We start from the raw sequence: 144,179 nt of genomic DNA, 5'->3' as shown, positions 1-144,179 counted from the left end.
CCTGCAACTTGACCATCAACGGTCCACGCCCTCCACTCATCATACACGGACAAATTCAGTTGGCGTATCCATTTCAATGTGGCCATGTAAGGTACACTCAAGTCATGATCACCGCTGAAACAAAGAGGTGTATGAATGGTTTCACTAACCTTGTCAAAAAATATAAGCTAGTATTACGACTATGGAATCAGATTTGTGTTCACCTATACACCAAGGCTTGGAAGCCTCTATCACTCAGATTTTGATGATATTCGACAACGCTTTCTGTGTCTTTTTCGTATATCATGCTCCAGTTACATCTCTTCCAATAAGGTACCATACCCTGATTGATTGATTTTCAAGCAAATCAACATCTTAATAATGTGTTATACTCAAATTTAAAGAGTTGGGTCATGTTTTGTACCTCTCTGATGTGCAGAGCTTCTCTTACAGTTTCATCGTTAGCCCACACGTAGGAGGTCACATAATTGTCATCCTGCAAAAGAAGAGAACTTTGAGTTAGGTCGATGATTACATGAGGGCAATGTGACATGCAGAGTAGAGGAATACACGGCATGTTTGTTCATTTCGGCTGGAGAGGGATAGGAAGTCGACTGGATCATCTAATAGAGACGGTAGGAACCTTGTAGAACCACTTTGTTTTGGTTTTGAGTATTCTTCGCACGTTGGCTCCAGGATCTGAGCACCATAGATAAGCTCGGTGCACTGCACTTGATTAAAAGGCGAAGCAATCAACGTCGTCTAAAACATCAAAATCAATCGGCACATGCAAAGAAATATCATTAGTGATGCATACCTGATTGATGCTATAAAGAGCAGATAGACATTCGATATTATTTGGATCTGGATTCACATACACTCCGTTGCAGTTGATTCTTGCTCGCTGAAGTCATTATTCAAGACACGAAATGAAAACATCTTTGAGCAGAAACTTCAGTAATATAAATAATCATGCTCCAAAACTACACTTGAGATATACTCCGAATCTATAGCACTAGATTAAATTTGCTAATAAACAACGAAAACACCTCAAATTGTTTGTCGGAAATGAGTGCCATTCTGTGAGCATAAGGTATCCTTTCATTAATATCCTCGTTTTCATCCGTCACTGCATTTCCAACAATGTAGCCCTGTCCCCATTCAACAAATATAGTTTTATCTTCTTAGGCCTAGAAACCAATGATAAGAAAACAAATCAACGACTCCCATTACTTTGAGAGACATTATTGGCTCTCTTCCCGCTTCATTGCCTGCAAGTTTTCGACTTGAACGAATGAGGAAACGACAAAAGAAGGTTATAAACAAAGCATAAGCATAAGCATATTTAAGTATTGAGATGCAACAAACTACCTTTAGCTATTTCAAGAGCAAGCATGGGAGCAATCTTGCCACCATAAGAGTCACCAGTAACATAGAGACGATTCTTGATAAACTCGGGATGAGCTAACAACCACTGCATTTATGACAGTGAAACCAACAAAAGAGGGTAAACTTCATCATCGCCAACAACAACAACAACAACAACCAAAAAAAAAACATGTCAAGCAAGAGCAACCTTGCGTAGAAATGTGTAATTATGTTGGGTTGAAATAGTGTCGGAGGAAGAGTAGCTTGTTGTAGTGTTGGAATATGAGAATCCAGTTCCAACAGGGTAATCTAGGAATATAATGCTGGCAACCTAACACCATCACCATCACCTCCATCATGATGTGATGTGGATGAATTCAAGAATCAATTAGTTAATGTATCAAACCTTAGTCCAAGAATATGGGTTCAATACAAGAGAAGGTAAGCTTCCATCAAAGTTCTCAAAATCAAAGGCCAGTGGACCTACAATTCAACATTAAATATTCTAATTAACACCAAATCCAACACAAAACTACATTTCTCTGTGTGTTTGTGTGTGTGAGAGAGAGAAGAAGAGACCGATTTCATAAACGAGGCCGGAAAAGGCAGAGCAACCGGGGCCGCCAGTGAGCCAGAGCAGCAAAGGGTCTCGATTTGGGTAGTTTTGGGACTCGATGAAGTAGTAAAAGAGCTGAACTTCATCATTCTCCCCAACACCAATATATCTGAATCCCACAAAACAACATCAATTCTTTCCAATTAAACAGACAAAACAGAGTGCAGTGAAGTGAAGTGAGAAATGGAGAGACCCTGTTTCGAGTTTGAAAGGCAGAGCTCCGTCGTAGCCGGGAAGGGTATCCACAATTGTTTGTGAAGCAGCAGAGTTGAATCCAACAAAAAGTAAAACAAGAAAATGCAAGAATGGCTTCATGGCAAGCGACATTGCATTCCTAATTTAGTTCCAACGTGTCTAATTAGAATGGCTCAACTAAAATAGTGTCGGCTGCTGTTCAAAACACCATTCATATTATACTCCTCGTTCTTTGGAGTATTTTTGATAAAATATCTCCCTACAATTAATAAGTTAGTTTCATCTATCTATTATTGAGGGCAGGGTGTAAATACATAGAAAATATTGCTGACGTACCACGTGGCAGCCACGTGACATGGTTTGTTTGTCCCACTAATAAGAGCATCTCCAATGGTTTTAGGCTAGTCACAAACTCCTTCTGCCACATCATCAGGACTAAAACTCCTCCTGTCATATCATCAGGACAAGCAACTGGACAAACAATAGCCTAGCCGTAGGCTAGCCACAATAAACAAATTATAAAAAATAAATAATTAACAATCACACAAAATACAGAATTAAATATACGACACAGATACGAGAAAATTCAATAATAATATTTAAATTTTAAAAAAGTACATTAATTAAAAAAAATTTACATTAATTAAAAAAAAGAAAACCCTCTTCCACACACGAGCCCCCGCCTCCGCCTCACTCATCGTGGTCGTCGCCGTCGCTGTCTTCGCCGCCGTTGTCACCGCTATCCGGGACCCCCAAATCTGCGGCATCTGAGCCCGCGTCTGAGCCCCCCAACTGTGACGAGGCGGCATCCAAATCGACCCGCATACTCTCGAGCATTGAGTGAAGAAACCTCTTCTCCACGGGGTTAGTTGCCGCCCTCCATTCAGCTAAGATCTTGTGCATCTGAGCCCTCATTTTGTTGACGCGCGAAGAATGTGAGTTCGGTTGGCGACGTGCCAACAGGGGGGATGCCCACTGGACCTCCTGGGACCCCTGGGCGACCCCCTCGCTGCCCGTTGCGCCCGCCTTTGACCAACCGGGCGAGTGCGGCGAGTAAACGATGGAGGGGACGAAAACTCCTGAATATCCTCGGGGAGGTCGTGGGAACCGCCGCTGCTACCGCTGTAATCACCGACATAGTTCAGTCGCTGCTTCTTTGGCCAGCCAGCATCGACACCTGTCTGAAACTTCTCGGAGTCCATCAGCACCTCATAGCAGTTCCAGTATGTGAACTCCTTATAAAGCCCGGGCACGAGGAAGGCTTTCCCCGCTATCCTCTTGCAGTCCTCGTCAGTTTGGCCACTGGTCTGCATGCGAAGGGCGTTGGTGTACATGGCCGAAAATCGGGAGACCGCAGCCCTGATTCGGTCCCACCCCTTACGGCACTCCTCACAGCTGTGTGGCCTCATCTCCGGGCAAAATGCCTTGTAGGCTGCTGATATTTTAGCCCACAAGTTGACGATTCTCTGATTGTTCGAATGGAGAGGATCATCGCAAACACTCACCCAAGCCTTGGGCAGCGCGACCTTCTCCGCATCCGTCCACTTCCTCCATCCCGGGCTGTCGTCATCAGCCGGCTGCGATGACTCGCCGACCACCCTTTTGCCCTTCCCCTTGCCCTTCTTCTTCTTTGGTGTGCCCGACCCCGCCCTACTCTCCCCGTTTGAACGAGAGTGTCCGCATTCTCGAGATCTATCCCCAACTCCTCTAAGGAAAAAGTGTCACACCCAGTGAACTGCGTCTCCGATGGGGTCGATGTGTGCGAAGAAGCAGTCAAAAAATCAAAACTGAGGCGATTGACATTGTCCCCCCTCCCCCCCGGCGTCCCCTGCATCCCGGGTTGCATCCCCGGCTGACACCCCGACATCATCTGCATCCCGGGTTGCATCCCCGGTACCCCCTGCCCGCCCTGCATCCCCTGCCATCCCGGCATACCACCCCCGACTGCCATCCCGGACATCATCTGCTGCCAAGGGTACATGTTGTAGTACCCGACCATCTGACCCTATCCACCTCCCACGTGTACCGTGGGAGTTTGAGACCCGCTCGTCACTGGAGTATACTCGTTGTTGTTCTCCATTTCACGTTGTTGCTCTTTGACAAAAATTAAGATGGAGAGAAAACTCGTTAAAACAAGTGGTGCGAATGAAAATGACGTGCAAAACACGTATATATAGTGTTTCGAAAAAAAAAATTGAGCGGCCGATCGGGCTAGCCGATCGGCGAGCGGATCGGCCAGCGCCCGAGAACCGGTGTCCGCTCGCTGATTTTTTCGCCGATTTGGCGCTAGCCGACTCCAATAGTTCGGCGAGCGGACCGGCCAGTGCCGGGAATAGCCTAGCCGGTCCGCTAGCCGCCATTGGAGATGCTCTAATTCTTTAACAAATACTCCTTCCGTACCTGAAATTTTGTCACATTTTTTTCATTTTCGTTTGTCCCACAAAATTTGTCACATTTTACTTTTTACCATTTTTCGTAATTTACCCCACATTCCACTAACTTATTCCCAATCACATTCTATTTTAAAATTAATACTTTAAAAGTAGGACACACATCCTACACCACTGAATATTTTCTCGCGTAAATGAGTCTACAAGCTATTTTTACAACACTATTCGCAACATTTGCTATTGTGAAGCAGGATAATTACACCATATATATAAAATGTTTCACCAATGAAATATTTCAAACTGATACAAAAGTTTTAAGCTGACATAATCATACAAAAAAGTGAAAAAGTCGCGTTAGTATTTTAAACAAATACATTCTCAATTACCGTAAAGTAAAGTAATCCAATAAAATCAGTTGAATTGAATTTCTAAAATTACCGTAAAAAATCAACCACGTAACCCTAGTTAATTCTTCAGATGGATATATAATGTTTCAACATGTCCAGCTTCTAGCTTGTTTATTTTGCTGGTATTTTGGTTTCTTTATGATTCTGCTCATTTCCTCTTCTTCCTTTTGTGCCCTCGGTTTCGAATTACATGTAGTATATTTTTATGGAATCATATCATAAATTAGGATAATTTGGTTTCAGCAATTTTTTTTAGAGTATTTATAGTTAGCGAAGTGATTGCCCATGCATTACATATTGAATTTTTTTTATGTAGATAAGCCTACCAATCCGCCATTAATACATTTTTACGGTTTGATGAAAGTAATCAATATTATTATTTCTCCATTCGTTGAAGAATACATGTCTCGCGTAAATGGGTGAAAAACGTTTGCATTTTTTCCGGCTCGATTTGTTTCTTGCAGTCATCGCCGGCTTGGCCCTATAAATCCTTTCTGTTGTGGGTTTTGATGTATTGTAATCTAGAATTAATTGAACATTAGATGCTAAATTAGGTGAGTTGAGTCGTCGTAGCCTCGAGCCCCGACAGGGTGAGAAAAGGATAGAAAGTTTAGTAGTTCCATGAACAAAACAGTGTAAATAGTGTTTAAATTAGATGATCCATCATTTCTAATTTAGATGGAGTAGTATTTAAAATCAGGTAGGAACAAAAGGAATAAGAAGCGGAAGCAGTTAATTTAATCCAAATAAACTACTAGTCTGTATATAAATGAAATATTGAAATTAAAGAAACTCTTCTTCTTCTATATAAATAAGATGTCTATTTTCTATATTTGTAAATGATCTCTTCTCTTTCCTCATTAAAAATTCAACTTCCTTTTTCTCTCTACTCATTCTATCTAACAACTCCTCTTAAAATCTTATGTTACTCAAGAATGTAGACATAATGACCCATCCTCCACTATAAACTCTACTTAATTATGCTTTCTAATTTTGAAAATTCATCTCTCTCTAATTTAATGAGACTCATTCTCCACTAACAATATTTTAATTATTTTTTCTTTTCATCTTTCTCTTATTTTACCAATTGTGCGTAAAACTCATGTTCAACCAAGAATGCATACTCTTGTGGGACTAAGAGAATAATACTCATATTTATTTGAACACAACAAGTCCACAACCATTGGTCGAGGAAGGTGTGTTGCAACATGCTGCAATAGTGCAGCACCCACGTCGACGCTATGGGTTTTTTTTCCGTGAGCATAAGCACTACGTTGTCAATGCCCATAAGGTCATCTAAAAGAATTTAGAAACATGATACACAAAAAAGTGGTGGTAATGGGTACAAAGATAAAAACCAAAACATACACAAACATTTATAGAAAATCCCAAGTGCTTTAATCCAAGCAAGAATGGGAAATTATTACACAAATGAAGATGAGAGAGATTTTAGAGTGGAAAGAGAGATAACCATCTTCTTAACATTTCCAAACACTCTCTAGGCTTGTATTCTGGTGCTGTATGCCCTGCCCCCTGCATATATGCATTGCAACCACAAAAAAATTGTTACTAATAATTTACTTCATTTCAAATTAAATACTAGTATTATAAAAAAAATTGCATCTTTTTTTAACTTGCCTTGACTGTAGCAAACATGAGGTAAGCTTCCTTGATCTTACTCTTATATAGCTCTGTGAATCTGCAAATCACAAAAGACATGGTTGAGCAATGGGATTTTTGCTTCAATCATGAGTGGTTACAGCAGAAATATTCACCCTGCAACTTGACCATCAACGTTCCACGCCCTCCACTCATCATACACGGACAAATTCAGTTGGCGTATCCATTTCAATGTGGCCATGTAAGGTATATCCATGTCGTGATCGCCACTGTAACAAGGAGGTGCTGTATAGCTTCACTATCAATGTCGAAAAATATACGCAAGTATTAAGATTGTGGGATCAAATTTTGAGGTCACCTATACACCAAGGCTTGGAGGCCTCTATCACTCAGATTTTGATGATACTCGACAACACTTTCTATGTCGTATTCGTAGCTCAAGCTCTTGTTACATCTCGTCCAATCAGGCACTGTCCCCTGATTGATTGATTAATTTTTAAGCACAACATCATCTTAACATTGTGTTATAGTCAAATTCAAAAAGTTGGTTTATGTACCTCTCTGATGTGCAGAGCATCTCTCACAGTTTCGTCATTAGCCCACACGTAGGAGGTCGCATATCTCATATTCTGCAATACATGACATCTTTGGGTTAAGGTCGAAGAAGACATGGGGACAATGTGATAGGCAGAGTGGAGTAATACGCGGCATGTTAGTTTATTTCCGCTGGAGAGGGAGAGGAAGTCAATTGGATCGTCTACTTGAGACGGTTGGAACTTTCTAGAACCACTTGGTTTTGGTGATAGGAATTTGCATTTTGGCTCTAGAATATGAGCTCCGTTGACAAGCTTGGTGCACTGCACTTGATTAAAAGGCCATCACCATTGTCTAAAACATCAAAACCAATTGACATTTGCAAGGAGAATGTGTTTAATGATGTATACCTGATTGATGCTGTAAAGAGCATATGAACATTCAATATTATTTGGATCTGGATTCTCATACTCTCCGTTGCAGCTGATTCTTGCTTGCTGAAATCATTATTCAAGATATGGAAGATCAAGCAAAGGACAAAAAGACTATAACACTAGTTTAAATAAGCAAATAGACAACGAAAGTACCTCAAATTGTTTGTCTGAAATGAGTGCCACTCTGTGAGCATAAGGTATCTTTTCATTCATATCCTGAGCTTCATATGTCAGTGGATTTCCAATAATATAGCCCTGTTCCCATTCCATAAAATACCTATTTTCTTAGCCATACATACCAATGACAAGAAAACAAATAAAGAAGGAAATAAGATATCAAGAACTCCCATTACTTTGAGAGACATTATTGGCTCTAGTCCAGCTTCATTGCCTGCAAATTTTCAACTTAAATATTGAGAAAGGAAATAAGCAAAGTTTAACCAAATTAATGTGAGATGCAACTAATTACCTTTAGCCATTTCAAGAGCAACCATAGGAACAATCTTGCCACCATAAGAGTCTCCGGAAACGTAGAGACGATTCTTGATAAACTCAGGATGAGCTAACAACCACTGTATTTATGACAGTGAAACCAGCAAATGAAGGTAAGCTTCCATCAACAACAAAGATGCAAAAAAGCAGCTAAAACAAAGGATGGTGATAGCTAAGTTGAGGGCATTGAAGAGCAACCTTGCGTAGAAATGTGTAGTTATGTAGAGTTGAATTAGTGTCGGAGACCGGGAAGGTTCTTGCATTGTTGGAATATGAGAACCCTGTTCCAGCAGGGTAATCTAGGAATATAATGTTGGCAACCTAACATCATCATAATCACCATCATATAAAATGGATGAAATCAAGAGATAACTAATGTAGCAATAATGGTAAGAAACCTTAGTCCATGAATATGGGTTCAATAGGAAAGAAGGAAAGCCTCCATCAAAATTTTCAACATCAAAGGCAAGTGGACCTACAAATTAGCATTAAAAATATTTTAATAAGAACCAAAATCCAACTGCCCCATCAACGAATCCTACTTTATTGCTGCCACCTCTAAAATTCCATCACAAAACGACATCTCCGTGTGTTTTTGTTTGTGTGTGTGTGTGAGAGAAGAAGAAGAGAAGAGACCGATTTCATAAACGAGGCCGGAGAAGGCAGAGCAACCGGGGCCGCCGTTGAGCCAGAGGAGCAGAGGGTCTCTAGCTGGGTCGTTTTCGGACTCGATGAAGTAGTAAAAGAGCTGAACTTCATCATCCTCTCCTACACCAATATATCTGAATCCCATAAAACAACATCAATTCTTTCCAATTAAACACAGAAAAACAGAGAAAACAGAGTGTGATGAATTGAGAAATGGAGAGACCCTGTTTCGAGTTTGAAAGGCAGAGCTCCGTCGTAGCCGGGGAGGTTTTCGACGATTGATTGTGAAGCAGCAGACTTGAATCCGACAAGAAAAGCAACAAACAAATGCAACAGCAATGGATTCATGTCTCTCCACCTCATGGTCATGAAATTTCAACGTGTCTTAATTTCAAACATCGGCTGCTGCTTAAAAAGATCACGTGATATTATCCTAATCAAAGGGCTAAACTGTCAAAACACCAATTATCGACTATTCAACATATTCCCTTTTTGTCGTCTTCCAGTGTTCTTTCCACTTTATAGTCTAAATGTAACTTTTATTTTTTATCTGTTCAAGAAAATAAAATTCTCTTTAAGAGCATCCATAATAGGGCGGACGTCCCGACTAACCAGCACTAGGACATCCAAAAAACACCTCATATACCACGTCACTAGGATATCTCATTGCACTGCCACATCACTAGAACATCTCCCACTGCACAATAGCGGACAAGCACTAGGACATCCCGGCGGACAAGCACAATAATAGAAATTCACAAATACGCAATTACGGATACGGACGGAGAAAGTGCAATAATAATTTTATTAAATAAAAAAATTAAAATAGTACAATGCAAAAAAAAACAATTTAAACAAAGTACATGTTATTATGCCTTGAATTTGTATAGTTTGTCGCTAGCCGAACGGGGGCATCACTGATATGATATGTTTATGTTTTAGGCCTTCATTTTCGACGATCATTGTGCATGATATGAAATGTAAATGAAATGAAGTGCAACGAGCCAGATATATAGAGTTGAAATTAAAAAAATCAAAAAGTGCTCTCGTCTGACAATAGCGGACTGACGAGACGCGAACGAGCGAGAAATCCGACGGACGAGAGGTTGTCCATCTGGCTCGTCCGTTCACCGGTCGCCGATCGCAATAGTGGACGAGCGCGACGGACAAGCGGCTCACCGATCGCTCGTCCGCCGGCTCGTCCACTATTGTGGATGCTCTAATAAAATGAGACTCATTTTTACCTGCGCACTTTTCTTTATAATGTCTCTTATTTGGTCAAAATTAAAAGTCAAAATCATTTCAAAAGTTTTATTGCTGATTTGATTGGCTGCTTTATTTAACAAAAGGAATCTTTGAGTAGCATATTAGGGCACCCGCAACGCGTTACGCGGGTGTCCCACGTTCCGTCACGGGGGTAGGACGGAACGTGAAGCATTGCGGCGCCCCATCTCGTCCCCAGCCCGTCCCGCGTCCCGTCACGGCGTGACGAGTGACAAGCCATCTCGCCACGCGCCGAGGCGACGTGGCGCGCCCAGGAGCCATGCGTGACGCCCACTCGCCGGCCCGCGAGTGAGCATCGTCACGCTGACGCAATAAATCTTTTTTTTAAAAAAATTCGAATTTAAAAAAAAATTTGTAAACGGTAATATTACAGTTTAATTAGCCGTTTTTTTATTTTTTTATTTTTATTTTTTTTACTCTATAACTACTCCTAATTATCCTCATTTCACACACAACTACACATCTTCTCTCCCCAAATCATCTTCATTTCCTCTCCAATTTTCATCTAACATCTCATCACAAAATGTCCGGCGACTAGGGGAGTATGTACAACACATTGGGTGGTTCCGGTTCGTCGACGCCGGGCAACCAGGGTTCGTCGACGCCGGGGGGGTACCAACCACCCAATTTTGACGTGGATGCATACGCCCGTCCCTCTGCCCCGCGGTATTCGTAGGAATTATCCCAGATTCAGGAGGATTATCCCGTTGAACCCACTCCGGGAAGAGGCCGAGGCGGTGGAGGAGGCCGAGGCGGTGGAAGCTCCAGGGCAGAGACGGAGGCGGGCGAGGAGGAGGATCTAGGCCGGCATCCGTACAGCAGCAAAGAAACGATGGCGGTGTACAACGCCTGGATCCGTGTTTCATACGATCCCATCGTCGGAAATCAACAAAGCCGGAAGTGTTTCTGGGAAAAGGTCTCCGAGGCCTACCACCAGATTAAGCAAAAGGGGTCCCGCTGCCGCACATATAAGATGCTTCGCGCTCACTTTGACCGAGTTGACAGAGAGGTCAAAAGATTCTGCGACATCTACACGAACGAAACGGCTCAGTACCAAAGCGGATCCACGGGCGCCGACATTCTGAGGTCGGCTTTGCCCGTCTACCACGACGACACCGGCAAACAATTCAAATTTGTTGATGTTTGGCAGGTCGTCAAGGATGAGGAAAGGTGGGTCGGCGGTGTCCGCTCCAGCTCGGGCTCAACCTCCAAGCGCACGAAGCACACGACGAGTAGCCAATACTCGTCTGGTGACGCCGGTGAGGGCAGCGGCGCACAAGAGGGTGCCTCGCAGGAGGTTGAGGGCACGGCCGACGATGCCGGGGGATCCTCCCATGGGCGCCGTCGGCCGCAAGGGACCAAGGCGGCGAAGGCGGCTAGAGCGAGGAAGGGCCGAGGCGAATCAAGCCAGGCTGGCTCGGGCTTGGGCTCAGGGGGAGGCTCGAACCCCCTTATGGCCATGTACATGACCGCCACAATGGCGGACACTTCCCGCTTTACGCTCGCCCAGTACCAAGCCTAGTGGAACGGAATTGTCTTTATGGCAGCCCAACTTGGCCTTCTGCCTCCTACCGGCTTTAGTGCACCTCCACCGCATTCGGGGGATGATTCGCCGGCGAAGTAGTTTTTTTATTTTCTATAAAATTATATTTTAAATTATGCCACGTTTATTTTTTTAGGATTTTAATTTGTTTGTTTTTTTAATTTTTTAACTTTTAAGTTGTATTTTTATTTTATGTTGTAATTTTATTTTATTGTTAATGAAGTGTGTTTTTTATTAATTGAATTTATTGGAAAAAAAAATAAAAAAAACGAAATTGAATGAATAGTAATATAAGGGACGGTTAAGGGAGGGTTGCAGGTTCCGTCCCTTAGTTAAGAGATGGAGTAAAAAAGTACAGTGGGGCCAGCAAATAGTGTTTTAAGGGACGGTATAGTGACAACGTTATGGATGACCTTATGTGTACGTCTTTAACTATGGACAAAAGGTCCACAATCATTCTTTCTCACCCATGGCAATTTTTGGGATGACATTTGCTACCAAATACAAACCCATTTAAAAGTTGAGCTAGTCTTCGGCCCAGCGCGCGGTGAGCTCAAGTAGACAAGCGAGTAGATTGCGATGGAGGTGTAGAAGGCAACAGAATGGAGAAGGGAGGATCGGAGAAGAAGAGTGTACACACCGTGCAGGTGCGCACACTAGAGTTTTTTGACATAAAACTTTTGCGACGTGATTTGCCCGCTCAAGATTGGGTCATGTTGAACATTTTTTACGGTTTCTAATTACTATTGCAGCATTTTATATTTTTGTTATTTTTTTCCTCTAACGTTGTAGGAATCTTTTTGCAGTTCAATCAATACGAAAAGATTTAGAAAAATAAGTAGCTCCGGGACAAAAGGAGAAAGAAAAGAATTAGGTTTAGAATTGAATGCCTGACGTTGTCACACTAGTAGCTGTAATTTGGTCTCAAGCGCAATCTGTTTGACTAATTACGTAAATCATGATATACACTATTTGTCACAATGCATATATCAATGAACTATTATTTCAATGTAGAAGTATTTGTTTTGGGTTTGACAAATTAGACTTAAATTAATGGTACTTTAAGCTTAATTATTAAGTTCCGTCAGTGTTATTAACTGTCCCATTTATTTGATTTTATTTGCAAAAAGAGTTGGATGCATGAAAAAATTAGGGTAAATGGCCAAATAAAACCAGTGAAATTCTAATCTATCTCATAGTTTTCAAAAATAGCCGATTAAATCATAAATTTGACAATTTCCTGAATTGTCCCATGGATTTGAATTTGGAGAAACTTGAGCTTGACATGGACATCACCAAGGTATGACATGGATGCCGGCAACGTTTTGACGTGGAATAAATTATTAAACGACGTCGTTCCACTCAAGATTTATGTCTTTTATTGAAAAAAATACGGTTCAAATCGTATTCCTTCCGTTCCACTTGTTCTTCACGATTGTTTATGTTAAGATTTAATAGAGCTGAAATCACCGCTCATTCAGGCACAATCACGTTCCCTACAAAAAATAGGGTTGAAATCACGTTCCCGACATCCATGTCACACTAGACCTGCCCAAGGTTTACCGAACCGGTGGTTAAGACTAATCGACTTTCCTTTTTAAAGATTTTGAGATAAACACTCATAAAAAGGGTGTTCTATAGAAATTTGGCAGGAATTTACAAACCTTATTGTGCGACTTGTGTCACCCCAAATTATAGAAAAGTATAGAGATTCGAGTTTTCTTTCCAATAAGTTTTTAGTACATTTTACGATAAAAAAAAATACAAAATGAAATGTTTTACAAGAGAAGAAAATAAAATAAAATGCATCAAAAGAAAATTAAAATATTTTACAAGAGAATTAATCACTTTTATCTTCAAGATTTCGCATCTGATAAGCCTCTTGCTTTCATTCATGTCATGTAGGATCATAAATTCCAACTTGCAAGCTAAAAATGCAGGAAATGTGAAACATGACTTTTCCAGGTTGTTGATAACTGCTGCTATACTTACATGCTGCAACACAAACCTATTTTTCATTGAGAGACGTACCTATCCAAGAACGCCCGTGCTAGATTGCTAAAGCTCGCATCAGCTGCTGCAAATCTTTTCATAGCATCCGCTACCTCTGGTTTCAAAATTTCATCCTCAGCCTTTGCACTACACAGATAATACAGAGATCCAATTGCGTAATTCACCTACATATAAGCGTTTTAAGCAAATTTCGATGAGCATAACCTTAACTACATTGAGACGAGAGATATCAAATCAGTTCAAAGCTACAAAACAATCTTGAATAGAATCTTTTTATTGATGACAGTAGTGCAAATGTAAACATGACTGAGATAAGTCGAATGCATACAGGAGTACATGTTATTGTTCAGAGCTAATATAGTAAGATTTACCGTGTTTCTAACAGGGCTCGATAAGCATTGGATGACAAGAGGAATACCGTCGCATTGGATGACAACCGCAGCATTTGTTGGATCTGCAAGTGGGAAAAGAATTCTGAATGAGAAATCGTTGCAACGGGAAAAAAATGATAACTACATCGTGTCCGACCACACCTGCACAAGCATTGCAAATTCCACCGACTGCAAACTCCACAAGCCTCTCATTGGACTCTGTTAGGCAGTCCAGAAAAAGTTCCAAAATATTCAGCTGCTCGACAAAACAAGAATAGCTGTTCGTGTCACCAATACAAGATCTGTTTTCAATAAACTAAACCACATACGATAAAAACACAACCTGGCGGAAGAATGTATAATTATAAGGATCATAAGCAAAGTTCCCCAAACTAGCAACAACTTTCTCTTTTGTTTCTGCAATATCATCAAGTCCCCATATACTAGTTTAAACCACAAAATATTAAACGCTGAAATCACATAAACAGTGAATTTGTTGTTCAAATACAACCAATTGATTGACAACACATACCTTCATCAGATGCATTTTGAAATTGTGCAGCCAGTTCCTGTGAGACAGAAATATACAAAGCTAAAGCCCTAAAACCAGGTCCCCATCAATTGACAAAATTATCATTGCAACAATCAAATAATGCGTTAAATAGGCGATAAATTATACAAAATGGAAAAATTCGAGTGCTAAATTATGTTTTGATTGAGCTAGGAAACTGCACCTGGAGATATTGCAACCTTGGAGATCCATATTTTCCAGTGCGCACCTTTTGTCTTTGATCATTGGTAAACATGTTACTGTAATGCAAAATTTTAATGCGATTCATAGTTGTTATGTATTTGCAGATTTATAGAGACATACCTGGTAACGATTGTGGTGGATTCTGGAGAAGAAGGCGTCGGGATGAAGAAGAAGAAGAAGAAGACCGCGGGCTGAGCTGAGGTAATGATGTTATGTTTAATTTATTGAATGGGCTCACATTGAATTAATTGTGGATCCTTTTGGTTTATTAATTAAATTTTATTCTTTAATTAACATTAGTTAATTAAGTTTTGATTACTTTTTATTTCAAACAATTTATGATATTATGTAAGCCATGTAATTTAATTTTCTTATTGAATAAATAATATTTATAATATATTATTATACTATTAATTTATTATTATTATTGTTGGTAAAGTGTTGTGGGTTAACGTGTAATTCAAATAAAATATATAGGTAAAGTGTTGTGGGTTAACGTGTAATAAAGATAAGAATAAAATGACAATTTTTTTCCATTTCTTTTGTATTTTCATTCAATTCCCTTATTTATTTTGTCGTACCAAGCAAATGAATAAATGAAAATAAGAATCACATAGTATTATTTTATCATTCTATTTGATTGTACCAAGAAAGATTATAGTATTTGACATATAAAATCTAACTTATAATCGATCCGTGTTCAATTTATTTCTGACATACCATAGAATCTAACTCAGTGTGTCTACGTTCACATTCACTTAAGGATTAATTCTAAAATGATAGTAATACTTAATCAATCACTCTTGTTCTTGGTTTCTACTTCGAAGTTCTAAGTTATAAATTAACTTTCGTGTCAACTTCTAAGTTATAAATTAACTTTCGTGTCAACTTCTAAGTTCTAAGTTATAAATTAACTTTCGAATATAATTGTTAATTAAACCCCTAATTGTGCAACTATTACAAATAAACATAAGAGTTTAGTAACATAGAGAAATCGAAGTAGTAAATTCCAAGAGCTTTACTCCAAGCATGTATGGAAATATATTACACAAATAAAGATAAGAAAGATTTTACAGTGGGAAGAGAGATAGCCATCTTCTTAACATTCCCAAACACTCCCTAGGCTTGTATGATGGTGTTGTATGTCCTGCCCCTGCATATATATATATATATATATATATATATGGATGTATTCATTTACTTTTTGTATCTTTTGTGTATATTTACGGACACATTCAGTGTGCGTATCCATTTCAACGTGGCAACATAAGGTATACCCATGTCGTGATCGCCACTGTAACAAAGAGGTGTATGAATAGTTTCACTAACATGGTCGAAAATATACACGAATTATCAGACTGTGGAATCAAATTCGTAGCTAGAACTCTTGTTACATCTCGTCCAATCAGGTACCGTTCCCTAATTGATAGATTTTCAAGAACAACATCTTAATAATGTGTTATACTCAAATTCAAAAGGTTGGGGTCTCGGATGTGCAGATCTTCTCCCACAGTTTCATCGTTAGGGGTCACATATAGGTCTTCCTGCAAAAGACGACAGCTTTGAGTTAGGTCGATGATGACATGAAGGTAATGTGACAGGAAGAGTAGAGGAATACGCGGCATGTTAGTTCATTTCGGCTGGAGAGGGAGAGGAAGTCGATTGGATCATCTACTAGAGATGGTATGAACCATCCAAAACCACTTGGTTTTGGTGACATGTATTTGCATATTGGCTCCAGAATATGAGCAAAATTAATAAGCTTGGTGCACTGCACTGCACTTGTTTAACAGACAAAGCCATCTGGAAAATTATTACACAACTGAAGATGAAGGTGAGAGAGTATTTAGAGTGGGAAGAGAGATAACCATCTTCTTAACATTTCCAAACCACTCCCTAGGCCTATATTCTGGTGCTGTATGCCCTGCCCCCTGCATATATATATATATATATATGCATTGCCAACCATAAAAAAATTCTAATATTTCCTTTCATTTCAAATTTAATATAAAAAAATTTACACTACATCTTTATCTTGCCTTGACTGTAGCAAACATGAGATAAGCCTCCTTGATCTTGCTCTTGTATAGCTCTGTGTATCTGCAAATCACATAACAAGATGTTGAGCAATGAGATTTTTACGTGTAGCTAGTGAATTGAGAAATGGAGAAACCTTGTTTCGAGTTTGAAAGGCAGAGCTATGTCGTAGCCGGGGAGGTTTTTGACGATTGATTGTGAGCAGCAGACTTGATTCCGACAAGAAAAGCAACAAGCAAATGCTACAAAAATGGCATCACGGCAATCAACTTTGCATTTCTAATTTACTTTGTCTGCTGCTGCTCAGATCAACATGTGATCTTACTTTAATCCAATAATAATTATTCAAAACACCATTCACATCTTATACTATAGTTTTTTGGAGTATTATTGAGCTATCAATACACTTATAAAATCTCTCAACAATTAATAAGTAAGTTTCATCATCTATTATTGAGGGTATGGTGTAAATACACAGAAAATATTGGCGACATACCACATGGCAATATGACATGGTTTGTCCCACCAATAATTCTTTGACAATGGAATTAAAGAGGCCATATTAAATATATTATCTTTTATAAATATGGATATTATTAAGAAGTTTGGAAACTATCCAAAAATTTAGGAATTACTATATTTAATACTCCATGAATACATATATAGAGTAAGTAATAATTATGAATGATTATATTTTATTCTTAAGAGTTATTAGTGGACATACCATGTCACGTTGCCATGTGGTATGCCTACACCACTGAATATTTTCTCGTGTAAAGAGTCTAACAACTATTTTTACAACACTATTCGCAACATTTACTATCGTGAAGCATGATAATTATACCCTACAAACAAAATGTTTCACCAATGTTTCAAATTAATACAAAAAGTTTTAACTTGACATAATAATAAAAAAAAAGTGAAAAAGTTTGGTTAGTATTTTAAACTACTCCTAATATATTCTGAATGTGTTTTCAATTCAGATATTTTGATTTAACAGTATTCCACCTCAAATTTTTGATTCATATTATTTGGTAAATTTACTTTCAATCATAATATGGAATCGGCCAAGTAGTAGCATATATTCCATCCACCCACAAAAAATAATTTCATTTGTGGACGGTACGAGTTTTAGTGGGAAATTAGTAAAGAGTAAAAGAGGACGTATGCGACTCACAGATACGTTCTCTTCACCTCGGGGACGGGGACGTGTATGTCCAGCTTGTAGCTTGTTTATTTGGCTGGTATTTTGGTTTCTTTTTGTCTCTTTATGATTCTGCTCATTTCCTCTTCTTCCTTTTGTGTTTTTTGGTTTTGTCGGGGTGCCCTCGGTTATGTAAGGTCTTGGAGACCTTATGAGGTGTTGTAGTATATTTTTATGGAACCATATAATTAATTAGGATAATTAGGTTTCAGCAATTCTTTTTTTTTTAGAGTATTTATAATTATGGATGTGATTGCCAATGCATTACATATTGAATGTTTTTTAAGAAGAGAAGCCTACCAATTTAATACATTTTTACGGTTGGATGGAAGTAAAAGAATCCGTAAAGGGTAGAGCAACCAGGGTCGCCGGAGAGGCAGAGCAGCAAAGGGTCTCTATTCGGGTCGTTTTGGGAGTCGATGAAGTAGTAAAAGAGCTGGACTTCATCATCCTCTCCAACACCAATATATCTGAATCCCACAAAACGACATCAATTCTTTCCAATTAAACAGACAAAACAGAGTGTAGTGAAGTGAATTGAGAAATGGAGAGACCCTGTTTCGAGTTTGAAAGGCAGAGCTCCGTCGTAGCCGGGAAGGGTCTCCACGTTTGTTTGTGAAGCAGCAAACCTGATTCCGACAACAACAGCAACAAGCAAATGCAACGACAATGGCTTCATGGCTTATGACATTGCATTCCTAAGTGAGTTCAAACGTGTCTAAATCCCTCTCTTCCTTTCTAATTGTGGCAGTTCTTCCTGAAACGGAATTAAGAATATTGTGTTAAGTGAATGATAAATAAAGTAAAAGAGAATGAAGTAAGATAAATGAAAAGAGACTTAAGTATAATGTCCGTCATTAGAAGTTCCAATTGAGTTCGGCACAGATTTTAAGAAATACAATAAAAAATGGGTGGAAAAAGATAGTGAAATGTGAGACTTATTTTTACGTATTAGTTTTATAATAAAATATGAGTGGAATGAGTTATTGGAATGTGGGGTCTACCTACCATTTATAGTAAAAGTGAACCGGAACTCCAAACCGCGAACGGACTAAAATGGTAAACCGGGACTCCTAACGGCGGATGGAAGAAGAGTAATATTGAAACAATTTCTTTTTGCATGCTTTTGAGAAATGGAGAGACTCCAAAAATGGCGCATTCTTCCTTCAATTTTCCTCCCTTTATATAGGACCACTCCAAGCTCCAATCCCTATTGTATATCCTCCATGATTTGACATTTGTACCCTTATAGTAAGGGATATCTTCGAGTTCTCTCTCCTCTGTCCCACTCCTTGCAATGCCTGCTCCTTTTGATAACTCCTCTTGATCAGTTGGACGCCTTTTCTGCAATTCAACTTCATTTTGCTCAACCTGCGTCTACTTAGCTAGTTGGCACGATCTAAGTGATCCAACAGCCACCCTGCACACTTAAACTCATGGTTTACGCATTGTCTACCCCAAAAGCACGTAAAATCACCCAAAAACCAATGTATGAAACGAGCCTAATCAACTATTTATGTACAATTGTAACGATGAATGACAGTACACACATATATATTATATACGTACACATAGTGACACTATTAACTCAAATGATGCCGGCGGGTTTGGGTACCCACAACTGCGGGTTTGGGATAACCGTATAACCATACAGGTCTGGATTGGATGATAAAATATTGAGCTTTTTGGGTTCGGGTACCCGCAAAATCAGGTTCGGGTAACCGCGGTTACTCGTTTCGTCACCCCTAACTATTTAGTTTTAATATGATCGATTATAATAAGGATATATTTTGTAATTTAATAAATAAAATAATAGAAAACAAAATTATATTTAAAATATTAATGAGGGAACTAGTTTATGGTCAGCTATAAATGAATGCGAACAACTCGTAGTTAAATATGTAGGACTTAATTTATTTGAATACTTTCATGAATCTCCGTTTTTAGTAACATGATATATTTCTTAGTCGACACGTAATTTTTAGAATTTTGATTAATGCATTTTATTGGAGAAAGAAAAAGGAAAGAGAATTGAAAATTTTAACTGAAGAAAAAAAAGATATTAAATGTATTATTTGAAAAAAACTCAATTTATTCTTTATAAAAATAAAATGTACTCCAGTAGGGAGCATTATTTTAGACTGAGAAGGAAAGTGTATTATCTACAAGAAAAAGTGATCAGAATCTTGAAAATAAGGAAAGTAATGCCGCTTTCCAAAATTCTGAATCATAACTTTTCTTAGGGATTCTTTTTCCTAGTTTTAGAATTCTTACAATTTAGCTATTTAATGGAGTGTAGTACAATATTGTATAACTATTATTATTAAAGTGAACTACGTAAATGATCTCTGAACTATGCGTTTTGCACACAAATGATACCTAAACTTTAAAAATATCATCGGTAGTTCCTGAACTAATGTGTAATCACATTTATGATACTTTTTTCACTATTCATCACAATTTTATACCCAAAATTTCCCCAGTGCATGAAGGACATTTTTGGATTTTAATATCTAGGTATTGAATTTGATATTTTATGTATTTCTCTCTCTAGTACTGAATATGATATTTTCTTATAGTTTGAGTACCTAAAATGATATTATTCATTTCACTTTTTCAATCACTTTATGTCATATCTTCTTTCTCTATCTTTCTCTAAAACTTTTAGGAAGAAAAAAAATAAAATAAAAATAGTATGAAATTCTTAAATATATTAATTATAAAAATTAAATTATAATTTTATTATTAATAATTTGCAGCAAAATTTAATTTTGATTGTGATTTGATTAATTTTTTTAAATATTAAAAATTAAAATTTTTTAATTAAAACTATTTTTTTAATATTTATAATCGAATCAGAATCAAAATTAAATTTAGCTACAAGTTATTATAATACATAAATTTATAATATTAAATTATAGTCCATATTTAAGAATTGAGGGAACATTTTTTTAGTACACCAACTATCCCAAATGAGCAAATTTGGTCCGTAACATTTCATAATATCTTTTAAAGTCCATCAACTATAAGTTAATATCAATTCAACTACTTTTTGTCTATTTTCAATATTTTCATGACCAAATACCCTTAAGGCCAATGAGGGCAATTCAATCTATTTACCCCCTCATTTTCATTAAAGTAGTATGTAATTTGGGATAGTTGATGTACTGAAAAAGATGTTCCCTCTAATTTTAATTTCAATATAAAAAATATCTTAATAATATTAATATTCTATTAATTATTTACGTTTAATTTTACTTATTTATAATACTTTAAATCATTGTACTATATTTAATATTAATAGTGAAATAACTTAGATATAAATATATGTAAACATTATACTTATATAATATTTGTATATCCAAGTAGTTCAATTTATTAGATGGAATATTAATTTTTCAATCTTAAAGCTATACATAGAATATGTTATTTTTAAGTATAATATAAAATCGATGATTAAAAATTAAATAAAATTTATTAACATATATAGAATTTTAAATAATTCAAAGAGCTAAGTTTTATTTTATGTACTCTTATGTAGTAATTTAGTCTAAAAAAAATAGTTGAAATTATCAATAATCAATTTAATAAAAAAGACAATGACATTCTTAGTTGAATATATGATTAATTTAAATCTATGATTGTTTATTAAATAAAAAATCTATAGTTGCTATCAATTGTTTAATATCACAATGTCGCGTGTTAATATTATCATTAGGCCATTTACAACATTATGAAACTGTTCATAATTCTCATATCTGTTCCCTTGACTAATCATGAATCATATTTTTTTATACTTTATTAAATTTTTATTTCAATGTAGTATATATTATATATTGTGATTAACTTAAATTTTCAGTTTAATAAAATTACGAGATTCATTAAACTAAAATATTTATCTTAGTTTTATCAAAATAATTGAGAATGTAATCATATAAAAGTATTAACTAGCACTAGAAAGTAATATCACAATATTCAAATAAGGTATGGTATATATTAGTAATAATAGTATAAGTATTAAACTTAATCCCAAATAAATTAGAAGAAAGAAAAAAGTGGATGAATAAATAGATTGAATTGCCCTTCATGGCCTTAAGGGTACTTTGGTCATGAAAATATTGGAAATAGCCAAAAAGTAGTTGATTGATATTGACTTATAGTTAATGGACCTCAAAAGATATTATGAAATGTTACGAACCAAATTTGCTCATTTGAGATATTTGGTGTACTAAAAAAGATGTTCCCTCAATCTCATAGTACTTAGTATTTTTTATTTTAATTTTTTACTTTCTAAAAGTGTTAGATAAAGAGAGAGAAAGAAGATTTAATATAAAGTGATTGAATAAGTGAAGTGAATAATATCATTTTAGGTACTCAAACTATAAGAAAATATCATATTTAGTAATAGAGAGAGAAATAAAAAAAGTATCAAATCCAATAACTAAATATGAAAGTCCATAATTGCCCTTCATGCGTTGGGAGGCATTTTTGGTGCAAAATTGTAATGAATAGTCAAAAAATATAAAAAATGTGATTACACCTTAGTTTAGGGACTATCTACGATATTTTTAAAGTTTAGATATCATTTGCGTGCAAAACGCATAGTTCATGGACCATTTGCATAGTTCTTCTTCTCTTCTTAACAAAAATGCCAATGCCCTAACATATCCAAAAGAATTAAATTACTACTACAATCTAAGATCAGAGACCAATTGAACTACAAATTAAATAATCGCAAAAAAATACTACTACTCCTAGTACGTAGAAGATCTAGAGTGGGTAATTTGAGATCTATTAGGCCCAAAATTGTGGCCCATGCCTCACGGCCCAAATTTAATAGACGAAAATCCCAACCGTTATTATAACAATTATAGTTTAAAATGTCGATACATCTTATAACGTTGTTACTATTATCATTTTATTCTCTCATTAAAAAAATCAAATTAATTGATACACACACGACCCTTCTCACGGATTGTTTTGTGGCCTTGCCGTCTAATCCAAATCATCAACACAACCATTCATATCATCGATCAAACCAAAAAAATCCACAATTCAATTCCACGCTATATACATTTTTACAAATACTGTATAAATTACTACGTGACAATCAAATATATATATATAGGGTTGTGATCGATGCAGAATCACATCAGGTATGTCGGAAAAGACCAAAAGTGACAGAAAGAGTAAGATCGGAGTTCTTACAAGAGCGAGAAACATGTACGGTAAGGCTCTCTGCAACTGCAGCGGCGATGGGCGCAGTGTCGTAAACTGCACCGTTCCTCAAACTACTCAAGAGTCGAAGGAGATCAATATCGGCGGTGAAGATATTCGTGATCTGATGCAGCTGCTTTCCATGGGAGGCGGAGGCGGAGGCGGAGGTGGAGGCGCGAGGGTGGATGTTGACTCGGAGGGGAATATTGTGTGGAGGAAAGCGGCGGCGGAGAGCAGCTACGGCGGAGGAGTGGGGAGAATTGGGAGGATTGATGAGGAGAAGCCGTGTTGTTTTAGTGAAGGAGATGTGTTTACCAAGTTTAGGTATTCTAATACTGCAATTAGTGTTAATTACAAACCTCGCTTACTAAATTAGCGGAAGGGATCACCAAATACTATACAAATTAATTTAGTTTTCCATTGAAAAATAGTGCTACTACTTTTTATTTGCATTTGTTATATAATAATGGACAGCGAACTAGGAGTACATATTAAAATTTAATGGTCCAGATTTTAGTTTGTAGTTCATGTCCTTTTTTATACTCACCAGAGTCTTTTGATATTTCGTATACTATATTTATTCTATTTTTATCAAAACGTATTACTCGAATAAATATGACTAACCGCTTCCTCCACTTGATGGTGTCCGCTGTTCGATTCCTAAATTAGATAAAATTGAGTCTTACTCATATTGTTCAGTTAGATAATACTCTCTCTGTCCACGAAAAATAGGACACTTTCATTTTCTGCACTCGTTTTGAAAAAATAATAATAAATAGTTAAAGTGAAGAGAAAGAAAAGTAAGAGAGAGAATAATATAGACAAGAGACTTCTCTACATTATTCTCTCTCGTACTTTATCTCAACTTTAACTATTTATTATCATTTTTTTAAAACGAGTGCAGAAAATGAAAGTGTCTTATTTTTCGTGGACGGAGGGAGTAGTTAATTTTGGGATAATGACATGTAGAATTAATCTTGTCTATTGAGTCTTGTCCAATGTATTAAAAGAGAAACCACATCGACCTATTCGGCCGATTAAACTATAGATCAACTGATGTCACCACAAGCTCTTTTGTTAGATATAAAGACTAAACTGAAATTGATCTTCTAAATTTACAATAAAAAATAGTCCTACACATTTTTTTATATCTTTCTTTATTTTACTAATTTTACATTAAAACTGTAATATTCTACTATCAAAACTATTTTTTTGGTACACTGAGATAGTATATAAATACTGTATTTCTTTCATATTAATACAATATATATCTTTCCATATCAGAACAATGGACAAAAAAAATTATCCAACGTCTGCACTTGGTCTCCCACAAAATTGACAAACTTGACACGGGTTTTTATGTTCAATTGGTAAAGTAAGAGGGATGGGAAAAAGATAGTGGAATGATTGTTAGTGAATTGTGAGGTCTACGTTATAAATGATGTGTATTATTATTATTTGTTGAAAAACTATTCATATTTAGACTTTGTCTAATTTTGGAGAACGGCCTAAAATGATAAAAACTAGTTTACTTTTTGGGAACGGATGAATTACTTTAACAAAAAAACAAGCATATGTATACAAATATGAGTATCAAAGAATCTCTCAGAATGAAGTTTTGATTAAATATAATAAGAAAATCCTTTTTATACATGTTATCTACTATTCTTCAAATCTTTATGGGCTCAATCATAGTTTGAAGATTATAGCAGAAAATGCAGCACAAGCTAAAGGGGGAAGAATTGGAATCTGAATATTTTGGAGTAGACAAAAACAAAAGAAAACAAGGAAAAAATTATTTGAAATTGGTGAAAATGGGATAGGTTTATTATGGGTTGAACAATTTGGAATATGGGCTAATGCATGGTTGGTCTGTACACATCATGCACTGTATCTAATCTCATTTATTCAATCCCACTATTTATTTATTTATTTTTCTCTTATTTTGTTTCCTACTTTGCTCAATCATATTCAACTTCTTCATTTGTGGTCCTTTCTTGATTCATCATCTCATCAATTTCCTATATATCACCGGCCATCACCCTTTATAATGCTGCACCAGCTGTCTCCATAAATTTGGCATCCAAAATTTAATAAAATACTTATGTATTATTATTGCCATCATTCATGTACAGATGTACTATACTTGTACATGCACATGTACTTCCACTTTGGACCCAATACACAAGTTAGGATTAATTTGCATATAAATACACAAGCTTTTACTAAATGATGAATCAAGAAAGGACCACAAATGAAGAAGTTGGCACCTCGTACAATAATGTCTAAGCTTATTGCCGCTAGGACAGAGGCTCTGGACGTATTTAGGCACAATTAACCCTATATATAACTGCTGTAAAAATCAGATGTTAGAAGTAATACTGTAATAGCTACACTCTGAAAAATAGTTGGCAACTGCAGAGATAAGGAGGAGAAGAGTGTTGTCATCACTATTGGGAACAATCATAGGTGAAATTATTCATTTTTTCAATATTTTGGAAGAGAATAAAAAGAAAACTTATTTATTTTAAATACTGTTTTTTTTTCATTTTAACAAGGGGATGGGAGGGTAAATGTGTTGGTGGGTGTTGGGAGGACAAAAATGTTTCCCTCCATACCCTTTTGATGAATCACTACAAACAAAGAACAATCCAATCATAGTAGTATTAATTAACAAGTGCCTTGGTTGGGTTTTTGTATGCTATCTTTTTGTGTATTCATTGCTTTGTTGGGATTTTCCTATACTAAGTGCCTTGGTTAGATGGAGCTATGAATTTAAAATTAACAATACAAGCATTACTTGTAGATAAATATGTATGATGGTCAATTATATGTGAATCGATTATGTGTAGTTTGTTTTAATATTTTTTTACTATTGAATTTACTTTTCGTTCTAATTTTTCTTTTGTACATTAGATATAATTAGGATGATCAAATTAACTATGTATTTAATTTTAATTTTATATAAGTGGTGCTCACAAGTAGTGTACTAATGTATCGGCCCGGATATGCTAACCTAAAAATATTCTGAAAATAGTAATAAACTGAAGGAAAAAAGAAAATGAAAACATTGAAGTCAACTTGTTAGATGCTATATTAGAAATAAACAAAATTGGGGATGGACTACTAAAAAGAATTGTGTACAAAAGTAAAATATAGCTGCATGAATAATTCCAAAAATAAGATAATAAAATAAATAAAGCATGTTTGTAATGGGTGAGGAAGATCTGAGGCAGGATCTGCACACATTGAAAAAGAGTCATAAAGAGGCATATGAAATATTCCAACATATGTTTTGGCTTTTACCTCTCATCTCTGACTGCCCATCACCTAGAATTACAAAATCTTTTTATCTTTACATATGATCATTTCATCTTACACTAGAATATACCAAACCCATTAATAATAAAAACACATAGAAAATGGTTAGGATGACTTGTTATATGATTTGGTGAATTGCTGGTTTTTTAGTCACCTCAAAGAGTCTCCTATCCTGGTTAAATTCCTCATTTTTAGTGTTTATGGTTGAATGATGATTTTTTTTAGTGCATGTAGTTGTTGTTTGATGGTTGTATTTTTTTTTTTCTACTTCGGTGTTTAATTTGGATATTCTAGCTCATCAACTCAGTGGCGAGAGTAACTATATTTCTTTCTTTTTATTTTTGTTAAGTATTAAGGTTGACATTTGTCTTCAAATAAAGAAGTAGAGTTTGTCACACTAAATAAATGTGTTGTTAGGCTTTTTATTTCAATTAATGATGTCCTCAATAGGTCTATTTTATGAACTAAAGAAAGTGTAGAAATTTGGAAAAAAGACAAATGCTTCTTAGTTGTTATGGTCCATGCTAAAGATCCCTCATGTGGATATAGATATATGCATATAATTGGCCCACTTAATAAAATCCTAGTTTCTGACAATTATATATTGTTACATGTGACTTAATAAATCTCGGTTTCTGACAATAATTATTGTTACCCTTGTACTCACTCTATCCTTGTTTCCAATATTATTTTTTTATCAAAGTTTTGGTTTACATAATTACATTGAATATTTTATTGGATAATAATGCACATATCCAACCGCACCAAATTACTACATAAAAATTAGCTCATACATTGTTCCTTAAGTATACTTTATTATTGAATTGGATATATTTAGTCCCTGCCACTAAGACAAATTCTAGAGAGATCTTCAATGTTGCAGCAAAAGGGAGCACAAGGGGCTGTCTACATATTAATTAAAAAAACTAACATAAAAAACAAATTAATAATTGTTGCCATTATTTCTAAGACAAGAAAATCTTGAATCTACTAGTACAAACTATTGAGAATGAACTTCCACTATTTTTTTTTTACTTTTTTTTTCTTTCAAGCTGTTTCCCACTTGCATTACAGCTACAAAAAAGACATGGGAAGAAAGCAGAGAAGAAAGGGAAACAAAATCCCCTTTTCAAGATTCATTTTTGCCTTTGCAAAAACACAACTTTACATCATCTCATTGCTTCACCACCTTTTACCTTCAAACCACCTGCTACAGATTCACACCAAATCCAAATTAAAGATTATTACTTGTAAATACATAACATAAAAATATATAGATCTAGTAATAAAGCATAATAAAAACTCAACTGGTTTTGCTGCTGAAGTTGATGGTTTCCAGACTGCAAGAAATCATAATGCTCCTCTACATATGTAGGTCTCACCTACACATAATAAATAAATAAACACAAAAAATTCCATAAACAAAAAAATTTATAATCAAAAGTAGAAATTTGCCATACCTCAAACTGAGTTGAGGAGTAGCCTTGTGAATATTCCACCACATTCTCCACTGATGCCTGGCTTCTTGTTTTCTGCATATACATACATAAAAAAAATCAGCAATCCATACAAACAAATATTAACACAAATAAAAATCAACAGTCTTATTTTTCCATTTTAATTATATCAGAAATAGAAATTAATCAATTTCTATTTTTAGTAAGTTTATCTTTTTAACTATTTTGTCATTTTATTAATCCTATTTACCAATTTTTTATTAAAACTCAGTGACATACTAAAAGAAAAACTCACATTGCAGTAGCCGTAAAGCGAGGAGCTAGCAGTGTCGTCGACTTCGAGCAAAGAGGAGCGTTCCGGCACCTTCTTCCGACATCGATTTCCCCTATTCTTTTTCCTTTCCGACAAAGGTTCGGTAACGGTAGCGTAGTTATTAAAGAAGCAGCCGCTTGTGTCGTTTCCTTCTTCCTCATACACCTGTGGCGGCCCGGACGAGGCGTCCGACACCATAGACAGATCTTCTTCGTCTTCGTCGGTGGATCTCTTCGTCCGGGGCTCGGGCGAATCGTTTTTGCTTTTATAAGACTGTTGGAAGTAGAGAGTCCAGCCTGACTCGCAACCGCTGCTGCATTCTTCATTTTCGAATATGTAATTCATTTTTTTCTTCTTTCTTCTTCTTCTTTGTATTGTATACTATTTGATCTATTTATATATATATGTGTGTGTGTGTGTGTGTGAGTGAGGGTGGTTGTTTGTTGATCTTCTTAGGTTTGTGGGAGTAGTAGATATTGAGGATAAATACAAGAGAAAATGAGAGTTTTTTTGGCACTACTCAAATTGGCAATGGATATGTTCGATGTGAGTTTAATTAACACCATCCTTTGAGACTAATAGGTAGGCAAGTTTAATATTGTCTCATCATATCTAGGCTTATTAGCGTGTCACGTTTTTTTTAACTTTGTACTTAATACGAAAACTTGTGTCGTACTTGTCGAACTGTCGTACTCGTATCCGTAGACATTTTTCACTTGCGCGCAACAATTCGGATTTATTTCGTTGAGTCAAGAGGGACACTTAGGTAACTTTGATTTTAGTTAAATACATTCGAGGTGCCACATCTTGTAGCACGTGAGTTAGTGTCGGACTTATCGAACTGTCCTACTCGTATCCAAACTGAATTTGGAATCACATGAAGCGGATGTTGTAAACAATCAAATCGATTTTGGTCTTGAATGTGGATATAGTAATGACCAAATCATTGAACAAAAGACTCTCTTTTAATACAAGTCTATTTTGGGGAATCACTGAGTTAAGCGTTATGATTTGGTAATCTTGATGATATGTATATATTCTTACAGGGTGTTACATCTTGCATAGTACGCACAAGAACATGTGTCATATTCGTCGATTCATCGTACTTGTATCCAGATCCACTTCACACTACACAAAACAAAATGTTGAAACCGATTTTGGTCTTGAATCTGAATATACTAACGATCAGATCATCGAATACAAGACTACATCTTGGCATGGAGATTTAGATAGGATGCAATTTGAGTCCATTTTTTGGGAAGCATTTAGTTATGAAGGACAATTATGTAACTTTCATGATTAGATAGGTACATTGGGGAAGTGAGGTGGGATGTGAAGAAGGGGAATGTATGGGAATTAAGGGTATCACATGCAAGACAGCTGGGCAGAGTGTACTCTCATAGCAAAACAGGGTACAAATTCTTCACTCTCTTTTCCTCACTATTTGGACATACATACATCCCTTTCTTCTCTAATATTATTGCATCTTCTCACTTCTTCCTACCTATATATTCACCCATTTCTCTAACAACTCATTTCCCAAACTAAATATGAATCTTCTTTTCTCTAACTTATACTCGATCCTGTTGCAGGATGAAGAGGAAATCATGACAGGAATCAAGTACAGATCAAGTCAAGAAAGGAAATGATCAATAATTGAATAAATTTATTTATATATCATAATTGTCATAATAATAAATCCTATAAATAATTGATGCATGTAACATATCAAATGAGAAGATTGACTGACCCATTAAGCAATGCATATGATCATATTTTATTATGATATCAGAGCAATTAACGATCTATAAATAATCATTAAACTGTTCCAAAACAAGTAATCCATCCTTTTCGATTTGGATTGTCCGTAAGTATTTACTTTCTATATTCGATAAATTGTTCTATCTAATTAGAAGAAACGCATTCTCTAGTAATGTGTAACGTTTAACCCAATTAACCCAATTTAGTAATGTGTAACCCGATTAATTAAAAAAGGGATCAAGAAAAGACATATGAGCCAGCCAAAAATTATGACAATCGACCACGAGATAGAATGATCACACGATAAATTCACAGAAACATAAGTTTCAAGGAATTGTAATTAATCAATGTCAAAAAACTGCTGCAAAAATGCTATTCCCACTATTTATAAGTGGTCAAAAAACCCTAGAGATGTGAAAGGAATTAATACGGAAATTAAAATAAAATAACTAAAAATTTAAAGAGAGTAAATTAGGATCAGTAATTAAACTCTTTCCCGCTGACTGCATCATACTTTCCCATTTAACCCGATTAACCCAATTTAGTAATGTGTAACCCGATTAATTAAAAAAAGGATCAAGAAAAGACATATGAGTCAGTCAAAAACTAGGTCAGTTTGACGACTATAATTTTTTTTAAAAAAAGTGCGTAATTAATTAGCTTAAAATGCTAGTTGAGGTTAAACTAGAAGTATCTAGCATCAGATTCTTTGAAATGGAGCATGCTGCATGCCTTATTTAGGAGTCATTAAACTTAAACTAACAAATTGTGTACCTTAATGCACTGTACTTAATTATCAAATATTACTCCCTCCGTCCCTGAAAATTTGTCACATATTTCCTTTTTCGTCCGCCCCTAAAAATTTGTCACCTTTCACTTTTATCATTTTTTGTAGTGGACCATACATTTCACTGACTCATTCACACTCACGTTTTGTTATAAAACTAATATACTGATAAAAGTAGGACTCGCATGTCACCAACTTTTTCAACTCACTTTCTATTACATTTCTTAAAACTCGTGCCAAGTCAAATGGTGACGAATTATGAGGGACGAAAGGAGTATTTTTTTTTAGGATTTAACTAATGGGGTAATAATTTTAGATTTATTTTAGTGTGTGACTGTGTTAATATAGGTGAACTGAATTTCACATGCCTTCAATCCCAATTGAACACGCACTCACACACACATGTCGGCACGTGTGCATATGGCGATTCAGAATTTTCTAACAGATATGCACACATGTATGCACGTGCGCACACATTTCAATCTTATAAATGTCTTTCTTAATTTTAAGTGTTAATTAATTAGTTCATTAGCAACTAGTTTTGGGCTTGTGATCTTTGCTTAATTACTTATTCCAATCTTCAGCACCTGTTCATTCTTATCCTCCATCAGATTTCCTTTTTTTTAACAATTTTTTATTTTGTGTCATACCAACCAACATTTAAATATGTACAATCTTTGACGTGTATTAGTGGCGTTTCTTTATAGTCGGGACATTTTTTTGGTATGAAATTTAAAAATTGATGTTGTGTTAAGTGGGTAGGTAAAAAGAATAAAATAGAAAAGTGAATGAAGTTAGAGATAATAAATTAAGAAAGAGAATGAAGTAAGAAATAAAAAAATGAGTTAATTATTATTCTATATATGAAAATGACTTAACTATAAAGGAAGTTATCGAAATGAAAAAATAATTGAATTATAAAGGAACGGATAGAGTACTTATTTTGGTAGAATACAAGTATAGAGTTTTAAGAAATAGATATGCTATTAATTACCTGTGACGGTCCAATTGGGTTAGAGTTTATTCGAACAAAATTAATGTAGCTTAACCAAACAGGATTGTGTCAAATATCAAGTGACAAACATTTAAATCTTGAATAATTCTTATAACAAAAAAAAGTAATAGGTCAACAAAATTGGTTTTTAATTTCAAATTGATTAAATCCTTTAGCTTTTCAAACAAACAATGATCTTATCTGGGAAGGAGGCATGGAATACAATTTACAACACTAATAAGTTGATTAAATTTATAATGAATCAAATACAATAATCAATAATAGTATTTATAGTGATGGTGTGACTGTGCAGCGAGCATGATACTTTGATGTGGCTTTGGTTTCATCGTCGTCACAGTCAAAGCCAAATACTGCCATCATGTGCTTGCTTCTTCCCTCGGATCACTATATATATATACTCCCCTAATTACTAAACTAATATACTTTTTTTCAAATTTACTATTCGAATAATTCTTAGTTGTTCGAATATTTTTTTGGACTATGTGCGTTGTGACCTTCGATATACACCACGTGGCCGATGATCTTAATTAATACTATCACCATATGGAGTATTTTAAAGTGGTATTTTTATTGCATACTCTTTTCATTTAATTATATTCATTCATACTATTTCAATGTACGACGATATCATTAATGTTTTATTTTATATAATGCGAATTTCGGCTGCTTTTCTCTTTTTACCGCATTTCTTTATTTTTTATAGCATATTAGTTGTTATTCCCATTTCCCAAATATATTAGAAGCAATTTTTTTTTCTTAGAATAATATATCGAATTTTAGTTTAATTTTTTCCAAGTATTATCTTGTGCTTTTTTTACTAACTATAGTAAAAGATGAGCTACGTACTAGAATACTGTTTATCACAAATGGAAATCTTACCAACAGAATTACCAACATATGTACACAAAATTAATCATATGTAATTTCATGCTACTGTTTTGTTAGAACTATAGTAGAAAAAACAAAAAGCATTCATTATGAGCATATATATAAAGATTTTTTTTCAATAGAAATTTAAAGAATAGATCCCATATCGTGATGGGGAACCTGTGGGGTTAGTTTTGTAGTAGTACTTGCATTTGCATACGGATTGAAATTCTCATTTATATAAACTTTGTTCAAACTATTACATATACTTATATAATACTATTGCACAACAACTTCAGTAAGCACTAATTTGAAAGCCCAACGTAACATGAAAAGGGATTCTATTTAATTACTTTAATTACAGAATTTTGATAAGTTGGTAATGCCTAAATATTGATATTTATATGACTATTTCCAAGTATTAGGTATTGTATTATAGTTAACCTATCATGTAAGTCTATGTTATCCTCTATGATCCATCCAAGTCCACAGTTTTTTCTTCAAAACACATGGATCTGTATCTCATAAATTTAATCGGATAACATTTCTGCCTCATTTCTTGTCTACCAAACAACCACGGAAAACCTCTCTGATGGTTGGGCGAATTTTTGATGGTAGTAAAGGCAGGTAAAAGAAAATATAGATCACGACACAAGGAATTACGTGGTTCGATTTACTGAGGTAAATCTACATCCACGGGAAGAAAGGAGGGCAAGATTGTATTGCTTGATCTGGTTTACAGCTTACAAATACAGACTTGCTATATGATATTTGATGTCTAGAGAGCTCTTTTCCCCCCCTTAGTCTTTCTGATCTAAGTTCTATTTATACATTGAACTAAGATCGTGGCTTGCATCACCACTAACTAGGTCGTGGCTTACATCATCACTAATTAGGTCGTGGCTTACATCATCACTAATTAGATCGTGGATGTCGTGGAGGTCATGAGATCCTGCATGGGTCCACCACTAAATAGATCGTGTAGTGGAGGTCGTGGAGGTTCTGCATGAGTCCACTATCTCCCAGTTCGGTTGAAAACTGAGACCGAACTGCTGAACTATTGCCGAGCAGCTTTTGCCGATCTGAGAGTAGAGCTTGATTGGTCGGCTTTTACCGAGCTGTAGGCTGGGGCCGAACTCTTTGGTAATGCCGAACTGATACTCTTCCTTGGGCTTTGGGCTGATGGGCCGTCACTGCTATTGGGCTTGTTTAGTACGTACCCCATCACTACCCCCCCGAAAAGCGAAGTGAATCACTTCGGCGAAGCGAGTCACTTCGGCATTCTGGATAAAGGTACGGGGGAGGCTGTCGTCAGGGGACGTGCCTTGCGCGTGACTGCATTAAATGCGACAGTAAAATCCGGCCGTTGAATCCTGAAAAGGTGGGAGTCGAAACGGTGCGATGATTTTGAAATCTTCTCCGAATCTGATAAATACGTCCTTTCTTCATCATTTGAACACTTTTGCTATTGCTTCTTCTGCATTCTCTCTCTTTTGCGTAAAAATTTCCTTCCGCTTTCAAGAATTTCTTCAGAATTTCTTCAGACTTTCAAAGAGTAAGAACCATGTCTTCTTCTTCTTCTTCTGAGTCAGATAGCGGTAGGAAAGGGGGTAAGGGGTCTTCTAGCCGGAAAGAATCCGGGGAGAAGACCGTAGAGTATTTTCACAGCATCTTGAGTAAGGATACTGTGATATCCTTACACGAAAAATATTTTTTTCCTGGGGGGAAGGTTGCGATTCCCGACGACCTTCATAGGGCTGACTCGCCGCCGGAGGGTTACGCAACCGTTTATGAAGCCGGCTTGGAATGCGGGCTTCGTTTCCCTCTTCCCCCTGCCTTTGTAGAGCTGCTAGATTTTTTTCAACTCCCTTTAGGTCAGGTGACTCCGAACTCTTGGAGGCACTTATCGGCCTTTGCTGCCGAACTGCGTAGGCTAGATAAGGATCTGTCTCTGAGGGCAATCCTTAATTTCTTCCAGTTTAAGAGGAAGGGATCTTGGTTTTACTTGATCCCTTTACAGCCCTTTAGAGCCTTTTGTAAAACCAAATGGCCGAAATGGCAAAATCGCTTCTTTTTTTATAATAGGACTTCGACTTCGGACTTTTCCTGGAGAGGGCCGAAGTCCGTTATTCTTCATCCTCGGGTAGAACCGTTGGACGAGCTCGAGGCCGAGCTCAATAAGATTCCCATGATTAGGAAGCAGTACCTGGAGTATGAGCTCGTCAAGGGCGACTTCGTGTTCGACTCCTCGTCTTCGGACGAAGAGACCGAGGGTGAGGAATTCTTTTTTGTGCCTTACTGCCTTGACGACGAAAACTAACCTTGTTTTCTTGCTTTTTGGCAGTGAACTTGCTAAACAAGCTCGGTCGCAAATCCTCCGAATCTAAGGAACCGGAGAGGCCGAAAACCACCAGCTCGGCGTATGATGCCGAGAAGAATCCGAAGAGGCAAAAGACCTCTTCGGATCCAAAGAAGCCGGAGTCGACTTCGGCAAGGGGGAAGGGGAGGATTCAGAAACCCCCAAGAGCGCCAGAGAAAGACGTGGTCTTGGCGCCTCCTTCGGAACATATCTGTGAGCCCTTTTTATGGCCCACGGACTTCGCCGAGGTAAATTCTCTTCTTGATTTTCTGGCCTTGCTTTTTTCCTGTATTTTTTGTGGCCCCTCGGTTGACTTTTTCCTTTTTCCATTTTCAGAGGAACGATATGCTCTCCAAGCTCGTCGCCGTTGAACTCTCCAAAGCGTCCAACGATTATGCTGAGATGCAGAGGAAGTTGGCGGCTGCTCGTCACCAGGCCGAACAGGCTAAGGCAGACTTTGAGAAGGCCAGAGCTGCTAGGATCTCGGCCCAGGATGAAGCCCAGTTTGCCAAAAACCAGCTCGTCATCCAGCGAGAGCAGACGAAACGGAGGGATGCTGCCGCCGTGGTTGCCCAAGGGGAGGTTCTCCGTGCTTTCGCGGAGAAAACTCTTTCTGAGCAATCAATTTTCGGCCTTTGTCGGTGATCTGCTGAAACTGATGACCGATAATGCCGAGCAGGGGCCCGAAGTCGTCCTGCCGCTGTACGGCCGAGAGATAGCAGCTCGTCTCCAGAGTCTGCCGCTCCTTGAGGAGCTTGCTTCGTCCTCAGTCCTGCTTTCTGCTGACCGAGTTCGTAGTTGCCGAGCTGACCGGGACGAGAATATGGAGGCTATCTTCGCCTCCTTAGGGCCAGTTTCACCCGCTCCAATTTTCCACGGAGAGGGTGAGACCGAGCAGCTTGATCAGCAGACCGGAGACAGGCAGGCCGAGCAAGAGGTGCTGCTGATCGGTGATGGGGGCACCGAGCAGGCTGGGGGGAGCAAGGAGGCCGAGGCTGAAGCTGAGGCAGACAAGGAGAAGGAAGCTGAACCTCACCGAGGAGCCGGAGACGAAGCTGGCGGAGTATGATTTCGTCTCCCTTCTCTTAGTTTAGTTTCTTCCTTCTTGTAAAATGGCCTTGAAGCCCTCCTTGTGTAAAAATTTTTTTTCTTATGAATGAAAAAATTCTTCTTTCTACACTTGTGTCTTCGTATAGCTTTTCGTACTCTCTTTTACTCCTGTTGTGGTTTACTACCTGCTCAGTAAACTGAAATGCCGAACTGACATAGCTGCTTTGTATTCTTAACTCTTAAGGAGCTGGAGGTACTTCACTGGAAGCGGCTGTACTCTTCCGCTTTAGACGAAGCTGAGAAAAAAGCCATAGCTGACCAGATGAAGAATGACGAACTCTTGGCTTGTTTAGTGAAGCTGGAGGCCGACAATAAGGACTTAGAGTCCGAAAAGAAAGATCTGGAGGCCGAGCTGAATACTGCCGTCGCTGAGAGGACTGCGTATGAGGATTTCATCTGCAGGCGCGGGGGAATGACCATCTCTGAAGTTCAGGAACGAGTTGACGAACTGTGGGAGGAATATCATGTACTCCGGAGGAACAATGCGCTGGAGAGCTCGGCTTGCCAACAAGTCGTGAAATCATTGCGGCGTTGGGCTTCTCGGTACGACATCGTTCTTTCCCGGCGTCCTTCAATCGAGAGATTCCTTAGGCATTTCCCGCCAACAGATGCTCATACTCCAGCTCAAACCTCTGATCCACTTGCTCAAAATCCTACTCCAAATCAGCAACGAACTCAGGAGCAACCGGAAACGTCAAGACGAGAACGGACTCAGGAGCAACCGGAAACGTCAAGACAAGGACGGACTGAAGTTCGTAGAGGAGCTGTGATTATGAGTGAGCAAGATCAACAAATGCTTCGTGAAGAGACTCTTCGCCGCCGAGGTGCCAGAACTTCCCGGACTCAAGGAAGAGGCGGTAGGTCGATCAGAGCATCTCGTCGACCTGCTTATTCTTCAGCTGCCCGGAACGCCCGAACTCGGCTTCACGAGGATTTTTTGAATAGATGGCTCAACTTTAGCAACCAGGGACAGTAGAATAGTCCTTTGTAATGGCGTAACGCCTTCTCGTAGGGCAGCAGAATTATATGCCGAACAAGATTTAATAAATGAAATCTTCATTTCGCTTCTATCACTGCGTATTTACAGCTCAGCGAAAAAATTTCATCGTGCTCGTCCTCGGTCTTATGAAGTAAACTTCTTTGACCGGACTCGTCCTCGGTCTTATGAAGTAAGCTTCTTTGACCGGACTTGGTCCTCGGTCTTATGAAATAAACTTCTTTGACCGGACTCGTCTTTGGTCTTATGAAGTAAACTTCTTTGACCGAACTCGTCTTTGGTCTTATGAAGTAAATTTCTTTGACCGGACTAAGCTTGTGTCCTAATTTGGCGAGTTTTATCGCTCGGATCGGACTTTCCCTTGTCCTAATTTGGGGATCGGACTTTCCCTTGTCCTAATTCGGCGAGTTTTATCGCGTGGATCGGACTTTCCCTTGTCCTAATTCGGCGAGTTTTATCGCGTGGATCGGACTTTCCATTTGTTGCAGTTCGTTTCAGACGGACTGCTTGTTAAGCTGAATTGTGGTCTTGTATCCTCCTTAGAAGCTTGGACTCACAATCGTTGGCTTATATATGTTCTAAAAAGGGGATCAGCCTTCGAAGAACAAGATACCTCAGTAACATTTGTAAGAGACGACACGCACATAGACAGACAAAACGCACATAGACAAACAAAACGCACATAGACAAACATGAAAAACAAGTAAAAAACAAAGAAAGCACATACCCCTAGGACCGAACTAGACACAAGACTGACTGACCGGACTGTCTCTTACAAATGGAACTTCTTGGGGTTGGAAATGTACCATGTTCGGGGTACTTGTTCTCCTGACATGTGAGTCAATTTATAAGACCCTTTGCCGAGGACTTCTGACACCCGATATGGACCTTCCCATGTGGGTTCGAGTTTGCCCAGCTTTTCTGCTCGGCTTACTTCGTTGTTTCTCAAGACGAGATCTCCCACTTGAAATTGCAGCTTTTTCACCCTTTGGTTATAATACCGGGCTACTTGCTCCTTGTACTTGGCTGCTTTTATGCAGGCCAATTCTCTTCTTTCTTCGGCCAGATCTAGTTCGGCTCTCAGTCCGTCATCATTCATTTCTGAGGAGAAATTTAGAGTTCGGGGACTGGGTACGCCGATCTCAACCGGAATCACGGCTTCAGTGCCGTACACCAGACTGTACGGAGTTTCACCGTTGGAGGTTTTGGGTGTAGTTCGGTAGGACCATAGGACTTGAGGGAGATTTTCTACCCATTGTCCTTTGGCTTGTTCAATGGTACGAACTGAGCGGGCGGCTTCTCAGGATTGAGACGTGGCCCCAATCGGTCTTGCACCGGAGTCCTTTGGATCCTTTCAAAAGGAGTTCGGCGAGGATGTCCCTGATCGCCAAAAGGAGTTCGGCGAGGATGTCCCTGATCGCTATGATCGGGCTTCCTCCCGTCTCCTCGGGATGAGCTGTCTAAAGACCGTTTGCGACGGTCTGCCTCATCGGCACGGGAGAACTGGTCCGCAATGTCCCACATCTCTTGAGCTGTTTGCGGACTGCATTCCACGAGCTTTCTGTAGAGAGCTCCGGGCAGGATTCCATTTTGGAATGCCGAAATGACAAGTAGATCATTGAGATCATCTACTTGTAGGCATTCCTTGTGGAACCTCGTCATAAAGTCGTTGATCTTTTCGTCGCGACCTTGACGTGTAGAAAGCAGCTGAGCCGAAGTGATTCGGGCTTCCGCTTTCTGAAAGAACCTCCTGTGGAAAGCATCCATTAGATCTCGGTAAGATCTAATGCTGCCTTGGGGGAGGCTATCGAACCACCTTCTTGCGTTCCCGATAAGCAGCTCGGGAAACAGCTTGCACATGTGGACCTCATTGAGACCCTGGTTCGCCATGTTACTGATAGCGTCCCAGGAAGTCATGAGGATTCACTAACCCGTCATAAATCATTGACGGAGTTCGGTAGTTCTGTGGTAAGGGAGTTCGGGTGATATCGTCCGAGAACGGAGTCTTCAATGCTCCGTACATGGCGAACCCGACATCTCTTCGGTATGGAGGAGATGGAGTTCTCCTGTGATTCCGGTACCGAGGAGGAACAGGAACATGTCGGGGTTGAGGATTCTTCTTCCTGGAAGACACGGCACTACTGCGGTAGTGACTTTCATGTCTGGATGAGGAGGGAGAATCCACCGTTTTCGTCTCCGGCTTTTGGCCCTTTTGCAGGAAAATTAAGAACTCTTCCTGCTTCTCGGCCAAAAACAACTTGACAGCCTCGTTCAAATCGGGCTGCTGGGAAGACTCGGTGCGATGAGTCTTTGAGCGGCTTGTTCCTTCTCCGTGAGAACTGGAAGTAGATTTCTCCCGAGGCTGTTTTCCAGACCTGTGGGCTGGACTAGCTTCCTCATGGTTATCACGAACGGTATTATGGGTGTTATGTGATCTGGTATGCATTTTTTTGGTGGAAGAGGATCAAAAACTCGCTTTTATCACAGATTTGGTTCTATGTTTCCCACAGACGGCGCCAGTGATGGTTGGGCGAATTTTTGATGGTAGTAAAGGCAGGTAAAAGAAAATATAGATCACGACACAAGGAATTACGTGGTTCGATTTACTGAGGTAAATCTACATCCACGGGAAGAAAGGAGGGCAAGATTGTATTGCTTGATCTGGTTTACAGCTTACAAATACAGACTTGCTATATGATATTTGATGTCTAGAGAGCTCTTTTCCCCCTTAGTCTATCTGATCTAAGTTCTATTTATACATTGAACTAAGATCGTGGCTTGCATCACCACTAACTAGGTCGTGGCTTACATCATCACTAATTAGGTCGTGGCTTACATCATCACTAATTAGATCGTGGATGTCGTGGAGGTCATGAGATCCTGCATGGGTCCACCACTAAATAGATCGTGTAGTGGAGGTCGTGGAGGTTCTGCATGAGTCCACTATCTCCCAGTTCGGTTGAAAACTGAGACCGAACTGCTGAACTATTGCCGAGCAGCTTTTGCCGATCTGAGAGTAGAGCTTGATTGGTCGGCTTTTACCGAGCTGTAGGCTGGGGCCGAACTCTTTGGTAATGCCGAACTGATACTCTTCCTTGGGCTTTGGGCTGATGGGCCGTCACTGCTATTGGGCTTGTTTAGTACGTACCCCATCACTCTCATCTGAGCTTATTTTGACACAAAGCTCATCTTTCCTATCTTACTTTTATCAAACAAGTCCTTAAAGGATAATGTGTAGGGGTAGGCATTCGAACCATTTTTTTGATTTATAAGTGCATAAATATAATCTTCTAACAATATTTATAGATTATAGTGTTGGGTAGCATTTGCTTGCATGTGAATTTGTCAATAGTTGAAGTACCCACTATTCCTTAATCATGACAAATGGATAATAATACAATCACATACATGTATGTACAGGCAGATTGTATGACAAATTGGGTGTCTTATGGAGTAAATGTAGACAGCAAATATAAACAATTTAATGTGTATGTTTTCTTGTTGGAATTGTAGATCACCTAAGTCGAAGGTTGATCATTTATTTGTTGTAAAAAATAATGTTGCTTCATCCGCTTTATATATGAAAATGATTTAAATTTGGTTCTTAAAAAATGTGATTCACCGGTTAGGTTTTTTGAAAATGTAAAATATTAGTAGTATTGTATGTCTTTGAACAATGAAAAATATTATTACCATATTAAGTCTTATCTTTTAATTTCTCTGATTATTTTAGATTGAAAATAATATAATTTTCAATTATGAAAAACTATTTTGTAGTACTAGTAAAATTACTGTATTGGTGCTGCAAAAATGCAGCCCAAAATGCGTTTGGATTCACCATTACAGAAATGAGTGTGGGCTATTTATTAGTGTGGCCTACTCATTTAATGTTCCTATTTTTAAGCCAGAAATTCGAAATAAAAGCTAGGAATTTTGTTTGTTGTACTTACAGCTATAGTATGATAGAGAAAAATGGTCACATAAAGATATGATAATTTTGGAAAATGGGGTAAAATAATTAAAAAAAGGGGTAGGTGGAATTACAATGAACCTGTAACAGAAACAAAAATTGTAGAATCATGTAAAGAAAAATGGTCACAAAGATATGATAATTTTGTCTTGCTTGCTGCTTTAACGGTAATTGAGTTTTAAAAGAATTAACTTTGGTTGTGGTAAGTGTAAGTGAAGAATAATGTGAAATTACAATCTAGTAAATACAAAGAAAGAGAGATTTTGTAAGCACAAATTTGTCAATGCTTGGACAAGAATGTTATGGTAAAGATACATGTTGGAATTTCTAATGGTAATGAATATTTAAAATGGTTGATTCAAAATATTTGACTCACATGGTAATTTTATAAAGATCCTGTAAAAAAGTGAGTCATTTACTTCAATTTTTCTTCACGTATTAAGATTCACTACATCTAATTAGATTCAATACAGATAGATTTCTTAATTTTACTATAACTGAATTTTGTGATTTTTCTATTACTGGAAAAATAAAGGGGGTGGCGGTGCAGGCTGCGCCACGTGCCGTGGGTCCCAACTACATCAATGATACTACTTTTGTCGTATCTGGTGACCTAAGTACGCCGTACGGTTTACTTTTGTACCTTCACCCCACAAAGTAAACTACTACTACAGATTTATTCTTTCTATTTATTTATAATAAAGACTTCTAAATACTTCCTTCGACCGCCGATTAATTGTCACTTTTTTCCATTTCGGTCCGTCCCTCAATAATTTTCACACATTATTTTTATCATAAATGGTAAAAATGTCTCACATTCCACTAACTCACTTTACTCACATTTTATTATAAAACCAATATAAAGAAATGTGTCTCACATTCCACTAACTTTTTCAACCAACTTTTCTTTATATTTTTAAAATCCGTGCCCGGTCAAAGAGTGACAATTAATCGGGGACGGAGGGAGTAAATAATTTCACCCAACAAAGAAAAAGAGAGTATATACATATTATATAATTAATTTTAACATATAAATTATTTTTGAGATCATATATCATGGAAATTTATACTATAGTTGTTGATTCATCATTTTTCCTGATTAATTCATAGGCTTGAATTTTTTTGAAAAACAAAATTTCTAGTATTTTTTTAATTCGTCATTTTATAGTGACTTCATCATTTTCTATAGCAAGGAATACTCTCTCCGTCCCATAAAAATATAGACGGATGAGATGACACAGGAAATAAGATAAAATTTATATAGTAAGAGAGAGGAAGATAATGGTATGGTAAAGTAAGAGAAATAAGGAAAATGGTAGTTAAAGTAGAGTTAGTGGATAGTGAAACCTATATTATTAAATTGATATTTACTTTATAAAAATGGAATGCACGTATTTTTATGGGACAGAGTGAGTATTATTTTCAATCTTTGGATAGCAAGATCTAGTAATCTAGATGGTGCAGCTTTTTGATAGAAGAATGCAATTCTTAGCTTTGATTTTCAGGAAATACTACTACTATTTTTATTTTATTTTTTGTATTTTTGATGCAATTAAGTTACTGGGGAATAACATAGAGTTCTACTTGATTTGTTTTGTCATTTAGGAGATAAAATAAAAAATGAAAATAAGATCTTATATTGATTTTTGACTTTTTATTATAGTCATTCAATAATCAAATGGTACATCGGCCCAATTGAATATTGGGCCTGTCAAATATTCAGAGGCCACTTACTCTCGTCTATTTAAAATGTGGAATCCCTTTTACTATTATTCATCTCTCAATGAGTGTATTCCCAAAGAAATTGTTTTGTCACCACTTAGCTCATAGTAGATTAGTACTCCCTCCCTCCGTTCTTTGTTAATAGAGACATTTCTTTTCGGCACGGAATTTAAGAATAGCTTAATGGATGATGGAAAAAGTAAAAGAGAATAAAGTAAGAGGGATAAAAAGAGAATAAAGTAAAAGTGAGAATTACTTTTGCTAAAAATAAAAATAACTCAATTAAATTGGAACTTTTCAAAATAAAAAAATGACTCTATTAACATGGAACGGAGGGAGTAGTGTACATGACCCTCTCCAACAGCAGCGTCAGATCATCATTTCATATGGACCATATATAGCCATAAATTAAAGACAGGAGAAGATGGAAATACTGGTCCAAACAAAATAAATTCTATAATTAATAAAGAATAACCCACACCTATTTATTTTTTATGAATTTAATTTATAAAAAAAAGATATTGTTCACATTGAAGCAAAGCGCCTCTTATGTGTATACATGCATTTTTATATACGTATTCCGAATATTGTTCGTATTGAAGAAGAGTAACCTTTTTCACCGGTTGCATGTCTGGCTTAAACGTGTTAATTTCTAATTAATACGTATCAAATCGGTGAGCATGTCACTAAATCCTTCACTGACTATACCTTAATACTGATTCTCTTATTGTATATTTTGGGAAGTGAATTAGTTTAAACTCAATTGACTATGCATATAACAGGCTGTGATAGGGTCCCAACTCAATTGACCATGCATAAATTTAAACTGCAAAATTAAAACCACATATCTCACTGAGTTTTCTTCAACATTGCTACTGACCCCAACCAATTACATTATGATATTTGTCCGATGTATGTCAATAACAATGACACAACATACTTATGAGGAAAAATACATATCGACTTGTATAATTGAAAGTAGTGGAGATGGTCTTTTAATCTAAAAATTGGAATCTTATTTGCTTTAGATTGCTTGATTCGTACGTGCATTAATATATTGACTTACGTGGGCTACATTTGTCATCATAATTATTGAATTAAAAAATTATAGTAAAAAACAAAAACTGTAAAAATATGCCTCCAACCCAAACAAAGACACCGGATGCTGTGTTTCCTCAACCACCCTCTCATGTTCCTCGAACCGAAAATTCGCACTGATCAAATGGATAGGGTTACAACGTTCACAACAAAAGTACTAACGATTGCTAGGAAGCTTGCAATTAAAAATAACTGATAGGTATTGATGGATTTTTCTTTTTATTACTTGAATATTAAGTATCTGCCAAAGATATATTCAATTAAAGTAATTGAAAATGATCGAATCAATTATATAATAAAATAAAATAGAGTGATTGAAATATTTGGATACACACGTAACAAATCTTATGCTAATACAATGATTCATGGATGAAGGGTATTGCATAAATATCATAATAAATGGTTGTATTACACAAGAGTTTTCTCCAAACTTTGATTAAATCATCATCAATAATGAGGGCATATGAGGTACATTTTGTATATAGTTGATCTAATAATAAATCACTAGTCCAATAGTCTAAGTAGTACTCCCTCTATTCCATAGTAATAGAGTCATTTTGTCATTTTGGTATGTTGTATAGTAATAGAGTCATTTCCCTTTTTAGTAAAAGTTAACACATTTTTCCACACCTACTTTATTCTCTCTTACCTTTTTCTCTCTTCATCTATCTACCTTTTTTATTTTACACTTTATTCTCTCTTACTTAACTCACCTAACACAATTTTTCTTAATCTCTGTGTCGAAAAGAAACGCCTCTATTACTATGGAGCGGATGGAGTAATAAATATGTGAACCATACTAAGATATTAGGGCTTTAACTAATTAAGATGAATTGTCGGTTAATTAATGTATACAGAAGATTACAAGTTTATCAAAGTCTATTTGAGAAATATGAAAAAAGAACGAACATTAGAAATAAGAGTGAACTACAAAAATAGCCTCTATGTATGTCAGGTCGAACGCTAGAGGTACCTATGTTTAAAAAAATACAACAAACTCTTCTACGTATAGATATAATATCATTTGAGGTTCTTTTTCACTATTTTCGGTCTTCCATGTCCATTTTTCTTTCTCTTTTTTACATTTATGCCACTGAGGGCATTTTTGTCTTTAAAAATACAACAAAAACTAAGGAATGAAACGCAATTCCTCTTCTTATCTTTTCATTGCTTTTTGTATGCTATTTTTCATTTTTTATTTAAATACTTAAAATTTAGATTCATAAATTAATATACTTACAAATTCTAATTAGAATATCAGATTATATATGAATTTATTTATTTGTTCAATATTTTGTATTTTGCACTTTTTCATTTTCAGTGTAATATTTATTTTTAAAAATTCTAATTACAAAAAGTGTTTTTGAAAATAAAATCGTATCATAATATTATATAGAAAGGTAAAAAGTGTAAAAAAATAAATAAATACGTAATACTATCTGAAATCTAATTAGAATTTGTAAGTAGACTAATTTATAAATCTAAATTTCAAGTATTTAAATAAAAAAAATGCATAATAGAAAAAGAAGTAATAATTGTAATAATTATAAAAAATAAGAAATATCAAAACACCCTTGGAGTGGCATTTTGGATAAAAAGTGAAGGGAAAAAGGGCATGAATGACTGGAAATAGTGAATAAGGATATCAAATGATATTTTATCCATATGTAGAGGGGTCTATTGCAATTTTTTGAAATATAGGTACCTCTAGCGTCGACTTGGCATACGTACGGATTATTTTTGTAGTTCACTAAAAAAATCCTTTGTAAACATAAAACACACTTGAATAAAGATTTTGTAGTTGTCTCTAGTTTACATGTAACAATAATTATTCCTCAATCTAATTGACATACTAATAAATACTGATAGTAGTGGATTCATCATCATATTTCAATTAAAATGGTGCAAATATATCATGCTAGAGGTAATTAAGTAGTACTACATCATTTTTGTTGTACTATAATTAAATGTTTAACTTGCAATCCAGTCATGAAACTAGGTCATGTTATTATTTGCTTTTTCACCTCATATTATTAAATGGTGATAAAAATTCATAACCTTTAGTGATATGCTTTAACAAGTTTGCAACTACTTAATTATTTCATCAGTCCCAAAGTAAGCGATTCCTCATAGAGTATCATTATATGATGACAAAAATTACTAACCATTAGTGATACACTTTAATAAGTTTGTAGCTACTCAATTATTCCACCAATCCCAAATTAAGCTATTCGTAATTTTTATATGGATGTCCCAAAGTAAGTCATACAGTATGTTTTTGTTTTGTTATAAATTAATCATTCTAATTTCTCATGTTTTATTCTCTATCCACTTCTACTCTATATTCTTTTTTAACTTAACTCACCAAACATTTAATATTCATACGAAAAAAAATCAAAAGAAACAACTTAGGATAGGTATATATTTTAAGTTTAAAAATCCAAATGAAAACAATGGAAATTAAAATAACCAATTAACAGAGCCCAAGAATTTTGGATGGATTTTTTTTGAGTTGGAAATATGTTACTGTATCACTCATTCTATATTATGCATATTTCAAGATTTATCTATAAATATATGACGCTCTAAAAACTTTATTAATAAACACATACAAACACAGAAAAAAGATCCATAACTACCACCATTATGCTAAAATATAAAATTAAATAGAAAACGAGAACTAGAAAAGAAAAGAAAAAAATACTCATACCAAAATTATTGGAGTACACAGCCCCCCTCTAATAAAAGTCTCAAAATTAGGGGCAATCAATTGAATCCATTGCCCAATAAATAAAAAAAGTCCATCCTTTTTTTACAGCCAATTATGGAAATAATTACTCCAATTAAATCAAAACTCAAAAGTATCCCTTTTTTTCAGAAGATTTTTTTTTTTGGAAGAAAACAGAAGAATACCTAATGCTTATCTACAGTTACGATTCCTGTACATCCGGCGGAGACAATCTCGGCCGCTTGTTTTGCGGCTCGGAGCCGGCTTGATTTTCGGAGTTGGTGTCGCAGCTAGCGCAAGCCGCCGCATCGAGGACGCCGTGGGGACTCGGCGGCGCGGCTTTGAGACCGTCGGATGAAAGACACGTGTCCAACAAATATTCCTCCATTAGTTGATGACAGCTTCTCACCATTTCCTGGAGAAGAACGAAATCAGTAAATATTTCCTTCTCAGCCCTGGAGAATGTGATATTCCATTTCACTACCTCAAATTTCCAATAATATTTCCGCGAAATCGAATCTTACTCTGTTTATTCTCTCATCGAACGTATCGGGCAGATCTGCGCCCGCGCCGACGGAGGATATCGCGGCGGCCGCTGCAATCACCGACGGCGGAAACCTCATGAAGTCCACCACTGATCAATCCAATACAGCGAGGGTTTAGATCGACATTGATAAGAAGTTATCGACGGTTATATGCGATTTGAGTTTTACCGCGGCTGGTATTGAGGATTAAATCGGAGGCGACGGAGTGATTCGCGGCGGAGGCGGAGGAGGAAGGAAGCATGGAGATGAAGTGATGGAGGTAATCAAACGGTGTGACGGAGCGTAATCTCCAATCGAGAGTAGTCAGAATTAGAAGCTCCATCCTCTGTATCGTCTTCGGCTCGAAAATGTAGATGCGCTCGAGCGATTGCAGCTCTAGAAGGCATGGAACGTGCAATTCCTCCATTTTCGCGGCGAGAGAGAGGCATGCGATTGATAGAAGCTGGAACTGCCATCCGGTTTCCTAAATTTTCGATTTTAAAAAAAAATTGTTAGCTCTGCGCTACCGATCGAAGTGTAGATAGAGAAACGAATCGATTACCGGAAGCGAATTAGCAGCGAGGAAACGATCGAAGTAGTTGATGGAGAGGAAAGCCGTGACCGGTTTGAATTCGAAATGCGAATGTACCTATAATCGTTTGCTCAATTAATCGCCATCAACATTCAACAAGCTCTACAGGTATGAACTAAACCCTAAACCATACCTTGAGAATGGAATTGATGGAATCCTGGCGAGAGGCGAGGTGTATGGGGCGGTTATGGCAGAAGCGGATGTAATCGGGGTCGGGCATATGGCGGGGCTCGGAGTCGAGCAATCGGGCGACGAGAGCAGATTCATCGGATCTGATTGAGCCGGCGGGCGACATCTCGGCGGAGGAGCGGCGGCGGAGGGGGATTGGTGGTGGTGGTGGTAGTGGTAGGGATTGACACATGGCGGTTTATGATTCGTGGAGGAGTGAAGACATCTTTTTCTTTCTTACTTTGATTTGGAGTTTGATTCTCTCTATAAATAAGTAGCTGCGCGAAATTTGAAGAGAGAGTGGAAGATCCATTTTGTGAATGGGCCTTATCACAGACTAAATTTGCCAAGGATTTTGGATCCGACCCCTACACAATTTTTCCCTTTCTCCACTAAATAAAATTAGTAATATAGTTGATTTTGTAGCATCATGAATAAAATCACCAGTAAAAAACTTTTATAGTGATCGAAACAGCGATATGACTGTTAAAGTTACATATTGATTATTTGATCGATGTGTAACTTTGATTGTCACGTCAATATTTTTCAAAGTGTCCTAAGAGCATCTCCAGTGGTCGGCGGACAAGTCATAGTTCAGCCATGCCACATGATCAGCACTAAATTCCTCATGCCGCATCAGCTGGTCAAGCAACTGGACAAGCAATAGCCCAGTCATAGCCTTGCCACATCATCAGCACTAAAAAAATAATTAAACAATCATACAAAATATGGAATTAAATTTACGACACATATACGGGAAAATTCTCTAATAATATTAAAATTTTAAAAATACATTAATTAAAAAAAGTAAAAAAAATACATTACTTAGAAAAAAAATCCTAATCCACGCACGGGCACACCCCTTCCGGCGCCGCCTCACTCCTCGCCGTCGTCGCCGCTATCCGGGACCCCCAAATCTGCGGCATCTGAGCCCGCGTCAGAGCCCCCCACCTGTGCCGCGCCGGGATTCAAATCATGTCGCATACTCACGAGCACGGCGTGAAAACAACTCTTCTCCTCGGGGTCAGTTGCATTCTTCCATTGATCTATGACCTTGATCATCTGAGCCCGCGCTTGTTGACGCGCCAAGAAGACGAGGTCGGTTGTCGAGCTGCCAACAGGGGGGATGCCGACTCGACCTCCTGGGACCTCTGGCGAGGGCGTTGCGCCCGTCTTTGACCAACCGGGCGAGTGCGGCGAGTAAACGAGGGAGGGGACGGGGTCTCGTGAGCATCTTCGGGGAGGTCGTGGGAACCGCCGTTGCTACCTCCGGCGTAATCACCAGAATAGTTCAAGCGCGCTTCTTCGGCCAGCCCGCGTCGACACCTGCCCGAAACTTCTCGGAGTCCATTAGCACCTCGTAGCAGTTTCAATAGGTGAAGTCCTTGTAAAGCCCGGGCAAGGGAAACTCTTTCTCCGCCAGCCTCCTGCAGTCGTCGTCAGTTTGGCCGCTGGACTTCATTCGGAGGGAGTTGGTGTACAAGCCCGAAAATCGGGACACCCCAGCCTGGATTCGGTCCCACCCCTTCCGGTACTCCTCCCCGCTGCGTGGCCTCCCCTCTGGGCAAAATGCCTTGTAGGTTGCTGCTATTTTAGCCCACAAGTTAACGATCCTCTGATTGTTCGAGGCGAGAGGGTTATCGCAAACACTCACCCACGCCTTGGACAGCGCGACGTTCTCCGCGTCTGTCCACTTCCTCCGTACCTCCGTCTGCGCCGACTCGCCGACCACCTTCTTCCCCTTCTTCTTCTTGGGCGCGCCCCGACCCCGCCCCACGGGAGTGTCCGGTGCCCCAAGATCTATACCCAACTCCTCTAAGGAGAAGGACTCAATCCCCTGGAACTGCGTATCCGCTGGGGTCGATGTGTGCGAAGCAGCAGTACCAAAATCAAAGCTGGGCGATAGACGTCAGAGCCCCCGGCGTCCCCTGCCCCCACGGTGCATCCCCGCCATCCCCGGCGTCCCCTGCATCCCCGCCATCCCCGGCGTCCCCTGCATCCCTGCCATCCCCGGCGTCCCCTGCATCCCCGGGTACCCCGGCGTCCCCTGCATCTCGGGATGCATCCCCGGGTACCCCGGCGTCCCCTGCATCCCGGGATGCATCCCCGGTCCCCCCTGACCCCCCGGCATCCCCTGCCATCCCGGCATACCACCACCAGATGCCATCCCGGGCATCATCTGCTGCCAAGGGCACATGTTATTGTAGTACCCGGGCATCTGATTCCATCCACCTCCCACGCGGACCGCGGGAGTTTGAGACCCGCTCGACCATGAAGTTGGCTCGTTGTTGAGATCCATTTCGCGTTGTTGATCTTGTGCAGAAATTAAGATAGAGAGAGTACTCGTTAAAACAAGTGGTGCGAATGAAAATGTCGTGCAAATCGCGTATATATAGTGTTTCGAAATTTAAAAAAAAAATTCGCTCGCCGGTTCCTCGCCGATCGGGAGGCTGCAATAGCGGCGAGCCAATCGGCAAGCGCCCGGGAATCGCGTACCCTCGCCGAAATTCTCACCGATTTGGCGCTCGCCGGCTGCAATAGTTAAGCGAGCGCCAAAAATCGGCGAGCCGCTCGCTCGCCGACCACTGGAGATGCTCTAGCTATATCAAACATAGTCATCGTGGAGTAGCAGGAAGTGTCTCGATCCCATATTTCAACGCCCGGATGTCATTTGCATCAACATTATAAAGTCTCAGCTGTTCGAGGTTGCCACAACATTTGATTTAACTTTTTTCATTAACGCTATGAATCCTAAAACTGAATTCAAGCTCAATATTAATCTAGAAACCAGTCAAGGTCTCTATAAATGAATGTTATAAAGTCATAAGCTTTCTGCAATGACGTTACAAAACTCAAATATCAATTCGTACAGAAGAACCAAAGTTATAAGAATAAATAGAGATTGTAATATAACAAAATAGTATGAAAAATATTGAAATTAGACGCAATTTTATTGGAGTATATACAATTATTTCATTTCACAAACAATATGGTCTGTGTGGGCTGTGGTCTCACTTAGCAAATTTCATTTTAGTTGCGATGAACACTTATTTATCTATTAATATGCAAATTAATAGTAGTGTTTTATTTTCTTATAAGTATAATTGTTTTGTTTTCTTTTTTTCTTGTCTAAAATATGTGTTTTCTTATTTTGAAATAATCTCACTATTAACTCGATATACATTTCACATCATTATATCGACTTATTTACAAAAAAATTAAATATTTTTCACATACTTCTGAGTATTTATAATTAAGGGAGTATTTATACTTCTGAGTATTTTTCCCACTCATCCATACAAATATCTTAGTAACATCTAATTATCGTGTCAATTTACAAAGGCATTCAATTTTTTTTTTATCATATTTACTTTTCGGTGGTAGGGTTGTATCTTTTCAGTTATTTTCAAGACATTAGGACTTTGTTATATTTAGCAATCATTTTTCCTTGATTCTGAAGCAAAATAAACTTATTTAATTGCATTTCCTTTCTTTTCTATTACTATGTGTCAATTCTTCCACATATAAGAACTATTCCTGCATCTTGACATGTCAAACTCAAATCTATGGATTGATGTTACACAATACATAAAATGTACAGATCTTACTATTTTGTAAATAAATATCTTCAAAACTCTCAAAATAGAGTTGATATTTGATCTTAATTATGCAATAAGATGTTGTTTAATATTTAATTACTACTATAATTCTATATACATATTGATTCATAGCCAATTGAGAAAAAGAAAAACCAGATGTGTAAGTTGAATTCCTAGCAAGTAGTAACAGCATCTCTAGTGGGCGGATGTCCCACTAGGACATCCACTAGGACATTCCGAAAACACCTCCCGCCACGTTACTAGGACTTCCCATCCCACTGCCACGTCACTAGGACATCCCCTTCACAATCCGCCCTTCCCATCGCCCTTCCCACTAGGACTTCCCGCAATAAAAAAAATCACAAATTCACAAATAAAAAAATTTATGTTTAATGAAATAAAATTTCAACACGAATACGAACGGGAAAAATTAACAACTTCATTTAAAAAAAACATAGATGATTTGAAAAAAAAAATTACATAGTAATAAAACAAAAAAAAGTACTAACATCAACGGCAACTCTTCCGCGTCCAAACCTCTTCGATAATATTGTTCTGAAGTCGAACATGAGCATCTGTTTTCCGCATGTCGGCAAATGCACGCATCCGCTCGACCTCTCCATGAGGTACCCCCATATTCACATTCGCGGTGGCCACGCCGTGACTTGGACCTGCACCCGTATCATCTTCATTGGTCCACTGAGTCAGTTCCGCACCTTCATTTTCGACAATCATGTTGTGCATTATGATACATGTGTAAATAAAATTCAACGAGCCGTATATATAGAGTTTAAAAAAAATAAAAAAAAATTTAAAAATCGGACGTCCGACCCACGCCACAATGGCGGACGTCCGCCCGCCCGTCGCGCCGACGTCCGAGGACACCCGACGTCCTCACGGGACGTCCGTATCCGACCTCCCCTGCCATAATGGCAGACGTCCCGATCGCCCGTCGCGCACGTCCGATCGGACGTCCGCCATTGGAGATGCTCTAATGTCTTCCACAATTAATTTTAAGGATTAAATACACGTTACGAGAAATATTGTTTTAAAATTAATATTTTTAAAAAGAATGAAATATTTTATGATTTTCGACTATAGAAATATAGTCTACTTTGATATTCGCGATTGACTGGTCTTTGCTACTTTTCACTAACTCCTCTTACTTATTTTCTTTTTTAATGCTCTGAACTACGTACAACTTTCAATACACCTCATGTGCCCAGCTGGTTCAATTTTTATTTTTTTTCGAATTTATTTATTTTGTAATTAATTAGTCACTATTTATACTAGTATACTCCTCTCCTTGTTACAACTCGGTCGCTCGAAACCAACTACGCTGCCTCTACGGGCTATACTAGGACTCTTATTATTATAAATAGACATTAATGTGATACAGATGAGATTGATGATATAAGTTCTTATCAGTTATCATAAGGTTATTGGTTATTGTTTTCGATATAATGTTCTAAAACAGTAAGTCATGCATAATTATGCATTAATATCAGTACTAAGTTATTGATCTAGAAGATCAAATTTTTAATATTACAGTGGTTACTAACTTCACTGCGGAAGTAGTATCTTTAAAGCTTCATTGACTGAACATTCTCTTCATTATTTCATTTCTCCCATGAATTATTATGCAGTTTTTTTGTACTTGACGGTGAAGAAATGCATTTCTTGTTGTAATAAATGATCGTAATTACAGTTCGGTAATTTCCAATAAAAACCGTAGATACCGTACCTGGTAACTATGCAAAAATTTCTTGTTGTAATAAATGATCGTATTTTAACTCAGTTTCTTCATATGTACACTACAAAAGTTTATGAGAGTCATTATTATTATTATACACTTGCATTTTGGGTCATTCCCTTTTGACATATTCACATAATGCAAAAATTAAGACATGTTTATGTCAATTGACCTATAAAGAGAAATGACCCAACCACTCGGAAAAAATACTTTTTTGAAAATCCGACTCTAAAAAGAGAAATAAGAAAACATAAATATGAAATAAAATCCAAAAAACAGAAAAATGACATTTTCGCTACTCGAATAATCTCTGATGATCAAAATCCATGATGCATCAATACTTCTCCAATGGAGTTATGAGTTCGATTTATCAGCCCATTTCGCAGGTCTTGTGTGAATTTCAAATCATTCTATGACTGAACTTTTTAAGTTCGTTAGCTGCAACCGCCAACTGAATCACTTATCAAGCTCAAGAAATTTATTGTTCGAGCCAATTCAGGCTGATTTTTTTTACAGTTAGAGAGTCACCTAGAGATTTCAGGCCAAACCCTATTATATTGTTTGATGGTTATTTTGGACCAACTAGTAGAATTCAGATCAAATTGACATCTCTATCAATAAAAATACCTATATATGTATGTGTGTGTCACACTACACCGTCTACATGATAGTGTGTTAAAGATTAATGGTAATACAAACATACTTTTATTACATTGTAGGGTATCTCTTTCTCATGAAGAAAGAGAAAATGTATGATCGACTAATTATACATTAGAGGAGGCAGCTTCTCTAACTCTTAAGTGCTACATTGATATATATGTACATATATGGCTAATTGGTTGAATTCAACAAAGCCAATTCTTGATCCTCTTCCCATGGTGTATGTATTCCTTGAAGCAAAGATCTTATGCATCTCACATTCTTAACTTGGGATGAATGCGTGTGTTAGTAGGAAGGGAAATACTTGGAAAGTCCATATGGAAGAGAGTAGAACTCTTCACTCCTTGGATCTTTGTCAAAATACTTGAACTTAGCCCACCAGTGCCTGCCGCTGTCTCGCCTAGTGTTGGCATGCTTGCGCGCAAGAGTAAGGTCGAGAAATATGGCTACGCAACCTGCCACCACGGCCGGGGACGTGAAGAAGACAAGAACCATTTTGTTGAACTGCGCAAGAATACAAGTTAGGCATAATTCCTTCAATTGTATTAGGAAGTTGGGAAAAAAAACCCGAGTCGTGGATATCAGTTGCGTACCCACACGGAATGAGCGTGAACAGGACCGCGCCCAGACCGAAAGCCCCATGAAGAAAGAAAAGCCTAAAATGAACTTTGTTCTGAAGCTGTTGAGGTTGCAATATTGCAGTAAGCCCAGACCAGCAGAAGCTGTCAAATATGGTTGCCCATGAACATGCATTACATTAATACAATTGAGAAGTTCGGATGACTTAGGTCGAGAAAGAGGCATACTACATGCTAATATAAGCATTCAGAATGCTTAGTTGATTTATTTGTTTCTTCAGAAGGTTAGCAGCATTACACTGATACGGTTGATCCGATTCCAGTGCCAAATAAACAGTCCAGGAAAATGCCAAATCCCTGCATCTCACAGAAATAATAGTGAGGCTAAAAATTATGTTGAGAAACTGCAAGCCAGGAGGTGTATAGCTAACTCTCTTCTTACCAGCCAGCCGATTCCTCGGCTAATAACAGAAGATGGTATATGCGTAGCACTCGCATATCTGGATGCTGCGATAAATGCCCCTGTTGACTGTAGAAGAAAATAAAATGGAACCAAATGAAAAACTGATACCTCAAGGAGGACAGCAACAGATGTGGAAAACACAGAGGATGCCAAATATATTGTACAACATAACATCCTTGAAGAGAAAGAAACTGAGTGAATACATATACTACAAGTTATGTTTACTTACATGGCATAACAAAACAAGCCCAATTTCCACACATTCTGCAAGCTACAAACAATCAACCAATATAATCAACAAACAAGAAATCTGTTAGGTGCTTTTGCTTGGTTCAAAAGTTCCAAATCAATCATATTTAGCTCAAGAATATGATGCTTTCATATACTAAAATGTCTGAGCATGAAGTAATCCTCCACCTACAATATTCCATTTGAGAAACACTATTTCTCTGTACCACACGTAACGACACCTTTAAGACCAGTATATACGATATCTTCAACTAAAAGTTTTGGGGCATGAACGGAAGAGGTTTCGCATCAAATTTACCCATCAGCATAGTACATGTTAAGATTCCAATTCCATGCAGATTTTAACAGAGTACTGATGGGTGAAAAGTTTTAGTTAAAGCTGAATAGAAAATTAAGAACAGCCTCGTAAACATAATGACATTTGATTTGACAATATTTCTCATACCAGTGGGAAACCTTGTTCAAAGAGACCAAATCCAACAAGAGCTATCAAAGGCACAGCAGCAAGAGGGCTCAGGAACCTGTATAGTTAGACGGCTAACTGGATTTACTCATTCATTATCTTACAAGATACCAAAAAATAGCTTGCTTCATGTTTTATCACCCACCTCACAACAATCCTCCAAATGCCAAGAAAGCCAAGGAGCATCGGAAGCACTGAAGCAACCATTAGAGCACCTTGCATCCCCCTCATTGTTCTTAGAAACCTCTTAATCAACAAAGGATAAAACCATCAATTAACAATTACATGGATCCTTAGTAGTACATAACAGTTGTATCAAAAACTAACTAACCACTCTTGGATTGATAAAGATTAAATATCTCTGGGCGAAGGCAACGTAAAGAGACGGAATTAGGAACCTAAGCGAACCGCCTATCACTACTGGCATCCGTGTCCCGAACCATGTTTGCAGCAGTGTGTTGATTCCAGATACAAACAACAAAGTCTGCATCAGCTGAGCCTTCTTCACCTGATAATGATGATTCCAACTTAGTAGGTTTGAATTTCCTCACATGATTTAAGACTAACTATGGCTAATTAAGGAAAATTGATTAGAAATAATTACTAACATTGCCTCCACCCATGAAAGGAACAATAATGGTAGGAATTATCACAGTAGTTCCAAGCATTACCAAGTAATGTTGAAATCCTAGAATCACAGCTTCACCTGCATTAGTTTTTTTAAATTAATTAGGGATGATCATCAATATGCGAGTTCAATTGAAAGCTCTGTTTCTGCAATTGTAGTAATTCGCGCCGTTGAGAGAGAGGGATAACCCATGAAGGATTGCTGTTGACTGCTCTTTGACAGGGTGAGGCCCCAATTCAGCCGCTACCTTCGCCGCCACAGTCATCCTCTCTCTGTAAATATCGATAAGAAGGTGGAATTTCAAGCCTCTCTTCCTTCCTTTACTTCACTTTCGCGCGCTTTCTCTCTTTCTCAGTCTTGCTTCAACCAGTTATGAGCTACTCGTATTCTACCATGCATGAATTTCAATTACTCTTTGTTTTGAAATTACTTGAAATTGAATTGACTTGAAATTAGTTAAATATATTTATTTATAATAGGAAAAGACTAAGATTGATGAGCTAAGATAAATTTTCTTTAGATTAAGTGTCCGATCTTTATTATCAAATTGAATAGTAACATTTACTATATGATTTAGTCTTATCTAATTTATAAACAAATGTAAAAGACAGTATCTTGGGAAATTGACAGAGTTGGTGGCGGATGTACAACTGATCCTACTCGTAGCCTTTGTGAAAATAAATTAGATAATCTAAAAGCAAAGGGACCATTATTAAATTTTACTACTAGTATTATTTATTTCTTCATCATTTCTATTTATTGTATTTTAGCATTATTGCATAATGGCAAATTAGGATTGAGGATATGTTTGGGAGAAAAGAATTGTGTTTTGTTTAAGTTGTGAAAAATGGAAGAGAGTATGTGCAAGCAAAGAAGTTGAGAAATGATGAAACAAGGCAACCAATGTGGTGAGCAAACAAGACTCTTTATCAATAAACCCTCAACATTGGATGACCTAATTCACCAACCCAACACCCTTGCCTTTTTTATTAACAAGTATTTCCTAAAAATTTACAAATTGTCACAAATTGGTTAAGACTTGGTCAAATATTTCGATAATAAAATACCATATGTAACAAATTTGAGATCTTATTCCTTTTAGTATTATTTAAAATGATATCGTTTTTAAACACACGGGTTTTTCCGCAAATACTTAATTACTTAGGATGTGATAGAAAATAGTGGAATACATATATATTCATTCTTTTTCCACATTTTAACAAAACATGAAGGACTTGGGATGAGATAAGAAAAAGAATTAAAATATATGTATCCCATTCTTTATTATCAAAGTTAAGATAACACACTAAATTAAGTATTTTCATAAAACCTTGTCTGATATCAGTGATTATATAGCAGTAGTAGTAGTAAGAATTAGAGTAAGTCCAGATTAAATTTTACCAATTAATGGATAACTAAGATTTTTGTTAATTAATGCTTAAATAGGCATTTTATATATAAAATTATTTATGATTAATATTATTTATCGCGAATGATAAATAATAATACATTATCTCGTTATATATTTATCATTCGCGATGAATAATATGAATCATATATTTATCTAAAGATCTAGTTTTTTTTATGAGATGTGCTGCTGTGTAAATTTTTTTCGGTCTTCATTACAAGCCCAGTTTACTTCATTGTATCAGATTTATTACTTCATTCTGTACATAATACCTTGAAACTACAATATGTTTTTACTTACTTCCAGTAAGTTTTGAAATGATTCAACACGTGCTTCATTCGAATTCATTGGCCTGGATTTTTACTTTATTCACTTTAAAAAATGTAATTTATTCAAGTGGGTTTATTACTTCATTCAGAAACGTTATTACTTCATTGGATAAGTTTGTTACTTCATTCCAGTAGGACTTCAAATGCTTCTACAAATACTTTATTCAAATAATTTATTACATCATTCCATGTGTTTATTACACCATATCAGCGCTGTGGCGGGTGATGATAGACGTTGTAGAGAGAAAGAACGATATGCGACGACGAAACCGCATTTACGTACTGGAATGAAGTAATAATTCTATTGGAATGAAGTAAAACATACTGGAATGAAGTAATATATTTTGGGATGAAGTTAAATCTTCGTAACATGTTAGTATGACTTATTTGCCTTCGGATGAATTAAAATAGATTCGTGATGAAGGCGAAAATAATTTATAAATTTGTGCATCTCATCCATAAAAAACTAGATCTAAAAGCTCTAATTTGGTATGGTTTTGTGGTTCGGCAATAAGGAGTGGATTTGCATATAATAGGACTCATATTAATTATAAATAAAAGTTTTATCTAAATTTCGTACTCCTTTCGTCCCGCAATAGGAGTCCTATTTAGTTATGACACGAGTTTTAATAAATGTAAAGAAAAGTGGGTTGAATAAGTTATTGAAATTTGAGTCCCAATTATATATATTAGTTTATATTAAAATGTGAGTGGAATAAGTTGGTGGAATGTGGGGTCTACTTACCATTATGGTAAAAGTAAAATAGAACTCTTATTGTGGAACGTATTGAAACGACAAAATAAGACTCTTATTGTGGGACGGATGGAGTATTTTTCAACCAAATATTATTTTAAAAGAGTTCCATCATCCAACAATAACTATTTCCACACTACATACATACTAGTAGAACTACTTTTAGGTGGAAATAGCCAATTTCTCAAACTCTCAACTGCAGTAGTCGTAAAGAAGTTTACCAACCTGCAAAATCCTGGATCTTTTTCTATTCGTCTCAAGTTAAAATCACTATCTATTATCACTATTTAATTTACTACTGTACTAGTACTCCCTCCGTCCCGCACTACTCACACTTATTTTCTTTTTGGGCGTTCCAAGTTACTTGCACTATTTCCATTTTTAGTAAAAATTTTCACCTACAGTCGTCATTTTTGACTTTCCTATACACTCATTCCTTAATCTCCGTGCCGAAAAGGAAAGGAGCGAGTAGCCCGGGACGGAGGGAGTATTATAAAAGTTTGTGTCTTCACAAAGAATTCTATGTATGTAGTATTTGCACTTCCATTTGTAAGGATTGATTAATAATGTGTTAAAATTGGTAAATTAGTTGAATTCAGTTAAGATTACTAAGTCTGCTTAAATGGTAAACTTGGTATGAATTAGGTATCAACGAAATTCATACCATGATTATAATCTATCAGGTTTGCATGTTTGATAGTATCATGTCTGAAATAGGTTGAAGAATATTTTCATCTAACTAATTAAGAAATCAACTGCATTTTAATTTGATTTTGATTTTGATTTTGATTTTATGAAGCGAGTATAAAACATATCACATGAAAATAAATGAATAATAATTAAAGAACACACTAACAAAACTAAAAAAAGGGAGCAACCGAAATTATCGTGGGTCCAAATCTAAAACTGCATGAACAATTTTCTGTTGCGTGAAATCCCTCTTTCAGATTTACCTAATTAGAACATAGATTATCGAAAAACAAGATAATTGTTTGGTGGGTTGCAGAAATCATGAGTTACTACAATCAGAATAATCAGCCGCCGCCGGTCGCCGCTCCTTCTCCTCAAGGCATGCTTTCCATCTCTTCCCTATTTTTCATTCCAATTTTCAAATAATTTGGCTTTGATTAAATTAAATATAATAATACATGTTTAGGATATCCGACGCCGCCGGAGGGATACCCAAAGGAGGGCGGCTACCCGCCGCAGGGCTACCCACCCCAACCCTACCCACCTCAGGGGTACCCACCCCAGCCCTACCCACCTCAGGGGTACCCACCCCAGCCCTACCCACCCCAGGGCTACCCGCCCCCCGGCTACCCTCCCCAGCCGCAGGGGTACCACCCCTACCCCCCACAATACGCTCCTCCTCCACCGCCGCCACACCACCACCACAACCATAAGCCTAACGGCGGAGACAGTTTCTTGCAAGGATGGTACGCCGCATCTAACGTTGATTTTTCAAAATTTTGTTTCCAATCGACACAAGCTTTTATCCAACTTTATTTTGTTTAAAGCCATGCCGACATTTCATGCATGTTAATTTGTGGGCCGTCTAAACAATATGAACAATTCAAAGTTTATATGTTTAGTGTATAAAATCATTATGTGTATGTAGGAGCAATATACTGTTCCATTAAGCTAATCGAGTATTGTAGTTTAAAGACTTTGGTTGTGTTTTTTGAGATTAATTTTGTGTCAAATGGCGAAGACCAAGACTAATCCTACGTGGCATTGTCCCGAGATTGAGTATAAAAGTCGAACAATCATAAGGCCCAGTCTTACCCGATCTATCAAACCGAATATTACATTTGTGTTGTGTTGTGTTGTGCAGTTGTGCTGCGCTTTGCTGCTGTTGCCTGCTGGATGCATGCTTCTAGTGAAGGAATGTTAAAATGAAATGCAGTGAAATTGAAGGCTACTCTCCAACATTCTTATTACTTAAATAATCATTGTTCAATTTGCTCTTAATTTTTTATCAGTCAAGTTTTCACTGTGATTAATTTGGAATACTGAGATCATGCATCATTTGTTTACATTAATTTCACATTTACACCTTCCTTTAGTTTATTGGTAATAGTTTGTTTATCTTAAATGTGCATCTTGCGTTGCAATTTCACAAGGCCATTCCTTTTCAGTTCATACAAAAGTTCGAGTATGAGTAATAAATAAGTATATTAGTATGTGTTCAAGATTAACAATTTTATATCACTCACATTAAAACTAAAAAAAAATCTAAATACGAATAGTACTTTTAGGGACATACCTATATATTTTTTTCAAATGACACATTAGTACACAAAAGTTTTTCATTTACTAATTTTATATTCCCTCCACATCCCATTTACACAGTAATTTGAAGAAAATTACTATTGTTTCTTGGTATATTAGATCATAAATGAGAATCAAATTTAATAAAATAAATAAATAAATACTAGTAATTCTTGATAATCGACCTGTGTTTTTGTTGGTGACCCATTAAGCATTAGGCCCACAAAATACTGCTAGCTAAAACAGAAAAAAGGACCTTTCAAATTTCAAAACTAACACGTATTTGAATATAAAATTTAAAAATTATAAATGAAAAAAAATTATCAGATTGTAAATAATAAATTGAAAATTCATTCATTTTTATGGACATTAAAATATTTTTTTTACTAAAGGAAAAACTAAAACAATTTCTAATTTTATAACATATGATTACATATAAATTAGCTTATTTTGGAATATAGTCGAGACAGCTACCTATAATTAAAATTTATTATACCATATGGAATCCACACAATTTTAAATTAGTCATTTCCCAACCCAAATTATACTATTATGTTTACGTACATAATGTGTAAATATTCAAGGTTAAATAATTATATTGTTTTATTTGTTAAAATTCACATGACTATTTATTATTGGAAAATTGTCATCATTGAGATTTTCAAGATAAAATACGGTTACCTCAGCCCGTACAGTTATATTTGCATCTTTCACATTTGATTATCAGATCTCCAATTCACCATAGCAATCGCCGTATTGAGGTGATATTTCTTGTACATTTGATGATTAATTATTGATTTCAGCTGCAATTTGAACCCAATTTGCAGGAATTCCTATTTCTCTTGCGAAATTAGGGTTAGGGTTTCCGCTTCTGCGGCTCCTCCAGTCCTAATTTGTTGGCTTCGATTGAGTTTTGGTAATTGGCTTGCGATTAAAATTGAATTTGATCCGTGTTAAATTCTGGAACTTGATGGGTGTTGTTAGCTTTTAATTTTATTTGATCATTGAAACTAGCTGATAATAAATTGTTTGTTTTTACGAATGTAGTTTTCCCCATTTCCTCCCCTTTTGTAGATGATAGAAAAAGTCCAGTTGATTGATCTTTGAAGGCCATTCCTTCTGGAAATTTGATAAATGGTTTTTGGTATAGAACTGCTTTGCTTTATATAAATTGAAGTGAGTTACTTGAGATTATGCAATAAATATATTGTTTAATGCTCTGTAACCTTTTTATGCAGTTAATTTAAAATAATGGGGGCACCTAAGCAAAAATGGACCCCAGATGAAGAAGCAGCTCTTAAAGCTGGAGTTGTTAAGCACGGGCCAGGGAAATGGCGTACCATTCTGAAGGACCCACAATTCAGTGGAGTTCTGTATCTGCGATCCAATGTTGATCTGAAGGTAGAATTTTGTTTTCCCCTATGCTTTTGTTATTATAATTCTGTTTACATCATTTCCGGGTTTTGGATATTTAGATGTTTCTGATTCATGGTTAGTATTGGTTAGGACAAGTGGAGGAACATGAGTGTCATGGCAAACGGATGGGGCTCGCGGGAGAGGTCCAGGTTAGCTCTAAAAAGGATGCATCCTACCCCCAAGCATGGAGAGAGCTCTATGTTGTCCACTTATAGTCAGAGCGACGATGAATTAGTTGATGCTAGGTCTCTTGATCCTTCTGGCGGTTCTTCACCAAATGATGGACCAATGAGATCTATCATGAGGTTATTCATTTCATGTTACAAGTTTTTATTTTTCAGTTATATTTACCTACTGAAACTGGCAAGGTGGAGTCACAACTGTACATTAATTATCTAGTTGTTCATTCTTTCGTCCGTTTTTTTAATGTTTGCTTTACTTTTTGATAAAACTGTGTATATAGACGAGTTGGATTAACTCTTATTTACTTTGAATTAGTTACACATGAAAATCTTTTTTTGGCTTACATCTGCATATGGAATACCAAAAGATTTTGTCACCTGTACTTACATACTATTAGATAGCTGTTCTACACACACGATGCCTGTGATTTGGACATCCATACATGCTCTGCGTGTTTCTAATAACTTTATAGTAGCTCTGTTCTAAAAAGCCAGGGATTGACTGACAGTGGATGTTTATGTTTTCTGTCACTGAAGGCTGGACAACCTCATAATGGAGGCCATAAGCAACTTGAGGGAACCTGGTGGCTCTAACAAGACATCAATAGCTACATATATAGAGGTGATATATTTTTTTTTACTATGTATTGGTTCATTTATGTGTTGGTTGATGCAAACTTGCAGCTTGTTTGTATGTGTTTTGCAATTGACCTATATGTTGGGAATAACACTCACACAATCACGAAAAAACAATGAAGAACACAAGAGAATTACTTAACTAGTTCATTACGATATGTAACTATGTCTGGGGTGATGCCAATCATGAGGTTTTCACTATAGTTTTCAAATGCATAACACAAAGGGAAAAAGCTATTATATATTATAGCAACCAAGCTCTAATCCTAAACCCATTAAGATTCCATCTAGGCTAGAAACATGGGCCCAAACAATTTGGCACTGCGATCAGGCTCTAGTGTAGTAGTGTTTAGTGCATTCAAGCTCCACACACACCAAAACTATTGGGGCATTGACCCAAAGTGCATTCTATGATACAAGAGGGTAGCCATGTGTTCATCACAACATTCTTGTCATCTCCTCCTAGACTTAATTTTTGTGAAAAATCATTTTTCTCAACATATATGTAATTGTTGGAGATAAATATCAAGTGAATTTCCTTCAAATATATTCTGTGTTCTTTACTGCTTGGATGAAATTATCAGGGTGGATATGTTTCAAGTTTCAACTTAAGTCATTTTGTACTTTACTTCCTAGTTGGTTGATATCACGTTTGTTTATGATAAGTGACTGTAGATTTCCTCATGTGGCTCGGAGACAATCTATATATTTTATTTCATGAATCATAAGTGCGATTATGTGCACATTGTGTCTCTTACACAGTTAGTGGATTCGCTGTTTCCTTTTTGAGAAACTGAAACAAGTTCATTATGTTTGTTGATACTCCAGGACAGTGGTAGGGTCTTTCAGAAAATTCTTCAATTTTCTCATTGTTTCATGCTTCTTGCTGTCGCTATGGGAATGTCTGGATGTGATTGTTATAGTAGAAGATATTGGTGGGATAATATGTGTTTGAATGGATTCTGATCTGTGAGGAATAGATTTAATAAATGTTAATAATCATAGCTGTGTTTATGCTTCAAGGGATAAATTATTTGATAGAACTGACTAACACTGCCACTATATTTTTTGAATTCTTATTTTAATCTAACACAGCAATTCTTGTGTCCTGGAGCTGCTACTTTTTGTTTTCAGAAACAATAAATAGATGTATCATTGCTCTCTAGTTTCATTGTCGAATTACAATTAAAAATTTCAGCATATTAAGTTTACTAACTATCTAGTACTACTTTTTATGATTTGGAACACTAAATAAGTAAATTTGTTTGTGGACTTTCATGCATTTTTTTTTCACCTAATACACCTTGGCTGTATTTGTATTTGTACTGTCTTCTGATTGTGGACTTGATTGGAAAGTACAGTTACTGTGTTTATATTTGCCATCTTCATCTAATCTCAGTACTAGTTTCTTTTTCTCTAGGATCAATACTGGGCTCCTCCAAACTTTAAGAGAATATTGTCTGCAAAGTTGAAGCATATGGCTGCAACTGGGAAACTTATTAAGGTCATTGTCTCTTAATTTCTCCTAATTATTTGCTCTCCCCCTTCTAATTCTGAGCATGACACACAAATCAACTCCTTGAAATCTATATTTAGCTGCAACACTATAAATTGGCTGAGACTTAGAGGTCGTTTCCTGTTTTGCAGTTGAAACGCAAGTATAAATAGCCGGAGCCTCCGCATTATCTGAACGAAGATGGAATTCATCTGTTTCTGCGGAAGGAAGGCTCAAGATTTCTCCAAGAATTGTCCATGATGACATTGATCATATCACAAAATCTCAGATTGATGATGTTGAGTTAGCTAATTTGAGGAGTATGACTCCACAAGAAGCCGCTGTAGCTGCTGCTCAAGCAGTCGCTGAAGCAGAAGCTGCAATGGCTGAAGCTGTAGAGGCTGCTCGTGAGGCTGAAGCTGCAGAAGCTGATGCAGAAGCAGCCCAGGCTTTTGCAGATGCGGCAATGAAGACACTGAAAGGAAGAAACACCCCCAACCTGGTGAGAGATATCAAGGCATTCTTGTTTACTTCCACAATATATAATTGCATATTTTTCCTGGAAAATCTGAAATCTGTGCAAAATATTGCTTTAAAAATCTGAAGGACGTGGCATAGCATACCCATTGAATCATTGAATGGTAGACTTAAGTAACCAACCTCTGTTTGTGGTCACCAACACTAATCCCATTCTCAGACGACGAATAAGAGTTATCCTGTTTTGTAACTTTTGATGTACATATATGCTACTGCATTATGAACCCTAGTCTGGTAATTGGGGTGACCATTTTGGATGTATTTCACTAGATTGCTAGTTTTGTCCCACTTTGTCCTTATTTTCTTCTCACATGATTTATTTTTTGTTTTGACAGAATGTACAGATGATTCATGCGTGATGGGGTTCGATCTGATCACTAAAGATTCTCTCGAACGAAACCTGGTTAATTGTCTTCCATGCACTTGATCTATCATGTAAATATGGCAACCAGATATTTAGCCTATAACATGAGGGAGGGGGGAGGTATTCCTCCAGGTGAGCCCGGCGCTCATTGTCTTCTGTCGTCGTCGTCATTTTTGGGGGTTAGCTGTATGTTGATTCATTCTATCCTAGGAGAGACGATTGCTGGGAAAAAAAAACAGAAAAGAAAAGGAGAAAGACCTTGCGGGTGATAAAACTGAGATCACAGTGTTTGGATCCATTGGTTTGTGTTAGTTTAAAATGGATGGCAAATGTCTTTTTTTGTTGTTGTATGAAAATAATAATATTATTATTATTTATAATAATGCCTATCATGAATCCATGATTGAGTGAATAATGACCAAAAAATATCAACAAACAACGTTGTGTTAATATTTTTTTTATTGATATTACTGTATTTGTTATCTCATACATTAAATCTTGATATTAAATAGTCTAAATTTTAATGTAGTTTGTAGAAAAGAATTTACAATTGAATAGAGTGAACTACGCAAATGGTTCTTGAATTATGCGCTTTGCACGTAAATGGTACCTAAACTTTAAAAATATCGTGGGTAGTCTCTAAACTAAGATGTAATCACATTTATGGTATATTTTTTTTACTATTCATCACAATTTTACATTTAGGTAGTGGATTCGATATTTTTGGACATTCATATCTAAGTAGTGGATTCGATATTTTCTCTCTCTCTCTCTCTAATACATAATATGATATTTTCTTATAGTTTGACTACCTAAAATGATATTATTCACTTCATTTTTTCAATCAGTTTATATCAGACCTTCTTTCTCTCTTTCTCTAAAACTTTTAGGAAGTAAAAAATTAAATAAAAAATAGTATGAAATTCTTAAATATATTAATTATAAAAATTAAAATTATAAATTTAATTATTAAAATAATTTGTAGCAAAATTTAATTTTGATTGTGATTTGATTATTTTTTTAATATTAAAAATTAATTTTTTTAATTAAAACTAAATTTTTAAATAATCCTAATTTTTATTATTTAATATTAAAAAATAATTGAATCAGAATCAAAATTAAATTTAGCTACAAGTTATTTTGATAATTAAATTTACAATTTTAAATTTTATTCCATATTTAAGAATTTCATTGTAGTATTTTTATTTTTTACTTTCTAAAAGTGTTAGAGAAAGAAGATCTGACATAAGTTGATTGAAAAAGTGAAGTGAATAATACTATCATTTACGTACTCAAACTATAAGAAAATATCATATTCAGTAATAAAGAGAGATACAGAAAATATCATATCTAGTATCTAGATATGAAAGTCCATAAATGCCCTTTATGCTTTGGGAGCATTTTTGGTGCAAAATTATGATGAATAGTGAAAAAATATAAAAAAATGTGATTACACCTTAGTTCAGGGACTACCCACGATATTTTTAAAGTTTAAGTACCATTTGCATGCAAAACACATAGTTTAAGAACCATTTACGTAGTTCACTCTTGATTATATTCCTATCACATGTTAACTAAAAATGATTTAAATGATAATTTTGCTTTTTAAAAACAATAATTTCTGCATATTTTACACTGGCCTTTTGGATTATAATGGTAATATGAGCTGGAAAACATGCATTCATATTTGAAAAATAATTATTTTTTGTGAACTTGGCCAAAAGGTGAGATTACACAATTGACTTTATTCAAACAGTGTTCACCATGCTCATTCTCTCAGAAACCTCAAGTGAATTGAGATTAAGAGTTTGTTCTTCAAAATGAGTCCAAAATGGCTGCTTATGGAGGCTCTAGTGTCTCTAATGAATATTATAGATCAACTTCAAACTCATCCACACCCTCCTCCTCTTTCCATCGATCAGCAACGCCTTGAATCTCTCAAGCATGTAATCACTTCCCTGCAAGAATTTCTAGAAGGCTATGCTCCCTACACTGAAGAAGAAGAAGAAGAAGATGTTTGGGAGAGTCGAATTGCTGAAGCGGCTTACCATGCTGAAGATGTGATCGAGTCGATCAAATTCATGTTCGATCTAGAAATGATGTGCAAAACATCACCTCCGTCCAATTTTATAAAGGTCTCCGTCCAATTCATGTCCAATTTTATAAAGGTCTTTTCTGTGGAATTTACAGACACTATTTTTACGTGATGCAAGTGAGGATTTCGTTTGCGAGATTTGGAAGATGCCTCAACTTAGGCATGTCATAGCATGGTGCATATTGTCTCTCCGATCCTCTCAGTGACGAAGAGGATATGGTGTTGGAAAACCTACATACACTCTTTTGTGTGAAGAATCTCAAATTTGGTGAGGGTGTGCTTAAAAGAATCCCCAATATCAGAAGGTTGAAGCTATACTATGCAAGATAAATAGATAGCTAAAATAAATAGCACCTGTTTGTGAACATCGTATCCATTCAAATACATAACTATAGCTAAAAAAATAGCACCTGGGCATTTGGTCTAGTGGTATGATTCTCGCTTCGGGTGCGAGAGGTCCCGAGTTCGATTCTCGGAATGCCCCTTTGAGTTTTTAATTTATTTTAAATTTTTATTTTTTCCCGATTTGTCGATATCTTATTGACGTCGATTTTCATTTAATTTTAACCAAGGAAAAATTATATCGTGAGTTTCACTTAAAAGTTTGTTTCAATAATTAAGTTTTTTTCATAAATCCTTCTACTAATATATTTTACTTCAAGAAATCATTTTTTAAGTGATTTATTTAGCACCGTTTAACATTTTCGAGTCTAGTCGAAAATTAATGCTACCGTCTAATTCTTATTGGAATAATCAGCTACCCAATATATGTACACCGGTATACATATACATCATTTTAATCTTGAAATCAAAAAGCTTATTGCGTGCCTTTAATTTGAGTGATGGAACTAATTTTTAAAAATTCATTACAGTTTTAAATAATACACTCTTGAATTAAACATATAACTAACGTCTATATGAGTGATAAGACATGAATTGATCAATAATATAATGATATAACTTAATCAGATAGTATTAATTTGGCCTGATTAGATCCATTATGATAATTTGGCCTGCAGCTAAACACTAAAACTAATAATTATTTTATCACTTCACATCAAAGTTGCGTTGATTCTTTACTCTCCTCCAATCTATAATACAAAATCTCCAAAAATTACTCATAAAATTGTTATTGGTTATATTTGTACTCTATTTTTGTATGATTATATAAAAAATGATCCTCTAGTTTTTCCGATATTAGTCCTATTTAGCAATTCTTCAATTTCTCCCACGCCACAATTAATCAGTTCAAATATAAAACTATTTTTTAGTATTGAACTATTTAAAATTATAAATAAATTCGGATTAAAATTACACATCGGTTCCAGTTCGGAATCGGAATCGACCGGTTAAACCAGAACTGATCGGTTTCAATTCCGGTTCTAGGATTTATGAAAATTTAAAACCGGCTAACCGGTCCGGTTAGAACTGGAACCGGCGGAATAAGCAGGCCTATTCTACATGATTTTTTTCAATAGCCTGAAGCCATTATGTATTATCAAACATATCAGACCATCCACATCCATGTCTCAATATCGTCTCTTAACCGTCTTATCCCTTAACTGTTCATGGGCTCCACTGCACTTTTTACCCCATCTCTTAACTAAGAGACAATACATGCATCCCTCAATCTCTTAATCATCTCATCCCTTAACTATTCATTTAATTTCATTTTTTATTTTTATTTCCCACAAATTCAATTAATATTTCATTGAAATATTAAATTAATACTAATAATACATAAAATCATTAAATCATTAAAAATCATGAAAATTACAACATCCGAAAATACGAAAAATACATAATTGAAATCCTAATATTACAATTTATTGAAATCCGCATAATCATGGAAAGTGATGCGGTCATCGTCTAACGGTTGCCAAATTTTGCCCAAATGTGCTCTATTAGATCCTCTTGGAGTTGGGCGTGGACCATAGAATCACGTGTCCTTTCCCAAACACACAGCTGCTCTTGCAAAGAAGGATGCACTCCACTGCGAGGCGGACTACTTGCGGAAGAGTTTCTCGGGGTTTCAGGGTCGAACCAATTTCCCGCCTCAGGTCCTTCGTCGGTGACAATCATGTTGTGCAAGATTATGCACGTATACATGATGTCGACCATATTCTCCATAAACCACGTACGAGCCGGGGATTTGATAATGTGGAATTGAGCTTGTAGAACCCCGAACGCTTATTCCACATCCTTGCGAGCAGCCTCTTGCTTATGCACAAAAAGAGCCTGATTGTCGTCTATCGGCCTGTTGAACGTCTTCACGAAGGTTGGCCACTTCGGATAGATGTCGTCAGCAAGATAGTACCCCCTTTTTAAACTGACGGTTGTTAGCGGTGAAGTTGATGGCCGACGCTTTACCATTCAGAACTTCGGTGAAGAGGTCGGATTGGTTGAGCACGTTGATGTCGTTGTTCGATCCGAGGTACCCCGAAAACATGCATGTCAAATCCATAGTCGGTAGTCGGCAACGGCCTCGAGTATAACGGTGGGGTGGGTGCCTTTGTGGCCGCTCGTGTATGATCCCCTCCACGCCACATGGCAATTCTTCCATTGCCAATGCATGCAATCGACGCTGCCAAGCATCCCGGAGAATCGGTGCGCTTGTTCGTGAAGTCGGAGCAGAAACTGACAATCTGCAGTGCTTGGCTTCCGGAGGAATTCGTCGGTGAAGGCTGCCCGGACGCCTTTGCAGAAGTTCACCAAACACAATCTCCCAGTGCTTTCCCCAATGTGCAGGTACTCGTCGAACAAATCCGCAGTTTGTCCAGTAGCAAGCTGACGGATTGCTGTAGTACATTTCCGGAGCGTCGTGAGACTGGGACAGCTAGTAGCGTCGAACCCTTCTTGGAAGTACTCTTCTCGGGCCGCCAATGTATTTGCGATATGCATAAATAGCTCCCGCCCCATGCGGAAACGGCGACGGAAGTAGGTATCTCCTCATACCGGGTTCTCACAAAAGTAATCTCGTACCAACCTTGCGGCGGCTTCTCCCCGGTCACGATGGATATATTTCCGTGGTCGCTTTTGACACACCGTGGCTTCCTCCTCCTCACTACGTCGATCTGCTTCTAGCGATTCTTCCATCATTCGACACATTTGCTCAAATGGATCCATGAATGGATTAAATTTAGGAGAAGAATTGGAGAGGAAAAATGGATGATATAACAGTGATGAGAAGAAAAAAAGATGAGAGATTGTGTGTTTGTGTGTAAAATGAGAGAGGTTAATAGGAGTATTTATAGAATAAAAAAATAAAATATTACCGTTTAAAAATTTAAATTTTTTTTTCAGAAAATTGATTTTTTTAAAAAAATATTTATTGCGTCAGCTGACGAAGTCCACTCGCGTGCCGGTGAATGGGCGTCACGCCGCGCGCCAGCACTCGCCACGTGGCGAGACAGCCCGCCATCCCCCCTCCCCCGAGCTACGGGATGAGACGGAGCATCCACATCGGCGTCTCGATGCGGTCTTGTCTCGCCAGGACGAGATCGAGCCCGCATCGAGACGCCGATGCGGATGCTCTCATCTTCCATAGCTTGGGTCATGTTTGGGTGTGAGAGGTCCCGAGTTCGATTCTCAGAATGCCCCACTTTTGGAAAAATATATAATTATGTGTATAGTACTTATTTTTAAACTCTATCATGTTTAATATATTTCACTACTATCTATTTGCTCAACTATTTAAAAGGGAGTACTTTTATTTTTTTAGGAATAACTTACGTAACTGCCATCAATCAAGAGTCCTTTTTGTTTTACTTGATCATTTCCAAGGTTTAATATTCATAATTTCATAAGTATGCTTTCAAGTTTGTTCACAATTGGCATAAAACATAAGAGCATCCACGTCCGTGCTCTTGCCAATGAGCACGGATGTGGGCCAAGCCCTACTTTTTCTGCCTGCTCTTAGATAAGAGCACAACACCCACATCCGACTCTTCCGCAAGGACGAGCACAAGGGTCCCACCATTCCATTATTCAATTTAAATAAAAACATTTCCACAAAATTAAAATATATTAAAAATACCCGGAATAATATTACAAATTACAAAAAAATTAAAAATTACATAATTAAATTTATAAAAAATAAAAATTGCATAATTAAAATACTAAAAAAAAAATTACATACTTAAAATCCTAAAAAATAAAACTTACATAATTAAACTCCTAAAAAATAAAAATTATGTAATTCAAGCGTAAAAATGCCCCTGGGAAAGAGTAGTCATCATCCGGCAATACCCTCAATGTTCTTTGGTGACCCCGTATCATCGCCACATGCGATCGAAGTTGCTCGGGGGTCATATTTGACCTATCGGCCAAATTGAGTTGGGCCAAAACCCCCCACAACGAGTTGATGGGGGGTTGAGGTGGCACATAGGGAGCGGGAGCGGGAGCGGGAGCCGGTTCGGGAGCGGGGGGCGGATGGAGTCGCGGCGCGACGGCGGTTGGCCGCCGCATTCTTCCTTCCTTGCGGTCGGCGTTGGGAACCGCTCGGGCCGGCGTCGGGGCTACCCAAGTTAGCCCCGGCAAGTTGGCTAGCCACGTCTTCGGAGCCGGTGTCGGATAGGGATACCGACCTTGACCGTTTGGAGGAGCCGCTAAAGGAGGATGTTACGCCTCCCCTATACTTCAGATGCGACCACGTCTCTTGCCAAATGTTGAGGTACTTGAACGGCTTGTAGTTCATGGATTGGTAGGTCGACAAGGCAGAACTGATGATGTCGAGCTCGCTCCGGCCGCTCCCCGCCGACCGTTCTTCCTGGAGGTAATACCCCTGGAACTTTTGGATTTCTTCGGTGGCTCTGTATATGGCGTTGCGCACCATACTCTCGTTGCGCTCGATTGTTCCAGCCGGCCGGTTTTCATTGTACCGGCGACAGATGTGCCACCAATAATGATCGCCGGATTGGTTCGTGCCAATCTCCGGATCTTCGGAGATTGACAAGAACGCTTTGAACAATTGCACCATCTCCGTCGGAGTGTACGGTGTGCGGACACCGGGAGTAGGAGGAGTCGGAGTTTGGGAGGGGCTGCTCGACCTTGCTCTAGGCTCGGGTGTCCACCCGTATTGCCCTTCGGGGGCATCTTGGTTGTCGATTGGGTAAGGCTGGTAGCCACCCGGAACTTCCGAACCTTGGGTTTGAGGAGGGGCCGAATATTCCGTTTCCGGACTAGGAAATGGTTGTGAACCGAACCAATCGGGGTTCCAACCGTGGGAGCCGGGGGGTGATCGCCGTGGCCGGACATTGTTTTGTTGTAAGAGTAAGAGTGAAAGAGAGATTGAGAATTGAGAATGGAAATGAGAGAATTTAGATGAGAATTGTGTAGTGTGGTGTGAATTTTGGTGTGGAAGTGGGGGTATTTATAGATTAAAATGTGTATTTTTGGGGAAAAAATTGAAAAATAAATTAAAAGTTGGTAGAAAATGGATATAATTTTTTGGTATGTGGGAAAATACTTTTTTTTTTATTTTAATCAGATTTTTTAATTAAAATCTAATTTTTTTTAAAAAATAAATAAATTGCCAACGGCTATGCCGTTGGCCAATAGGAAACTGCCACATTGCCTGCTCGCTGGCACGGATGTGCTCGATGCATCGAGCAGTGCCGTGCCTGCGGCAAGAGCGCAAAGGCGGACAGCTCATCCGCGCCGCTGGCACGGACGGACGGACGAGCTTGTGCTCGCCGATGTGGATGCCCTAAGAGCAAACCGATGTAGAAGTCTCACTTTTTCAGAATTTTCCTTGAACCACTGAATGTCATGAATTTTTAAGGACTGTTTAATTTTTTCCCATGAAACATGGGAAGATGATTAAGATTGAAAAAGTTTATGATATTTGGTGCTATGTTTAAAGTTCATGGAAAATCTTTAAAAAAATCATGATTTTTGCAGTAGTTTTCCGTAAAGATAAAGGAAAGAAAAATACCGTTTGGTGATATTAAAAATTAAAATAGCATCACGAATTATTTTCAAATAACGCAATAGAAGTAAATTAAATTTCAAATATCGGTCATGAATATTCAACCAAGATTTTGAACTTTGAAGTCAATATGGTAAATTATCAATAGAGTGATGCCCAAGTCACGAAGCCCTACCTTTGTCTCTCACCTATAAATAAATTCCTTTAACCCTTGTGATAATAATAATGTTCATAATATAATCAATATGTCTCTTAAAACTCCCTTGCGGCGGCTGTCGACAATCTCTCTCAACAAGCAACTAGTGAAGAAAGCGACAGACAGCTTCCTTTCCCTTGCGAAGCACGTGATCGCCGCCGACAACCAAGCCAAAAACGTCGTCGTCTCGCCCCTCTCCATCCACTTTGCGCTGTCCCTATGCGCCGCAGCGGCTCCGCGCGCTCGCAGATTCTCATTTATCTCAAATCAGAGAGCGCGGAACACCTTAGTTCCTTCTACTCGCAGATTGCGACCATGATTTTCGACGAGGGCTGTGCCGGTGGGCCCATCTTGTCAACCAAAAACGGACTCTGGTTCGATCAGAGCCTCACTCTCAAGCCGGCTTTTCGAGATATTGTCCAGAATTCTTACGAGGCAGTTGCCCAACGTGTTGATTTTCAGCATCAGGTATTCAAGTTTATTCTCAATTTAGTACTATGTTGTTTTATGAGTTAACGAGGAGAGATGTTGTTTCCATTTTTAGAAACGTTTCATTTTTAATGCTACTTTTTTATCATCCGATATGATATATATAGGACAAAAAATTGTGAGATGCAAGATGTTATAAACTAAAATAGTACTACCTCTGTCTTTGAAATAGAAACTTTTGAAATCACACGTGTTTAGAAACTTTTGAAATCACACGTGTTTTAATGCATAACATAATTGCTCGCAAAAGCTATTGTTTTTTTATAGTGTTATGCTAAAAATTGTGTATCTAAATACTTTAAAAGGGAGAAAAGGCTAGGAAAGAAGTGAACTCGTGGTGTGAGAAGACAACAAATGGCCTCATCAATGAAATACTCCCACGAAATTCAGTCTCCGACTTGACAAGACTCGTCTTCGCAAATGCAGTCTATTTCAAAGGGACATGGGGCAACAAATTCGACGCAAATCTAACAAGAGATGCCGATTTCCACCTCTTAAACGGAAGCTCTATTCGCGCGCCCTTCATGACCAACTGGGATAAGCAATACGTTGGGTTCTTCGATGGCTTCAAAGTTCTAAAGCTGCCTTACCGCCATGGCAGCGGCGACACGCGCAGATTCTCCATGTGCATCTATCTCCCGGATGCCAGAGACGGGCTGCCATCTCTGGTGGAGAGAGTCTGCTCTGAGCCCGGGTTTGTGGACCGCCATCTCCCTCACGGGAAGGTAAATCTTGACGAATTCCGCATACCTAAGTTTAAGATGGGTTTCGAGTTTGAGGCGTCTAGGGTTTTGAAGGAGCTTGGAGTGGTGGGTGTTTTTGAGAGGGGTGGAGTGAGTGAGATGGTGGAGGAATCTCCGGATGGAGAGGAGCTGTGGGCTGACAAGATACACCACAAGGCGATTGTGGAGGTGAATGAGGAGGGCACCGAGGCCGCGGCTGTGACAGGGCTTTTCATTGGTGGGTCCTGTATGCAGCGGCCTCGGCCACGACCGAGGTTTGTGGCCGACCATCCTTTCATCTTCACTATTAGAGAGGATACGAGTGGGGTAGTTCTATTCGTCGGCCAGCTGCTCGATCCGCATGCTCGTTAATATTTAGTGGAATGTGAGTCTCATTTTTATATACTCCTATGTACTTTTATGCGGCAGAAAGGTTTTGACTGCCGAATGGAGTATATCTTTCTATCGTCATCCGTCCAACAAAATTAGAAAGTTAGTCTCATTTTATTTTTCATTTTTTCTTGTTATTCTCTTTTGTTATCGTACTTTACCAACTCTATTTATTGACATTATGTCATATTTTACCAATTTCGTATTAAAACTTGTATCGTCCATCATTAAGTCTATTTTTGGTGGACTGAAATGGTATATAATATGAGGCATTTGAAGTGTTGGGATAGACATTATAAACATACATTTTAGTCTGTTTTACTTTATTCTCTATTCATTATATGTCCACTTCTTTAATTTTAATGTAAATAAAAAAAATTGGTCAAAATATATATTCAGTAATTGTAATACGAAAAATATAGTGAAGTAAATATCTTGGAGGTGCAATTTATTTTAAATAAGTTACGAAAAAAACATGATTTTCGCAATTTATATTATGTTGGTGCAAGTTAAATGGTATACATATTACATTCCATGTTTTGCTAAAGTAAATAACAAAGAAGTATTTAACATAGCAAGTGGAGTATATTTCTAAGTTCCAACCCTTGGTTATCTCTTAAACTTTTACTAGCTCAAACATCAACTATTTATTTACTTGATGTAAACAGATCTCTCTTTCAAAAAATTAATCGTCTTGTCGTTTACATTATATCCAATGAAGATTAAACAAGAAGATACTAGTATGATTTAAATAAGATTATTGCGGCAAATAAAATGAAATGGCTTGATTATGATATGACCTATAACTAGGAGAACAATGGGATAGTAAGAAAGCTTTTGATACATTGCCTACTGATAATCGACCTATCGATCATGGAATGATTTCGACCTAGTTAACTCTTGATAGGCTATGCCTACTCCACAGCTCGAAAGCACCCAGATCGCGTATTTGTCCTGTGTCACTAGTCAAGTATCCATATCAACATCAGGCAGTCCTATAGGAAAAACGAGCAAATGTGAATGCGATCAAAACTGATGTCTAGATATGTATTATCACGTAAACTGATGCAAGTTAAAGTTCGAATCATGAAGTTTATGAACGCCAACAGAAATAGTTTCTGAATCTAATGATGCTTCATCAGTGTGTATGAAAGAAGAACTCAAATGATCTGACCTGGAAAATCAAATACGGAGATCTTCAATGTCTGTTAAGATATCTGGCTTTTTTATTACAAGCTGGCCGCATGCTCCACTTATGTCTTGGCCCATTTGCTTACGAATTGTTGTACGGATGTTGTAAGTGCCTCTAAGTATTTTTTGAAATTTGACGACTTTATGATCATCACTGGTACTATAACAGCTTAAAGAACCGATCGGATTAAAAGGTATCAAGTTTACAACCTGCGTGAAATCAGGGACTGGCATTAGAGTTGTGGATGAGACCTCTAAAAATTGGCAGATATTGCAACTTAGCACTTTGAAGGTTACCGATTGCAATGTCTGAAGCAGTTTGCCAAGCTGGTGAGCGTGCTGCTCCTCATCATTGACAGCGTCGAGCATTATGTACTCGATCAATATCTTTTGCTGACTACAGAAAAAACGGAATGAGTTACTCTAATCATCTCTAATAAAAATGAAAATGAGGGTGGTCATGAGATGTTGGAAAATTCAATAACTGGCATGCACGCCAAAGAAAAAATGACACCTGTTAGTCTGATATTCTCGTAGTGCATTCATTAATCTTTCCAGAGGGAAAGCCCTAGCAGCAGGCATAATCTGACAGCGGATCTCTTGAACTGGTGCATGCAGTGAGACTGCTAGATTCAAGTTTGGCATGTCTTTCTGCAGCTTGTTAATACCATGTATTATGCCAACCTATGCACAATTTAGCAATTAATTAAAATCAAGCAAAGATGGTGCCTAACAAATAACCGAGTCAATTTGTCACTTCCCATGCAAATTATGAGAAACTTTGTGGAGCTAACCCAGTGCAAAAATAATCAAGAGATCCGGAAATAGGTAGTACTACAAAATAAGATAAACATGAAAGACATTGATCATGAGGATAAATAGTATGCACCGTTGAGAGAGTAATTTTCTTGGGAGACAGCTGGAAAGGAAAAGCTGTCATGGCTCTGATAGCATCCACTACTGCCGAGTAGTTATTTAGAGGTTCTCCCATTCCCTGCTCACAACAAATAATGATATAAAAATGACATCAGTTCAAACTTGAGCTCACACAACAATCACAGCTATTACAAATGGAATGATCTTCGTTGACTTTTGATGGATAAGCAAGAACATAACTAAAGCAATATACTGAGCTCATTGTTGCAGTTTGCAGAAAGGTAAAGTTAGTCTACATGGTACTTCATACAAACATTTTAGCATAATCTACTCAACTTCAGAGAACTCAAAACGCTGCTTGCTTAACCCAGTAATGGTTTATTAAGAACAAGTACTAATTTTGTGTCCAATTGTTTATACTTGTGATTTTATGTCTTTTCATTTGCTTCTGAATCATTATACTCAATCATTGTATACAATTCTGAGCGTCCTTCAAAATAACACCAGTTACTTCCTCCACACGAAAGTCAGGAGATATCGAGTTACAGTTAGTTACTAGTAAAGCACTAAACAATTCAGTGCGATGCTAACATGTGTTATTTTAAAAGGTTTATACCATAAAGACAACATTGCGTATAGCTGATATGCGAGATGCATGAACTAACTGTTCCAGAATTTCCCCCGACGTCAGATTGCTCTTAAATCCCATGCTTCCTGTTGCGCAAAAATTGCAACCCATCTTGCACCCGACCTACAATAATAATAAATTGATAAACATTATTGCTATATAGAAATGTTCAGCTGCACAAAGAGTAGGAAACTTATAAATTTGTGATTCCATGTTCCACAATAGTTACCTGAGAGGATACACACAAGGTTGACCTAGGACCACCAAGACGAGGTTTCCCATCATATTTACCCAATCGAGTATCATATCTCATTATCACAGCCTCCACAAATTCTCCATTCTAGCAACAACAAAATGGAACCAAATGTCATTCATGCATCTAAACCAACCAATAAAATGTTACCAAAAACCGTCTTGTAATACAGGCTATGTTCTACTAAAAAATTATAACTGAACATATCCCGTTCCAAGGTAGATTCTTCTTATAATTCAGTACTTTCATTCTCAGTTTTTTCAAACAAAACATAGACTGAAAACACCAAAGATTTGTCCCAACAAGGCCTATAACAGCAGCATATACAAACGCAACCACAATTCCATAACACAAATTTCATTCACATAAGAGAATACTAAAGTTCTAGTCTCTTCAGACTAATCAAATTCGTAATTATTAAAGCATTGATGCGTTGCACTGATTCTTACAACCCATGGATTTGACCTCAATTACTTTTCAAAACCAGCAATTTAGACAAACAAGGAAAAGACGCAAGCTTTCCTCATTCTGTGCATCGAAATATACAATCACAAGAGACCACCGACAGATTATAAGCAGAAGAGTTCAGAAAAAAGCAAATTAAACAAAACTGATGGCAGTTACCTGCAATTTGATGAGGAGCTTAGTGGTGACGAGGTCGGAAGAATCTATGGCGGCATGGACAGTAGAAGTGGAGGGTTTGAACTTGGAATCGAGGAGATGGTAAGCCGCGGAGGGCAGAGAAGGGATATCATCCCATCGGCAATCAGGATTTTTCAAGACGTGTTTCCAGATTTGGGGAATGAAGTTAGGGTTTAAACCGGCTACCTCGAAATCGGATTTAATGGCGGCAACGTCGAACACCGATTTCCATTTGAACGCCATCGGCCGGCGCTAGTTCGTTAAATTAGGGTTGCGATCTTTGTTCAGTGTATTTCTTTGAATATGCAAATTTTCAAGTAGTGGCAGAATATTTTTGACGTTAAGAATTGGAAAAAAGATGGATAAAAATCATATTTAAATTTTTTTCTAATTATTTATTTTGAATTAAAATAGTGGAGTAGTACTAAATATTACTGAATAATGCGGATTAATTTTTCATTTAATTACAAAAAAAGTAGAAAAAGTTTATTCGAAAAATAAAAAATAGAAAAAAATCATGAATACTTTGAAACATATTTCAAACTTAGAAAAGAAAAACGAGAAAATAAAATAACAAACTGCACAGGTATTAGTCACTGAAATTCCAAAAATAAAAGTCGATAATGAGAAAAAATACATAAAGAGTGAAAAATCAATTACTAGAGTCGGGGTTAAATAATTACAAATATAAAATTTTACCCTAATAAACCTCAGCAAAATAGTCTACAATCCAATAAAGTTGGTCAGAACTTAATCCAATATTTTTTTTTTAATTTTGAAAAATACTTAAGTAAAGACATATTGTTTTAAGGGGTGAATTTAGATATTTTCCATTAATTTAAAAAAATTATAAATAAAAAAATTTCTAAGAACAGTGTCAGTTTTTCATGGCGACGTATTCTTCAAATTCAATTGATGTACCTGGCTGGCATATTTTAAAAACAGTATTTATTTTATTGGTGAACTTCAATTATGATCAATCTCAAAACTTTTACTAATACAATAATTTTAACATTTTTTTTCAATCATCTCTTCTTTTTGCATTTAAACGGGAAAGTTAAAATTCATGATCTTTTGCATATTTGTATCCCACATACAAAATCTATTGATTTTGGTATAAAAATGAATCATTCTCCTACATATTTTGTCCTCAACTAATTAAGTAAAAAATTAGCTATATTTAAACATTGCGGAACAAAAAAATTTATTTAAAATTCAATGGCTCGGAAGAATCATAAACGTGATAAATAAATAATTGTACACTTAGCTTGATTGTGATAGGGAGTGGAGTAGTACATAACAAAAACATTTAATTAAAAAGAAAAAAGAAAATAACAAGACCAATCCAACTGTTTTCATTTCATCTTCATCCAATCAAGCCCTGGGTGAGATTTGGCCGTAATGCCCCAATCCCTTTCCAGCACAGGAATGAGGAGAAGCCTCCAATATGTGGCTGAGTCGTATTCCTTTTTGGGTGGGAGTTGTCCCACTGTAACTGAGTCGTTTCCTTTTTTGGCAAAAAACATCAACTTTTCTTCTCTCTTACTTTACTCTCTCTTAGTTTATTCTCTCTTCATCTCACTATTTTTTTTTCTTTTCTACTTTATTATTCATTTATTTAACTCAGTTAACACAACTTTTCTTAAATCGCGTTGAAGATAAACGTCTCTATTATAGAGGGACGGAGAGAGTGATAGCTATTACTATATGAGTTTCACAACTCTTCAAAATTATATCACTACATGGAGTATATTTTATTATAGTGTATAAAATAGGATTTCAGACGTGACCTAGACCAGAAAACGTTCCCACGCACACAGGATGTTAAAACGTGTGTTTTCCATTTTTATGAAACTGCATGGAACTATACAATATCCGAAATTAGTAAATTAATTTAAAAATAGATGTTTAATTTGAAATCAGTTGGAACGCACTAATCATAAAATAAGTGGTAGCAGTTTAGCCCATTGATTTAAATGGTGCCTGTGAATTAAATAAAGTTATTGTGACATGTGGTGTTAAATTACATTGTTGTTGCAAAATTGAAGTCAAGCAGCAAGAACAACTACTCCTTTGATTTGTATAACAAGGTTATAATGTTTCCAGTTTCCACCCACTAATTGATATTTGATGTGGTGTTATACCTTAAACAAAATTTATGTAGATTTTTTTTATTCGTGACAAGTTTAAGATCGAAATTATATTTTAAAAACAAATTTATAATTCATTATAAAATGATTTACACTCATAGAGATTTATATTGTAGGACACTGAATCTCCCATCTAATAATTTGGTGACCAAAACACGGATGTGCGCACAAGACAAGTGTCTCTCTAATTTAGGGGAAAACATTTTATTACCTCTGTGTTTAGAATTTTCCTTTATAGATTATATTAACATTATTTGTTAAAAGTTTGTGTTTAAATTAATGTGAAGTTTTCGATGTAGTCTCTTTGAGATAAGGGTATATAGAGAATACTGACCCAACATTTCATGGGCCTAAAAGTAATAATAGCAAATCGTACCATCAAATATTATTCATACAAAAAAAGTTGAGACCCTAACCCTAAGGGCCCCACATCCCGGTCCGACGGTATTATTAAAACTCAATGTGGTGTGTGATCGAAAAGGGGCAGAAGCTAGAATATCATGGGCCTCTCTTTCACCAAATATAATCATTCATGGAAAGGTAATCCATTAACATATATTATTGCTTTCATAATTTTTAAACAGAGTGGTTGTTGATGAAGCGCAGGATGTGATCTGGCGATGCTCTTCAAGTGGCTTGCATTTCGAAGAGATTGCTCAACTCTTTGGGGTGATGAACCACAATTTATAATCTATTAAACTTTCGCAATTATCTTATCCATCTCTTTCGTATTACAGCACGATGTCGCAGTTCCCTTTAGCAGAAGGAGACGACCTGCAGCCATTCATGGACAAGATTTTGAATCTCGAACACGATGTAGCTGAGACTAGATTGATAATGGAGACGAGGACGAAGCTTATAAGAGGGCCCGGGATAAGATCTATGCAATCCTGCTTAAGATCGTTGAGAGGAGTTTCGATCGTTAAGGGGGAAAATGCAGGTTTGAATTTTGAGTTATTGTACCTAAAAAACACATTAATTAACTATAGTGAGACGGAGGAGTATATATTTTTGACTAACAAAGTGCACAAGTAATTACTTATCCTACTATCGATTTCAATAAATTGGGCAGGTGGAGAACGTGATTTCTCCTCTCAACCTCTTCCATACACGTACGCCATCGTGAATGAGAGTAATATAATAATAGTAGTACGACCAAAAGAGTTGATATGTCACACTCACACTCATATGATTAACTTATCATTCTAAGGGACAAAAGGTGATTCGCTCACCCCAGGCGCCCCCATAACCCGGCCCGACATCGCTATGGAGGGGTTCAAACACGGTACCTCAGCGGCCCATTAGGTGGGAGGAACTTACACTGGTAACCAGCACACAAGGAGCCACCACAGTGGTGAAACTCCCACACTGCGGCTGCCAGCATTCGATCCTGTCTGCTTAGGGACAATCTACCACCCAGTAACCAACTGAGTTAAGCCCGTGCGGGCAAATTAACTTATCATTCTAATTTTATTGATTGAGCTTCGAGAATTACTCCATCAATTTGCCGTTTGATTTCACATTTCGCTAGCTCACTATTTTATTATAAAATTAATTTGCAAAAATACGACTCAACTCAACTAACTTTTTCGATTATTATTTTTTTATAAAGTCAAACAAAATTTTAAAACTCCAATACATAAAAATGAAATATTTATTAGCGGACAAATAATATTAAATGAGTTTGAAATTCAGTTTTTTTTGGACGAATGATAGTCGTTGGTGATTGTTGTGATTGCTATACGATATACATTCCTTTGCTCTGAATTAAAAAAAAAATCAACTTGTTTGAAGGAAATAATAGAACTATGAAAGAGTCAAAGTAAATTTTAAAGAAAAGAATGACTAAAAATGACGTTTTACACGATTATTTGTTCACCTAAGTTGTATATATTTTAGGCTTATCTTTACTTAATCTGACATTTTACCAAAGATAAAAGATGTCAGTCTCATGACTAATACCCACGAGAAACACGTTGAAACAATTACATAAGTGGAGATAGCAACCTCTATAAATATACAACTATAAAAGTATCTTTCAAACTCCTAGACCATACAATAGTTTAGTTCTAGAACATTAATTTTATTTTTGAGGGTTTTAATATTATTTCAGTCGGTATCGAGTCACTACATTTTTATAGTAATCCTAGGGAGTTTTTGGGTTGCAAAATTGTTACAAGATTAAATATATAGTGTGTTTGATTCATGAGATTCAATTAGTCAACTCAATCCTAAATAGATAATCATGGAATAACTAGTCATAATTAACCCTCACAACTCAATCTTAAATTATATTTATTTTATTTTGGATATCCAACACCACCCTAGAAAATAGACTAAAACAAATTCAATGATTTGAACGATAGGCCCAATTCAATGATTTAAAACCAATAACTAACTAAACTTATATAATGATTATTGATTTCAATTACCATTAAAGAAAAATGAGAGATTTCGGAAAAAGGGGCTCAATTTGCAAGCCTTTCAAAATTTGAGATTAAATTCGTTGACCTTTTGAAATATGGGATCGTGGCGTGCGAATTTTTCGGAACATGGGATTTTCAAATTTTAATTTATTTTCACTTATTATTTCTATTATAATATTTACAAATTAACCAAATTACCCCTAATATTTATAGTACAATTTAAATTTTTTTAACTCCAATTTTATAAATTACCACCGCCACCCTCATTTTCCTCCTCCCCTTCGTTGTCGTCCACCCTTTCTCTCCGATGATCCATCTAAAAGAAATTCAATTAGAAAAACTCAAATTCCTCCGTCTTAACACGATTGCGTCCTCTGTCCGGCACACTAGATTCTCGATCTCCCGCTCTTTTTCCTTTCGATCTCCTCTCACAAAAGAAGATCTCGGCGCCTCTTCTTCTTCGTTACGGGTTGCCTTCTGTCCTCCGAGGGCAGCTGCTACTGCAGTCCGCAGTCAAACCGCTGCTGTCGCAGTTCGCCGCTGCCTCCAGCAGGCGTATATTACAACTGCTGCTCGGTGCCATTCCAGCTCGAACTGCCTCATTTTTCCCAGTTAAATTCTTAATTCAATTCCGTGTTCTTTAAGGTTTGATTTAATTTGCAGATTACATGAATGCAAATACATGAAAAAAAATTGAAATTGGATGGTGGGACATTTACAGTTAGATCAGTTAGATTAGCAAATGGTTTATGCAATTGTGAAAGAATTTGGCCTTGATGGGCGGAGGAATTGAAATGGGCGTTTTCTGCCATGAGAGCGTGGGAGGGTTAAGAGCTGGAGATGTGGTTGATGGAATAAAATAAATAAAAAATTGTGTTAAAAAATATTAGGGATACTGGTCAATTGATAAATATAGTGAAAGAAATAATATTAAAAAAGAAGTAAAAATACATAAAAAATTGAAAATACCTTATTTCGAAAAATTCACACGCTACGGTCCCATATTTCGAAAGGTCAACGAATTTAATCCCAAATTTCGAAAAGCCTACTAATTGAGCCCCTTTTTTCTGAAATCTCAAAAAAATACTGTTCTAATTTATTATTTTGATAAAATTACTTGAATATTCTTTCATTGTTTCCCGAATTAAAAACAAAGCTATTCTATTTAAAAAAAAAAATAGAAGGATTTGTTTTTTATTTTTCGGGCGTCTGCTTTTCACTGAAAACAGAAAACTATTTTCGCCAATGGATTAAATTTTGTTCAAGTTAATAGATTTGGATAAAACATTAAACCCAACTGTATTCGTGTTGTTTTTTGATTAGATATTCAATTCGAAAATAAATTACTCCATGAATCACCAAAAACGTGTCTCTAGCTCCACTATCAAGACACAAACAGACAACTCCATCAAAATCTCCACTGTTTATTTACTCTTTGTTAGCTAGGATTTCCACCATTTTCCACTCTCCACACCCTAGAAGCCTCACGCATAGACACACACTCACTGCGTGTTCTAGCTTTAGCAAGAAATCTAGCAAAAAATCCCCGAACACAAACAAAATCCTGGCATTCTCGCTTGTTGCAGCAAATGGGGCGTTGTGGAAGATCGAAAGCTGCAATCTTGCTGCCTTTTCTGCTTCTGATTTGGGCGGAATCAGCGATGGGTCGGTTTCTGGTGGAGAAGAACAGCCTGAAAGTGCTGTCGCCGGAAAGCATTAAGGGAAATTACGATAGTGCCATCGGCAACTTTGGGATTCCGCAATATGGTGGAAGCATGGCTGGAACTGTGGTGTATCCAAAGGATAATAGAAAGGGCTGCCAAAAATTTGAAGATTCTGGGATTTCTTTCAAGTCCAAGCCTGGAGCTTTACCCACCTTTGTGCTTGTTGATCGTGGAGGTATTTGTGTGTTTTGTTCAATTTCTTGTTTTTTGGTATTTAATTTATGGCATCTTTTGTAATTGAGGTTGAGTTAGTTAATTAGCATGCATACCTCTCCTTCAAATTGGCATCTTTTTAGGGGGGTTTCATGTGATTTTCAGCTTTGTGCTTGGCGGTTTAATTTAGGTAAACTAATTTATTTCCTGATATACCCTTGTGATTGTTGAGATAGTTTCTGTTTCAAGTAATTTCAAGATTCCCTGTCTTGTGATTGCTGAGGCATTCTTGATTTAGGAAGTTTCTGTAGTTAGTTTAGCTTATTGAACAGAGGAGTTGGGGAGTTTATGGTGTTATACTCTTTGTTGCAGATTGCTTCTTTGCTTTGAAAGTTTGGAATGCTCAGAATGCTGGTGCAGCTGCTGTTCTAGTGGCTGACCACCGCGAAGAGCCATTGATCACGATGGACTCACCAGAAGAGGATCGTGCAGCTGCAGAGTATATTGCGAATATAACAGTACCTTCTGCGCTGGTTGATAAGGCTTTCGGTGAGCAGCTAAAGAAAGCACTTGGTAATGGAGATATGGTGAATGTGAACCTCGACTGGAGGGAATCCGTCCCCCACCCGGATGAACGAGTGGAGTATGAACTGTGGACAAACAGCAATGACGAGTGTGGGGTTAAGTGTGATATGTTGATGGAGTTCTTGAAGGATTTTAAGGGTGCAGCTCTAATGCTCGAGCAAGGTGGCTATACTCAGTTTACTCCGCACTATATCACGTGGTACTGCCCTGAGGCGTTCACTGTGAGCAAGCAATGCAAGTCGCAATGCCTCAACCATGGGCGATACTGTGCTCCGGACCCGGAGCAAGATTTCAGCTCTGGTTATGATGGAAAAGATGTGGTGCTTGAGAACTTGAGACAGCTATGTGTTTTCAGAGTGGCAAATGAGACCCGAAAGCCGTGGATTTGGTGGGACTATGTTACTGACTTCCATATCAGATGTCCCATGAAGGAGAAGAAATACGGCAAGGAGTGTGCCGAAGAGGTTATCAAATCTTTAGGTAGACTCCACTCTTTGTTCATAAACATGTTGGTTTACCACAAAATGAAATTATCTTATGATTGCTTCTGTATCAGGTCTTGATCGGAGTAAAATTGAAAAGTGCATGGGCGACCCAGATGCTGATGCGGACAATCCAGTTCTGAAAGAAGAGCAGGAAGCTCAAGTGAGTGTTTGAACATCTCTTTTGGGAAAATAGTCTTTGTATTATGTAATTGCCTGTTAACAATCATTTCAAATGCCAAATTGTAGATTGGTAAAGGATCGCGTGGAGATGTAACCATTTTGCCTACCCTTGTCGTGAACAATCGCCAGTATCGAGGTCTGTTAGCAACCTTATGTAGAAATGCATCAAGATAGTCAAATACCACCTTCTCTTGACGTGCCTGCTTTCAGGGAAGTTGGAGAAAGGTGCTGTCTTGAAAGCTATATGTGCTGGTTTTGAAGAAACTACGGAGCCATCTGTTTGTTTAAATGGCGGTATGCTTTTCCTGAGTAATTAAAAGGTTGAGTGCGATTATATGACTGTGAAATCGAAACTGATACTCTCTAGCTGCAGATGTAGAAACAAATGAGTGCTTGCACAATAACGGTGGCTGCTGGGAAGACAAGGCAGCAAATGTTACAGCTTGCAAGGTGATTTTTTTTAATAAAAATAAATATTGTTTTGTCTCAGGTTTTTCCTTTTCTTACATATTTGGTGTTCAGGACACATTTCGAGGAAGAGTGTGTGAATGCCCAGTAGTTAACGGCGTGCAATTCAGGGGAGATGGTTACAGATCTTGTTCTGGTATGTTAAGGATCATTGTTGTTTATTTGTTTGCCAAATGTGAGTACCAAGTAGTTTGGATGGACTAACTTATCTTGCCCCTTTGAGCATCGAAAACTACTCACATTCGTTCTGCTTGTGCAGCAAGTGGGCCTGGTCGATGCAGAATAAATAACGGAGGCTGCTGGGGTGAAAAGAGAGATGGGGTCACTTTCTCTGCTTGTGTGGTTAGTTAACCTTAAAACTGTGTCATCATGCGAAGCTTTTTAGTTGGATACGAATGAATTTTTTAGTACATTTTTAACAGGATAGTGATGATGGAAAATGCAAATGCCCTCCTGGATTCAAAGGTGACGGTGTTAAACATTGTGAAGGTAAAGAACTTTCTGCACAACTTTCTTATGTTGCTTTGAAGCTCAGTTCACCATGCTAGACGGTTCTATTAACCCAATACTGCCCCACCTAATACAACTATGTGAACCAAATTAAATAAAGAATTTACAATATTTGCTAGAATTTGCAATCTTTTCGATTACATGACAGCTTCAATATTTTTCAAGATCAACATCCCATACAAATTTTGAGCAATCTGTTGATGCCAAAAGAATATTTTTTTCCGAGTAACTTAAAAACAAGGTATAGAAAAAGAAAGACATGAAATGGTGAGTCATATTTTATAACATTAAGCTTGTTAGCAATCGTCTTTTTCATCGCTTTGTCTATGCTTTTTTGAGCAATTCTGTTCTTGTTTTTCATGCAAAGTAAACACCTTCTCACAATTTATAACCTTTTACGTTTTAACACACAGATATTAATGAATGTAAGGAGAAGAAAGCTTGTCAATGCAACGAATGCAACTGCAGAAACACATGGGGGAGCTACGAGTGCACTTGTAGTAGCGGCCTGCTATATATGAGGGACCAAGATACCTGCATCAGTAAGTTCGACTCCAAGAATTGTCTTTTACTCCCTCCGTCCCCAAAGAATATGCATTTTGGGCTCGACACAAGTTTTAATGCAAAATTGGTGAAGTAAGAGAGGTAGAGAGAAAAAATAATTAAAGTATTGTTAGTGGGAAATGAGTGTCACCTCATTAGAGAGAAAAGAGTTTCTAAAATTGGAAAGTGCATATTCTTGTGGGACAGATTAAAAAGGAAAGAGTGCATATTCTTGTGGGACGGAGGGAGTACTATCTATCTATCTATATGAGTTTTCCTCATTTCATTCGTATTTCATTATTTGTGCAGGTACGAGTGCTTCCGAGGTGAAGTATGGTTGGGGCGCTGTTTGGCTTGTTTTGATCGTATTGGGTTTAGCCGGTGGTGGTGGTTATCTTGTGTACAAACAGAGGCTGAGGGTAAGTTTTTTCGATCTATCCATCACTTTCCTACGAATTCCTAGCTGCTTCATGACTAAGAACTATATGTAGTTGAAGCGTATTCGAGTCTCAACCATCTTACTAGTAAAATATGTTTTCCTCTTCAGTCGTATATGGACTCGGAGATTAGGGCTATAATGGCCCAATACATGCCTCTGGACAGCCAGAACGAAGTACCAAATCACGTGGATATAGATCGTGCTTGACCGTGGTTCTCAATGCAATGGCACCTTGTATCTCCAACAATGGTTTTGAAGGTCGAATTCATATAGTTTTGGAACGATTTGTTGATTATAGATACGATGAGATCAACGTGACGAGTTTATGCATGCGAATGCCTGAGTCGGGGCCGTGTATCTTGGATGTTTGTTGATGCAGGGTGAGTTCGAACATTGTTAGTTGTAGCATTAGTGTGTAGTAGTCAATAATGGTATGTATGTTGCCGTATGCCACGGATTAAAATGGTGTGTTTGGAGCTCATTTTAATAAGCTGCAACTTTTGTGTTTTATTAGATGAAATAATGTTCAGTATTTTTGCACAATTTATTCATACATCTCAAGATTAGTAGAGGCTTTGAGTGTGTTGTGTGATGCTTATTGTTACGCTTAGTGTTCGATATATTTAATGTACATCTTTAATAATAAAATTCTACGCTAAAATTTCATGTAGATAAATAATAAATCAAAATAAGTTACTAGTAAATTTTTATAATATGGAACAACATAACACAAAATAGTTTGTCACAATCTCTGCTGAAATGCCGGCTGCCATGTAGCCGTCGGCGGCTGCATGATTTTTTTTACTCCATCTGTCCCTCAAAAATTATTACATTTTGATCGGACACGAATTTTAAAAAATGTTATAGAAAGTGAATTGGAAAAAATTAGTGGAGAGTGTGTCATATATATATATATATAGGGTCTTGTTAGGTTGAGATTTTTTAGCTTAATTGAGAATTGAGATGCATTTTCAGCCACTCATTTTGAAATGTCAACTACAAGTAGATTATATCAACTAAGGGTATTATCGTCATTTCATTTCAATAGCCAGAATATCAAATGTCAACAACTCGTATTAAAATGTCAACAACTAAAAAAAATTTATTTTTTTATTTTTTATTTTTTTTAAAAATTTTTTAAAATTTTTTTAATTTTCACGCGATGTCAACTACGATGTGTAGCCTGCACATCAAATGTCAATAGCCCTGCACATCAAATGTCAATAGCCTGCACATCAAATGTCAACAGCTTATAGTTGACATTATATGTGTATAGGTGATATGAATCGTATATGTAGTTGACATTATATATGTGCAGTTGACATGAATTGTATATGTAGTTGACATTATATGTGTGTAGTTGACATGAATTGTATATGTAGTTGACAAAAAAAATAAAAAAAAATAAAAAAAAAATCAAAAATCAAAAAAAAAATTAATTTTTTTTAAAAAATAAAAAATATTTATTAAATCAAATGTATGATGAAATTACCATTCTGCCCTTTCACAATTAATTAATGTAAAAATATTTTCCATGTGGTAAATTCTGGACCACTCATTTAATAAAAATGAGTGGCTAATAATGGATCTCAATTCTCAATTAGGCTAAAAAATCTCAATTGATCACAACTATATATATATATATACCGGGGAGTGTTATTCTCCTATTCATCACTTAGATCCTTTATTCTTCTTAATATGGACCGTTAGATCTCATTCATTAACGGTCCAGATGATCTGCATTATTACACTATAATGGTGCATTATTAGTCGGTGTGCATTATTCAACTGAAAATCTGCATTATTACACTATAATGGTGCATTATTAGTCGGTGTGCATTATTCAACTGAAAATCTGCATTATTAAATGACACGTGGCACCAATCTAACCGTCGGATGACAAAATCGTAAGGCTGAGATTAAGAAGGAAATAGGAGAAAAGATACAAAAAGGAAATGAATACATCCCTATCCCTATATATATATATATATATATATATATAAAGTTCGAATGAGTTAGTGAATATGAGTTCCAGTGGTCCACTATATGTAAAAAGTGAAATGTGACAAATTTTTTATGGGACGGACGGAAATGAAAAAAATGCAACAAAATTTAAGGAGGGAAGAAGTATATGTTCCAGAGCACGCGTGATAGGGACTCATCTCCAGAACACATCCCAACCTTGCAACCTGCTGCGTCTACCCCGACTCCGGCAAATGCATCAGCAGCAGCAACTCAGCAACAAACCAAGCCCCAACCCAAGAGGAACAACAAGACCAAGCCAACCTTGCAGCCCACGAAGGAAAGACCAAAGAGGAATGCACCGAAGCCAGCGAAATACCGCGATTACGTGTCTCACTAATGCATGAAGATTTGTTTTTGATTATTTCCTTTTATTTATGTTCTTTTTTGCCTTTTTTTTGGAACGATTATTTTATAGCAAGATAGAGTCAAATCTTTTCGGGTTTTCTTCTTGATTCTTTCCCGAATCGTATTGTCCGAATCAAGCAGGGGGAATTCTATATAATAGAATTCCCATAGATCGAGTCCTTTGAGAATTAAAGTAATAAAATACTTTTTTGTCTCAACCCTAATTTTCAATATCTCTCTTCTCTCGCCGCTTTTGTTCTTCAAGTTTGAGAATCATAGGTTGCTCGAAGTACTCTCTGCTACGATAGGATTCTTAGTCCTATCAACGCGCCGCTACCAGTCCGAGCAGGGCACTGTGTAGAACAAAGAAAAACAACTCACCACTCGAAATTTCATCAAACAAACCAAATGATCAATTTTTCAAGAGCTAAAATACTACAAAATCTGAAACCACGCCTATTATAAAACGACATGTTGTAATACTTGCAATCAAGAATCGCCTTTCAACACCCAATCGACCGAGCGTGATTAGACAAGAATTCCATCATCTTCTTTCCTACTTAATCGTCAGGGCAATGTGTATATTGTGAGCAATGCGCGTGTAGTGTGTGTGCATCTAGTATGAGTAATGTGCATAGTGTGTATATTGGGTGTACATGTGACAAACCAAGTGATAATAAATTCTATTACATAAATTGGAGAAACAAGAAATTTATAACAAAACATACAAGCAACTAGAATCATATACTATAATTTTTGGATATAGAATTCGAATTGAGGAATTGAGAGATTTGAAATTTTGATTCAAATCCAAAATCCAAATACTTTTGTGGTGCCAAATGTTGGATTTGGAACTAAAGGCTCCAATTATAATTCAACAGAGTATTATGAAATTTATAATTGGTATTTCTTTTCATGTCCTGGAAATTTTTGATTTCAAATATAGACGCTACACGCACTGAGGCAATGCCCTACAGACATTAGAAAATGAACTCACACAATATACAATCAACATCAACATATTTTACATAGCACCATAGATTTATTCATTTAGGATTATAATTTGAGGGACAAACTCTGAGATTTGAAATACAACATGTGGATTATTTGGTGACGACAAAATGGTTTTGTTCCTGAGTATATGACAGATATGATACAAAGTAAAAGATATGAATTGATGAGTCATATCTTAGACTAAGTCTAATAGCTTGATTTCCAAAATGTAATCTGTTTTCATCACTCTTTGTGTTTGTTGTTATCCAAAGAGCGATACATTAGGTACTGAATTTAAGTACTGATGTGTTCTAACAAGATGTATCCTCTCCCACATTGAAAAGGTGTGAAAATTATGTTAATTAATCTCTTAAAATATAAGGAATAGGTTTTTATAACTATATTAGTTGATCTGTTCTTCTACCATGAAGGGGATATCAACCAAACCCTAGTGTGGTTTCATCCTAAAACAAATGGTGATAGTAAGTGTGTGAATGAGAGATCTGTTTATTACCATGTTAGGTTTTAATTACTTCACATTAATTTTCGGTGTGAAATGACTTACATGTGAATATATATCTCAATAATATGCAATGTGCTTGAAAGTTAAGGGTGATGTGGGGGCTCGTGTAGCTGACCTTCCACCTCCAACAATGGGTTTGAACTTTGAAGGAAGACTTACATATTATTTGAATGATATGTACAGTTGGAATGAGAATCAACCTGATGTCTTTTAATATGCAGACATGTTTGAGTCAGTATTGTGTTTGAGGTTACTGCTACTATAAGAAAAAGATTTGGTAGCATGTGACAGCTTGTGCCTCCTAAATCAATTCAATCCTTTTCTTTTCTGTTTCTTCTCTTGGTAGTGTGTCTTCATCGTGATAGCATGTTTCTTGTTGCACAGAAAGAGAGAGAGAGAGAGTCAAACATGATTTACTTCCTAAGTCGCACTATGGTTGAGTTGTATTTTTTTGGACCGTCTCACTATAATCTAGTCATTTGTTTCCTTTTATGGAAAAATACACTATACTTAATCTCACTAACTTCTCACTCCTATTTTATTATCACTCTACTTAACTAACTAAAAACATTTTCTTTAATCTTTGTATCCAAAAGAAACGTCTCAACTAGATAGGAGCGGAGGTAGCATTAGTTAATAATGAATGGGTTGTTACATAAGAATGGCACGGATAAGTCGGGACAATTTGGAACTCATTTAATAATATGCAACTTCTCAAGATGTTCTTGATTTTATTAAATTGAATAGTTCATGTTGAACACTTGTTGCATATGAATATGTAGATATCTCAAGATTACTCATGACATAAATAATGAGTTGAGATATGAATGAATGAATGAAGTTGATGATGAGATTGGATTCGACTGATTTGTATATTGTGGAATCTGGTTTCCCCAATTGTTTAGAGAAATATATTTACTCATCAGTTTATTACCACAGTTTCTTGCTCTTACATTTGTTCCATATCTAGCTGATTTAAGAAGACAAGAATGAATGGGGTAAATGACGGTTTTCTAAAATTCAAATGTGCTAAACACAAATTTAAATTTAGTAATATTGGGATCCTAAGGCTTATAAATTTACCATTTCAATGAATATCGAATACTCATAATAATAAATAATTATATTATTATTATTGAACTTGATGAAGTGTAGTTCATATGCATTATAATGATATTGTATTTGAAGGGAATATCTATGTCTACATTTATTAATCATTGGTGGAGCATTTTTATAACTAATCAAACCCATGTTGCCGGTTATTTTTTTTATTTAGATATATATTATACATTAAGACATGGATCTTGATGAGAAAGTCTATAAATATTACATGGAGAGATACTTTTTTCATATCAGTATTATGGGTCCAAATCTGAATCAAGAATTTATTCACACTTTATTAATATGTCCAGATCGTATATTCTTATTGGTTCATTTTCCTCTCCAGTTACAATTAAAAAAAAGTATTGATTTTAAGAGGAAATTAGGTTCTCTTAACTGCCAGGGCTGCCCCCTCCTGGCTTGATAATTAGAGCCCAGATTTAATTGTTGCTTAAAATCAAGATTATTGTATTTAAACAAGTTCGTGTACGTACAAATGTAGGTCAAATAAAATTAAATCTCAGTTGTATAAGGACTGGTGGTTGAATTAATATGGATGAATGATTAGTATCATAATAATCAATCCTAATTAATGAGATACCATTTGATCAACTACTTGGTCCAAGATTCATAACTTGTGAGTGTGGTGTGTGGACATCAAAATCATCTGGAATTAATTGAATGAGTACTATAGATTTGAATCTAGATTGAACGGTTTGATTAATTTTATAGTATCAGATTTGTTAAGTTTTAATATTCTAATAATGATGACATGAACCCAGAATTCCTATCCGAGCCAAACCTAGCTAAACTGACCTTTTTATATTGATGATGTATTGTATTGTATTGCAATAATGTTACAACATTGACATGATCAGAACACTTCCTTTTAATTTTTTATATACAATTCCAAAATCTCCAATTAGTTACATCTCAATTAATTTTCTTGTTATTTTTCCTCATTTAAACAGATTTTTTTAATACTATTTATTCCGGGTAAAATACCATATGTATTTTAAATGAAAGATCATTTAAAGATCTTTAATTTGATATATAGGAGTATTTTTTCTATTCGTTTTACTTTTTTATGAATGGAGTTAAAAAAATTTCTTTTTTCGATTATTTTTTCTTTACAAAAGAGCGCAGATTCTAACATTTTTATTGTCTTTCCTTTTTCTTCTTCTTTCAATTCAACAAGTTCCAATCTCAATCGACGTAATTTTAGTTACAAGTGATTGATCGACAAATGACTGAATCATCGATATAGTCTTTACATATATCGTTCTTATTTATTCATATTCATTATCTTATCACTTTATGTATAGGGGAAGAATTGTACGAAAATCTCCCTTAATTGTTCAATTAGATTTCGATCCACATATTTAACGTACACTACAAAAAACTTATTTTTAAGGACACAAAAATTAAGACGTACTTGCGTTTAAAATTTTAAATAATAACAACAATTTAGGACAAATTAACTTAATCTTTTGCTTTTTAGGATGCTTACATCTGCGTCCTCTAATTTTAGTTGGGGCACCAATAATAAGGACGTTTTTTGAACCGTTGGTAGTATATTTTGAAACACAAATTAGCGTCCTTGAGTGCATTAAAAATGTTCTCGACGGTATTTTGTGTTGTAGTAAGGATTATAAGTACATAGTGCATGAAAGATTAAGGACATTTTTTGTCAATTCAAGACGAAAGAGTTTTCAATTTTGGCATCCCAACTAAAATTAAGAAACAAAAGCATTCTTAGAAAAAAGAAGGAGAGATTAATGTGTAAGGGACAATTGTGTCTTCAACGTAGACCACGTACTTTTCTTTGCACCCTCAATTTTGACAATTTTTTTAAAGATTTCAATGCAAGTAATATGTCTCTATTTATTTTGTTTATTTTGTCCTTATAAGGTAAATTTGTTACAGTGATCGCATATGATACAAATATGTAAAACATGGTGTTATTAGATGCCCTTTTTTTTCTCAAAAAAGAATGATAGCTAATTAATTATAGGAGTAATTATTCCTAAAACCACAAATAATGACCGAAATTTGGTACTTTTCACGGACTTAAAACTTGATTACTACGGATTTGATTTTCTCCTGAATTGAATTCAACGCGACACGTCGAATTATGCATGTGAACAAACCTGTAAATATAAGAAAGATGATGCTTTTATGAGTGTAAACAAAATTGTTTTGGGTGATATTTGAATTTTTAACTTCTTGAAAAAATTATCGGAACTTAAAATAATGGCATATTTACTTTACGTGAATTTATTTCCCAACAACATATGGATCTAATTCCCAAACTTTAGTTTCTTTTACAAAATGTCCTCAATTTATTTTATTTTTTTAATTCCCAAAGTTTTAATTTTTCCCCTAAGATCTCAGTACAAAATTTTCAGTTTTGAAAAGTAACGAAATGCGCTTTCATTTTTATTTGTTTTTTCAATGTAAGAGGGAAAAAGGAACATAAATTAACCCTAATCTCCCCAATCAAGCCGCCATTATGTATAGTTCAAATTCAATCATGCATTGTTTGTTGCACGATAACAATACTTTCTACATTTTAACTAGAAATATGTTTTTATATTCATGTGCTTCACACAATTTGGGAAATACAAATTCACAATTATCAAATAGCTAGACACAAATAATGGCATGCAATAAAATGACAATTTAATAGTAGTAGTACAAAAGAATAACAATTGACTCACGGTATAAAACCAAATTCCAGCTATTATACATATACAAAACAGTAATCCCACTGTTTAATCACAACCTATACAATTCCATCATCATGGCTCTCACCATAAAAAAAATTAAAAAAATTAAAAATTAAAAAAAAACATATGTCCGATTCATGAAGTTCAAACATGAGCCAGTGATTTTTGGTTTCAATTAATAAACAAGAATGATGAATATTATAAGCCTTCCTCAGATACAACCCGCCGCTCTTTATGTTATGCACTAATTATTTAATCTTCATGCAATAAAAAGAAAAAAAAAACATCAAAGATTTTGATATGTTTTCTTCACGAAGATTGTTGTCTCAAATTGAGTCCAATGTCCATGCCATTGTAGGCAATCGGAGCATACATCCATTGATCATCGGAGCTCAACAGCTGCATAAACCGAAAGTGTTACAACTTACAAATCCAAACAAAACTTCGTCGTTTTAGATTGATAAAATTAGGGTTTCGCAAATACCTTAATCTGGAGTTGCAAGAACTTCACGTACTCGACAGCCTCTTCCAGCATCGTGCTGATGTCAACCTAAGATCATAAATCGGAATTTCTTTTAGCCTCATTTCCTTGGGAAAAAAGAGTTATATTTACATATATATGAAATTGTATTTGTGCAATGCTTACTTTTGTTCCATTGGGGACTAGGGTTTGCAAGATTCTGAGCCTCTCGTTGATTCTCTCTCTTCTTTTCTGCACGAGTAAATCAATGTACGTTTTAACACAGGAACGAATCCAGGAAAAAATATTGGTACGAGCTGTATTTTCTATATTTTATAAAAAATATATTTTTAGGCGATTCAAATCACTAATAGTGTGTGCATAACTTTTTGCATAAAATTTGAATAAATTTGAAATTTCGTGATTAGTTGCGTTTACTATAATAGCAAGGGTAAAATCGCTAGAACGTTTAATTTTATCCTTTTTTTACGTCGCAATGACTATTTTTTTTCTTTATGATAGGAAAAATAATATTTTATTAGTTCACTTGAGAATGTATACCCTTGCATAGAGGCTCTGTGGATCGGTAGCCGAACCCCTACTGGCACGTGTTTTGCCACTGGGATTGGGAGCCCGCCCGCCCTTGGAACCGGAGCAGGAAGTCGTCCCAATGACCTCATTCGACTCATCTTCTGAGCAGCAGCTGCTCGAGGACTGCTGCTTTCTACAAACCACTGCATTGCTGCTAATGTTAGGGTTATCTTCATTGCTGCATTTCATGCTCTTGTTGCTCCTTGGAATCTGCCATTGCATCAAATGTAAGAAAATAAAATTCAATTTAAAAAAATTAGTGCAAAAATTATGTTTTGAACCTAGCACTACTTACTTGACAAGGGACACGAGATCTTTTCTTGGAGTGGCTAATCTTCTCCTCGACCTTCATCGTTTGTTCGTGTTTAGACGACTGTGAGCTGTCGTCCCGGTTCAAGAAATCGTTGGTGCAGTAATCCATTAATGTGATCAAATTGTTGTTAGGGAGAGAAGTAGGTGTGTGTGGAGAGAGATTGGAGAAGGGGAAGTGATCAAAGCCACTACTAAAACCACTACTACTCCCTTGTGATAATGAACACATTGTGGCCTCATCAATGCCCCGGCTGGCCGGAAAAGTGGCCGGGAACTCATTCGGGAGAGTGAAGTTCCCTAGGAGCTGCGACATGAACTCGGCCTCCTCGTCTGAGCACATCACTCCGTTCCACTCTACTTGAGGCATTTCGTATTCCATATTAATTCTTGTGTTTTCAAGTCAGGAAAATGAATATGAGAATTGTTAATTGCAAACTGCCTTGTGTTGATCACAAACTAGTACAGGTATTTATATATAGTTGTAGCTATCCAATTATTGGTGAGGTATGTAAACGATAATACCAATATTTAAATATCTTAGTTAAATAGTGACATAAAAAAAAGAATTGAAGAATTAAATATGTGACAACTCATAGAGGACTGATTCAAGCAAATAATGAAGATAATTAATAATATGCAACCTTTGGGGCACTTAAAACAACAGATTAAGCTCAAAGCGGGAATGAAAATTAATATTATATTACTCGGTAATAAAGTCACACTTTATTTTTCACAGTCCACCAGTATACACAACGACGTCTTCTGATAATACTTAAAAATAACGTTAATTGAATCAAATAAGTTTTAAATTATTTTCTTCGCAGTTCCTTTCTTATTTTAATTAAACAACTTCATTTCAGCATCATCAAAGATATTTTTATTGAGAAATTAAAAATATATGATTTAATATTTTATTTTTAAACTTTTACTATATGATTTATTAGAATTTAACTAAAAACTGTGATTCAAGGGACTAGCATCTTTTAATCAAATGAGTAACTGAGTGACATATGGTTAATATTTAATTATTGTTGATGGCAAGAAATTTAACCAAAATATAATGTTCGGATTGGGGTTATTGGAGCGACACCTGGCACACAACGTGCAAGTCTTTGTCTAAAATATTAAACAATTCTGGTCATGATTAATCCAAAGAAAATTATACATAAATATATTAGGCAGATGAGAAGTGATCGTGGGGGTGTGAGACTGATATATAATAACTAAGAAAGCTATGAGCAGACATAATCATTTTATACTTAGCTTCTGTCTCCAATCCTTCAAACCTAAATAGAAAATAAGCTTATTGAAAAATAGAAATTTTGCATTATCATTAACGTTAATACTCTTGGATATCTGCCATGATTGGAGGGTTCCGAGAAATATACTACCATTTATTTTATTTAAACAATATAATGATTGCATCATCCCTAATAGACAATGAAGTACAATTTAATCGATAAGACACTTCTCATTCATCTAATAAGTTTTAGATTGGAGTCATCATCACATAGAGCTTGCATAGCTAAGGTTTATCCATCATAGTTTATTCCCTAAGAAAGAGTCCTATTTTGTCACTGTAATCTTTTAGCATTGCTCGAAAATGTTTCAAAAGCACATTTTCATTTTAAGCATGCCAAGAATCAAAATGAAGATATTTTTCCAATTGGAGAAGGTTCTTGCATTTCGAGATTTCCCATCTCCAAGGAAAAACACTCTGATCTCCGATCAGAAAAAATCTCAATTCTTCTTTTGGTGCTTAGAGCATCCGCAGCGGTGGCGGTTGGCGCCACCGCCGTCCGTGCCAGCGGCAAGGCGAAGGACCGCCACCGCTGCAACCGCGCCGCTGGCACGGCGCTGCTCGATGTATCGAGCACGTCCGTGCCAGCGGACGCACACGTGGCGGTCTCTGATTCGCCAACGGCATAGCCGTTGGTTTCAAACATTTTTTTATTTTTTTTTAAAAATCGGATTTTTATTAAAAAAATCGATAAAAAATAAAAAAAAAATTTTTCACTTCCCCAAAAAATTATATCCGTTTATAACCATTTTTCCCCAAAAATACACACTTTCATCTATAAATACCCTCAATTTCACTCCAAAAAATTCACACTTTCACTACACAATTCTCATCATCAATCTCTCATATCCATTCTCATCATCAATCTCTCATATCCAAAAACAATTGGGGTTGGTGCCGCCGGATGCGTAGTCTTCCTCGGGTTATATTAGCCAATAATTATGTAATTTTTAATTTTTAGGAGTTTAATTATGTAATTTTTAATTTTTAGTATTTTAATTATGTAATTTTTAATTTTTAGGATTTTAATTATGTCTTTTTATTTTATTTGTAATTTGTTATTTTTATTGTGGTTTTTTTAATGAATTTTAGTATTATGAAAATGTTTTTGTGTAATTGAATTTTATATTAATTGTGCTCGTCCTTGCGGAAGAGCACAGTTGTGGGTGTTGTGCTCTTGACAGAGAGCAGGCATGAATAGTACCGCCCGGGCCCACAACCGTGCCGCTGGTAAGAGTACGGTTGTGGATGCTCTTAAACTCTTACATAAAGTTCTTGCTTGGATAATTGAGAATGAAAGAATTTTCTCGGATTTTGTTATAATTTTAATTTTCGGATAGATCTCCAAACAGCGTTGTTCTGACACTTATATCGAGAAATTCAAAAAGCCAATTCATTATTCTGTTTCTGAATTAACGTTGGATGATAAAAAAAGTGATCAATAACTTAAATGATAAATTCATCAGAATTAATAATAGAGAACATAATCTAAATATTTTTCTAATTATTTTTCATATAATTCAAAGTAAACACTGAAATTATAATAATAACGAGCCAAAAATATTTTGATTTTGTGATGCAATACAATAGTACGAGGGATTCCATTAATGGCGCCATATCCACTGAGATTATTTTATTTCTTCACATTTCTATTGGCTGATTCACTGAACCTGGTCGACTATTAGACATTAGTAGTAGTACTTCATATGTTAGCATAGCAAATATGATTACTATTGAGCTTATTATTACATCCCACAAACGTTGAATTGGAAGGTTTATCCTAAATCATCAAACTATATATATGGTAAAACTAAAATTCTAATCATTATATATGTGCATATTGATTTAGTGATAGAGTAGTTAATGTCTGAAGCTAAAGATCTCATATTCAAGTCCGCTGTAATATTCGAGTCAGCTGGTTTCACCTAAATCACCATTTCAAATTCATGAATTATTCACCATTTAACATTACATTGAAGTAGAAAATATATTAAGTAATTGAATGGAAATATTCTATCAAGTCGAATTTTGAATCCATGAAAAATCAAACATCGCAAGACAACAAACATAGGATAAAGACGACCTTCAATCACACTGAAAAAAGGGCAAAAATGGTCAACTAATTTATCAAGGCAAAACCCATAAAAAAAAGTAGGGAAAAAAGCAATGATAATAAAAAAGAAGAAACGAAATCGAGTTGCTAATTCCCTCAAACATTAGACCCCCAAGATTTTCGCCGATTTTCTTGCTTCGATTTCAAATACGCGTCGAAATCATTTTTATATAGGATTACATCATTGTCAACATTGGTAATTGTAAACACTATTAACAATTTTATATTTGTATTATACAAACAATATTAATGAGTTCTCTCAATTAGTTTCTATATTGTAATGTCTAGATGGTTCAAACTATAAAACAAATACCCCATCATTCCCATGAAGTTAGTCGTTTATTCTACTTTTGGAGATTCCAAAATTGTGTAATTTATTGATTGGAATTATATAAACTAGAATAACTTAATTAAAAATATTTGTTAAAATAATGCATGTTGAGCAGTTTAATTGTTTTCCGAACTATAACTATCGATAATATGATTAATATCGACCAAAGGTCCGGACTATTGAGGTTGTAACAAAAAAATCTAAGAGAGCGAATTTTATTTTGAATTAGTATCAATATTAATATTTGCCAAAAGCGAAATATCTCTACATTTATGTCTTAGGGTTAACGGAGATCGGGTAGGCTATTGTTTTTTCATGAGAAAGTGAAATAAAGAAGACCGAAGTGAGTTAAGTAAACAAAAAACAACAATCAGAATAAAAAACTATGGCGAAATCAAAAGACACTCAAATTAACAAGACCGGATTATAAGAGACAACATATATATATGCAACACCCAAACATCCAACAACCCGCGCTCAAATAGCGAATCAGAAGGCAAGAGTACAATGAAGAGTCACCTTAGCAACAAAGTGATGGTTTATCGATTTTTCCTGGCCATCTTCTGACTTTGGGCAGCTCCTTACTCACTTGACTCAGTAGAAATGGAAAATTCGGACAACAAGCTTTAATCCATGATCCTTACCTCCAAAGAATAAGATTTTCTCAACATCTTTTGAAAATTACCTTGTTTTTAAGCTATCAAATGGACCAAGAAACAATATTGAAGTCCTAATATTCTTATCAAAATTATAATGTATACATAATAAAGCACAAGGAAATATTCCATCAGAAATCCACAAGCTACAAGAATTTATGACATTAATAGGAATTTATTAAATATAGTTTTCAAGACATAGTACTATTGCGTGATCATGCTATATATAATTTGTTATGTCCGGCTTGAGTATCTAGACGAGTATTTCGATCGTAATATAAACAAAACTATATACATATCTCACTAAATGAATTACATTGCACAGTAATAGAATGTATGGAGGTGGAAGGAATACTTAAGTTATGAGTTAATATCACTCAAAGTATATATGCATTCGATTATTATAATAATTAAAACAATTCCTAACAAAAGAAAACGACTAAGAAGTTTTATGGTTGTGAATTAGCAGGCAAAATTCAATTCTCAACTAAGAAATTTAATGATTACTTCAATTGTAGGCCAAATATAACCAATTAATGACTAAAAAACATCCTGATTGTAAAATTATTATAGTAATAAATGTAAGATCATATAAATATATCATGATTATTTCACTCTAAATTATTTTTATTATTATTATTATTATTGATGTCGCCAGATCAGCGATACAACCAACGCACGATCTTGGTTTAATAAAATGACGTTAGACATTAAAAAAACATGCAAATGCATGAATAAATTTATGGGACACTAGCAATATTATTATTATAAAAGGATATTGAGCTACCAAAATCTTAGATTTTGAAACCATAGATTAATGGTAAGATGAAGTAAGCAAAGAAAATCAGTGGTTGTTGGGAGGAGAATATTCTACAATGGCCTGCACGTTTGGTTTTGGTCTTCGAATCATTTGCATTATTACTTTCTTGATCTACCCACAATGGCTAGAATTAGATAATGACTACACTTCATTCCAATTTCCAAATCAAACTAATATAAAAATCAAATTTAATTATTTATTTTATCCCAATGGAACCACTCATATACCAAAAATAAAATAAAAAATACAGATGTTAATTAGTTTAAATAGAATTAATGAAAATTGTATAGTTTTTAGTTTCTAATATAAGTGCAGTTAAAATCTTATTGGATGTATCGCGCAAGTGTTTATATCTTTGGTGTGGCTGCTTTTTTAGGTCGTTTTTTTGCTTGTTTTGGATCCTTTTCTGTGAGGTAGAGGGTTTCATTTTTTTGGCAGCTTTGCCTTTTGGCTTTCCTTTTTTGTAGCTCGCCATTTTGTGGCTTGAGCGTTTGCTTATCATAAAAAAAAGTGTTTATACTTCATCATGCGATATATTGTGGCTATTTAGTTTTTCATTTTGTAGTTTGTACTAGTACTATATATTCACATATTTCAACACTATGTATGTATCGTGCATGTCCGCTCATATGTGAGTCATTCGTCCCCTTCGATGTACTGCATTCGGCTGAAACATGAAATTCTCTGGTAGTATTCTAGATTTTACAAGGTTCAGTTAGGTACGGTCTAATTCATTAAAGTGTGTCCGCTACGTGAAAGAGAGACTAATCAAACTCTCTAGCTAGGTTCAGTTATTATTTTTATATTTCACATTTTTATGTGAGATAATTCACCTATTGGACCAAGAGTCATTTGATCCTAAGGAGTTAATGTGTAAACAAATATATTTCCTTTTGAAATGCAAACTAAAGTTCAGAACAATTTTAATTTATTATAAATAATAAATTTGAAATATTTTCGACCCTCATTAAAAAAGCTTGAGGGATTTAGGCCCATGTTGATGTAGCAAACATCAACCCATTACATAAATATCACTTTATCAGCACTTGCATGGTAATTATCTTTGTTAAATACAATCTTCAATGTAGTAAAATCTTGATTTGGTTAAGCAATTTAGGTAAGTCTATAACCGGTGCAGTAAATTATATCAATAGTGTCATCATTTCTTCTTCTTTTTTTTTTTAATTACTAACACTTATAAATGTCTCCAACTTAATAGTTATCATGTGCATCACAAAAATAAACATGTTAGACTGTAGCCTTTGATATGTAAAAGTGAAACTTTATTCTTCCTAACTAAATACTCCCTCTCCGTCAGCAGCGATTAAATATAGTATCAAGTTCTTTCTTGTGATTAACTAATTGTGTTATTTATTTGGTACTGATTTTAATAATAAATTCCATGTTTCAATAATTCACATTTTATTATAAAACTAATAAAATATATGAAAGTATGACTCAAATTTCACTAACTTTCCATTCACTTTCTATTACATTTATTAAAATTCGTGCGAATCGCATCAATTTAAACCAATTAATGGCAAACGGAGGTAGTACGTATATGCTGGTAATCAATCAATATAATAGGTAATGAATTGGTGCCATTGATTGCAATCGATTAGAGTTGGTAGATGAACACTTAATTTCAACATTAATATGATATTGTATATTTTGCGCTAAATTCTCAAAATGTATTTTAGGATATTTTCTAAAAGCATTATATTAATGGAGGTAAAATAGCACTTTTATATATTATTTGCAATTTTACTTATTTTCTGACTGTGACTGTTTGCATCCTAACAATAACAGAAAATAAATATCCTAGGCGCTATCTGCTCATTAATGAGGTGTACTAATTTAACTTAGAAGATCACGATTGAATTAATTTATTGATTTGCAATAAAAATCGATTGAGTTCATGTTGTTCCTCCTACTATATATTAGTATATTACAACTAATTTTAAGATCAAATAATTGTCCATAACGGCATATTCTGTGAAATATACTTGATCGTTTATGCAAATTACAATTAAAAAATTACAAAGTAAGCATACTTTAATCAAACATGCATTATTAGTACTGTCTTTGGACTTATAGAACTAGTTTTAGAATGATAAAGCCTATATGTGGAACAGTCTACACATATTGACTTGTGCATGTTGCCTAATTTTAGAAGTTGTCACCAATAATATTAATTAAGACGACAAATTAATGATATTGATTCTGATCCATTGAGATTTTTCGTTTTAATTTAGTTATAATATTAGAGAGATACTTTCGATTATAAAATGAAAAAGCAACATAAAATCTCACTGAAAATAATGTAAGTCGCAATGTATATTAGAAGTTGATGTGCGAGCGAAATAAAAAAATAAAAAAATCGTGCTAATGAACCCATCCTTTCAATGTACTCCAAATAAGTCGTTTGGATTTAAATGGAATTAATTAGTTAAATCTCAAAAAGTAAAAATTGTTGAATTGAGATAATATAAATTGGAGAATATTGTGAAGTGGGTTTAAAGAAGAGCAAAAAAAATCTTCATCTTCATACTATTTAATTTATTTGTCGTCCTAGCATTTTGCACAAAATTTTACAAATAGTAAAAAAATTGCCCAATAAATTATTATTTGTGCATACATGTTGCACAAGTTGTTAAATCTCTAATTGCGATGAATATACAAATCATAATTTTCATGAGTAGCGCTTCCTAATAATAATAATAATAATAATAATAATAATTATTATTATTATTATTATTATTATTATTATTATTATTATTGGCTCGGTTTGAAAAATGGTGCACCTTCAAAATGTAACTTCTCGTCGATTTTTGAGTCTTAAGACTCTCAATCCAAATAAATTATTGCAATTGTGTCTTAATTATCATAAAATTTATTGGGCACGATTTACCCCTCGTATCTTTAATTGAAATTTAAATGATCGATGTTAACTATCGCATGTAAATAATTTTCAGGAAAAAGAATATACTTGAAGAATATATAGGGAGTAGTACATGGTTGTAGAGTTTTAAACGTACTACACAATTTAATGGAAGAATAGTACTCCATGCTTATTAATTTGCTTAATTTTAATTATAATGTACGTCAATCAGGTGGTCCTATACCTAGAGCAACACACGCCGTCATATTTGTTAAAAATTCTTAATACACAATTAAACTATCATAGTCAACTATTTATACAGCAGAAATTATTAAGTTTACTCATATGATCATGATTAGCACTATTAATCATACAATCCAATAAACAGATTTTCAGAGTATTGTAGCAGGGAATATTTTTGAGTTTACATAACAACAATAAATTTCTTTATTTGTCGCTCAATAATTAAGAAAATCATGAGGAAAAAAAAAGTCGATTTAGATAATTACCTTAAATAACGCTCTTTTTTTTGGGTCCTTTGTTTTTGCTTGTGACTTTTAAATTTGTCTCTAGACAAACAAACTTTATATTTTTTTGTTCTATCACATTTATCTAGTCGAAGACTCGAAGCTGAGGCGATGACAATCTTCTCTTTTTAGAGTGCAAATATTTAATTGATATTTTTATAGTGGAAAGAATATAATATTAGTTAATTTCAACTAATAATTTTTTTATGAGACAACACTGCTCAACCAATTGAAGAATGGTGAGCTAAAGAGCAACAACGACAGAAAACCTACCTCAAACGAGCTGTCCTAACACAGTGTACTTAAACAGAACGAAACAAAAAAAAAACAAGACACGGCACAACACAACACCCAAAAGAAGACACCCAAAAAAGTGTAGCCAAGCAGCACAAAAATCAAGAAAGAAGGGCTAGCCATTGAACATGTAATCAAGCAAGCAACGAGTAGCAAACGATAGGCAGAAAAGGGTACCACTTCGATCGCACCTTCACCCCAATATAATGGCATAAAAGACTAAATCGAAGAATGGTGAGCTAAAGAGCAACAACGACAGAAAACCTACATCAAACGAGTTGTCCTAATACAGTGTACTTAAACAGAACGAAACAAAACAAAAAAGAAAACCAAGACACGGCACAACACAACACTCAAAAGAAGACACCCAAAAAAGTGTAGCCAAGCAGCACAAAAATCAAGAAAGAATGGCTAGCCATTGAACATGTAATCAAGCAAGCAACGAGTAGCAAACGATAGGCAGAAAAGGGTACCACTTCGATCGCACCTTCACCCCAATATAATGACATAACAGACTAAATCGAAGTGAAAATCAATACCAAATCATATTGTTTTATAATATAATAAATTTTTAAAATGAGTGTTCTTAATCATTTTTTAATAAAATAGTCACAATTATTTACTATATAAACTTTTATCTCCTTTTTCTCTCACTGATCAGTCTCGTTCATTTATGTCTCCATGGGTTAAGAAAAATAAAAATAGAAATAAAAGAAAGAAAAGAAAAGAAAAACGGTATGCATCATGATATAAATATATATATATATATATAGGAAAATGATCAATACAAAACTTGATCTCAATACAAAATCCAGACCAAATCCTGACCATGAGATTTGACAATCCAATGGTCAATAATTAAACAAAAACACGGAGGGTCATTGTAAAGCAGTTTTAGGTCATATTATAAACTTTAGGTTTGAGGTCATGTTAAGATCATTTTATGTCATCCTTACTATAATGACGTATAAATGTAATTTGACTGTGTAAAAATGTAATTAAATTTGGTGGTTGTGCTTTCTAAGTCCAAGGCCTAGATTCAATTAAAAAGTTTAGACGATATAATAATAATCTTTGTTAACCATCTCTAATTGCCGCGTTGCCATGACTCTGACTAATTGAGTAGTAGCAGTTTAATTGGTTGAAATATTCTAAATAAGCTTCCAATTTAGGTCCAAATATTGTGTGATGAATAATTCATGATGTTTTAAGGAGTGTGTATCATTTGCTATGTTAATGTATGTATAGCTAACATTATTTGATTTTTTTTATAAATAAAAATGCTCAAGTCTGAAAGGGAGGCGAGCCAGAATTTGTTACAGAGAATATGGAAAAACAAAGGCCAATCCGCTAGAGCGACACACAAACCATAAACAAAGATAAGGCCTCTCACGAAAAGTCCCAACACCAAACCTACAGAAATGACAAAACAGACCAACACCAACACAAAACTAGACAACTCACTCAAGGATAAAGCTGTCAAACCTGAAAACCATTATGTAGTTCGTTCGAGCTAAGGGTCCTGTCTTTTATCTGACTATCTCCTCAAATCATTTAACTTTTCGAGAGCTTGTTCTAGGGAGAAGGGAAAATCATGGCATCAACCCCGAGTCCACAAGCCATGCTGCCAGAATAGTTTTTTCAAAATCTCAGTTCGGATTCAAGTCTTGAAAGACCACCTTATTTCGGATATTCCAAATGGACCATGTAATGACATAACAGTGACATCCAAATCTTCCTGTCTAACTTTACAAAAGGCACCCCATTCCAAGAGAGAAGACTTGCCTTTGTTTGGTTTGGGAGACAATAAGAAAAGTTCCATTGATGACAACAATAGTACCACAAACTGCTGAAGAATCTGCTCTTTTTTTTTAAATGATCAATGGTTTCACTTTCTTCCTTGCATAGCTAACATTATTTGATGATGTTATTGTTTGCTATTTGTAAGTTTATTTTGTTACTTTGTTAGATTGTCTATATCTTATGTCACTTCAATATATTTTTAATATGGTATTTTGATTTTGCTACAATTTATTGCCACCACTTTTAGTAGACTCTGCTCTAACTCGTAATTTGGTAAATTTCATTCTTTTTTAATTTGTTTAAATTTTAGGAATTATAACAGATTTATTCACTTCACCTCGTTCACATTCTTTTGAACTTTATACCACTAGTTTGAAATTAGAATAATGAATTATTGACTTATTAATTTCCTCACTTTGTTTATGGGGTATTATTTTTTAACACTTAATCCTCTGAATTTCCACTGCTAGTGCTTGAAAGAAAAGGACCGCATAAACAGAGCTGGAAAGTTATAGTATTGTTTTTATTAATTTTAAAAATGATTGACATTCGCAATTTCAAATACTAAAAAATTTTTGACAAAACCAAATCGACTACACGACTTGTAATAGTAAATGGGGAAAAATAATTCATTATGCCATTTCCAATTTGACAGAAACAAATTTCAAAATTCAAACATATTAGGAAATGATTTTTTTGGAAGAAGGAACGCAATTTAAAAGATACAAATGAATAGTCCCTTTAGGATGCGTTATGATGACACCATAGTTAAAATGACAACTTGACAACCTTAGTAAGCGATCTGCGATACATACGCAAGCAACTCGTCATATGATTCCAAGCAATCTGTGATACGAAATTAGAGCACTATGATGACACCATAGTTAAAATGACAACTTAGGCCAGCAATGTGCAATCCATAAACAAGCCATCTGCGATATATTGGCAAACAACTCGACATATTGTTCCAAGCAATCTGTGATACGAAATCAGAGATAATCATGCAATCCACGACATAAATAATTTACGTAAAATTAGAAAACAGTTTTGACGAGAAGTTAGGTATTAAAGATTTTATTAGGTTACAACATGATTATATTCTTTCAATAGAATGATATTTGTATATTAAGAATGAAAATAATAACTGAAAAACAAATAATTTGGAAAATAATGGTTGGATTGTATATTAGTCTGGATATTTATTTTCTACTTAATGTCGCGATCTATCTGGTTATTCGACTCTTTTAATATTATAGGAGTAGTTTATGAATCAGTGTCAAATAATATGAGATGAACAAATATTATTTGAGTCATGCAATATGAAGACCTATTATAAAAATCAACGAGGAACGTTAAATATTTTATTATACGCCGATAGGTTCAAGTCAAACAATTAAAAACCAAAAAAATGACGGAATCAATGATCTCACATTACCTTCGAAAGTTAATTTACATTTTACAATAATAAGGAAAATTTTATTTTCATGTAAAATTGAGGTAAATAATTTCTGAAATGTATAAAAAACTGTTGTCTTGCTAAACAATTCAATTAGCATAGTGAAAAAAGAGTATATTTATTTTGTTGTAATTTCATGCACATCATAAATTTTCTTCTATATATCTATGGGTAAGAGTATTGGACTACTTATGGGAGTTGATGATAATCAAGATATTTATTCTTTATCTTTGACACTTATATATTAATATCTTGTATTCATTTTCCATTTATATAGATGTTTTTAATAAGAAAATATAATTGCCCTTAATTATTTGGAGTGGATGAAAGTTTAATTAGGATTATTTTCTATAAATAGATTATGCGTAAATTACGAATGGCAAATTATAATTTCATTTGGTCAAAGCTATAGTAATATGCACTATTAATTCATTACATCATAAATTTTATTTTAGGAATTACTATAGGCCATGATGAGAGTAGAAAATAGAGTAAAAGTTTGGTCAAGAAAAGAAAATACAAAAAAAAGATTATAAGACCTTGCGTGTTCTAATTTACGTTTTCTTTCCCATTCGTTTTTTCTTTAAATCATGTAATGCGTATTTATTCCTATGATATTTCCACAACTAAGGCAAGAAAGGGATATACTGTTTCTATTAATTTTAAAATGGTTGACATTCGCAATTTCAAATGCTAAATAGTTTTGACAAAACCAGATTGACTTGCACGATTTGTTATATTAAATGGGTGAAAATCCATCCATCAATTAATTCCATTTCCGAATTGACTCATACAAATGTCAAAGCTCAAATTGATCAAGAGATTTAATCGTGTGAAAGTTTTAGAGTGATTTAATTGTGGTGTAAGACACATTAAACAATTATGATTAAAATGATTTTGAGTTAGTATATTATTTAATATATTATCACGTAAAAATACATTAACTTGAGGACTAACAAATTAAATGAAGATTAAAAAAAAATCCCTTTGTAAATTTGTAATGTAGATTCGAGAATTAATGATAAAATAATAATTAGAGTAGATGATTAATTAGGTGCTGATAGGGTTATTTATCACTGGCCTGATGATATAAGCCCAACATTTAATTTTAGCCCATGTTATTCTTGATAAAAATGGAAAGCCCAGCCCATTCCAAAGAATGCAAAGCCAAGCCCAATGCTAATATTTCTTCAAATATCAATACAAATTGAATGATAATAATAAATAGAATGTCCTATTTTTCTTTTCAACGAATGCCATTTTCCATAAATTTATTGAAATTTCTCCAAAAAATTTTAAGTTATCATAGGCATCCACCACGTAGTTCTGCCCCTAGATATGAGCTAGATGTATTTTAGGCCCAATACGTTTTGTTTCAAGATTAGGATATGTTTTTATTGTGAGTTGTGACTATGATCAATGCTGTATATATATAGGTATTCTCTAATTTTAATTTTGCAGTCGAAAATCATAGTGAAATCTTTGACTTAACATTGTCCCCGGGCGTATATTATATAGTATCGAACTCAGTAAATTAACAATTCATGTGTTCGACCGCGTTTAATTCCCATCGATGGGCATGTTTGTATAGTTAATTAGAAATGGTTATGAACATCAGCAGCCAAAGTCGAATTAGATTCAAATTAGGTATCCAAACATAAATTTTCAAATTTTAAAGAACTTACAACAAACTTAACCACTGAACACAATACATCAAGCATGATAATGTGACACATCCACTGAACACAACTAGATTCGATTCGATTCGATTCGATCAATTCACAGATCAATCGAAGTAGAACAACAAAGTTTATTTAGGATTAAGACACACATACAACATTAATCAGACAGTCCCATTTTTGGCACTAGTAGTCGAGCAGCAGAGTACACAAGCCCTTCCAGCATTCGGACAACCGCAGCAGCCAAATAATTTCCTGTGAATAACATTATCTCTAACTGTGACTGGGAAACTCATGCCATTCTCTTTCAACAGAAAATCACTTCCAATTTGGCCATGATTGGAGTGAGAGTGAGGACTACTAACATAGCACCACACTGCAAATCCCATAAGAAAAGCAAACAATATTGTGCTACCTCTAGACATTCTTGCCACCCAAAAACCCTATTTTTCTTCTTGTTTTTCTTTGCAAAATCATGCACTTTATATAGACTCTGTATTTGTTTAGTTGGATTTTTTTATTTGCACAAACAAATAAATACAAAGGGGACCAAATGGGGTCATTTTTTGTCATTTTGTTTGTGTTTGTTATTTTTACTTTTATTGTGTTTCAGCATTACCTGTTATTAAGATGCCGTTGAAACGGCCTAGTTGGAATATTCTCTTTCTAATAGTAGTACTAATCTTTCACCAAGCTTAAAAAATCAAATTTATCGTAATTCGTAAGGATGTTCGTTGTATAACCGAAGGTATATCTTTGTCCATGAAAAATAGTCATAAGTATTTTTTTTAATTTTGAATTGTCCACCAAAATTAGTAAAATACGATTTCACTATTTATAATATGTTTTGCATCGGTGATTCTCATTTACCATTAATTACATTTCGATCATTTTTGTTTTCTCTTTTTTTACTTTATCAATTTTTGCCTTCAAATTCGTACCGTCAACTTATATTTTTATATACTGTGAAAAAGTTTTCTATTGATACTGAAATACACTTTGAAAGTGTCAAATGTCAAGTGTCGATTAAATAAATATAATTACATCATTAATCATTCTTAAATCTCTTATAAGAAAATATTAAATATTACTACTACTTCATGTTATTAGTACTGACAATGGCAAAAGTTGTTGCCGGCTGATTGGAATCATTAGTGCCTGTTTTCCTTTTCAGCTGGACCAAGCAATCAATGATAATGCTCTCACTAATTGTATCAATACTAATTTTGTTTGGGACCTTTTGTTACATTTTCAAATAAAAATTAATTAATGACTACAAGGAGATTAAGATTTGGGAGTTCAATCAGTCTCTCCCACACACATTTTGATACCCGAATTATTTACTACATCCATCCCTAAGACTTTAAATCATGGACGGCCAAAAATGACAAACGTGGATATTATTTTGTGAACGAATGTGTCATATTTTTTTTTTATTTGGGTCATCCACTAAATTTATTCTATTTTATTTTATTGATTTTACATTAAAACTTGTGTCATCACCTACAGAAGACTATTTTTTGTATGGATAGGGTTTGTATATAATTCAGGTATAAAGTGTATATTTCACTAAAATAAACAATTATGATTGCAATATGACAAATGCACCAATATTTAATACTAACACAACTCCAAAGTTAAATAAGAATATTATTTGGGCCTTTGTTGGGCTTTATTGCATTTGAGGACCATTGGGTCCAGTAGCCTTAACCAGATATTTGGTGGAGTAATTTAATTTCTAAACACTGTCCTAATTTATGGAGTATTCTTTATGCAGAGACATTCACAATGAGCTTCAATGATATAGTTGTAGAGATATTAAAATAAAATAAAAAGTATAAAATATAACAAATAATACTTAATTACATAGACTAAACCAATAAAAGTTTGAGAGCTTTCATTTGGAAAACCTCATTTCTTGTTAGTTGTCCAGATGAATTTTTTTTATGAATGTTTACAAAGCTTGATAAAAAAAAGTTTAATTATTGATAAAATGAATATTTATATAGAATTTTGATTTTTAAATAATTTTTAAAACTAATAATGTTAATAATAGTTTTAGATTAATTAGAATCAAAATAAATGTATACAACAAAGCAAATAATCGAATAATACTAACATGGATAAAAGTTTGAGAGCTTTCATTTGGAAACCCTGATCATTTCTTTTTTGTAATACCCCGTAAAAAAAAGAGAAAAAAATTAAACTAATCTAATTAAATATTTTTTTTTTCTTGTTAACTTGGTCATCAAGTCGATAATTCAAAATTTATTAAAGATTCTACACAGATTTTTCTCCTTCCGTGATCGTCAAATAAATACCAAACAAATCCAAAATAATCAAATATATATATAAAAGAATGAAGAATCCAAATCCTTCCCCTCAACCCACGTTGGAAAAAAACCGTTCTCTCCCCCCAAATCTCTCTCACATCCAAACCACCCATCCATCTATTTTAAATCTCCAATTCAGTTTGTTTTCCTATCCTACTCGAGAATTCTCTGCAACAAGAACAATTAGGGTTTCATCTATATATCACACGTCTCCATCTTTCATAAATCTGATATGGAAATAGGGAAAGAACCATGAGTTACAGAGTTTACATTGATGGAACAAAACAAATTGTTAGAGAGACGAGTGATGGTGATCGAAAGAGGAAAGGAGATGGAGGCATGTGACGCGTTGAGAGTTCTTTCTATGAAATCGGAGACATGAGAGTGAAGAGGGGATGACGAGAGATAGATGGAGGAGTGACAGCGGCGGTGCGATGCTGATCGGGACAGCGATGGCACTGTTCGTCTGCTCGATGAATCCCGAACAGCAGCAGCAGCGACTGAGCGGCGACTGTGGCCGAGACGGGCTGAACTTTGATAGACATCCATGACTTGTCTCGAGTCGACGGTGAAGAGGCTAGAACGGCAGTCCGACGAACTCGCGAGGCGACAACGTCAACTGCACCGTGGCAGCAGCAAGGCTGCGATCTGACTGAGGGAAAAAGCAAGGAGTGCGGGCTGCCGACGATGAAGACTGAGCAGCGACGAAGCTGTCCGCATGCAGTGACAACAGCGGGATGAGGAAGGCATCGAAGGAGATGGAAGCAGCGACGACGCTGCAATTTGGAGTGTGGGGCAGCGGCGACTGAGAGACCAGGCTGGACGGAGGAAGAGTGAATCAGCGAGCAGCAGCAGCAGCTCCTGCTGCGTTGCGGCATTGGCGGCGGTGGAGCTATGTTTTTGCCGGCGACAACCAGCGAAAGAGAGAGAGATAAAGAAGAGAGGAAGAGGGAGAAGATGAGCGACAGTGCTGCCGCCGACGGAGGCGGCGCTGCAAAATCCGGCTGCCGGCAAGAGACAGAGAGGTGGCGGCGGCGCAAATTGTGTGAGAGAGGTATGAAAGAATCTGAGTTTCTATAATTTTAGTTTTGGAATTTATGTGTGTGAGAGTATCCGTTTGATGGAGAATGAAGAGAGATTTTGGGTTAATTTATCGTTAATTGTGTTAGCCTTTTGTTTAAGGGGACTGGATTGGAGTTAATATGGTATTTGGGCCATATTAATAAAATGGAATATTGGGCCTTATTTAATTCTTTGGGCCTAATGCATTAATTAAATTATTTGGGCTTACTGTTTTGATAAGGAGTTGGAATTGATTTGGGAGGAGACAAATTAATTGAATGGAAGATTGGGCCGGAGTACTTTAAATCAATGGGTGACTTCATGCACGATTTTCAAGAACGGAATTGAACACAAGTTAAGGCTTTAAGCGAACGAGGTGGGCTTTCTTTTTAAATAAGGACTATGTCCTAAGTACATTTATTTTTGCGAAATATGTTTGTCATGCCATATTTTTGTGTTGCTATGGAACCTATCTGAAGTGGCTTTTGTCATGTATGGTTAATCGAATTCGGGTCTGACTAGGGAGTGAGTCCCTACTCAGGCTAGTATACACCCCGTAGATCGTGCGCTATCTCTTTGAGTTGGCCGGTCTAGTGGCTTGGAATGTGGCCACGTTCCTTGTCATGTATGTTCAGATATGGTATGGTGATGTTGATGATGTTGAGGTTGGTGAGATGTTTTAGTGACTCGGGCCCTTTCAAAGTTAAAACCCCGAGGATACTCGTTAATGGCATGATGAATATTTTTATTGAAAATATTTTCGGCATGAGTCCACTGAGTGCATCAAGTACTCAGCCCTGCATTTCTTTTTAAAAATGTGCAGGTTGAGCTGTGACGAGCCCGGTGGGTGTTGAGCAGAGCTGTTGAAGATTTGTGTTTGTTTTAAATGTCCGAACATATTGTGTCTTCATACATAATATTATTCTTCTCTCGAAATGCTTCCGCTAAATTTTGTTCTTTTGAGTTCGTGTATTATTGAGATAATATTTGTTTCGAGTTGTTGATTGTTGAATTGATACTCTGATTTTATTCGAGCTATTCCCGTTTGTTTCGAGTTATGGTTGAATTGTGTTGTTTTCCCCTTTCTTCCCCTCTTCTTTAATCCTCCCCTAGTCGCGATTAACTGTGTTTTCTATCCTTAGAAAATGTGGGCGTGACATATTAGCTTTCTGGATTAAAAAAATGTAAGAATGTTTACAAAGCTTGATTATTAATATAAACATGAGTCACGCGATGAAAATGTATTTCCTTTTCAAATTTTTAATATACCTTATTCATTTGTTAGGACAATGTCACTAACAAACACACACTTAGGGAATCTTAATTCCTTAATTTCATGCTGACGTCAGCTCTTATGTCTCTCATATGGGTAAGCTACCTCCTCACTCCCCACCCTTCATAGACTTCATTAACACTAGATAAGACTGAATTTATTGAATGAAAGACTTCTATTGTAATAAAATTGAGTTTGGAATGGTTGAGTAAGATTTGGTTTTACTTGTCCCATACTACAAAAATCAATCTTAGGTCTAAATCATCACGTGTCATGTACTATTAGTTCGAAACGCACCAACGTCACACACAACACAACTACTGCCTACGTGCCAATTAAGTTGAGTCGTATTCATTTTCGGGATATCTCAACTAAGTTGAGTCAATTCCTTATTTGGTAAAAAATAAAACATCTAATCACACATATTTTATTATATCTTACTTTACTCTTCTACGAACGATTATAGATCATATTTATTGTTATATATTGTTCAATAATTTTTTTTTCTTAAAAATTTTGGTATGTGACAATATATCTAAGACCCCCTTCAAAGTGCTATGATTACACTACACTTACAATTAACCATCTCACCCCTACCATTATAATTAATTTAATCCAAAATAAAAAATTCTATTTTGACTTTATTTTATATTGTAACCCAATATTATCTTCCAATCGCTGCCTAAATGGATTAGTTCTCTCTTGACATAGTATTTTGAGATGAGTTGATTTATAGATCAAATGAGATTTATCCAGATTAGTTGGTTAATAGGCTGGACTTTAATTTCTCTTATGATAATGTAGTATAAATTTTACTATCTGATTCGTAACACAAGATTATGTCATTTTATTTTTCTAATCAAATGCAATTCACGCTATCAGGTTCTAAATAAAAATGGATTATTATTCTAATACAATCAACAGACCTAAATCTTAATGTTTGAAAATACTTAAAATACATTAACCAGTGATCCTAATTGTGTGAAATGAAAAATTAGTTCCAACTAATCTTAAATCACTGTGAATTCGATCAATTAGATTCAACGAATAGTTCAATTATAGAAATATTGACCAATATGTGCGTGATACATAGAAAATTCCAGGTGATTAGTAAGATCATATTCTAAGACATTTCTATATTACACTAAATCTCTTATTTTTCTAAAAGGACTCGACCTTCAATAATTAGAAAGAAAATATGGCACGAAAAAATGTCTGTTATTGAAAATAGATCAAACTTTGTATATAAACTAGGCTTCGATGAAAAATATAGGAACTCTTCAAACATACACCTGTATATATGTGTGAAATTATTATTATTGCTATACAAAGAAGTTTTTATTTATGGATATGAAAGTGTTTATTTAGTCTATAAATCTAATATCTGCTAGTACTTATTATTGTTATAAAAAGAAATTTTCATTTATAATTATGAGAGCTAGAGTTTATTGAGTTTATAAATATCATGTATCCTACTTTCACAGCAAAATTTTCTTACATTGGAGTTCGTAACAAATGATTCAATGAAAATTGCATCACAGTTTTCTGCTAATTCAAAAGAGTAAAAAATATTTGTGGCTTTTTCTTTTGATAAAATAATTAATAGCTAATTAATCTGCATTAATAAATCAAAATCTTAAAAGGAAAAAAAGCATTGTATTCCAAGTATATCCTTTAATTAAAACATATCTCTAAATATAATTTCGCACAGGCCATCAGATTTCACACTCCCCAAATCTGATTGCAAATTATATTTTTTCTTAATTGCCGAAAACAAAATCCGGAGTAAATTAATTGTTATTAACATTACTTTAATTATTAATTCGATGAATGCAATTATTTCACTTGAATTTTTTTTATCATTTCTAATTTATCGATGAAAGAGAGTTACTTCAATTACTTGGAAATTCTAAACTCCATATAGTCCTCTCTCCATCTCTCATTTTGTGCGTCTCTCTATAGTATATATATATATATGGATGTATTCATTTCCTTTTCCTATATTTCCTCATTTTTCCTTCTTAATATCAGCCATTAGATTAGAGAAATGGACGGTCAAGATCAACACTGGGTAATTAATCCCGTGTTGCATTATTTGTCCTATTTTGTGCATTATGAGGGTACAATTGTAATCTAATAATGGCTGGAAACCGCTACGAATAATGCACCACATGGTCACGAGTAATGCATATAATTGCCTATATAATGCACAATATGTGAACTGCAATGCATACGAACAAGATGTGCTGTGTTATGATGTTTGACACACGTTTCTTGTTTCCCCTAAGGGTTTAATAAGCTTAGGAGCTAGGGTATAGTACGTAGACATGTATGTAATCTTCACATGGTAACGAGTAATGGATATATTTGACTATATAATGCACAATTTGTGAACTGCAATGCATACGAACAAGATGTGCTGTGTTATGATGTTGACACACGTTTCTTGTTTCCCCTAAAGGGTTTAATAAGCTTAGGGGCTAGGGTATAGTACGTACGCATTAATAACAAATTATAAAACGATACGAATAATTCACCAAATTATCACGAGTAATGGATGTTATTAACTATATAATGCACAATATGTGAACTGCAATGCATACGAATAAGATGTACCATGTTATGATGTTTGACACACGTTTCTTGTTTCCCCTAAGGGTTTAATAAGCTTATGAGCTAGGGTATAGTACGTAGACATTACTAAATGCACGTATGTAATCTTCAATCCGTTGATTAACCCATATACACAATACCTCTAATAATGCATAATATACTGAGATAATGACAATTAACAGCTACATAATGCACTACCTAAACCAAATAATGCACATACATATATTCCAATAACTATAATTTGTTAGTAATGTCTACGTACTATACCCTAGCCCCTAAGCTTATTAAACCCTTAGGGGAAACAAGAAACGTGTGTCAAACATCATAACATGGTACATCTTATTCGTATGCATTGCAGTTCACATATTATGCATTATATAGTTAATAACATCCATTACTCGTGATAATTTGATGAATCATTCGTATCGTTTTATAATTTGTTATTAATGCGTACGTACTATACCCTAGCCCCTAAGCTTATTAAACCCTTAGGGGAAACAAGAAACGTGTGTCAAACATCATAACACAGCACATCTTGTTCGTATGCATTGCAGTTCACAAATTGTGCATTATATAGTCAATTATATCCATTACTCGTTACCATGTGAAGATTACATACGTGTCTACGTACTATACCCTAGCCCCTATGCTTATTAAACCCTTAGGGGAAACAAGAAACGTGTGTCCAAACATCATAACATGGTACATCTTATTCGTATGCATTGCAGTTCACATATTGTGCATTATATAGTCAATTATATGCATTACTCGTGACCATGTGGTGCATTATTCGCAGATACCAAAATGTGGCAGTTACTTTTCCGTCAAATGTCAATAATAACCCTGTAATGCATACAACCACCTTCTATAATGCAACACGGAACCAGTTTTATAGAATCAATCTGATCCGTTGATGCCTTAGATCTAACGCGTAATATTAAGAAGGAAAAATGATCTAAGATGTGAAAAGGAGAATAACGCTCCCATATATATATATTACCCTAATTCTACACCCACTCCAATTTGACCTCAATTTAGTGTATACGCAACTTAGTACTTAAGTACAGTGTGCAAAACCAAAGACTGCACGCGCTATATTTCATTTTTTCAATTCTGCAAATCAATTTTATTATGCATTTATTAATACATAAATTACGCAATACATATTTACAAAACTATAGATTTTTGTTGTATCACAATTAAATGTTTTTAAATGCACATGACTACCTAATATCAAGTGCTTATTTTCACAAGCACGACTTCTAAATACTCCTAAATAGAGAGTCTACAGTCTAACTTTTCACTATTTGATTAATTCAATCATAATCCTATTTTATTTTTTATTCAAATCAAAGAATTAGATACTACTCCCTCCCACACTCTCACTCCCCACCCCACTACACAAACTATTTCACACTCATATAAATATCTCAAATTCCCCACATTTCTCATCACTCACTCACTCACTCACTCATCTCTCTCTCTCTGTCTCTCTATAGATAGCGATGGCTCTCACCACCGGCGCGGCACCGCCGCTCAGCCACTCCCGCAGCTTCGACGACGTCTCCGACTGGCCGAAATCCAAGCGCTCCAAGCGCCTCCTCTCCAGCCGCGAACAATCCCAAGACGAATATCTCGCCTTCTGCCTCGTCATGCTCGCCCGCGGCGGCGGCGGCGCCGCCGCCGGCTCGGTTTCGTACAAGTGTAGTGTGTGCGGCAGGGCTTTCCATTCGTACCAAGCGCTCGGCGGCCACAAGGCCAGCCACCGCGCCAAGGCTCCGGCGGCGGCGGAAGAGATCAATAGCTCCGCCGCCGCGGGGCTGAGCCCTAGCGGGCGGCGCCACGAGTGCTCAGTCTGCCATAAAATTTTCCCGTCGGGGCAGGCTCTCGGTGGACACAAGCGGAGGCACTATGAAGGCGTGATCGGCGGCAGTGCCACCAGGAGCCGCGCCACCGCTGTCGTCCGGGATCTCGACTTGAACAGTCTGCCGTCGGGTGAAGAAGTGTAGAGAGTTCGCTGCCGCCTTTATTCGAATAGATACACCCTCCGGTTACAATTCAGTTTGAGTCGGTACGGATTTTAAGAGACGTGTCGACAAAAATACTGAATGGTTAGTCCTGTTTAGTTAGAATATAAAGTGTACTCTTTAAATATATATTGAACAAAATATAGTACTTTTATTGGAATAATGAAATTAATTTATTGGAGAACAAGAAGGCAATGGATGAAGGTATGACAAGAATAAAGAAGGAAATCAATAAAGATTATGGAAAATTAAATAAAAAGGATATTAGTATAATTAGAATATATTTTCCATGTTTAGCTAGAATTAGAGTCTATATATAGTTGTGTAACCATGGAGAGAATAGAATTCAAGTCATTCACAATGTAGTGTTTAAAGTTCTCCTCGTCTTTTGTTTTCCGCAATAATTTTTTATTTTCCGCATTATATTTTCTAACATGATATCAGAGCAGCTAACAATCCTTCGTTAGTTTGTTCAAAAAGAAAAAAAAAGAAAAAAAGAGAGGGTTCCTTTTAATCAGAGTTCTTAAACCCAAATATCACAAACAGTTGCACCAAATATTCTGCTTGTGGAGGAATCACCACTGTTATATTCCCACAATTTACAAAGTTCTCCACCCCATATTTTTGTTCAAGAAATCAAGACAGAAGAAACAATTCCAAGTTCCTATCAAGTTTTGGAAGAAACGGGACTGCCAAGACGAAGAACGGCGGGCAGCAGCTGCCCAAACTAATCCGGACAGCAGCAACGGGGTGACCTCGGCGAGCTCCAGCAGCCGATGGCAGACAGCGGCGAGAAGTAAGGCTGGCGGGCGCTGGCAGAAGCCGTAGAGATCGAGAGCCCAAAGATGGGCGCCTTGAAGGCTGCCTAGAAGATGGCCACAGAGAATGAAGTATCCCATCGAGAAGAGCTCACGGTGGTCGGACGGTGAACTGGAGAGGTTGCTGTCTGCCTCCTGGTGACCGGTTTAAGGAGAAAGAGCAATTAAAGATTGCAAATTGGATGGATACTACTGGTTACTGCAAAGTGATATCAGAAGTTTGGTGTCTGCTTGTACCGATGCCACTCAGGGATTGGAGTTGAATAATAAGGAAGTTGTATCCAAGCGGACATGAATTGGTAAACCTAGATGGAAGAATCCCCACGGATTCGGAAACAAATAATGGTGATGAAGAGATAACACTTGCTACTGGCCATGTAAAGACGGCTCGGAAACTAATACTTGCTGCAAGATGGAAACAAGATATTGGTATGGTGTTTCAGGAATTGCCCGGTAGAGGGGGAGAGGAAGTACCCTCCGAACAATTCCTCTCTTCCTCTTCGAACATAGGAAAGAACCAGTGGGAAGAGGTTGCCGTGAAGGTAGCAGCTCGAGTCTCCAATCGAAGAAAACAGAGGAGTCATCGGTTTGTTCGGCAGAGAAGCTTGTGTCGGCTTCATGGAATCCATTACAGGGGGAGAAAATGTCACCGGAAAGCTGATAGTATGGAAGTAGTCACCGAAAAGAGATCAGTTGGCTGGAGAAAAGAACAGTCGTAAGAGGCTGCGGACTCTTGTTATAATGGTTGAAGCGTTTGGCCGAGGGGGAGATATCAGCCACTGTCAAACGATTCAATCTCCGAATCAAGGAGATAATTGCTGAGGACGAAGGCGGAGCAGCCAACGTCTGTGCAGTGAGGGGGAGAGAGCTAATGTCGCCGCCACACAGCCGCTGTGAAGAGTTGGTAGGAATGGGATGTCGTCGAGAGGACATTGAGAACCCATTGCCATAAGATGATGTTAAAGGAACAACCGCGGGAAAAGCCAAAGCCAATAAGAGAAGATGATGCCTTCTTAAACTAAATGAGAGAAGATAGTGTCGCCACACAGAGATGGGGGACGCACAATGGCCGCGAAGCGTCGACTGTTGAGAATTAGAAACTGGATTGAAGGAGTGATTAGAGAATTCTCACCGTCGAGAAATGAACAGACTTCAGATGGACGATTAAAAGTATTGTCAGAAAAGAATGACTTACGGAGCAGAGACTCCATATAGTTCGGCGATTACTCGTCGGAGGTGGCATGTTTGAAGTGTATGTCACCGAGAAAAGACCCATGAAGAAACATAAAGGAGGTTGATGGTTCCACGTCTTCATTGTTAGGGTCTCCAAAAAGGAGAAATAAATTTAGGCCTAATGGTTATTAGGCTCAAGAAATAAAAGAAATGAATGGGCTCATAGTTTGAGCTGGAATGGACCGAGAATGGTATGAATTGGCTATTAGACAAGAGCAAAAACTGTCTAGATTAGCTCCTCGACAAGAGTCAAAACTGCCTGATTTAGCTCCTCGACATGAGTCAAAACTGTCTGAATGAGCTCCTCGACAAGAGTCAAAACTGCCTGAATGAGCTCCTCGACAGGAGTCAAAACTGTCAGAATGAGCTCCTCGACAGGAGTCAAAACTGTCAGTCAGAATGAGCTCCTCGACAAGAGTCAAAACTGTCTGAATTAGCTCCTCGACATGAGTCAAAACTGTCAGTCAGAGATAAAAAAAACTCCTCGACACGAGTAAAAACTGTCAGTCAGAAAAAATGATTTGGCTCCTAGATACGAGCTAAAACTATCTAAGATGACTCCTTGATATGAGTTAAAACTATCTAAGATGGCTCCTAGATACGAGCAAAAACTATCTAAGATAGCTCCTAAATATGAGTAAAAACTGTTTAGACAAGCTCCTTGACACGAGTTAAAACTGCCAACAAAAAATTGAAGAGCTCCTTGACACGAGTTAAAACTGTCAACAGAAAATTGAAGAGCTCCTTGACACGAGTTAAAATCGTCAACAGAAAATTGAAGAACTCCTTGAAACGAGTCTAAAATTTCAATGATGAATGAAGAGCTCCTTGAAACGAGTCTAAACTTTCAATAACTCTTTGATACGAGGCTAAACAATCAATGATGAATTGAAGAAGCTTTATGATACGAGCATAAACTGTCAATGGAAATTAAAGAACTCTTAAATACGAGTATAAACTATATATCAAACTAAAGATCGTGCAAGTTAAGTGCCGAAAAAGTCGACACTCAACTTGAGGGGGAGTGTTGGAATAAGGAAATTAATTAATTGGATAACAAGAAGGCAAGGGATGAAGATATGACAAGAATAAAGAAGGAAATCAATGAAGATTATGGAAAATCAAATAAAAAGGATATTAGTATAATTAGAATATATTTTCCATGTTTAGCTAGAATTAGAGTCTATATATAGTTGTGTAACCATTGAGCGAATAGAATTCAAGTCATTCATAATGTAGTCTTTAAAGTTCTCCCTGTTTTTTACTTTCCTCAATAATTTTTTATTTTCCGCATTATATTTTCTAACTTTAAATTGTGAATTATTCAAAATTAACAAAATAAATTATTATTTTATGGACGTCCTAAAATGATAAAATTAGTCGATAATAGTTAATGGAATTTGTCTTTTGTGTTATTAGTAGTAGTATTTCTTTGCTATTGTTGATTTAATTGAGTTAGTATTTCATTAAAAATTTGAGGTTCGTGACCATCTCAAACATGCAACTATAATATCTGGAGGATAAAAAGAAATCGAAATTATTAGTAATTAGTGACACGTCTCTTGAAAATGGGGAATTATTTTGATATGTTAGAAGATATACTGAAATTGTTGTTGAAAAATAGAAACCCCACGTGATAAAATCGTAAGATGTTACATGTTGTGTAGCCACCAATTGTGTGCCTCCTAATTTATTGTTGTTGAAATATTGATAAGTTACTCTCTTCGTCCCATTAATAATGAAACATTTTTCTTTTTAGTTTGTCCTATTAAAAATAAAATATTTTCTAAACATTTCTATCTCTACTTTTTCATTTTTCTTACTTTACTCTCTCTTTATTAACTCACAAAACAACACTACATAAAATCTTGTGTCGATTCTCAAATGTTTCATATTTAATGGAACGGAATGATTAATTTTTAGTGCTTCTAATTCTCTTTTATTGCTCTTTTACATGTCAGCTCGATTGCGCTTTTCTCTCTTCTACTACATGTCTTCTTCTATTTGAACTATCAAAAACTTATCTAAAATTGACTTAGTGTTGAAAAGTTTTAAAAATAACTATATAATTTAGGACGCATAAGAAAGTATTTTTAAATTAAGGACAAATACTTATCTTTTTGCTTTTTTAGGATGCTTCTATTTGCTCCCTCTAATTTTAGTTAGGACACTAATAATAAGAATGTTTTTTCAAGCATTGGTGTTATATTTAAAAATACAAATTAGCGTCTTTAATTGCATTTAAAAATCTCATTAACTATTTTTTCGTTGTAGTGTTGTTAGTATAATTAATACATTAAATAATGAGATTTTGAATTAAAATTGAGGATCACAGATTTGAGTTCAGTATATTTTATGGCATGCTCTATTAAGAGTATTTTTTTTGTCAATTGACTTTGTTTTCATTTTTTTAGAGTGAAATTATTTTATTATTGGGAATTATAAAACTTGGAAGCTACAACTTAAGAGCATCTCCAGTGGGCGAACATCCCACTAGGACATCCCAAAAACACCTTCTGTCACGTCACTAGGACTTCCCATCCCACTGCCACGTCACTAGGACATCCCCTCCTATGTCCGCCCTTCCCACTAGGACATCCCGCAATAAAAAAATCACCAATAATTTAATTACGTAAAAATGGAATATAATTTTGACACGGAATACGGGAAATCAAAATACGGTGCCAAAATACTATTATAAAACATAAAAAACACATAGTTAGAAAAAAGCAAAATACATAGTCATTCAAAAAAAAGAAAAATACATAATCCAACATCCCCGGCTCACTCCGCGCTGTCCTCGTCGCCCGGCCGCCCCCGTCGCCCGTGCCGTCACCGTCGCCCGTTGCCGCCCCCATCGTCCCCTCCGCTAATCTCGGCGCCATCATCTCCATATGGGGGGCATCCCCAAATCGGCGCCGACATCCATACGATGACATCCTTCAGCATCCTCTTGTACAGCGGATCGGTAGGGCTATGCCACCTATGCATGGTTCGGACCTAAGCTTGTCGTTAACATGCAGCGGCTGGGCGAGGCGGGTCGGATATCTTCTTGTGGGAGGCAGGGGCCTCCGATTCGACCTCGAACGGGGACCCTCTACCCCCCCACCGCCGCTGGTTCCCCTAGCCCTCCGCTGCGCAGCCTTTTGCCCAAACCGGCGACGACGACGGCGAGAGTCCTGATTGCGGTAGCGGGGACACTTCGTCGGCTTCCGGGAGCTCGTGCGAACCAGCACTGCTGCTGTATTCACCGGAAGCGTTGATCTTCGTCCGCTTCGCCCAGCCCGATTCGACTCCCCACAAAACTTTGGGGAATCCTTCACCACGAGAAGGCCCTCCCACTGGTCGAATTGTTTGAATTTCAAGGCTTTGTCAGGGTACTGAGCAAAGGCACGGTTCCGGACATCCTCCTCGGACATACCGCTGCTTGCCTGGCGGAGGTTGTTTTGGTAGAGGCCAGCAAATCGACTAAGCTTAGGCCTCAATCGCTCCCACTGTTTCCGGGCACTGTTCGGGAAGGCGACGCTTCGCCCCAGCCGGTTTGGTGTGTGGTAGGCTTCAGCGATCCGATGCCACAGTCTGTCAATATGCTGGTTGGCACCGACATAGGGATCCTCGACAATTGCCAATCCAAGCCTTCGCAAGCGCGACGTTTTCCCACTGGCTCCAGATCGTCCTCTTTCCCGTCTCCTCATCCTCCTCCTCTGCCACCGTTCGTGAGGAAGACCCTGGGGCTTTCCCCTTGCCCTTGCCACGTCCCTTCCCCCTGCCCCCGCTCATATCATCGGGCGTCTGCCTGACTGGAGATATCCCCAACTCCTCAAAAGAGAAAGTGTCTATGCCGGTGAACTGAGTATCCGGAACATAAGTGGAAGGGGTATCAGTAGACTGCATATCCACAACCGGTCGATAGACATCGTCCGCTAGTGGTTCAGGACCCCTGCCACCCCCTCCCACATGCATCATCCCCGGCATCATCCCCGCCATCATCCCCGGCATCATCCCCGCCATCATCATATTTGGGGTCATGCCCCCCATCCCCATCCCCGGCATCATCATATTTGGGGTCATGCCCCCCATCCCGGCTGCCCTGGGCATCATACCACCCATACCACCCAATCTGTCCCATCCAATTGTACATATAAGGGGACATCATCCCACCCATGGCCCCCATCTGTCCCATTCCCGGTACCGTTGTCGCATTTCCGCTTACGTTTCCCTCCAGGTCGATGGGAAACGCCGGAGTCTGCGACTCGCTCGTGGCCGGGGAGTTCCTATCGTTCTCCATTAAAAGTAGAAATGAAATTTGTAGTAAAAGAAGAGAGAAACTTGTTAACAACAAGTGGTGCAAATGAAATGAAGTTCAACGAGCCGTATATATAGGGTTTAAAAAAAATAAAAAAATTCGGACGTCCGAGCGGGACGTCCGACCCTTGCCACAGTGGCGGACGTCCGCCCGCCCGTCGCAGGGACGTCCGAGGACACCCGACGTCCTCACGGGACGTCCGTATCCGACCCTAAACGCCACAGTGGCGGACGTCCGGGTCGCCCGTCGCGACGTCCGACCGGATGTCCGACTGGACGTCCGCCATTGGAGATGCTCTAAGGAGAGTTTGACTATCAGTGATTGTCAATAATGAATAAATAAAATGTGCGTATATGTCTGAACACGCGATTTTGTGAATAAATTTAAAGTATATATATTAATTACTTGTGGAGATTTGCAAAGTTGTTAAGCTGTCTCAAAATTAAATTTTAATAAATTAATATATATATATATAGCTTAATTTGAATGTGTCTGTATATTTTTCTTTTTTTTTGGTAATTACCAAGGGTATCCACCGGCGGACTCATTGACTAATCCCCGCATTGATTTGTAGGCACCTCAACGGTGGACAGTTGGCCCAAGGATTTAAAGCTTCACGGAATGCCAAAAGCTTCAAGGATTTTCCTTCAAGGAAATTAAATAAGTAAATTTTCTCTATTAATTTGATAATTATTTAAGGAAGCAATTGGGAGTCATGTATGTGAAAGGAGATTTGTGGCATGGGACAAAATTTATTTACTAAGTAGTATTTCATTAATAGAAGGGCCTAATCTTATAAAATCGGTTTTGTGACATTTACCCTTTTTATTTTAATTATATGTATTAATATGTGTAGGATATAAGTGTAAATTAATACTATAGTTTTTATTATAATAAAATCAAAATTTCAATTTGAAAAGATCTAGGAGGAGGAAAACTAAACTTAATAATTTCTCCTGTTTGGGAAATAGTATAATTCCTTTCAATAGTAGAGATGTAATTTTTAACGTAAGTATTTATGAACCAAGGAACAAACGAAATTTCTAGATTAATTTCAGCCAGTTCTTTATAAAAATTTTCAGCAAAATCTTTCTTTTCTTGGGAAGAGAAGCTGGTATTAAACCAATCTCTAAAATCTTTCCAAATATGTTTTTTATAATCCTCCTGTATTTTAAGTCTGGCAGGGGACCCTTGACTAAAATTAATTTTTCTTTTATCCATTTTAATCAGAGAAATTAAATTCTGATACTGTTGCGTTTGGGTCAACAGTATATATTCCTCTAGCAATATTATCTTCTTTTATTTTAATTCCTTCAACTTTATCTTCCCTAACTCCTGTCTCTCTTATTCTGGAGGTGGAGGCTCTAGAGGACTCAGGATATTCAACCTTATAATTAGGGGCTATATAGAAATAATTTTCTTTATCTGATCTAGAGCATAAGCTGTCACTAGATCTTCTGTGATTTTCAAATTCAATTTGAACTTGTCCATCAGGCGTTTGAGTAATACTTAAAGGCCTGTTTTGAGTTCGAGGAACTCGTGGGACAGCGTTATCTATAATCCAGTTTTTAGGAAATTCAATTTCTTCCCATTTAATAGATCTTCTAGTAGTGATCTCAGATTTTTTAAAATTAGTTTCTATTAAAACAGTTTCATTTATAGATTTGTCCTTGATTCTGCATCTTGGGTTTAAAGTATGTAGAGGTTTATAATATATCCTGCTACAGACACATATAACCTCAGATCCTGAAGTATAATTATAGCCATGAGTTTTAACATTTAGAGTTAAAGCATCATATATATTAATATCTGACAATGAAAGTTGCAAATTAGGATAAACATTAAAGTATACAAGACCATGAGCTAAACTTGACTGTATAATACCCATTAATGAAGAATTATAATCAAGATTTCTAGCATCTCTCAAGGCCGCTATAAAACTTTCGGGTAAACCTTCTAAAGTTAAAGGTTTGAAAGCAATTTGAACAAGACCTATATGTAAAAATTTATGAGTTTTTTTATAAATTTCAAGACTCTTACTATTTAAAAGTTTTATTTCCATATCCTCTTTATTTAGAGATATGGTTTCCTCTGTGGTTTGGACAACCTGGGTTAATTTGATATTATCAAAAAACCCGTATTTATAAACAGTCCTAGGATTAATTCTAGGAATAGTCCACTTATCTAATAATTCAATGTCTTGAGGAACCTCATATTCTTCCTCAATCCTGTTTTTTACTATATTGTTGGTAGTAAAGGACATGAAGAAAATAAGTATTGGACAATCTATCAGATAAGATACCAAGAAATCACATGGCTCTGATACCATCTTTCAAGGTGGATACCTTGAGGATCGTAAGAGGGGGATGCCATAATTATAGAATTACCATCCTAATAAGGGAAGGAGAAATATACTAAAAGGAATTTTACTGATTTCTTATTGATTTATTATGGCCAGTCATCCTATGTCAATGGAGGCAAGCCCAAGAAAACGCCTAAACATTGGCAACAAAGGGCGAATCCAGACCCAAGGAAATAGCCATAAAAATCAATAATTAATCAAACCTGGGTATATTTTCCTTTCGATATTAAAATTATATTTCCATAATTAATTCCTTAGTATCTTATCGCCTAGTTTATCCAATACTTATAAACTTAGCCAATCATAAAAAAATACTTATAAAAACAGAGGAGTAAAGGAAACTTACAAAATATATATTGAAAAAACCTTTCCCGAAGGATACTTTACAATAGGAGTAAGGATGGAGGGATACAAGAGAGGGAGACTGAGAGGGTTACTATCTCAACACATGAGATTCTGATCTTTTCCTATCAAAAGACCTTATTTAAAGACAACAAAAGTCGGATTTCAAATCCGGATTTGAAATTTATGATTTTTCAGCTGACGTAAGGGCTGACGAAAGTGCATGCACCCTTTATTCTTTTATCTTTCCACTTTGTCCACCTTGTTGGCTCCCATTCGCCTTATCTGGCGTTTTCTCGATCATCTTGATGAAGTTCGCAAAATTATCTTCTGTTGAGAATCCTTCTTCTTCTTCGAATGGATCCTGAGCATCCCTAAAATTTTTATGCTCATTATTGTTTGGAGAGAATTCTGGAGAATTAATATCTGTATCTCCTTCTTCGTTTTCATCTTCATCCATATGATCAATGTCTTTTCCAATACTAGCCATATATTTTACTATAAGTTCCTTCTCATTCATTTTTGAGATATTCTTCCTCAAGAATTCTTCAAAAGGAGTAATGTCTTTTTTCAGAGATTTATTAACTCTCTTTTGTTCTTTATAAAAAGAAACCTTTTCTTTTATTAATTGAAGAGTCTGGAGACCTTGGATATCTCCTGACTTGTCCTTCTCCATCATTGTAGGCCAAAACCTAGTGGAGAACTGCCTTTTAAGGCACGGAACATTGTTATGATCAAAACCAATTTCTGGTTCCCATTTCCAGATCCACGGGATACCGAACTCTGCATAAAAATGAAGAGTCTCCATATTATGAAAAAGTCTATTTTGATTCTCTGCTTCTATTAATGCAGGAGAAACTTGTTTCCATTTGAAAAATAAGGATTTAAATTCTTCTGGAAGTATTTTCTCAGAAGTTCCAAAGGTTTGCCACCAGTCGTATACCCATGTTGGCAGTCCTTGTTCATAGACTTTTGGGCAGATTTTGATCCACCACGAATGTTTATGATAAGGATTTTGGTAAAAGAAGGTTTTATAATAAGCTTCCTTAATATCCCAATAATTGAAGTTTATAGCTTCTCTGCCACCATTATTATTCTTAATCTGACATTCTCTTTCTCTTAGGGTTCCAAAACCCCAATCTTCAGCTGTTATTATTTGCTTAATTATTATTCTGCTAAAATTATAAACTTTAGCCTCCCTATAAGTTTTGAAATGCCTGATCTCACAAGCTCCCATACTTGTCAGGAATTCTTCATAAAAAATTCTTTTTTTATAAGAAGGGGCAGCATATGATGCTGTATCCATATAACGCTGCATAAGCTTCCAAGGCTCTTTTTCCCATCTAAGGTCATGAGTTTCAAGGAAGATAATGATATCTTTGAAGGGAGAAGGAATATACTTTTCTTTCTCTTCTGATGAAGTTATTACCTCAGCATATGATGTTGAACCTTGTACTTTATTAGCCCAAGATGATGAGGTTCCCTCATTATCCTTTTTTGAGTTCAGATATTCCTGAACTTTCTGAAGTAATTCTGGATTATCTTCCAGTTGGTCGATACCTGTGATATTTTCCTTAAAAAGTTTCTTATTACCATGCTGAATGATGGGGATTCTACCTCCTCTTCCTTTATAAAAGGAAGGGTATTGGCTCCTTTGGCCTCTTCCTCTGGGGAGCATAACTACAAAATGAAACGTTTTAGGTTAAACCAATGAGAATAATTATATTAATTTTATCTTCACAATTTCTTATAAGTCTTCTGAGATTAAGAGCTTCTTCCAAGATAGGTCTGAGGGAAGTAGCAGGTCTCCATCTTCTAATATAATACCTTTCTCTGTCAAGTTCTTCCATTCTAATCTTATAATTTAAAATCATATTTTGGAGATCACGAATCTCCTGTTTATAGCAAATCCTGTATGGATTAACCATTAGTAATAAATTCTCTAGTTAGGAAATCGGGTAAATTATTGTTCGATCCTTTTTTATAAATAATTTCAAAATCAAAAGGAGCAAGTTGCGCTTGCCATCTAGCAAACATCTGCTTAGAAACATCGTGCTTAAAATCTTTATCAAACAAAAATTTTGCTGTCTGGCAATCAGTTTTTATTAAAAAACTCTTATTAAATAAATCGTCTTGAAATTTTAAAACGCATTTAAGGATAGCCAGGATTTCTTTAACAACCGTAGCATAGTTCTTTTGGCTACTATTCCATTTTCCTGAGTAATATCTAACAAGATATTCTTGTTTATTTTTGGGATCAATTTGTTTAAGGATACCTCCATATCCTATATTTGAGGCATCGGTTTCTATAACTTTTTCCCAATCAGGATTGGCAATTAAGAGGCAAGGAATATTTTTAACCTTTTCTTTTATCTTTTTAACAGCTTCTGTATGACTATTATTCCAGGGCTTAGGATCCTTCTTAAGCCTTTCATAAAGAATAGCTGTATCCTGAGCAAGATTTTTATAATAAGGAGAAATATAATTAATACTCCCTAGGAATCTTTGTAATTGAGTTTTATCTCTTATTTCATCTGGAAATTTAGACGCAAACTCGATGCTTCTATTAATAGGAATTATCTTTCCTTTCTCAATATTATGACCTAAAAATCTAACACAAATCTGAAACAATTTCATCTTAGATTTGGATATAACAAGGCCATTATTTGAAATAAGATTTTTAAAAATTCTAAGATGTTCAAAATGAGTTTGGATGTCTTTTGAAAAGACTAAGATATCATCGATATAAACAATGATAAAATCACTGTAAGGATTGAATATATTATTCATGATTTTTTGGAATTCTGAAGGTGCGTTTTTTAAACCAAAAGGCATCACCTTCCACTCGAATTGTCCAAAGGGAACATTAAAAGCAGTTTTATAAACATCCCTTTTATCAATCTGAATCTGCCAATATCCAGATTTTAGATCAAATTTTGAAAATATAATAGCATTTAAAAGTCTATCTAATAAATCTTTTTTATTGGGCATCGGATATCTAAACCATTTCAAGGCCTTATTAAGCGGTTTACTAATACTATAATTTTGATTTATTATAATTGGGCCATTCTGTAATGCAATTTAGAATAAAAGTTATGTTTTGGACCTACAAGTTGATTGGGCTCAAATGATGATGCACGTAAAAACAGCGACCAATCACAAAAAATCAATAAATAAAAATATGAATAAATATAAATGAAATAATACGAGTTTTATCAGAAATAATTGAATAAATTATCATATTTTAATAATAAATGGAGTATATATTATAATTGGAGAAAGTGATAAGTTATGTAGTACTAGTAAAACTGCAGAAATAATAAAGAATTTGATATATTGAGGATAATATAATTCTACTACGTGGGTGTTCGGTTTGCAAGATTATATCCGGGATTAAATTTGTAATGTGTTTGGTTCATGAGATTCAACCCCACAACTCAATCTTAGATGGATAATCATGGGATAATTAATCATAGCTAACCTCTTATGACTAAAATAATCTCAAAACTCAATCATAGATTGTATCTTGGTATTATTTTATCTTTGAAACCGAACACCACCTACGTAGATTAGTGTATAGAAATATAAATGGACTAACCTTTATGGATATAACAAAATTGTAAAAAGTAAATAGAGGTAATTATTTAAGAACGAGAGACTATGTACTTTAAAAAGTTCAATATATTTTTAAATTTAATTTATATAATTATAATATGCAATTTGATTTAATTTTTTAGTTATTGATTTAATTTAATAACTAGTATTACCGTCAGGAAACGCAAATGTAACTGATCAATTATTTGACACAATGGTGGATCCGCTACCATGGACCTGGACGTGATTTTTCCATTGTCGCCCCTTCCAATAGCTTCTGACGCCGCCCCTCCCCATCCGTTAGCTTTCGATAAATTTTATTTCGTCTATTTTATTTTAGAATCCTAGATTCATCACTGATTTGATACAAAAACTTTAATTCAACCCTTAATAATGTAGTATCATATAATTGACAAAAACTTTAATTTGACTCTTGATGAATGTAGTACTAGTAGTACTCCCTCCGTTCCATAGTAATAGAGTTATTTTGCCATTTTGGTACGTTCCATAGTAATAGAGTCATTTCTCTTTTTAGTAAAAGTCAACACATTTTTCCACACCTACTTTATTATCACTTACTTTTTTCTCTCTTCATCTTTCTACCTTTTTTCATTTTCCACTTTATTCTCCCTTCACTTAACACACCTAATACAATTTTTCTTAATCTCCGTACCGAAAAGAAACGCCTCCATTACTATGAAACGGAGGGAGTATCTTAGGCCACCTGCAATGCGTTACGCGGGTGGCCCGAATTTCGTTCCTCCGTGACAAAACGGTGGCGGGACGCGTTGCAGCGTCCCGTCCCGTCACCATCCCGCCGGAACGCAGCGCGAGACGTCTCGCCACGCGCTCCCGCGACGTGGCGCGCTCCCAGGCCATGCGTGACGCCCACTCGCCGGCCCGCGAGTGGGTTTCGTCACGCTGACGCAATAATTCATTTTTTTAAAAAAAAATCAAATTAAATAAAAATTAAAATTCGAAAACGGTAATATTACCGTTTTCGACCGTTTTCTTTTCTTTTTCTTTTTTACTCTATAAATACTCATATTTCATCCTCATTTCACACACAAACACACATCTAAATCTCTCAAATCCTCTCTCTTTCCTCTCCAATTTTCATCTCAAATAATCTCTTTTATTCTTCCCCCAAATTTAATCGATCTAATGGATCCATATGAGCAAATGCGTCGAATAATGGAAGAATCACTTGAAGAAGATCGACGCCGGGAGGCGGAGGAAGCCGCACCGTCCCAAAGACGCTCCCGAACTTACATCCATCGTAACCGGGAGAAAGCCGCCGGAAGGTTAGTCAGCGACTACTTCAGCGATAACCCGGTGTGGGGAGATACCTACTTCCATCGCCGTTTCCGCATGCGGCGACCGCTATTTCTCCGCATCGCAAATACATTGGCGGCCCGGGAAGAGTTCTTCCAAGAAAGGTTCGACGCCGTCGGCCGTCCCAGCCACACGACGTTGCAGAAATGTACTGCAGCAATCCGTCAGCTTGCGACTGGACAAACGACGGATGTGTTCGACGAATACCTCCACATTGGAGAAAACACTTGGAGAATGTGCTTGCTCCAATTCTGCAAAGGTGTCCGGGCAGCCTTCACCGACGAATTTCTCCGGAAGCCAAGCACGATAGATTGTCAGTTACTGCTCCGCCTTCACGAAGAAGTGCACGGATTCCCCGGGATACTTGGCAGCGTCGATTGCATGCACTGGCAATGGAAGAATTGCCCGGTGGCGTGGAGGGGGTCGTACACGAGCGGCCACAAAGGCACCCACCCCACCGTTATACTCGAGGTCGTTGCCGACTACCGGCTATGGATCTGGCATGCGTACTTCGGGGTCCCCGGCTCGAACAACGACATAAACGTGCTCCACCAATCCGACCTCTTCGCCGAAGTTTTGGATGGTAAAGCGTCGGCCATCAACTTCACCACTAACAACCGGCGCTATAAAATGGGTTACTATCTTGCCGACGACATCTACACGAAGTGGCCAACCTTCGTGAATACGTGCACCAGGCCGGTGAACGCAAAGCGGGCGCTTTTTGCGCAGAAGCAGGAGGCTGCTCGGAAGGATGTGGAGCGGGCGTTCGGGGTTCTCCAAGCGCGCTTCAACATTATCAAAGTCCCGGCTCGTACGTGGTTCATGGGGAGCATGGTCGACATCATGTATACGTGCATAATCTTGCACAACATGATTGTCCAAGACGAAGGACCCTAGGCGGGAAATTGGTTCGAACCTGAAGCCCCCGGAAGCTCTACCGCAAGTAGTCCGCCACACAGTGGAGTGCATCCATCTATACAAGAACGGTTGTCTATTCGGGCAAGGACACGTGACTCTTCCTCCCACGCCCAACTCCAAGATGATCTAATGGAGCACATTTGGGCAAAATTTGGCGGAGGAGATTATTAAATTATGTATTTTTAATGTTTTAGGAAATTATTAAATTATGTTTTTTTTACGAATTTTATGTTGTAAGTTTATTTTATTTAATGAAGTGTGTTTTTATTAATTTAATTTGATTGGAAATAAAAATAAAAAATGAAATTGAACGAATAGTAATTTAAGGGACAGAGGGTTGCAGGTTTCATTCCTTAATTAAGAGATGTAGTAAAAAAGTACAATAGGACCTATGAATAGTAATTTAAGGGACGAATAATTGATAGTGTTGCAGATGGCCTTATAATTGGCAACCATCTCATTCTTATAATTGGCAACCATCTCATTCATAAATCTCAATTCTCATCTTCGACACGTCTCTCCTTCTATATTTCTTAGTTCTTTTTAAATTCTTTGCTCTGTGACTTTCACTTTCACTCTCTCTTTTTATTCTGTTGTCGCTTTATGCAGTGTATCCAGATAGACACTAATGGTATCTTAAAATTTAATATTGCAATATGTAAATCAAAGAATTTGAATGGTGGGGCTGTGGTCCCTACTTTTCTATATTAATAAATCACAAATTATTGGTTCCAAGGTACAAAATCAGATTATACATAGACTGATAAATTGAACACGTAAAATTATACTCCTACTACTTCATCCGTTCATTACTAATAATTTTAGTACTGAATATGTGTTTTAATATAAAATTGAAGATAGCTAAAATTCATAGCCACGCTAAAATAAAAGAAAAATAAGATTATTAATTATGAATGGAAATAGCATAAAATAAAAGAGAAATATTAATTAGACTAGTACCTACATTTGCTATTGAAAATACTCACTTTACCCAAAAACTCATGAGCATTAAGTTCATTTAACTAAGTCATGAAAAATTGGAATTTTCAAATATATATATTAACACGTCAACATAGATAATACTAATACATATCGATTTATAATTTTATTTCACGTAATCAATATATAGTGGAAAAAATAAGAATTAAAAAGTATATATGGAGTATAATTTAAATGCTAATGCAATGCTCCAAGTAATGTGTGTGACAAAAAGTCAATAGACAAAGCCGTTGGATCATAGATCCAAAAATCCACATGCCACCCTTGAGGGGAAAATGCATTATAAAAATATTAGTCTTCACCATTGAAACATGTCACGACAATGTATTAGTTATCATGTTATAATCAATTTATTAAATCATTCCACCATATAATTGCCTACCTCCGCAAATCTCAAATATGTTTGAGCGACGCTAATTAATAAAGACTGAAATCACAATCCAATTGTATTTTTAGGCCCATTTTTTCATTTAATTTGTTAGAATTGTGAGATTCTACACATAAAAATCTTCCAAGAAACATTAATCATATTCTTTTTTGTAAGTAATTGCATATCAATTCGAAAAATGTTATCGATGTGTGTTACTCCATATTGTTGCCTAAACTAGCAATATGTATGAGATTATGAGTAATATGTAAGAGAGAATTTCAAATTTAGGACATAATTCGACATTTTTTATTATTATTATTATTATACTAATCTCTATACCGTCTAATATTTAAGTCGACGAAAAACATTGAATATATATGTGCCATTAATACAAGCAATTGATTGGATCAAATATTGAAATCAATACAACTCCAACATTAACATTTCACTAATTTAAATCCAAACGAAATATACAAATAAAGTATTTATTCAAAATCAATGCAACAAATAAAAAAATCACAAGAGAGCAACAGCATTGACTAGAGAGAAAACACATAAACATTCACACATTTTATTTTAATCACACAATTAGTTAACTGTAATCATGCCCGCCTCCATGCGCCGCGCCGCCGTCGCCGTGTGGGCCGCTGCCCTCCCCTCCGTGCGGGTGCGCCGCGGGAACCATGACCGGCTTCTTCTTCTTCTTGGCCAAGCAGAAGAGCCCCACCGCGAGGAAGGCGAGGAAGAAGGCGCCGCCGAGGGAGACGCACACGGCGATGATGGTGGTGTGGTCGTGCCCTCCGCCGCCGCCGCCGGGAGGCGTCAGCACGCTGGGCGGCGGGAACGGAGTGAGCGGAGTGTTGGGGACGCCGGGGACTGATGGGGATATCGGCGGATAGTGAGGGTATGGGTATGGTGGATATTCCGGCGACCCCGGCGGCGGCGCCGAGTGGGGTGGATACGCCGGCTTCGGCGGCTTCGCCGGAGTTCCGGGCTTCGGTGGCTTTCCCGGCGGATAAGCCGGAGTTTCGGGTTTTGGTGGCTTTTCCGGCGGGCTAGGTTTTGGTGGATGGGTGGGTTTTGGCGGAGCAGCCGGGCCGCCAGGTGGCGTTTTTGGCGGGTATTGTGGTGGCGTGGTTGGTGGGGAGGCGGGTGGGTGGTGGTGGTGGCCCCCGCCGCCACCGCAGTGTTTCTTGTTGTAGCATGGTGGGGGAGGGGGTGGTGGGCTAGGGGGAGGGGGTGGGCTGGGTGGGGGCGGGGGGCACGGAGGAGGAGGCGGGCTGGATGGGGGCGGGGGGCACGGAGATGGAGGAGGAGGAGGAGGAGGAGGAGGAGGAGTTGAGGGTGGTGGTGGTGGTGGGGAGGAGTAGTAGTAGTTATCTAGCTTGATGCTTCTAGGGGAGGGCATTGTGAGGTTTTGGATTAGTGATTAATCACTTTCCAAATTCTTGAATTTAAAGTTGTGGATAATGGGATTAGGGTTATGGGATATATATTTATAGTATGTGTACATACCTAAACCACTATGGGAGACTAAATGCTTTGCAAGAAAAATCAAAAGCACTTATGTAAGCTATATGCTTTTATTTTACCAACAAGTGGTGGTATTCAATATACTAATTGAAGACTAATATTGTTATTGATTTGGAATTTATAATCTTGCTTTTGTTTCCTATCCCCACTGAAATTATATGATTGAAATGAGCTGTATTCACATTCGAGTGGAGGTCATAAATTAATTAAGTAATAACTAGTTCATTAGTATTTATAACTAGCTTATCGAGTCGGACAACTTCTCATTTAGACAAGAATTCTAATTACCACGGTCACAAAATAAATGAGAAATTATTATTAATGATTCTTTGTTTCATTTTAGACTATACATTTTTAAAATAATTGTTTTATCTAATTTTTTTGTCTCTTTACTTAATTGACAAAACAACAAAGAATTAAATCTCGTGATAATAACAAAAATATTTCACTTAGAATAAAACGAAGCGGGTATTTAAAAAAACTAACTAACACTTGGCTTTAGTGTGTAGATATGATGAATAGCCACAATTGAATAGAATTAACTAAGGTTAGTTGTGTTTATATTAACGAGTTAAGTAAAAGTCCACAAACAGTAATTTTATATTTCTACACTTCTGATAATATTATTCACTAAAAAAGGAACCGAGTATATTTTTAAAACTTAAAATATTATGAAAATGTTACATTGTGTGGCATATTTAACAATCTCAAATATTATTTTCGTGTTTTAATTTTTTTTACAAAGCACATAAGTATTATCACAAATTTGAAAAATTAATAGGATATATATATACTGGGTGCTTCCTCTCTTGCACTTGGGTCTAACTACTTTGTTTTTTTAAACACTATAATGGATCCATGATGGTGTCACAACATATATAAAAAGTTGTTGATTAAAGAAAATGTTGAGTTGTTACACTAGGGCACGCTGGAGGCGTAGACCAAAGGTGTTAAGTAACATGTTCACGTGCTTAAATAATGGGTAGATAGGGGGTCAATTTTAATTTGAAATATATGTTGGTCAAATTTAATTATGCAATCTCAGCATTAGCTTGCTTGCATATTATCCAATTAGGTTAGTTATTACTTGCAAAGAGTTACATGCATGTATAGTATATGTGTTATTATTATCCACAAATTTTTAACTTCTGAATTAACCCTCTTTATGATTTTGACTTTTTTTAACTTTATCTTAAGACTAGTAGATAACATCTCCTGCCAAATGATATATTTAATTTGTCGAGAAGTGGGTTTTATATACAAATTTTATAAATATTAATATACTACATCAACATAATCCTTAATTACTTACACGATAACACGATTAAAGGTCGTATCCTTGTGAGAAATACTAAACGGTGCGATCCGTAACATAGAGATTTAAAATTCAAACAAAATAATACTAGTATATGATTAAACTTGAAGCTTTAATTAATTTTTCATGAGACTAAAATTTAGTTTTGAGAAATTAAATGCCACATGATCGATATACGTTTCAAATGGATGATTATTGTATATTTGTAAATGGACACAATTTTTTTTTTTTTTTTGTAATTTGCATCTCTACTTTTTTTTTTCGAGTGTGTAATTAGCAACATCAGGTGTGCTCATTTCTAACCACAAAACTCCACCATTTTTCTGACACGAAGTAAAAGAATTTAACATAATTAAAATCCTTGAGTTTTATATTTGATATGTAGTTATATTGTTAGAAAACGCCACCATTTTCACGGTGTAAAGAAACATAATTAGAACACTTAAATGTAGAGATTTTTAATGTAATGATTGATCCATCAGTATTTAGTATTAATTAATGATAAAGGCTACCCAATAGCAGTCATGAGGATTGGCTCCATTCGTGATTTGTTTAAAAATATTCAATTCAACCACTATTGCCATTGATCATTCTGTTGTTTTTGGGTTATGATCAGATTAGCTTTAACTTTAAACATAACATATACTGCATCACTAATCACAATTAATTAGATGGTTTTAAATGAGTTCAAATGAGGCAAAAATATAGGTGATCAAACGAGAAAATATATGAAAATGATTAAATGAATGCAAACGGCGTTTGAGAAACAAATCAACTACAGTATATAATTTTAACATTGTAAATAAGTTTCAATTGGAAAAGGCTGGAGGTTTTAGTTCTACAACAAATTAAAAGGTTAGACATTGTTGCATCATTTCAAATCTTTTGTTAATATTTCAAAATGGTTAATATTCTTGCTTAATAATAAATCACGCAGAGAATCTACTCATAAATATGTGATAGAAATCCATGAGTTCCATCCTAAAACCAATTAGTTATAGGAGGAGTGACCCATGGATTGGACAACTGGCCCAATTTTTTTTCCGATCGGTTGGACCACTGACCCAAATTTTTAAGTCCAGATATACTGCTGGGTCAGTCATTTTTTCGGTTTTAGCCCAGATATACTGTTGGGTCAGTTAAATTTGACCCACAGTCGCCGACCCGCTCTAAACCATGATAGAAATCCATGTGTTCCATCCTAAAACCAATTGGTGATAGGAGAAGAGGCCCATGAGACTTATATAGTGGATTAAGCTCTTTGTGTACACCGATGTGAGATATTTTTTATGTCATTTTATGTTTCAATTGCCAACAATATGAACCCCTCAATCCTAAAATTCTTACTTTAACTTGAGATCTTTGGTTCAGTCTTTATAAATGTATAGTTAATGACTTAGTTTTTGCTATGCAGTAGTAGTAGTATAAAACATTCAAGCCAAATAGATGTCGAGCTAAAGACACATGAACAGTTCAAATTATAAATAATAAAATATAATAAATCAAAATTTTCTATATATAGTTATTACATAAACAAATGAGCAGCAAACACATATTGAACGTACTGTCCAAACATGCAGTCGTCAATCCTCATTCACCAAAGAGTATTTGGTTTCACGAGGTCCCTTCTATTTTGATATAAAAAGCGGATAATAGAAGTATTGGAGATCATCTACCCAAAATAAAGTGATCTAATGACTATACTCTATAGATCAAAAATCAAAAAGAATAAAACATATGAAACACAACTAAAATTTGAACCAAAGCCTTAATTGCAACAATAGACAATTTCGTAGAGTTTAAATATATCATAAGTTGCAACGTATAGCTTATTCATAATGGCTTAATTAGTAATTATTGAACTAACACTATTTAAGCTCATTCGTAATGTTTAAATATGATAAGCATCTAATTAACAAGTTCTAACAATAATGATCTTTAATTAATTTCTCTCTATCCTTTCTAGAAAATAATAAGTATCCAAATGCAATACATACAAGAAAAGCTAGCTAGCCAGAAATTTAAAAAAAAAAGTAAAATGAATAAGTATTAAAGAAAGGACACTAAAAATTTTAAATTATCATATTTTAGCTTTCTTTGGTGTCGAAAGTCCACTATACAATAGTCGTGAATACGTGAGATTGCTTACATTGTTTTAATTATTGCTTTAATGGAAAGTTAAACTAATACGTTACATTTTTTTCTATTTTCGAACACTTTAATTCTTAACTGAATAATTATTTACAGAAGCGTGTTTTAAAGGAACAAGGTAATGGACAAAGAATAACACGTAACCATTCAAAAAAAATAAAATAAAATCAATTCGCTTCGTCATAGGCTCATAGCATATGAATTGAACAATTATTATTTCAAGTATTTCTCTATTAATGATCTCAATTACTTGCGCTTATTAATAGTACTATTAATTTTGATTGAGAAAATAAAAATACTCTGATACCAACCTCTATTATTATTATTTAATTTAGATATTATATAGATTTAGTATATCTTTTTCTATATCTTTGTTTTCTTGTTCATTAAGTCAGTAGCATTATAAATATGATAGACTGTTATTTTTTTTATTCATTCAATCAATTAATGAAATATTTTCTCTTCCAAAGATAACGTGTGTTTTCCAATTCTAATTTTGGATTCTCTCCGCCGATCCTAATTTGACGCCGGAGTATTCTCAACCCTAGTTTTGCCGCTGCCCGACGGAGGAGTTCCGCGCACAGCACGAAACTAGAATCACCGCCGATCCTATCTCAGGACGCCGGAAGTTTGTCTTGATCGCCGAGCAACACGCCGCCGATCACCGTTAATGAATTAAGTCCTTAACAACTGGTGCTTTCATCCAGTACTCATGAAGCGCTACAACAACAACGGAAAATCAGTTTGGGGACAGAATCGGAACGATTCGTACCCGGTTAACAGGTTCGGAGGTCGTCCACCCTTCAGAGGCTGCCGCGATGGTAGCGGGAACTACCGATCGTCAGGGGACGACGGTGACATAGAGGGTCGCACAATGGAAAAGACCCATCACGATGATCACGTAGGCAGCAAATTGGATCGGGTTCTGGAAAAACTTGATCAGTTCGACGTATGGATGGAGGAGGCAGATCGAAAATTCGGGAATCTAGCTCCTGCGATAACGCGCGACTCTGACGTGCCGTTAGGGTTCGACGATGGGGATGAACCACCATGGGACGATAATAGAAGAAGGAGACCGCGGGAGAAAGGGTTTCAGCCGAGAAACCCTAATCTTGGTTTCCTAGAAGGGCCGCGTCGCGAGGAGAAGAGCCGTATAGGCCATGGCTGGGAATTTCAGGGGGAAAGACATCACAATTTCGCCCGCCCCGCCACGTGTTGGGACCCACCGCATCGTTACAAGTCCCACGTTGCGGGCTAAGAGAAACCTCAGAGGGTTAAGATGCACCCACCTCGATTCAATGGATCGGACGATACTAATTGGGTGTCGAGGGTTCAGTACTACTTCGACCACGTTATGATGCCCGACGCTGAGCGCCTGCACTACGCCGTAATGTTGTTTGATCCGCCGGCGGCGGAGTGGGTTTTCAATTATTGTGCAAACAACTATTTCGTCGCGTGGCATGATTTTTTGGAAGATGTATGGCATCGTTTTGACGGGCAGAGTTTTAAGAATTATTATGGGCTTCTCGCCAAGCTTACGCAGACAGGAACAGTGCGGGAATATCATGATACTTTCGACAGGTACCTCAACAGGGTGCAAGGGGTCCCGGAATCAGAGTTATTCACACTCTTTGTCGCTGGCCTTAAACCAGACATGCAAGAGCGTCTGCAGTTACATCGCCCCTCGTCGCTTGCAGCCGCGATGGCCTTAACGTTGGAGTTAGCAGACATTCAGGTAGGTCGTGGCCAGCCATCGACAACGCCTACGAGTTCGCGTTGGCCTTGGCAGAATCGGGGGCCTCGAGGGCAGCTACGGGTCTCCTCTTCGCAGCCCCCTTCTCAGCTTCCATCGGGATCTGTCCCCACATCGGACTACTCGTCACATGAACCACCAACACATGT

At 36.2% G+C, this 144,179-nt stretch overlaps 11 protein-coding genes, 1 non-coding gene and 2 pseudogenes across 15 annotated transcripts in view; 5 read left to right on the top strand and 9 right to left on the bottom strand.

Moving 5' to 3' along the window:
- The window catches only part of LOC121755747 (serine carboxypeptidase-like 18), a 2,961-nt gene extending 561 nt beyond the window's left edge, over positions 1–2,400 (bottom strand). Inside the window, exons 1-12 of the mRNA XM_042151117.1 lie at positions 2,157–2,400; positions 1,927–2,072; positions 1,754–1,830; positions 1,556–1,678; positions 1,351–1,453; positions 1,213–1,250; positions 1,029–1,130; positions 797–883; positions 550–705; positions 404–475; positions 204–322; positions 1–114 (exon numbers count right to left, since the gene is read on the bottom strand). Coding sequence (XP_042007051.1) covers positions 1–114; positions 204–322; positions 404–475; positions 550–705; positions 797–883; positions 1,029–1,130; positions 1,213–1,250; positions 1,351–1,453; positions 1,556–1,678; positions 1,754–1,830; positions 1,927–2,072; positions 2,157–2,290 — 1,271 coding nt within the window. The 5' untranslated portion in view covers positions 2,291–2,400. The remainder of the gene's footprint in view (positions 115–203; positions 323–403; positions 476–549; positions 706–796; positions 884–1,028; positions 1,131–1,212; positions 1,251–1,350; positions 1,454–1,555; positions 1,679–1,753; positions 1,831–1,926; positions 2,073–2,156) is intronic.
- A 3,852-nt stretch (positions 2,401–6,252) lies between these two features.
- On the bottom strand, positions 6,253–9,078 carry LOC121755746 (serine carboxypeptidase-like 7). Its single transcript, XM_042151115.1, has 14 exons — positions 8,907–9,078; positions 8,672–8,817; positions 8,434–8,510; positions 8,234–8,356; positions 8,013–8,115; positions 7,897–7,934; positions 7,697–7,798; positions 7,520–7,606; positions 7,280–7,432; positions 7,133–7,204; positions 6,934–7,052; positions 6,731–6,844; positions 6,594–6,654; positions 6,253–6,488 (listed from the first exon to the last, which is right to left on the bottom strand). Exons 1-14 carry the CDS (start codon positions 9,050–9,052, stop codon positions 6,405–6,407), a joined length of 1,425 nt encoding a protein of 474 aa, XP_042007049.1. The 5' UTR covers positions 9,053–9,078; the 3' UTR covers positions 6,253–6,404.
- A 4,124-nt stretch (positions 9,079–13,202) lies between these two features.
- Positions 13,203–14,882, bottom strand: LOC121755749 (armadillo repeat-containing protein 7-like). Its single transcript, XM_042151120.1, has 8 exons — positions 14,769–14,882; positions 14,629–14,704; positions 14,427–14,463; positions 14,238–14,311; positions 14,057–14,150; positions 13,895–13,977; positions 13,542–13,687; positions 13,203–13,438 (listed from the first exon to the last, which is right to left on the bottom strand). The coding sequence occupies exons 2-8, from the start codon at positions 14,698–14,700 to the stop codon at positions 13,408–13,410; spliced, it is 537 nt and encodes a 178-aa protein (XP_042007054.1). The 5' UTR covers positions 14,701–14,704; positions 14,769–14,882; the 3' UTR covers positions 13,203–13,407.
- Positions 14,883–15,718: 836 nt separating this feature from the next.
- On the bottom strand, positions 15,719–18,568 carry LOC121754816 (annotated as a pseudogene).
- An 8,809-nt stretch (positions 18,569–27,377) lies between these two features.
- LOC121755157 (protein SOB FIVE-LIKE 5-like) lies at positions 27,378–28,654 on the bottom strand. Of its 2 annotated transcripts, none has more exons than XM_042150439.1 (4): positions 28,180–28,654; positions 27,888–27,959; positions 27,736–27,809; positions 27,378–27,637 (listed from the first exon to the last, which is right to left on the bottom strand). In XM_042150439.1, the coding sequence occupies exons 1-4, from the start codon at positions 28,540–28,542 to the stop codon at positions 27,610–27,612; spliced, it is 537 nt and encodes a 178-aa protein (XP_042006373.1). In that variant the 5' UTR covers positions 28,543–28,654; the 3' UTR covers positions 27,378–27,609. The 2 variants fall into 2 exon arrangements, with proteins under 2 accessions (XP_042006373.1, XP_042006374.1); XM_042150440.1 differs by having other exon boundaries at positions 27,378–27,634.
- A 17,805-nt stretch (positions 28,655–46,459) lies between these two features.
- Positions 46,460–48,061, bottom strand: LOC121753910 (cyclin-D1-1-like). The gene is made up of 5 exons (XM_042149202.1): positions 47,861–48,061; positions 47,698–47,784; positions 47,325–47,619; positions 47,136–47,245; positions 46,460–47,026 (listed from the first exon to the last, which is right to left on the bottom strand). Exons 1-5 carry the CDS (start codon positions 48,020–48,022, stop codon positions 46,814–46,816), a joined length of 867 nt encoding a protein of 288 aa, XP_042005136.1. The 5' UTR covers positions 48,023–48,061; the 3' UTR covers positions 46,460–46,813.
- Positions 48,062–53,927: 5,866 nt separating this feature from the next.
- LOC121754313 (nucleobase-ascorbate transporter 4-like) lies at positions 53,928–56,604 on the bottom strand. Its single transcript, XM_042149695.1, has 10 exons — positions 56,477–56,604; positions 56,269–56,366; positions 55,992–56,168; positions 55,806–55,906; positions 55,643–55,718; positions 55,178–55,219; positions 54,928–55,014; positions 54,784–54,842; positions 54,501–54,629; positions 53,928–54,411 (listed from the first exon to the last, which is right to left on the bottom strand). Exons 1-10 carry the CDS (start codon positions 56,478–56,480, stop codon positions 54,354–54,356), a joined length of 831 nt encoding a protein of 276 aa, XP_042005629.1. The 5' UTR covers positions 56,481–56,604; the 3' UTR covers positions 53,928–54,353.
- Positions 56,605–61,669: 5,065 nt separating this feature from the next.
- Positions 61,670–66,092, top strand: LOC121756402 (annotated as a pseudogene).
- Positions 66,093–68,187: 2,095 nt separating this feature from the next.
- Positions 68,188–68,259, top strand: TRNAP-CGG. Its single transcript has one exon. It is a non-coding gene; the product is annotated as a tRNA-Pro (tRNA).
- Positions 68,260–73,961: 5,702 nt separating this feature from the next.
- LOC121755029 (serpin-ZX-like) lies at positions 73,962–75,707 on the top strand. The gene is made up of 2 exons (XM_042150310.1): positions 73,962–74,368; positions 74,695–75,707. Exons 1-2 carry the CDS (start codon positions 74,120–74,122, stop codon positions 75,481–75,483), a joined length of 1,038 nt encoding a protein of 345 aa, XP_042006244.1. The 5' UTR covers positions 73,962–74,119; the 3' UTR covers positions 75,484–75,707.
- A 559-nt stretch (positions 75,708–76,266) lies between these two features.
- Positions 76,267–79,422, bottom strand: LOC121753694 (dual-specificity RNA methyltransferase RlmN-like). Of its 3 annotated transcripts, none has more exons than XM_042148934.1 (8): positions 79,074–79,422; positions 78,426–78,536; positions 78,185–78,319; positions 77,582–77,686; positions 77,207–77,376; positions 76,990–77,089; positions 76,676–76,902; positions 76,267–76,463 (listed from the first exon to the last, which is right to left on the bottom strand). In XM_042148934.1, exons 1-7 carry the CDS (start codon positions 79,332–79,334, stop codon positions 76,684–76,686), a joined length of 1,101 nt encoding a protein of 366 aa, XP_042004868.1. In that variant the 5' UTR covers positions 79,335–79,422; the 3' UTR covers positions 76,267–76,463; positions 76,676–76,683. The 3 variants fall into 3 exon arrangements, with proteins under 3 accessions (XP_042004868.1, XP_042004869.1, XP_042004870.1); XM_042148935.1 differs by having other exon boundaries at positions 76,267–76,455; XM_042148936.1 differs by lacking the exon at positions 76,267–76,463 and adding an exon at positions 76,474–76,496.
- A 5,614-nt stretch (positions 79,423–85,036) lies between these two features.
- On the top strand, positions 85,037–89,286 carry LOC121756160 (vacuolar-sorting receptor 3-like). The gene is made up of 12 exons (XM_042151632.1): positions 85,037–85,566; positions 85,917–86,609; positions 86,686–86,774; positions 86,861–86,930; positions 87,005–87,088; positions 87,168–87,244; positions 87,317–87,398; positions 87,522–87,604; positions 87,685–87,751; positions 88,186–88,314; positions 88,625–88,734; positions 88,863–89,286. Exons 1-12 carry the CDS (start codon positions 85,257–85,259, stop codon positions 88,959–88,961), a joined length of 1,893 nt encoding a protein of 630 aa, XP_042007566.1. The 5' UTR covers positions 85,037–85,256; the 3' UTR covers positions 88,962–89,286.
- A 7,493-nt stretch (positions 89,287–96,779) lies between these two features.
- Positions 96,780–98,200, bottom strand: LOC121754815 (transcription factor bHLH84-like). The gene is made up of 5 exons (XM_042150115.1): positions 97,817–98,200; positions 97,492–97,731; positions 97,117–97,182; positions 96,955–97,020; positions 96,780–96,869 (listed from the first exon to the last, which is right to left on the bottom strand). The coding sequence occupies exons 1-5, from the start codon at positions 98,198–98,200 to the stop codon at positions 96,780–96,782; spliced, it is 846 nt and encodes a 281-aa protein (XP_042006049.1).
- Positions 98,201–120,479: 22,279 nt separating this feature from the next.
- On the top strand, positions 120,480–120,983 carry LOC121754814 (zinc finger protein ZAT10-like). The gene has a single exon (XM_042150114.1). It carries the CDS (start codon positions 120,480–120,482, stop codon positions 120,981–120,983), a length of 504 nt encoding a protein of 167 aa, XP_042006048.1.
- The last annotated feature ends 23,196 nt before the right edge of the window (positions 120,984–144,179 follow it).

This window comes from Salvia splendens, chromosome 11 (genome assembly GCF_004379255.2).
Source record: "Salvia splendens isolate huo1 chromosome 11, SspV2, whole genome shotgun sequence".
NCBI classification, from domain to species: domain Eukaryota; kingdom Viridiplantae; phylum Streptophyta; class Magnoliopsida; order Lamiales; family Lamiaceae; genus Salvia; species Salvia splendens.
The sequence above is the reverse complement of the archived record's forward strand: the minus strand, read 5'-3'. Positions and strand labels throughout refer to the sequence as shown.

What these genes read in the sequence shown, in the direction of transcription:
- LOC121755746 (XM_042151115.1), bottom strand. Translation starts at nt 9,052, where the DNA reads ATGACCATGAGGTGGAGAGACATGAATCCATTGCTGTTGCATTTGTTT. An exon ending in CGGCCTCGTTTATGAAATCG is followed by an intron (nt 8,511 to 8,671) that starts GTCTCTTCTCTT and finishes GCTAATTTGTAG; the next exon opens with GTCCACTTGCCTTTGATGTT. An exon ending in ATGCTCTGCACATCAGAGAG is followed by an intron (nt 7,053 to 7,132) that starts GTACATAAACCA and finishes TCAATCAATCAG; the next exon opens with GGGACAGTGCCTGATTGGAC.
- LOC121755749 (XM_042151120.1), bottom strand. Translation starts at nt 14,700, where the DNA reads ATGTTTACCAATGATCAAAGACAAAAGGTGCGCACTGGAAAATATGGA. An exon ending in ATTATACATTCTTCCGCCAG is followed by an intron (nt 14,151 to 14,237) that starts GTTGTGTTTTTA and finishes TTTGTCGAGCAG; the next exon opens with CTGAATATTTTGGAACTTTT. An exon ending in GCACGGGCGTTCTTGGATAG is followed by an intron (nt 13,439 to 13,541) that starts GTACGTCTCTCA and finishes CTGCATTTTTAG; the next exon opens with CTTGCAAGTTGGAATTTATG.
- LOC121755157 (XM_042150439.1), bottom strand. Translation starts at nt 28,542, where the DNA reads ATGAATTACATATTCGAAAATGAAGAATGCAGCAGCGGTTGCGAGTCA. An exon ending in CGCTTTACGGCTACTGCAAT is followed by an intron (nt 27,960 to 28,179) that starts GTGAGTTTTTCT and finishes ATGTATATGCAG; the next exon opens with AAAACAAGAAGCCAGGCATC. An exon ending in ACTCCTCAACTCAGTTTGAG is followed by an intron (nt 27,810 to 27,887) that starts GTATGGCAAATT and finishes TATTATGTGTAG; the next exon opens with GTGAGACCTACATATGTAGA.
- LOC121753910 (XM_042149202.1), bottom strand. Translation starts at nt 48,022, where the DNA reads ATGTCGCCCGCCGGCTCAATCAGATCCGATGAATCTGCTCTCGTCGCC. An exon ending in AATCCTCAATACCAGCCGCG is followed by an intron (nt 47,246 to 47,324) that starts GTAAAACTCAAA and finishes TGGATTGATCAG; the next exon opens with TGGTGGACTTCATGAGGTTT. An exon ending in TCGATGAGAGAATAAACAGA is followed by an intron (nt 47,027 to 47,135) that starts GTAAGATTCGAT and finishes GTTCTTCTCCAG; the next exon opens with GAAATGGTGAGAAGCTGTCA.
- LOC121754313 (XM_042149695.1), bottom strand. An exon ending in GGCTTGTTTTGTTATGCCAT is followed by an intron (nt 55,015 to 55,177) that starts GTAAGTAAACAT and finishes TTTCTTCTACAG; the next exon opens with TCAACAGGGGCATTTATCGC. An exon ending in TTCACGCTCATTCCGTGTGG is followed by an intron (nt 54,412 to 54,500) that starts GTACGCAACTGA and finishes ATTCTTGCGCAG; the next exon opens with TTCAACAAAATGGTTCTTGT.
- LOC121755029 (XM_042150310.1), top strand. Translation starts at nt 74,120, where the DNA reads ATGCGCCGCAGCGGCTCCGCGCGCTCGCAGATTCTCATTTATCTCAAA. An exon ending in GTGTTGATTTTCAGCATCAG is followed by an intron (nt 74,369 to 74,694) that starts GTATTCAAGTTT and finishes ATACTTTAAAAG; the next exon opens with GGAGAAAAGGCTAGGAAAGA.
- LOC121753694 (XM_042148934.1), bottom strand. Translation starts at nt 79,334, where the DNA reads ATGGCGTTCAAATGGAAATCGGTGTTCGACGTTGCCGCCATTAAATCC. An exon ending in CCTTGTGTGTATCCTCTCAG is followed by an intron (nt 78,320 to 78,425) that starts GTAACTATTGTG and finishes TTATTATTGTAG; the next exon opens with GTCGGGTGCAAGATGGGTTG. An exon ending in TGCTTCAGACATTGCAATCG is followed by an intron (nt 76,903 to 76,989) that starts GTAACCTTCAAA and finishes GATTTCACGCAG; the next exon opens with GTTGTAAACTTGATACCTTT.
- LOC121756160 (XM_042151632.1), top strand. Translation starts at nt 85,257, where the DNA reads ATGGGGCGTTGTGGAAGATCGAAAGCTGCAATCTTGCTGCCTTTTCTG. An exon ending in ATCTGTTTGTTTAAATGGCG is followed by an intron (nt 87,089 to 87,167) that starts GTATGCTTTTCC and finishes CTCTAGCTGCAG; the next exon opens with ATGTAGAAACAAATGAGTGC. An exon ending in CAAATGTTACAGCTTGCAAG is followed by an intron (nt 87,245 to 87,316) that starts GTGATTTTTTTT and finishes TTTGGTGTTCAG; the next exon opens with GACACATTTCGAGGAAGAGT.
- LOC121754815 (XM_042150115.1), bottom strand. Translation starts at nt 98,200, where the DNA reads ATGCCTCAAGTAGAGTGGAACGGAGTGATGTGCTCAGACGAGGAGGCC. An exon ending in TAGTCCCCAATGGAACAAAA is followed by an intron (nt 97,021 to 97,116) that starts GTAAGCATTGCA and finishes TTATGATCTTAG; the next exon opens with GTTGACATCAGCACGATGCT. An exon ending in TCTTGCAACTCCAGATTAAG is followed by an intron (nt 96,870 to 96,954) that starts GTATTTGCGAAA and finishes CGGTTTATGCAG; the next exon opens with CTGTTGAGCTCCGATGATCA.
- LOC121754814 (XM_042150114.1), top strand. Translation starts at nt 120,480, where the DNA reads ATGGCTCTCACCACCGGCGCGGCACCGCCGCTCAGCCACTCCCGCAGC.